Source organism: Anastrepha obliqua, chromosome 1 (assembly GCF_027943255.1).
Source record: "Anastrepha obliqua isolate idAnaObli1 chromosome 1, idAnaObli1_1.0, whole genome shotgun sequence".
In the NCBI taxonomy this organism is placed as follows: Eukaryota; Metazoa; Arthropoda; class Insecta; order Diptera; family Tephritidae; genus Anastrepha; species Anastrepha obliqua.
The window spans coordinates 71,161,046-71,305,224 of NC_072892.1; the positions used below are offsets into that span (position 1 = coordinate 71,161,046).

The following is a 144,179-nucleotide window of genomic DNA, read 5'->3' on the forward strand; positions in this document are numbered from 1 at the left end:
GACGCGGTTAAGAACAAATCTAAAGAGGGAAAAATTGATATTAGAAATACATTTTTTGTTACTATGGACCAAAGGCGAAAAGAAATAGATATTGGTGAAAGGAAAATCATTGTAAGTTTGTGGCAAAATAGGAAGAGCTATCGTGAAATCGCGAAAATTGTTGGGAGGCAATACTCCTCGGTCCAAAGAGTGAAAAACAACTTCAAGCAAACGAATTGTTTGGAGTCTAAGCCCCGTTCTGGGCGTCCAAAAAAACTGACGGAAAGAGAAGAACGCAACATAACTATTATTGTGAAGTCTAATCCACGACTAACAGCAAGCCAAATTTCAAAAGACATAGAAGTAAAATACCAAAAGAAGGTACATCCAGATACAGAAAGAGAAATTCTAAAAAGAATCGGATTTCACGGCAGAGTGGCCCGAAAAAACCCTTCATATCGCGAGTAAATCGACTTAAGCGGATGGCTTTCGCCAAGGAATACGTAAACAAGCCACCTGAGTTTTGGAATAGTGTGATTTTTTCAGATGAGAGCAAGTTTTGCATTTCCATAAAAGGTCGTAAAATTATTTGGAGGAAAAACGAAACGGCACTTGGAAAGCAAAATCTGGTACCTACGGTAAAGCATGGGGGAGGAGGTGCCATGATATGGGGGTGTATGGCTAGTTCGGGCGTTGGAAATATACAGTTTATTGAGTCGATAATGAACAGACATGATTATCTCGATATTTTAAAAACGAATTTGAGAGAAAGTGCAATCAAACTTGGAGTCGGTGAAAGATTTGTTTTCCAACAGGACAACGACCCGAAACACACAGCAGAGATTGTTAGGTTGTGGTTGTTGTATAATGTTCCAAAACAACTTCGCACACCCCCACAATCACCTCGCCTTAACCCCATTGAGCACTTATGGGACGTTCTAGAAAAAAAAAACGAGAGCGTACAATAACTAGCAAGGAAATGCTTAAGAACGCGCTTAAAGAGGAATGGAAAGCCATAAGTCCAGAAATAACAGCCAAACTAGTTGGATCAATGAAAAGACGCCTTCTAGAAGTCATAAAAAGGCGTGGATATCCAACTAGCTATTAATTTTAAAACATTTCTATGATCTTAAGCCTCTTATTTTATTATTATTGAAGTGAACGCAAACTTTTTCCGTTTAGTTTGAATGGCCTTTTTAATTTTATGTGATCTCATTTTAAATTTGATTTTGTTATTGGTAGCGAAATATGTGTGATAGTTACGGTTAAGTGAACTAAATAAAACTCATTAAAAAAATTTTCTGAAATATTTATTGTTTTAAACTTTTTCTAATGCAAAGAATATTTGCATAGGTGAACGCAGACTTTTTCTACTATGTGTACATATTGAAAAATTTCATCTTGTTTCCCACTTTTCTTTACCTACATACATATGCCAAACGTATGTATATATTGTCGCGTGTTGAGCGATTTAGATCTTTTGCATTTAACAATATGTGTTCAATTCAATGCCGATGATGGCAACAGATATGAACAAATAAAAATAAATTAAGTTAAAGATTCAATTACTTTAAATTACTCCAGAATATAAACTAATATTATTTCAATAGATCGAAACTCGACCACCGGACGATATTAATGTATATAATTAGCCAAAAAATTAAATATATATTCTTATGCAACATTTTCTTCTTCTCTTGTTGTTGTATTTTAGTTTCTAATGCAAAATAATTGCCAAATTACCATTAAATAATTTCATTATTTACAAAGTTTTATGCTCGCATAGCAATAATTCAATTTATATTTTATGTGTAATGTAAAATCTTCAACGTTATCGTTTACCGCTTGTTTAATAGTTGTAGAAAATCAATTGGCGTAGATACAATGCATCTAATTGTAATGATAAAAGCAACACCAAAGAAAGCATTGGGATGCAATGAGCTATTCTTAAATATACTCGTACCATAGTATAATATAACAGATGTATGTATATTGATTAACTTATGATTATATTTTCCGTCCCAATCACTATATCCAAATAACTGCTTATGCCTTTATCAGCAAAAGGAGATATTCATACGCAAACAGCTGGTAATATGGAGTGAATAGCAATGCCCTCTCGTATGTTTACTTCCAAGTGTATGAGGCGATCGTCAACTATACCACACGACAACTCTGTTGAGGGTATTTGTAATGCTGAAAAAAATAGAGCAGTCTTCTTACAATCCACCGAACATGATGCCTCTATTTGTTCCTTTTTCTTGTCGCCTTCACTAGCATTCATCGAACGCAATTCTAAATTCTGATAACGTGTTGTTATGGTTGCCATATCGGTTTCTGCCACTAAATTCATTTCGCCATTCGTAGTCGCATAAAAAATTATAGTTGGTGAAAGATTCTTTATTTTGTCTATTAGGCCGCGTATCAAGCGGTTAGATGGTACATTTAAGACAAGCTTACAAATTGGTTTTGTCGGCACTGCGTAATTTGACCAATCGCAACGAGGAACCACATCGACTGGTACATGGTGTGTGGCGCGGCGCGACTTATCCGAACTCTTGGTGGTCGCATCCACATCGACCGTTAAACAAGGAAATTGAAGATTAGTCAATTTCAACTTACAATAGCACGGATTATTTCGCAGTAAAGAAAGTGCAGTTCCTAGATGTAAAGTTGGTACATTTAGTACAATATGCGAATCCTGATCATCGTCGACGCCCTGCATCGTGTACTCAGAAAAATATAATTTTGGATCAATTTCTACCCATACCAATGGCGCTGTACTGCCAGACTCCTCGTTCGCCACAAAGTAAACTTTGTCCATAGAGATTTTCAGTATGCATGTCTTCGCCAATTTCGATAGTGTTTGGATGATGTAGAGAAATTCTCTCATGTATTCCGGATCCTGCATCATAGCACGAAACTTCATGGTAGACGTTTATTTCGTTTGTTATAATTTCTTCTAGAGCCTTGTACACGATTACGTTCGTCACTTTTTGTGTGGTTCATGCGAGATAATGGAAAGAAGAAATACAAAATTCAAAGTTGTTTTGATGTCTATCTTTCACCTTTCATTCCTACATCTAGTTCAGCAAATCTAGGCAATAGAGAAATATTCAATTCGCGCAACTTGGCCTACTAGTAGACGCAATAATATTGCCCTTAGCATGGTCGCACTAATACGGTTTGGCGACGGCAGACAGGATCTGTCAAATATTAAAATACACACGTTCTTATGCTGCAATTAGTGATGCTGTCGCCATAACGCCATAGCCGTAACCATAACCCTAGTCGCAACATTACTGCTTTTGTCAATTAGTTATGCCGTAACTATAAACAGCTCAAAATGAAGTATAATTAATGGCAACATTTACATTTAGTCATAAAAATATGGATAATTTCACATTAAGTCAATTAATTTTTCCTCGTTCATTTCTAATATTCAAATTTTTATCGCGAATATCAAAACGTACGTAAAGTATTTCACAGCTGCTTACGGTTACGAAAAACAAAAAATCAATAGATGCATACGGCTACGGTTATGGGGTTATGGTGCGGCACCTATAATCGTTTACAGTAATGCCGATGTGTATGATCAGAACAGCGAATTGCTATGGTTACGGTTACGGCGAAGGCACGGCACCAATTGTTTATGAACGCTATTATTTTGAAGACAGCACTTCAGGCTATACAACTTAAAATTGTCGTTGCCGACGAATTAAATCTACTTCTAAGTTTTCTGACGACAACTCGCAAAATTAGTGTTGTCTCTGAATTATTATTTATTATTAGAAGGCCATTACGCACTGCGACCAGAGCTGATCTATTGTGAAAGGCCTATTTTGTAACCCTAGAGTTTTAGGCTTTTTAGAAATTTTAGCACAATTTTGGGTTTGTTGTTCCAAAGATTGCATGGAGATACTACGATACCACCAAGGTGGTGGAGTCTTTGTCTGCCCAACGCAGGACATTCACAAAGCACATATTCTGAGCTTTCTATGTCCATTTCGCAAAAGCGGCAGACATTGGTCTCGGATAGACCAATATTGTTTAGATGGTACCTCAGGCTGCAGTGACCTGTAAGGTATCCGGTTAAAAGACGCAGATCTACTCTGTTTAGTGAGAGAAGTTTGTCAGATATTCCTTTGTTGGGACTTAGGAATAGTTTGGCTTGACGCTGACCGGCACAGTTTAGCCAGTGTGCGGCAAGTTTTCTTTCCTCCCATTTCCTAAGGAATTCATTAATGTGGCCTTTTGTCAGTCCACAGAAAGGCTCAGGACCAGTAAGTTGCATATTTGCTCCTTGTTTTGGAAGGTCGTCAGCCATTTCATTTCCCTCATGTCTCTGAAGTAAGAAATATAACATTTTACAAAACTTTTTATGAATCTCACGTTATTTATTCAAAAAAGGATAAAATAACTATGCACACTTAAATCGAATAATCAAAAAAGGATAAAATAACTATGCACACTTAAATGGAATATGCTCAATAATTCTAAGCACATAAAAAATATAATATTATTTCCTTTCTTATACTGCTAAATTTTACTTAAAACAAGACATCTTAATTTGAAAGACGATAATGTTATCTGGCAGCAAAGAAAATGTGTACGCCATTATGAACCACTGTTTGTTTTATTAAAATTTAATTATCTCGCTTGTGAAGGTTTTGTATTTTCAAGTTTTGCTCACAATTACAAACAATTTTTAAGATATATTTCTTCCTCCCGAGTCATATTAACGGGACGATCCCTACAATCTACGCTTGCTTCCATTGGAGCTTATTCTACGCTTCGTAAGCTGGGTTTGGTATCTGTGCAATTTAAGCAACCGTTGCTGTGAAATTGTTCATGTTCATGTTTAATTTTTTATTATCCAAACACAAATGCTAGCCATCCAAATTTAAACGAATAAAAACGTGAATCCTCTAAATCAGCTGTTTTGCTTGTCGCCGCTTTCAAAACATTTAAGAGGCTATCTTTACGACATTTGCAGACAAAAAAAATTGACTATCGCTACGCCGTGAAATGCCGTCGTTAATTAGTTTATATTATTAAGGTAGATTCGTAAATAAAACCCTCTCTTTTTTCTCATTTCCCTTGTAAAGTATATTCTGGTATGGTCTGGAGTGTTCAGTGACGAGAAGAACACATCCAAACATCCTGAATAAAGAGTTCAATAAAATAGGTACATATGTACATATGTAGATTTGTATACATAACTACAACACGCCAGAAAATGATTCGGAATACCCTACAAGTTTCATTTTGAAATGTGTGCCGTAGAAACAAATATTTTTTCGTATAGGATAATCCAGAAAATTCGCTTTGTAAGAAAACATATGCATATGAATGTTTGTAGGCAAAATTTTACCTGCACTTCATTAATGATGAGTGCACAAGTTCTTTTTAACAACGTAAGTGCAGCGGTTCGAAACGTTTAGGGTTTTACTAAATCCGCTCAATTCAAGTATTTTGGTATTTGGGTAATCAACCTAAACAGAGTTTTGTAACAACAACACGCAAGTGGAGAACATGATATTACAGAAATACAAAATCGGACCTCTCCGTACTACCAGTACATCCTTATGTAATAAAAACAATTTTCCAGTTTGCATCCACCCAAAAAAAAACCACTATTTTTAATACATTTTGAATATTCTAAAGGAATAAATAATGAATTAGTGATAGTTTTATTCTCAAATAATTTCTTGTGAACATTTTATTGCATATGGTGTGGTTATATTTCAATTAGACCCATGATTAATAACATACAGTGGCACAGTAAAGTCTACATACCCCATTGAAAAGCGAGGTTTGGAGATTTCTGTGAACATTGTAGCATTAAAATATATTCTAAAGAAATCCAATCTAACAACAAACAATAAATTTTAACAAAAAAATTTTAATCCAAAAATATTTATTAACAAAAACAAACAAAATTCATTTTCCAAACACAGAAAAGTCTGCATACTTTGTAAAAATAATGTGTTTCACTTAAAAGGAAATAAAAAGACAACAGAATTAATACTTGGTGGGTCCGCCACGACTTTCTAGAACAGCATTTAATCTATTTTGCATGGAATTTACCAATACTTTTGTGTAATTATTCGAAATTAAATTCCACTCTTCAAGTAAAGCATTTTTAAGGTCCTGTTTATTTTTAATTGTCCTTTTCCTAATGCGACGATCCAATTCATCCCATAAATTCTCTATGGGGTTCAAATCCGGTGACTGGGGTGGGGAATGAAGTTGATGGGGCACATTATATAGTAGCCATTCTTTGACAACACCAGCGGTATGTTCTGGGTCGTTATCTTGCTGAAAGTACCAACCCGCCGTAAGACCCAGTTTACTCGCGGATTGCTTCAAATTATCTTTGAGAATGTCCAAATATACCATGCGATCCATATTAATATCAATAAATGTTAAATTACCCACCCCAGCCGCTGACATGCAGCCCCAAACCATTATGGAGCCACCACCGTGTTTCACCGTAGGAAGCAAGTTTTTGGGCAATAATGCTTCATTATTTCGACGCCATACTTTTTGTTTGCCATCATAGCCAAACAAGTTGAACTTGCTTTCGTCACTAAATTAAACATTAGTCCAAAAATCTTCGTATGCATCAATATATTTCTTAGCAAATTCGACTCGTTTCTCCATATTTATTTTGCTGATGAATGGCTTCTTTCGAGGCATACGGTTGTGGATTCCATTGCTTCTCAATAAATGTCTCACCGTTTCTGGATGCACTGAAACAATATCCTGATTTTTCAGGGTTTTTGCAATTTCTATTGCTGTTATTCTTTGATTTTCTTGCACGTCTAACAATATTTTTCGTTTAGCACGAGGAGTCAGTTTAGGTGGGCGACCACTTCTTGGTTTGTTTTGTACACAATTAGTGTGATTATATTTCCGAATAATTGTTTGAATGCTTGATTTTGGATGTCCGACCAGTTCTCCAATCTCTCTTAAAGATTTTTTTCCTTATAATATTTCACCATTAGCTCACGTACTTTAACACAGATTTCTTTACCCATTTTGGTTAAATTAACACAGCTACAATATTAATATCGAAGAACTAAACTTCTTTCTAACTAACGGTATCTAGTAAAGACGCCTGAAGTGATCTGTAGCACTGTTTGAGTACAGAACTGCATTTTGTGTACTCCACTACAAAGCCGTATGCAGACTTTTCTGTGTTTGGAAAATGAATTTTGTTTGTTTTTGTTAATAAATATTTTTGGATTAAAATTTTTTTGTTAAAATTTATTGTTTGTTGTTAGATTGGATTTGTTTGGAATATATTCTAATGCTACAATGTTCACAGAAATCTCCAAACCTCGCTTTTCAATGGGGTATGTAGACTTTACTGTGCCACTGTACATATGTTTGTACATATTTGTATGTACAAAACATCTAACACAACGTGACGTCACTATTCCCTAAATAAAAGTTTTCGATTGCATCGAATATAAGAATATTTAAACCCACCTCTAGATCCCAGTATACCAGTCTATCAAAATAAGTATATGTAGTGAAAAATTGTTAATTAAAGCATACTAATTTTCTTATTTCATTTGTTTACGAAATCAAATGGCTTGTCTAATAAGGTAGCTGGGTCTCGAAGTGGAATACAAATGCAGGGAGGAATGGGCACTAAGGTTAGTTTCGTTTTTTAAAATATCTAAAAAAGGAAAAAATAAAAATTATGGAAGGCAAAATTTCAATAAAACAAAGAAAAATAGAATTTAATACTTAAAAGAAATTCGCAAATGTTGCTTGCAAACTGTTTTACTGCTTTGGTCTAACCAAAAGCACAAACGAACACAACCGAAAATAAAACAAAACGCAAATGCGAACAAACACGAGCTGGCTGAACACTAAATACAACGGGCACATGGACTTGACACACATGGAGTCAAGACACGCCATTTGCGCTGGAGGTTTACGTTGCAGATCGCCATGAACGCACGATAAATAGCAAAATGGGGGCTGTATGACTGTTGAATACAGCAAAAAAATTCTTAAAAGTGCTCAGGCTTGAGAGTATACAGCACTTGCTTTGGCATACAAGTACATATGTACATACATGTATCAACAGTTAGGATATACACGATATTCTGTAATATATATAATTGTATTTATAAATAAATGGTCAAGATGTTTAAATGGAATTTTAGCAGCGATCCTATACCACACCAGCACTAAATAGTAGACAAAAGGCAAAAAAAAAAATCGATACCAATATGAAACGACTTCGTATAGGCCGAGATTTCAGCAAATTTTAGATCTCGTTGACTTTTTTATAACAAATCACTAATTACATATAATTTATATATTTGTGTTAAATAATTTGTTTAATCTGTCGACATTTTGTTTTAATTCGTACGTCCATTTGTATGCCTACCTAGCTGCAGTCATCGTTGTTGCTACACTCATCGTCCAACTCTTACCTTCGGCCAATGATGAAATAATCAAATTTTTCAGTGGGCTAAAGTACACACCTTTTTTCATTACATTCAATGATTTTTTACTATTTTATATAAGCACTTACCTTTTCTCTCTATTTTTAAAGTAATTTTTATCTTATTTTTATATTAAAAGCCACACGTTTAGTCGTCAACACCAAAAAATTGATTCCGACAATCACTGCCGACGCAGCGTTGCCAAGTGCTTTGAACAAGTTCGAGTCGAAATGGAAAATAGGCATTGAAATTTCTCGACTAGAGGGCGCCTTTTCGAATTGCCAGATTATAAACTATTTTGATGCGTGAGTCATATAGTGTTCACACTTTTATATATTAATTAAATATCACGGTATTGACAGTACAGAAGGTGTGCTTTGCGAAAACTATGGGGCGATGACGTCGGGGCAGGAAAGTGTATATATTTTTTTGTATTTGGCAGTTTCTATTGCTTTCTGGCCACTTCTCTTCTTTTTGTTTGTATATTCTTGGGGCATGAGGTCGCAGCGAATGCGGAAGACGCAATATAAGTACGTTAACATATGCAATAAATCCACGAAATTAATCTATTCGTTCACATATGGCAGTTGTCAATACTGTTGTGAAAGGTTTCTCTATATAGAATTGCTTTGGTGGAATATTTCGGTGTTTTTGGTTTGTTTAATTATTATTAACGATATGAAGAAAATACAATGAGAAGGAATAGCTAATTTAATTGCGCAATTAGTAAATCAATGAGATAACCAAGTTGTGCTGCCATTAATTTGTGACTTTTATTTAGCAATCCAGTGATCGAACTCAGAGGAATTATAGAAATGAACGTAACAATATTAACAAGTCATTCACTAAATATTTACAAACAAGTAATTTCCCTTCCTTTTGTTTGTTTTATTGTATTATTATAACTCATGACGTCAGCCGGCTGTCAAAATCGTAAAAAATAAAAAAATTATGTAATAATGCAATCGCAACGAACAGCCACTCGACTCTCACTCTTGCTCTCGGAGAGTACTACGCAACGATCTGACATTCACGAACAATGGAACAACATTTCTCGTTCTCTATTTGCCGCCGCCGAAGAAGAAATCGGATTCCGCGAGCCCAAAAAAACAATTGGTACGACGAGGAATGTCATGCAGCCGCGAAAATCAAGAATGCTGCCTATAAGGCCACACGGCGATCGAGCACAACGAGTGCCATGTGGGATCGCTACCGGAATCTAAAAATGAAGAGAAACGTATTATCAGAATGAAGAAATGAGGGGACGAAATACGTGAGTGCGAAGGGCTTGAGATGCTGGCCAACAGGAACAACGCCCGAAATTTCAACCAGAAAGTTCGGCGGCTTACAGAAGGTTTCAAGACCGGGGCGTTTTCCTGTAAGAACAAAGACGGCGAACTGGTGACTGACATCCAGAACGTGCATGGAGGAACACTTCTCGAAGCTGTTAGATAGTGATAGCTGCGCATGTCACAGAGAATGTGAAGTTCTAGATACCCGAATAGGGACGAGGGGCCTGTCGTTCCGTTACCGGGCAGGACGAGGTGAGAATAGTGATAACCTGGCTAAAGAACAGCAAAGCCGCGGGAGCTGCCGGACCGCCGGCTAAACTATTCAAACATGGCGGCGAGGAGCTAGTAAGGTGCATTCATCAGCTCCTATGCAAAATATGGGGGGATGAAAGCGTGTTTGCCAATTGGAATTTAGGTGTGCTCTGCAATCTGTGCCAATTACTGCTGGATTAGTCTTCTAAATATCGTCTAGAAGGTTCTAGCGAGCGTATTGGACCTTAACAGTGTGGCTTTAGACCTGGAAAACCCACAATCTACCAGATATTCACAATACGCCAAGTTTTGGAAAAGATCCATGAAAGGAGAACTGATTCATGTTTTTGTGGATTTTAAAGCTACATTCGACAGTACGAAAAGGAGTTGCCTATATACCGCTATATCTGTATTTGTTATTCCCGCAAAACAAACCGGATAAGTAGGCAAAGCGAATGGGTCTGAGGTGAATGAGGGCAACACGTAGTACCTCCTATCATCAAACAAACAGTCGGCGCACTTGCGCATCGGCTCCCACTCCCTGTTGACAGATATGATTTCGAGGTTGTAAGAGACTTCGTTTATCTAGGAACCGACATTAACACTGGTACTAATGCCAGTCTTAAAATTGAGGGGAGAATCTCTCTTGTCAACAAGTGCTGCTTTGGGCTAAGTAGGCAATTGAGTAGTAAATTCCTCTCTCGACGAACAAAACTAACGCTGTTTAAGTCCCCCATCTAGCTTGTCCCATCGTATGGGACAGAAGCTGGACAATGTCAACATTCGATGAGGCGTCCCTTGGAGTGTTTGAGAGAAACATTCCGCGAAAGATTTTTGACCTTTGCTCGTTAGCTACAGCGATACTCGCAATGGAAAAAAGAGCTGAGTCATATCGTCTGAATTCAGGTCTGAAGATCAGGTGAAGAAAGTCTTGGCTTCACTTGGTATTTTTAACTGGCGCCGGTTAGCACAAGAAAGAAACGATTGACGCACTTTATTAAACTCGGCCAAAATCACGTAGGCGGTTATCGCGCCAATCAAGAAGAAGAAGAAAAGAAAGTACCAACTTCTAATATTCTGTACACTATACAGCAGCACTAACAGCATATCTTATCGAAAAGAAGTATCGAGTAAATTAATAAAATACTTTCATACCCAAGTACTTTCGATTAATATTAACATTATCTATGTTATCTATGATATTAACACGGTCAATATTGAACTGTATTGGTTTCTATGGCCATTTTACAGAATTGACCAAAATTTGGGCGAAAGGACAAACACTACGTGTAGAATAAAGTTGGAGGAAGAACACAAAAATATTATTTTGACAAGGAAGTATTTCTAGCGTATTAATCCTCTTAATCCAGCAACGAAATGTCGGAACGGAAAGTGTTAAATGTACGTTTGAATAGTTTAGAAAGCTACAATGCTTTACGCAAATGTTTACATCTTTACAGAAATATTATCCGCCGGATTTTGATCCTTCGAAAATCCCGCGTATGAAATTGGCTAAAAATCGGCAATACACTGTACGTTTAATGGCGCCATTCAACATGAGATGCAAGACTTGCGGTGAATACATTTATAAAGGGAAAAAGTTCAACGCTCGAAAGGAGGATGTCGAAAATGAAACGTATCTAGGAATACGTATTTATCGTTTCTACATCAAATGCACTCGTTGCCTTCAGGAGATTTCCTTTAAGACAGATCCGAAGAACACTGATTACGAAATCGAGGCAGGTGCAACAAGAAATTTCATGGCTTTAAAATTAGCGGAGGAACAAGCACGCAGGCAAATTGGTAAATGGAAATATAATTCATTTGATTTTACTTAAATTTAAATTCGTATCTTAGAGGAAGAGCGTGAAGAGGAAGCGAACAATCCCATGAAGTTGCTGGAGAATCGCACGCAACAGTCACGTAACGAAATAGAAATGCTTGAATCCCTGGAAGAGCTACGCGATTTAAATCGTCGCCAACACAACGTGGATTACGAATCAATGTTGCAACAGTATAATAACACAGAATCTGAACAGGAACGACTAAAGCGTGAGGAAAAAGAAGATGAAGATTTCGTGAGGTGAGCTAAAGCTTATCTAAATTATTTTATCGACATTTTTATATAAAATGTTACTCTCTAACAGGTCCATAAATTTCAAAACAAATAAATCTAGTGGGAAAATTGTTGCTGAAGAAATAATAGAAGAAATTAAAGACGAGACATCTTTACCATCTGAAGCAAAGAAAGTGAAAGTCAGCATGCCATTAGCATCTGCCGTCAGTATTTCAAAAAATAAATCTTGCACAACAAAAACTTCGAACCTCGTAAAAAGGAAAACGCCGCTTGTTATACCGAAATCCAATCCACCAACTGCAGCAGTTTCTTCCGAAGGGGTGAATGCAAATTCCAGTAAATTAGAAAGTGCAAAACATGCTGAAAATAAAAATGGAGGGCTATCGTTGCTTTCAAATTATCTCAGTAGTTCCGAAGAATCGAACTGAATAATAGAATGCCTTACAATAAATATTAACTTGCATCTGAGTAATCAACATAGCGTCTTATTGTTGTTGGAACCATAAAACAGTGGGAACTGAACCTTGCGTCTCGAAGGCTTTGATGCAAGTACTTGAGATTTTCTTTATCGGATTTATGCAAATTTTGAAAAAAACTTTCGCTTTAGCCATTACTGAAAAAAATGTATGTAGAATCAAAGAAAACAATGACATTTTGTATTGCCACTCATTGAATTAATGTTAATCTATGGAATATAAAATTATTGATGGGAAAGTACCATGTATATTCTCCGGTACGATTTTTAAATACATACATAAGAACTACTCAAGTATAAGTTATCGAAATTAAGTTTTGTTTTATTTCTTTCGAATTTTTTTTTTTTAATTTTGTCTGATAATCTATTTTAACAAATTTTAGTTAACAGTTCAAAGGCACCTGTCCCATTTCGCACGGGCAGCCCAACAATTAAACGACCTGATGGTGAGCTGAGGTCATCTATACGCCCGCTTCCGGCTGCATTTTTTAAGAATTGTAAACAAGATTCAAATGACATTTGTTGCAATGGCGAAGACGAATGTTCCATGCCTTTTCGTGAGAGTGGTTGAAAAGTGCCATTAAAAGTCATATAATCAGCAATTAACGATAAATGACGTCTATCAACAGTAATTCCGTACACCTTGAAAACATTTGTCACTTCTTTAATTATAACCTGCGCCGCTGCTTCGATTCCATATGTTTTTGCAATCGCATGTATATCATTAGAATAAAGGCGATTCAAATCTAAAACATCGTTGTATTTGAATACTTCGATAATGTTAATACCGTCAGTTTTGAGCAAATTAACATCATTGTCGCCTTTATATATAATAGCACGTTTTATATTCTGTACTTCATGCACCACACATTTACTGGCCAATTCTCGAATTATAGAAGAAATATCTGGTTTCTTGTACTTCATATTTAGCTAATATCAACAAGAAAATATCATATATTAGTATTTGACATATTTATTATTTAGCCGTAAAAACGTTTTTACTTACATTAAAGGTGAGCTTGCACCACTGATGTTTTTCTTTGTCGTAAGTATATTCTTGAACCAACTCATTGTTCAACACAGTCTCGACAAGAGCGTCAATCGTGTCCGATTTGCCTGTATCCTCTTCATCTTCATTTTCTCCCACTCCAATCTCATCATCATCATCAGCATCTTTAATTTCTTCTAATTCTTCAGGGTCATCATATTCAGTTTCGTCTTGTTTGCGGGATTTAAACTTTCTACCAGTTGCGTCATCCTCCTCGTTCTACAATATGCATGTAAATATACAAAAATTCTGGATATGTTATCGATTTTATTTCTTTTTACCGCATTTTCGTCATCTGATGAATCCACTTCACCCCCATTCGTTGATTTATCTTTTTTGAAGTGATCGCTGACTTCATTTCTAGATTCATCTTCGTCTAAATCTTTATCATGGCTTTCCTTGTTGCTACCGACTTTATCTTCATTTATTTCAATTCTAAAACCATTAACACATATATTTTTTTAAATCAGAATGTAGTGTAACAATTCTAAAGTTACATAAATTCTTCTTAATTTCATCATTTATTATTACTTACATAGATTTCTTGCTCTTTGAGGACCTTATAACAGCACGAAACAGTACCTTGAAAAATATCTCGCTCATATATTTCAGCACCTTTTTCGGTCGTACACAGAAATCGTCCTGATAGGCTTCCCGGGGAAGAAATTGAAATCGTAAAATATATTGATGCGCACGTTCAGGTTTTAGCACCAGTTTGGTTTTCACCTTAACAACTTGAATGGAGAATAAAACAAGTTAAAACACTAGCAATACAAACAAAAACAAGAATAAAGAAAATACTTTTTTATAACTTACATTGTAGTATGTCCGCAAGGGTTACGCGATTCAACTTAATACGTAATTTATCGGCATTTTTCGACTGATTCATCTTTATTGGAATATCCATTGACGGCGTTTTGATGTTAGCAGAAGCTAGCATTAAAATTTCGCGTAAGCGGGGAATACCTAGTGTGACGTTCATTTCACCACGACCGGCAAAGTGAAAAGTATTCAATGTCATCTGAGTGGAAGGTTCACCAATAGATTGTGCGGCTAATAATCCAACGGGTTCTCCTGGCGAGGCCAATGCTTTCAAATTTTTTATATATATTATGTCATCTATCGCAGCTTTACTGTTTGGATATTTTTTCATATAGTCTTCTACTAGTTTTTCGAGTCGTTCAGAAGTACTACCGTAACAGTTGTCCTGTTTGTAAACAGATGTTGTGGGATCAGGACAACGCGCACTCAATTTTTTGTAAAATTCTTTTGTCTCTGCGTCAGCTTTTCTCCAAAGCTTCTGTTTATATTCATCTCCCATGCTACGTCCTGTCTTGGAATTTAATTCATCTAAATTCCCTTTTGCTTGAGAGTTTGCTGAAAAATTAGCAAAGGCTGAGGGTATCCTCTTTGTTTCAGGTGAATCGAGCTTTCCATTGTGCTTATTTTGCCATTTTCGAAGCTTCTTTACATGTCTTGAGATTCTCAATAGTGTTTGCTCATCTTTGATACTTCTCAGTTCGTTTGGGTGAATAATTGCTGTAGAATTAAGTGCCAAAAATTGCATACAAAACTTTGTATTGAAGAATTTTGACTTCAGAATATCCAATCCATCTTCGCCATACAGATACTGTACAACGCTGCTATCGCTATCACGTACCGTCATATCATAACCAACTGTAAGCCCCTCCAGATGCTTTATAAGACAGCGTTGCAAATAACCTGAACGTGAAGTTTTAACAGCGGTATCAATGAGTCCTTCACGTCCGGCCATGCAATGAAAGAAAAAATCTTGCGGCTGTATGCCGGTCATAAAGCGGCCATCAATGAAACCACCCGATTTTGGCGACGTCTCAAACGCTGTGAAGCTTGGTAATGATTTGCCAGATATCATTAACGGTGGACGTTTTCCTTCCAATTCAATTTGGCCCAACAAACATGAAATTTGCATAGTATTTACCATAGATCCTTTTGCGCCGGATAACACCATTAATTGTAAATTGTTTTGTGGGAATTTGGAAATCAGACCATCTGGCAGGCAAGTTCGATTTATATCGTTGGTATAACGATCCAGCAAATATTTGTATTTGCGATCTAAAATAACACGAAATTTGGGATCTTTTGTGTACGCTTCTTCCATTTTTCCAACAAGCACATCAAGCGAAGGTATCTCGTCCAAATCTAAAGCAGCAGCAACAGCTGAGTCGCCAGTCTAAAATTATTATTAATTTGAAGAATTCTTTAAGACCCTTTCACAATTTTTTTCAACTTACTCTACGACATTCTTTGACAATTTTACGCCTCTGTGCGTCTGCGTCAGCCGTTACTAAAATATCCTGTACACCAAGCGTAAATCCTTCTCGTTGCAAAAATGTTGTAAATACTTTTGTAAATGCAGTCAACAGACGCGTTGATACTTGGCCGCCATACAACTGTAAATATATATTAAAAGTACGATTTCATGTCAAATTCATGCAAGAAATTACCATTGACATACCTCATACATGCAATGAATTAAACCATAAGTTGTTGCGCCATACTGCTGTTTGTCTAGGACCCCAGTAAGCAGCTCTCCTTTATGGATTATAACATTGCTTTCACACAGCTCGCCGCCACCTAAAGCACCGCATGCAGCTTCATGAGCCATTGAAACAATCCAGTGCTTTTTAAATTAAATATTGGAACAGTGTTCAAAATTTCTTAATGAAAAACATTACTTTTTTCTTACTTTTGAATTAATTTTTGCTTGTGTATGTAAATTTATTCTTGAATATCCTTCTGGTGTCAAGTTGATGATTATTGTTGAAAGAACCTAAGTGCAAAAGAAAATTTAACTCAATATGTAGGCAATTGACTCCTAACCATATTTACCTGCTTTCCTGACCAAAGCATGGTCGGCTTTAAAATTGTTGGTCGAAGGAGTTTTATTTTGTCTCTTAAATCCGAGAGACCTTGGTACACAAGTTGTTGATAGTCTTCTCGGTTAAAGAAACGTCCGCGTATGGATAATTTTACACCCGAAATAACGTGATCCTGAATTAAACCTCCCAGAGGGGTACCGTCTTTAGGTACCAGATAATTGTTTGCAACGTTTACTACAAATAAAATTGAATCGAAAAGTACTTTCAATATCTGGCATATACATTTCTAAGCATTAATTACCTAAATTATACGCCTCCGCTCTCGCTACTTCACTTTGCGGAAGATGAGCATTCATTTCGTCACCATCGAAATCAGCATTGTATGCCTTGCAGTTCGAATAATGTAGACGAAAAGTCTTTTCACCAGGCAGTATGCGTGCTTTATGTGCCATGATTGATGGTCGATGAAGTGACGGCTGGCGATTGAGCAAGAGTACGTCACCATTAAGCACATGACGATGCACCACTTTTATTCCATTTTCCGGATAATTAAAAAGTAGTTTAGCCATGCTTTCACGTTTTGCAGCGTTATCTGCGGGTATAAGGGTTGTATAACCCTTTTCATCTTGAATATAGTTGGCTCTGAGAATATAATATTAGGTTGTACATAAACATATATTCAGTATAACAATTAAGCATGTGCTAGCTCACCCAGGGTGGATATCAGGACCGTTCATAACCATTTTACGCAATTCAGCGACGTTCCAAGGTGTTACCGGTACGGGGTAACTTAATTTGCGTGCAAAAATATCTGGAATGCCCACTTCCTCGACGTTGATATTTGGGTCGGGTGTTATAACAGTTCTAGCTGCATAGTTTACACGTTTACCCATCATATGCTTGCGTATTAGGCCTTCCTTTTTTTCTAAAACTTGTTTAAGGCCTTGAGAAGATGGGGAATCTCTACTAGCGGTTATATCCAACAATAAATCAACTGATGTTTGTAGAGTTTGCCATGCATTGTACAGCTTCTCATATGGGGATTCCCCTTTAGTACTTTCATAAACACGTTGCGCCTCTTCGGGTAGCTCTTCTCGTAGCCCTTTTAGATGCTTTATAACTACACGCAACACGGCGTTGTTTTCAATTATAGACCTATAAATTGCAGTTTGTGGATGCTCTAGAATTTGGTCATGTAAAATGTTGGGTGGACGGGCTTTAGGTGGTACTACTGCTATAGTATCCATAAAAAATATATCAACAGGGCAACTATTACCACTATTATTTAGCTTCAATATGGGACACAAAAGTTTTAATAAATCTGGGTAGTTCAAATAAATTTGTCGCAAAAATTTGCGGCACTCATCAGCGAAAATCGATTTGTTTTGTCCAGTGAACTGGCGTGCTTCCGGCATCCTAAACACATAATCAATCAGATAAAAGCAATAGAAAATTGTATTAAGAGAAAATATACACTTACGAATTCCTCATCTCTTCCGCTGTAATGTAGTAAATAAGTTTTCGGTACAAATAGCGAATATTACGCAACGGCTTCTTGCAATGAATACATTTTTTAAAAGCTACACGTTGAAAAGCGGCATGAACTATAGCTGACCGTATTCCACAGGAAGTCTTCGTGTTATTAGATACATTTGAATGTCCTAATCAAAACCAACTGTAGTTCCATGTATTTGACTTTACAATTAAAATTACCTTTTTTCAAAAGTTCAAACATAGCTGCTATGTGCGGGTGCACATATTCTCCACTTTCCAGTTTAACCAAATTTTCATCATTTTGACACACTACCTCTGATTTAAATATTTCTAGTTCTTGCGCTTCGGCGATGTATCCCGCATCTAAAAGGCGCAATTGTAATGCGAGTACTTCACATACATGAACTGGAAGAGAATGTTTATGCTAATAAATAAATATGCTCAAATATAAAAATAGTAAATATATAACAAAAATTTCTACCTTTTAATTGAATTTTGAAGCAGTTTAAGCAAAAAATGCTCAAAATTTTTTGTACAAGTTTTATGAAGAATGGATTAAATACTAAAGTATTTAGCTCAATATGACCCATATGTCCTGGGCATTCCTGTATGTTATAGCAAGTGGCACACGGCTCCATTCGACGGCCGTAAGTGCCCATTAAGCTGTCGTACAAACCGCCGGGCAAAGGATGCCCCAGTGGATCGAATGTTAGGCCAGTGATAATTTTAACTACACTTAGTCGCTTAATTTCTTCACTGCTGAACACGCCAAATTCCAGATCCGAAGGAAGCATATCGACTTCCAACGCGTTGCCCTTCCTCATTTTTCTCTACTTTCGACAAAATTTAGTATTAATAAGCTACACTTTTATCCAAAAAATTTAGCGAAAAAAACGTGTTTAGGTACCAATTTTAACAGCTAAGCACATGAATCGTCTTTGATTTAGTGTTGGTCGCTCGTTTGACAGGAGAGTAGTATGAATGTAAATATAAGGCTCAATTCACAATGAGACCTCAAGCCCGTAATATATTACATGCAAATATCGCATGGCTACACTGTACAAAAATAGAGTAGCATATTTTTCTATTAATAGTGAAGTTAGTCTATGTTCAGAAACATGTTTTTCATGCATGGAAAATGTTGCTGGAATGACACACCTCGGCCGAATATAAAAGCAGGACATTTTGGTAACGTAGAACCGTTGCCGTGGAAATTGAAAGTGTTTTGAGTTTGCTCGCAAAAATATCGGTGTGAGAAATATGAAGATGGATGGAGGATGGTTCCATATGTAGAAGTCCACGTAAGTGGGGAAAGTTACTGATCGCCATTCACTTGGGAGTAGCTAGGACGATTCTTCTACATATGGTTCATGCAGCTCACAACTTCCGGGACTAGCCCATGTATTCTCGGGGTAGCTTCCGCACACCCGTTCGAGAGCGAGCCAACGTGAGAAGCATCCCAGGATAGCTGGCTGTGTGCTGGGTTTGGGACCCGCCACGTAAAATGAAAACAGCAACAAAGCCTCGGATGAGAATTTCCTGTACTGCTGACGACCCCTGCAAACAAACTAAGGATAACGAGGGCATGCACCTGGAATGTCCGTTACCTTAATGGGGAAGGTGCCTCTGCCCAGCTAGTTGATGTCCTCGAGAGAGTAAAGGCTGATATCACTGCCATTCACGAGATGCGATGGACGGGGTAAGGCAGGAAAGAGGAAAACCGAAAACTCCATGGTGGGCCATTGACATAGCAACCTAAGAAGGGAATGCAGAACTGAGTATAATGAAGTGAGGAGAATCAACTGGTGGGTCGGATACAAAGACTCAACGCAGATTTAAGTATGCCAATAGGGCAGCAAAAACAACGTCTTGGAGAGATTTCTGTCAAAAGATAGAAAGCCCTTCTGAGGCCAGCAGACTCAGGAAAGTCGTATCAATGAGCCCCAACAACCCTAGTTATCTCATGAAAGAGGTGAAGCGAAGAAATACTAGAACCATTAATTCAGACACACTTTCCAGCTTGTCTATGCAATGAAGGCGGTAGAACTCATCCTAGAGTTCACAATTAAGATCCCCCAATAGATTTTATAACGGAGGACAATATAAAATTTGCCATCGGCAATTTCCAACCTTATAAATCACCGGGACCAGATGGAATTATCCCCGCTGACCTGCAACACACAATAAGTGCCTCAATTTTTGAGGCAGTAGTACGATTTAATTATATCCCCAAGAAATTGGTTGAAGTAAAAGTGGTCCTCATTCTCAAAGCAGGAAAAACCACACATACAAAACCGAAGGACTACAGGCCGATTAGCCTATCATCCTTTCTGTTAAAAACGTTAGGCCGATTGCTAGATGGGCACATCAAAGGAAAGATTAGCAACAAGCTATCACCTTCTCAACATACATACAGCAAAGGCAAATCAGTAGAGACAGCGATCGCTAGTCGGGCGGACGATACGCGCAGATTAAGTGAAACATCCATAAAGACATTTCCGATCAGGTGTTCACCTAAGGGTAGGGTAATTTCTCCATTTCTGTAGATCCTGACCGTCAATAATCTCCTTCAGGAACTGGAAAAATGGGAGGTAGGATAATTTCATATGCGATGATATTGTAATAGCAATCTCTGGCAAATACCTTCCAAAACCGTGTGATCTTCAACAAAGAGCTCTCAACAGACTATCACTATGGAGCAAAAGTCGAGGACTAGAAGTAAATCCGAAAAAACGCAACTGATGCTGTTCAGAAGAAAACATAAAACACCTGCTCTTCAACAAATACTTTTAGGGGGACAACCCGTTAGGGTAACAGAAAACGCTAAATATCTAGGGCTTGTACTAGATAGGAAGCTAAATTGGGGGCTCACAGTCGCAGATAAAGTACGCAAAGCTACAACGGCGCTATACTCCTGCGGAAGGCTCATTGGGAAAAAAGTGGGGTTTGAAACCCAGAATGATAGACAGGTTGTACACAGCAGTAGTTAGCCCAGTCCTCTACTACGGCATTGCAATATGCTGGAATGCCCTGGAGAAGGGCGTGAACATAAAAAGAGTTGACAGGGTCCAAAGACTTGTATCTGTTCTTATAGCCGTGCAATGTCGACCACACCATCGAAAGCATTATATGTGATATTAAACTTTCGGTAGACCTGCAGTCAAAGTACATTGCGCGCAGTGCAGCAATAAGGCTGAGCACTTTAAGTAAGTGGTCAAACACAGACTATGGCCATGGTAAAATCCTGGATGGCAGTTAGGAACTTCCCGGACAGGTGGACTATACAGTCTCAATACACTACAACGTTCGTGACCCTCCTACCCTCGAGGGAAGAGTGGAAACCGGACGTGGTAAGACAGGGCGAGTTCATCCATGTATATCCATGTCTCAAAGCTCGAGGGCAGGGTGGGCGGAGGTGTATATTCCGAGTATCTGATGATCTGCTTCAGTTTTCGGTTTCCCTACCAGCTGGTGGTAGCAGAGGACCTCCTCTACGTTGAAAAGATAAGGTGGAGAAGGACTTGGCTTCACTAGGTGTGTCCAATTGGCGCTGATTAACACGATAAAGAAACAACGTTGTTAAATTCGACCAAAATCGCGTAAACGGTTATCGCGCCAATTAAGAAGAAGAAGAGGAAAATGAAGAAATACTACTCAAATAAAATTGAAAAGTCAATACAATCGAGTTTTGAATGGAGCCTGGCTTCCTTGTAGCATTGCCAGCGGTACTTATAAATTTTACGATAAAACAAAATTTTTATAAGTGCTATAAATTATAACATTTAAGCGTTGCTGGGTTGAAGATTGCTGTATACAGAGATCGTTAATGTATAGAGAAGTCTCAATGACAGGCACGTATGGAATTTTGAGGGGTACTCGTTTCGCGAAGACTAATCACCACAGACACATTTTTCACCAAAAGTTAACAGTAAGGGACTGGATTATATAAATTTAGCAGCAGTCGATAAGAATTTGTTGGTGATTAGAAGCTAAGAATGTTAGGTAGCTTTTTAATATGACGTATATATTTGAATTTTTTCCAAATCATCCAGAATTATATACATTATTATGTCCGTCTGTCTGGTGCTCGTAAAACTTTGTTGAATTCCCTTCAACTGAATCAAAAACCTCTATAGAAAACGCTTCATTACCAGGTCGAAATTACATTAAAGGCTTTAATATTTGAAATAGCAAATTAAGATTTTTTTAAAATAAGTATTTTTTTTAATATCATGTCAGCTAATACGCGTATTTCTTGCCTGCGGTCAATCTTTTTCTGACTAAACAATCAAATAAACCAATGAGCTGTTTACTAATCTACTAATTCACTAATAATAGCAGTCTCGATTCACGCCGCCATCTATTTACGTATAACATGACAATATATTTCCTTTAGCACACAGACCATAAAATAGAGACCGAAAATTTAAATAATTTTTGTTATTTGAGATGTTTATGAATGATTTCCATATAGTAATCGAATAGTACGTTCACATATATAGTAAGTATATGATCCACTTTTTCAAAATCAAAATCCGTAATTAAAAAGCGCGATTTCTCCCAAAATCTGAGATTATAAAATATTCCTAGATAATAACTATACTTTTTGACATACAACCCTGTGTTATCGATAATTTTTATTACGAACGTAAGGAGAAACATCAAAATAAAACTTAAATGAAATGGATGCCGGCAAAGAAAACAAGCCTGTAAACATAATTGTAATCAAATTTTTGTTAAATATTATTCATTATGGACTCATTTCACAGAAAAAAGCGTGTGTCCATATACGTTTTGTCCTTTTATTACTTACTACAAAATGTAATATAGAATATCCCATGCGCATTGCTCCCATAATTTTTGAAATCTCAGTAAACGTCGCATACGGATTTCCTCCAACTGTTTATTATTAGCAGTCAATTGCGCAATTAAATTAGCTACTCCTTCTCCTTGTATTTTCTTCATATCGTTAATAATAATTAAAGAAATCAGAAACACCGAAATATTCCACCAAAAAAGGCAGTATTGACAGCTGATTGTCAATTTTGCAGGTAATCTGTCATATGTGAACGGGTAGATTAATTTGGTGGATTTATAGATGATTAATGCTTATTTGAACGTATCATAGACAACAAAAAGATGATCTGTGCTCCTTGCTATGATAACTAGTATCTTCCTACATAGAGTTATAATTATTTGTTACAAGCGAGTAATCGTAGGACATATTGTATACTCTTCAAATCGGGCTTTTGGCTAAACTTGGTATCCCTTGAAGCCAGCTGTCGGAAATGAAGTGTAACCTAAAATTAATAAATTTATTTTCATGCAGTAGATAGTCTGTGCACAACAAACAATTTTCAAAATGCCTCCAAAGAAGGATACAAAAGGCGGTAGCAGAGATAACAAAGCAGTGGGTAGTAAAAAAGGAGGTGGTGCAGCAAGTGAAGAAAAAGGTGGGAAATTGTTTCCGGATTTTCGTTGAGTTCAATTAAATTTTCTTCTTTCGGCAGGTAAGGAAAAGAAAGGTGGAAATGCTGTAAAAGTAAGACACATACTTTGCGAAAAGCAAGGCAAGATACTAGAGGCTTTGGAGAAGTTGAAAGCAGGCCAAAAATTCCCCGAGGTAGCAGCCGCGTACAGTGAAGATAAGGCCCGTCAGGGTGGTGACTTAGGTTGGCAAATTCGTGGTGCTATGGTAGGACCCTTCCAAGATGCCGCCTTCGCTTTGCCTGTTTCGAATGTAACCAATCCAGTGTACACAGATCCACCCATAAAGACTAAGTTTGGCTATCACATTATAATGGTGGAAGGGAAGAAATAGATATGCATTTCCTTGTTGTAGAATTAAAAAAAGCTTCAGTAGACGTTTGATCGGTATTGTATTAAATAAACTCAATTTAATAAATTTACAGGATTTTATAAATATGCTTTAAGCCAGATTATGATTTTAGATAAAAATGTTAACAGTGCTTGTGTTGACCTTCCGTCTTTTAATAGAAGCTTGAGGTAAATATACTTTTCACTTCTTGCCAGCGTCTTCTTTCAATCCTACCGTACGATTGAAGACAATATGATCTGTAGTCGTGTCCGGATCGACTGAGAAGAAGCCAATTCTTTCGAACTGGAACTTTTCATACACCTTAACATTGGACAGTACGTGATCAGCACACGCTTCTAATACCACCAAAGAATCTTCATTGATGTCAGAGAGGAAACCACCGGGAACTTCATTGGTGTCTTCTGGGTTTTTGTGCTTGAATAATCGTTCGTAAAGTCTTACTTCCAGTTTGATGGGCTGGGAAACCCATTGTATAAAGGCTTTCGGTTTTTCTGCTTGTTCTGCGGGTGTACATTCACAGATAAGTTCAAATACCTCACCAGTTTGTGGATTTCGTTTCACCTCTTTCACAGATATGACCAAGCCAGCGTGCCGCAAACCAACAGTTTGGTCTAAAGCGAGGCGTCGGTAACCTTTTTCAGGTTCTAACTTAAAATCACTTTTTTCAATGTAAATTATACGATCCAATACAATCTGGTGACTGCCTAAATCCGGATTTTGTGGGAAGTTAGGCACTTCTATTACGATGGGTTTGTCATGTGGGAAGTTGTTGAGTGTTATTTTAAGTGGTTCCAGAACTACCAGCCGCCGTGGTGCGCTTACGTTAAGAACATCGCGTACTGCTGCCTCGAGCATACTAGGATCAACCGAAATCTGAGCACCTGTGACGCCCATTTGTGCGCAAAAGTTATTTATGGCTTCCGCAGGAAAACCTCGGCGACGTAACGCGGTTAATGTGAACAGGCGTGGATCATCCCAGTCGGAGACAATACGCTCAGTTATAAGTTTATTAATTTTACGTTTAGAGACAAGTGCATAGTTCATGTTTAGGCGACCGTATTCCCATTGGACGGGACAGTAGATTTCCAGAGCATTACAGAGCCAATAATAGGAAGAACGTCGTGACTGAAACTCTTTGGTACAAAGTGAATGAGTAATATTCTCGATAGAGTCACAGAGACAGTGAGTATAATCGTACGTAGGATAAATGCACCTATGGAACAAAAATCGTATGCTTAGTGTAAGTTTATAAATGCTAGTAAGAGTTTAAACTCACCAGTTGTTTCCGGTGCGATGATGCGGTATAAATTTAATGCGATAAGCAACTGGATCTACTTTGCCCTCTTCTAATGTTAGCTTTAAACGAAGCGTTGCTGCACCTTCATCAATTTTACCATTTTTCATATCGTCAAAGAGTTGTAAAGACTCTTCGATTGGACGCTCGCGCCAGGGGCTTGGTTTTGGGTTGAATCCCTTCATTTCATCTGCACTCTGGTGGCAAACGTATGCCAAGCCTTTGCGTATCAGCACTACCGCCCACTCGTATAATTGCTGGAAATTGTCCGAGGAGTGCGTCACTTTGTATGGCTTATAGCCCAACCATTCGACCATGTCGCGTATGCCGACAAAGAATTTCTCTTCTTCTTTCTCAGGGTTTGTATCGTCATAGCGGAGATAGCAAACTCCGCCCTTTGAAGCAGCATAACCAAAGTTTATGTTAATTGCTTTTGCGTGACCAATATGTAGAATGCCGTTTGGTTCAGGTGGGAAACGTGTTTGCACTCTACCGCCCGTTTGTTTTAGATGTTCCTTGAGTAGCCTTTCCGTATGTTCCGTTACCACATAACCATCAGTTTTGTAATTCTCACCAGGGGTGTGGAAGTGCACTTTCGTTTTCATGAGCTCCGCTATGGTGCTTGCGCCATCGTTATTATCCGTAGCTATATTTGATTCATTCCCATTACTGTTGTTCGTACTAAATTTTTCGGATGCATTCACCTTTGGTTTTTCTTTCTTTTTTTCTGCCTTCGGTGGTGGTTTTAAATCCTCGTCAGTCTTTGGGCCGAGCAAATCGAATATTTCTACATCTATCGCTGATTTTACCGACTTAGCGTCTGCCCATTTGAGTTGCGCACGCACTTCTTGCATAATTTTGAATGAATTGAAATGATAGCGCTGTTCCAGCAGCGCAGCTTTATGCAACTGCACTTGCTCTTGCACAGCACGTTCGATCTCTTCTGGAGTGACGACGACACCGACCCCACATGCTTCTTCGAATTCCTGTATGTTGATTGCTACTCCTATCTTTTGAACATTTTTCAACAAATACTCGATAGCCGCATCCACTCGCAACGTGGTGTCTAACTTGCGTTCCGCTATATAGCGGGTGAGTAGTGGTAGATGTTGGGCTATTTGTGGTTTGATTTTACTGGCCATATGATAAACCAGCATACCCACACCTTCGTGAAGTGGTACCCCTTTAACTTCAGTCAGTGCCAGTTGTAAATTTTTTGTAACATTTGCGTTCTTTAGGGTCTCTTTAGCCTTTTGTTCGCTCATTCCGAGCGACTGGAATTGAAAGAGCAGTTCCTGATTCGTCATTTTCCACTGCTTAGGGTAAAATATACGGAATATTTATTTGATTAAGATACAGATAATATTAACTGGTTTTTTTATTGTTAAGTTGTAAGTATTTAAAAAAAAGGTGATGAAACTTTCACTTCGCTAAGAGTCTATGCCCTCCGGTGAGTGGAAAAGGCAATGTGGCAAACGTCAAAATTGCTGTAACAGCTGATGCAATACAACGTAGGGTTGCCTGTAGAAAAATTGTTTAAGAGTGCTAAAAGTACGTTCACATATGCAGTAACCTCCAATAAATCCACAAAGTTAATCTACCCGTATCTACAAAATGACAATCAGCTACCAGTGGTGTTTTGAAAGGTTTTTCTACATAGAAATTGCTTTGGTGGATTATTTGGGTTGTTTAATTGTTATTAACGAAATGAAGAAAACACAAGGAAAATGAGTAGTTAATTTAATTGCGGCTAATAATAAATAGTTGGAGGAATTCCGTATGCAACGTTTACTGAGGTTGCAAAAAATGATGGCAGTATTCGAAATTCGAGATTACATTTTATAGTAAGTAATAAGAGGACAAAATGTTTATGGGCACAAGCTTTTTTCTGTGAAATGAATCCGTAATTAATAATATTTAATAAAAATTTTCTTACAATTATATTTACAGACCTGTTTTCTTTGCCGGCATCCATTTAATTTAATTTTTATTTTGATGTTTCTCCTTACATTCCTAATAATAATTATCGATAACATAGAAGACACAGGGTTGTGTGTCAATAAGTATCGTTATTATTATAATCACATATTTTGGGAGAGAAATGTTGTATGGAAAAACCCGCTTTTCAAATACGGATTTTTGAAAAGTAGCGCGAAACGTATTATTATTTTATAATCTCAGATTTCTGGTGAGAAAATTTGTACGGATAATCTCGCTTTTCAATTACGGATTGGGAGTTATAATACGTTCACATATAAGTATTAGCTATTCTTTCTCCTTGTATTGTCTTCATATCGTTAATAATAATTAAAGAAACCAAAAACACCGAAATATTCCACCAAAATAATTTTTCTGAAGGAAGACCTCTCAAAGCAGTATTGACAGCTGAAGGTCAATTTTGCAGGTAATCTGCCATATGTGAACGGGTAGATTAATTTGGTGGATTTATAGGTGATTAATGCATATGTGAACGGATTATTAAGCACGAAAAAGTAGATCATCTCCTTATATGTGAACGTATTATAAGTATATGTTTATTACGTTTTTAATTTTACAAAGTAATTTGTTAACACATATATATCTTGCCATCACTTAAATATATATTTGACTTTTGTTTCTTAAATTATTTCATGTCGAATATTATCAAGAATGATTGAATACAAAATCGAGTCTTCCGAATGCGCTGTGGCGTCATATCTCGAGAATATACAAACAAAAGGAAGGGAAATTACTATTTGTGAAAAGGAAGATTAAGCGACATCAATGATGGTAAATGATTTTTGGAAAAATCCCTACACAGCCCAAAAAAATTCCTTCCTTTTCCCTAAGCTTACAAAAAATTTTCCCTATAAAATTCCCTAAATTTTTTCTCCTGTGTTCTGACAGTATAATGCGACACTTGCAAGTTGCAACGTTGCAAGTTGCAAATTGAATTATTTGCTTAAGTTTTGGACTTGGCACTGTACAACAAAAATTGTATTCCAAATATACACATATTTACAATATTATATTATAAACACATATATAAGGAAAAATTCAGCAAAAAGTCTAAAAATTAGACTAAAAATTAGACTTTTTCATTAGATTCAGTTCTGCTTAAAACAAGACAGAGTTTTTATTTTTTCAGAATCCGGCACGATTTCTTTTAAGAGTGGGATTAAATGGTCCACCACTTGCAGCGCGACATTATGCTCGGCTTTTTCTTGAAAAAACTGTTTATTTTAGGTGTTTTTTTTATTGCGTTCATATTTTTTTGGTGCATTTTTGTTTCGGCGAGCTTTTGAAAAAAAAGCTAAAACTAAAATAATTGCAAACTTACTTCAGAAGTGAAAACCACCAAAAAAACGCGCGGACAACTAACAATTTTCGCGCGAAGAAAAAATCGCGTTCGCGTTAACGAAGAAAAAATGGCAATGTTGCCATATTAACTCTTTTAAAAGTATACTGCCATAAGGAAAAAAAGTCTGGCATGAAATCTTACTGCATATTTTTATTTTAAATGAACTTTTTTAATTTTTCTCGCTATTTTAAAATTTTTTCTGTCCTTCTTGAAATTCCCTACATTTACAGAATTTAAAAAAATCTGTCCTCCTTTTCCATACACCCACAGTTTTCGACAAAAATCCCTACATGTAAGGAATTTTCCCTACATTTACCATCACTGAGCGACATCTGCATAAAAACTCAAAATACTCCATTTCGGGGGCTTATATTCATTTGTGCTTTCACAATTTAACACGCTGTACTACATTTTCATCAGTTTGTTTAAAGCTTCAAATTTCAACATTAGCAAGACATTCTGAATATTTACTAAAAAATATTTTATCTTCATTTTGTGTGTTTTGTTTATTTTTTTTTGTATTATTATAGTTCATGACGTCAAAATCGCGGGTGCGGTTTTCAGAAAATGCCGCCTTTAGTTTGTCTACATCACGCAGTATTATTGCTTTCATTGAGAATTAAAAACACATCACGATTGGGCATCATCCTTTTCTACTTCACATAAACATATGTTTATATAGAAAACAAAACACAAGAACAAAAAAAAACATTTGAAGTTTCAGTTTTATCATTTACTGAATTAATTAAGTTTTCTTAGTTTTTATCTCAAATATAAAAAAATAAACCATTATTTATTTACAATGACTTCACTTCCTCGTCCACCTTTGAATAGAATACCAGCAGTTGCGCCAACTATCAAACAAGATAATGCAGTGAAAGATTTAACAAAACTTTCCCGCTTGGAGTTGTTGGATCTTAAAGAACGTCAGAATAAGCTTCTGGCTAATAAGTAAGTTAACTAAAATAACTAATCGGAAATTTATGTTGACTCCGAATTTATATAGGGAAAACTTAAAGCGACTGCCGGATAAAGGGAAACGTATACAACATTTCTACGATAGAGTGATCGCTGAGCTAGATCGACGAACGAATATCGATGAAGCAGCCCAATTGTTTTCCGAGTTGAATATAGCTTCTAGGGGTCAAGAGGTGCTTAATCGTCTGGAATGGAACGGCCGTTTGAATAGTGACAACGGGGAAGATCCAACAGAAGATGTGCTAGATAGTGATGATGAGGCAGAATTAGACCCCTTGCGTGTGATAGCACAGCGCACAATGCATGAGCGACGTACCACAGTTCTACCACCTGAACCGAAGCTAATTACAGAAGCTGATTTAGCTGAGATTGAAACTTTTAAAATAAAGTCTCAAGTAAATGATACTGAACTATCTGAATCTATAGAAATAAAAGAAAAAGCGACCGCTGGTGATTCAAGTGAGGTAATAGATGCGCAAATTGTAGAAATTAATGTCGGTGAAAAGCTCCTGAATCTGAAGCCCAAATTACAGCATATTACCGAAAATTCACCCTCATCGAAAACAAGCTCAGTGAGTGGGGACATTCGTTGTAGCACACCCTCCCTACAAGAAGTGGAACAACATGTACGATATCTAGTTACTAAAACAGAGTTGCAAGTGGCACCACAACGTGAGAAATTCAAGCCCTACAAAACAACAGTGTCCGATGTACACAATCCGGTAAAGGAACGATCGCGCAAAAAGGGTAAACATTGGGAAGTTACTGCTGCAACGCCACCTCTTATACAGCATTGTGGCACCAAAATGTTGACATTAATTGATTCAGTAGACTTGCAAGCCACTTATTTGGCCAAAATGAAAGTAAATGCGTAAATCCTTGAGATGCAGAATCTAAAAATAACATATGTAAATATTTTTAGGAATTGCAAGAAAAACAAGCAGAGGAGCGTTTGGCGGCACGATTAGTGCGACTGGAGCAACGCAACTTGAAACTGCCTACAGAGGAAGAGCTGAAAACAAAAGCTGCCTTCACTGCATACCGTACAACAGCAGTGCATATCGAAGGCGAACAGAAGTTCAATGAGGATGATGAGGTGTATGATCCACTAGACGAAGAAAAAACTGGCGGGGGTGTTACGTATACCGTCTACAATTAATTTCTTTAATTCTCATGTCCCTATATGAAATAATTGCAATTTTATTATTTGAAAGTTCATTTATTAGGCGATCTTTTGTCAACAACATATATATAATACATATTTATGCTGGTTAAACGTAAAACTATGTATGTATGTGTAGCGACCCTCAGCATATAAGACGTGTAAAATGTAAGTACTTGAATTCGATTAAGTCATCGTTAAAAATTTAAAGCTTCCCTTTTAAGCACCCACTCATAGGTGGCTATAATGTTGAAAACTATGCTTTCGTCTCTCAATAAAGTACACAAACTTGTAGAATTCCTAATATAACAACAGGCAACGCATATATATTTTAAATTGAATAGAATTGTGTTGCTGTGGATGCTTGCAGTTCTATTTGACCCATTTTGAATTGCAGCCGCTGCAACCATTTTAGTAATGCATCCGATGGATGTGTCTGTTGCTCCACGTAGTCGGGTGCATAGTCACGTACGTTTTGCAAACGCACATGCAGAGTGTCGGATAGCTGTTGATAGATAGTATAATTAATGTTTGTAATAAGAAAAGCATATCTGAGGTGAAACCGATTTTTATATGGTACCTGTGTTTGCGATGACAATACAGGACTCCAGAGTGGCAATAGTTTTCCTAATATGGTGGAGTTTGTCTCCTTCAGTGCTTCGAGTAGGCTAAGAAAGTGAAGATTCACCATTTCGGATAGCTGAAAGAAAATTGTTTAATTTAACACGCATGAATTGAAAAGTAAGCATGGAAAGAAAATTTAAAATAAAAATGTAAAATAAAATAAAATTAAGTATAATAAAATATAAAAAATTAAGAATAAATAAAATAAAATAAAAAAGTACAGGTAAAATTAAGAGTACGCATTAAAAACATTTTTTTTTGTAATAATTATATAAATATTTATTGAAAGTAATACTATTTTATTAGTGTTAAATAAATTATAGACAAAAAAAGACAATAAATAAGGAAATGGAATGTTAAACTAAAATATACATGAGTATAATGTGAAAGAAACAAAAGAAACAGTTAATCGGGTTAACTCACCTTTGCATTTGGGGTCTGTATGGTAAACAAAGAAATGAATACAAAAGTACAAACATATGTACATATATGATTTAGATGATTATAAAAATATGTTATTAGTGGATACAAAATATATTAAATTATAAACAAACAAAAATTTATATATTTAGATTTAATGTTTACATATAAAAAGCTAAAATACTTAGCTTCTCCTACTTGTGGCCTGTGTCTTGCTGTTGTTCGACAAATGGACCTACAGTTTCAAGCCGATTCTGAACGGCAGCTAGGAGCTTTTTCATGACAGAAATACACTCGGAGGTTTGCCATTGCCTGTCGAGAGGCGACCGCTCTTAGATAAATGTTTTTCTTCATTTTGATGTTTCACCGAGATTCGAACCTACGTTCTTTCTGAATTCCGAATGGTAGTTACGCACCAACCATTCGGCTACGGTGGCCGGAATAATTAGACCATATATCTCTAAATATCGCCTTTATAATATACTATATACAATATTTGCATGCTGCTCTATTATAAAATGGAGATAGGGCGCTTCTTTTTGGGAGAGCCGACAATACTTATATTATTTCTATTGTTATGAGTTTTTTTAATTTAGCTCTTTTACTATAAGAGAGGAATAATCCAAAAAAATACTTTTTAGAGAAATATGTAGAAATAACCATACGCTTTTTTATGTTTCTCATTACATGAAAGAAAATATATATTTGCATATTATTCTTTACTGAGGAAGACATAGTATTGAAAACTTTGAAGCCGTTTTTCCCAAAATTACGGTTTTCTTTATTATGACAGTATTGAAGTACATAAGCGATATGGGTAAACAATCTTTTGAATGGCTGAAAATTGAAAAACCAAAACACTCAGCTCCTTAATTAATCCACTTTTTGATTAGGTTTAGTGATACTCTTATGAAGAAGAAGAGATATTTAAGAGCGAATAAAATTTTCAAACATACAGACATACCTGAAGTAAAGAAAAGGTAAGCTATTTTGAAAATTTAGATAAAATAATAAATTTTGCTAAGGAGTATTGCCAATGAGATCAGAAGTGATAAGTGACAAGTGGGCGGCCGCCGTAGCCGAATGGGTTGGTGCGTGACTATCATTCGGAATTCATAGAGAGAACGTCGGTTCGAATCTCGGTGAAACGCCAAAAATTAAGAAAAACATTTTCCTAATAGCGATCGCCCCTCGGCACGCAATGGCAAACTTCCGAGTGTATTTCTGCCATGAAAAAGCTCCTCATAAAAATATTTGCCGTTCGGAGTCGGCTTGAAACTGTAGATCCCTCCATTTGTAGAACAACATCAAGACGCACACCACAAATAGGAGGAGGAGCTCGGCCAAACCCCCAAAAAAGGGTGTACGCGCCAATTATATATATATATATAGATACAAGTCTCGGCAAACGCTTTTCACATATACCTCAGTAACTACTACTGAATCTGTAGCAAAATACCGTTGATATGCAATATGCGCCAGCGCTTATAAATACGAGGATTTAGATATACGATACACTAGACAGGGCTAACTATGCTGTTAAAAACAACAACAACAAACAACGAGGATTTAGACAAATGCATTACAGTTAGGGTGAAAATAAAGAAAGCATCTGGCGAGAATAGAATTCCAAGTGAGTTTTATAAATACGCTCCAGTTGATTTTATCGAAAAATTGGCGAATGTATTTGATAACTTTTATAAAGATGATTCTTTTCTAAAAGTATTAAATAGCCCCATTCCCAAAAATAGGAGATAGTTCAGTGCAGAATAATTGAGGTACAGTGAAATTCCCTATAACCGGACACTCGCCGTCGCAGTGTTTTTGTCCGGCTATGGGAGATGTCCGCTTATAAGGGATGAAGTCACAAAATATTATAAATACCACACATATAAATTGTATTTTACATAGTTTATTTAAGAAATTTTTGGAAGTAAAGAATATTTGCATACTTTAGTAATACATATAAATACATATATGTACATAGGTATATCGATTAAGTACATTGTACAAGTCTTTACATTTCAATACTAGTTTGATTGAAAAAATTCGGTAATGCTTGACTGCTGAAGCATTGATTGCTTTAATTTAAAATGTTCATTTTCAAAGTGACTCTCGATATTTTTAATGTGCTGAAAATCTACATAGTAATTTTTTGCAAATTGTTTCAAGCCCGCAACAAGTTTTAAAGCCTCATCATATGATGTTATAGGCTCACTTATTTCTTCTGAAAATTCATCGTCTGAATCACTTATGTCCACAGTATCATCTTGTTGGTCAAATTGAATTTCTATATTGTTGTCCTCAGTGAAAACATTTTGATCCATTTGGAGAAAACCTTCCAAATCAAGTCTAGTCCTTCCTGAAGCCTAGTATAGATTGCCAGTGGAATATCATCTTCAGAATCAAAATCTGGAAGATCCTCATAAGTTTCCAAAAGTCCTGCTTTACGGAAGCAATTTCGGACGGTTATGGCTTCCACTTTATCCCAAGATACTTTGATGAAATACACAGCTTCTAGTACATCAATCGATTTTGAAAGCTCTAAGGCTGAGCTTGTATTGTCAATTTTAGATAGCAAGTGTTTTAAAACTAAGCTTCTATACAAAGTTTTAAAATTTTGGATTATACCTTGATCAAGTGGTTGGCTAACTGCCGTTGTATATTATTTGGCGGCAAGAAAATAATTTTTATGTTGGTTAAGTTTAATTCCTTTGGGCGAGAAGCCGCGTTATCTAAGAACAAGATAATTTTTCGATTCATTCTTCGATTGAACTGTTGCAGCCATTCACTCATTACTTCTCGAGTCATCCATGCTTTTTTATTAGACCTCCAGTCCACTGGAAGTTTTGCGATTGGAACATATTTAAAAGATCGAGGACGGGCTGCTTTACCTATAACCAAAAGCAGCTCCTTATCTCCAGCCATGTTAGCACAGAACAAAATTGTGAGTCTTTCCTTTGATAGTGTACCGCCCACGCATTTTTCGGATTTAAGAGCGAGGGTTTTGTCAGGTAAGGCGCGAAAAAAAGCCCACTTTCGTCTGCGTTGTAAATGTCTTGAGGCTTGAAACCGGTCAACAGAGATGGCAATTTTGTCCTAAACTGTTCGACACCATCCTGGTTTACCTCTGCAGCTTCACCAGATACGCATTTGAAAGCAACATTATTCCTTATTCGCCATTTGTTTAACCATCCATCTGAAGCATTAAAATTAGGTACACCCAGTTTGCCTGCAATTTCCATTGCCTTTGCTTTCAAAATGGGACCAGAAATCGGAATGTTTTGACTTCTAGCCTTAGCGAACCAATTAAAACACATCAGAGCCGCCTTCTTTAAGAAAGCTTCGCTTTTGATGAACATTAACTCCAGACTCCCATTTAGAACGAATTTTTTCTTTATTTTTATTGATTTCAGCAGCTTGTGTTTTGCCAATATTGAACCTTTCAAAGCAAAAGGAACGTGTACCTACCATTAAATTTTTGGGCTCACTATACTTTACCTTTTTGCAATTCCTCGTACTGATAATTTATCTTTTTCGAAAACATTAATAATTTCCATTTTTTCTTTATTATAAAGTACCTTCTTTTTCGGCGCCATATTATTACGGACTTTGAACGCAACCATTCGCATGCAACTGACTTAACAAACTGAATGGAAAACCACTCTTAATTTAAAACACAGGGCTTGAATGTGTGCATACATGTTAAAAGGGGAATCACCTATTTCATTTGTATAATGAACAACAAAGCTTGCTTGTGATATTTTTGAATTTTGTCCGTTTATGAGAAATTTTTTTATGAAAATGGTTTGAAATACTTTGTCCGCGTCCGGTTATTAGAGTGTCCGTTTATTAGGATGATATTTGTATGAAAAAATGAATGAAAAACCTGTGTGCCCAAAATTTGTCCGGTTATTGGAGCTGTCCGGTTATAAGGACTGTCCGTAATGGGGAATTTCACTGTATATTTTTCATCAATTGCGCATGTAAATTTTGATGGGCGTGCAAACTGATCGATTATACGATTGCGAGGAAAATAATGAGATTATAAATGAGTATCAGGCTGGCTTCACAAAACAGCAGACAATATCTACAATTTGGCGGCAATTGGACTGCAAAATAAATTTCCGAAGGTTTTGAAACTATTTCAGGAAGTACACAAAGATGTTTGATATCTCCACTTGTTGTTGTTGTTGTAGCAGCATAAACATTCCCCATACTTACATCCGGAGAATGCTGCTGGAGTGACAGATATTCAGAGAGGTAAAGTGGACAAGGAGGAAAACTGGTTCCATATAGAGGAAAACATAAAAAATTAGTTCAGAATTTTGTTATCTAGCAAGAATGTCGTTTAAAAAAATGTGGAAAAAAAAGAAATTTGTCTTCAACATGGAATGCTTCTTAGTTTATGTAAAGCTAAAAAGCTTATAAGCCCGAAGTCAAAATGAAGCTATTTAGCATTTACAAGCACACGGGGCGCAAGTATAGGGTTCGTCATGTTTTCAGGAAGTTGATAAGCTCCAGTTGGACTTTATTAAGAAGATACGCCACTTTACTCCAAACTATATGGTTATGTTAGAAACCTCTGCAGATAGTCGACTTATTTTCTCCTTAGATTTGCACTTACGCTATGTTTTAAAAGCTTTGTTCGTATGTATATAAGGAAAAACTTCTACCCTATGGACCTTGGGAAATTTAAATAGTGCTGATTGGTATAGACAAAGAAAGCTTTTGCTAGACGCTGATAAGGGTAAAGAAGTTGGGAATTGGAAATTCAGACACTGTCAAACACTAGTAGACTTTATCGAAACTTAGATTGGAATATAGGAAGGTTATACATATACTCGTATATGAGTATATAGTAGGCGGAATTCATCTAAATGAAATAATGAGGTTGCTTAAGGCCAGAAGTGATCTATTAAATTTAAATGGAAATAACAGGTGGCGCTAAAGTAATCCTCCTATCAGAAAATGCTATACATTTTGCGATTGGCCCCTAATGTCAGTTCTGTTTTGACATTTGTGTAGTAAACACATGCGAAATACACGGTTATAAACAATGTTACGCTACACTGCTCCAGAACGTGGAATATTGCTGACTATTTATTTGACCAATAATCGGTCGGTGACTTTGGCACAACGTGAATTTCGTCGCAGCTTTCCTCGCCGTCCAACGCCTAGTGGTGAAACACTGCGACGTTTAGCCGCTCGCCTCGAAGAGACTGGCACAACACGAGATGCTGCCAGGCGTGGCAGACCCCGGAGTAGCCGTTCTGCAGAGAATATTGCTGCTGTAGCCGAGGATGTCATGGAAGCGCCGTCGACATCGACCAGACGACGTGCCACGCAAATGGGTATCAGTTGACGGTCTTTACAGCGAATTTTGGTATAAAATTTGAAGATGCTTCCGTACAAAGTCCAGACGGTGCATCAGCTGTTAGCTGTTGACCGCCAATCGCGTCTAACATACGCTCAAGCCATCCTTAATCACCACCAAGAGGAAGATGATTTTTCATCAAAAATAATCATGAGTGATGAGGCCCATTTCCATCTTAGCGGGTACGTAAATAAGCAAAATTTACGCTTCTGGGGCACTGAAAATCCGCTTGTAACCCACGAAGAGCCATTACACCCGCTCAAAGTCACTGTATGGTGTGCTGTTTTCGCTGGAGGAGTCATCGGACACTTTTTTCTTCGAAGACGTCGCGGGCCAAACGGTTACTGTGAATGGTGAGCGCTACAGAGCAATGATCAACGAGTTCTTTTTGCCGCAACTTGATGAATTGGGATTGGAAAACATGTGGTTCCAACAGGACGGTGCAACGGCACACTGCACGTGCCACAACCGATATGCTGAAGGATGCATTTCCCGGGCGCCTAATCTCCCGTTTTGGCGATTTGCATTGGACAGCAAGATCGCCTTATTTGACCGCTGCAGACTTCTTTTTGTGGGCCTTTTTGAAGTCGCGGGTTTATGTCAATAAGCCTCAGACTCTTGCAGCTCTTAAAGACAGTGTCCGTCAAGAATGTGAGGACCTATCGCCGGAAGTTTTGGCCAAAGTGATGGAAAATGCCATAAAAGAGCGGATTCGAGGCTTACTTGCGCACGAGGGAAGCTCAGTTAGCTACGGATGCGCTATCTAGCCAATTCATTAGCCCTGGTAACTATATCAGTTCGATAGTCAAATATTTAAATTTTCGTGATGGCATTCCTAATGAAAAAACCAAGAAATTCTATTTCGATCAATGAAGTATGCATACATATATAATATTCTAAAGCCACAACTTGATTATTTCATATTTACTTTGTTTAAAAAATTTCCAAAAAGAAAATTATAAGGACTATTAACAAGGGCCAAATTGTGACTTTAGCCATATAACTCTAACACCAACTAGCGCTTTTTTGCTGCATGTGAGCTGGTCAACAGCCTGTCGACTGCCTAAATTTACGCTTAATGGAGAGTTCCTCGCAGAAGACTCCACCTCCAATATTTGAAACTAAACGTGAGGCTACTGGGTCTAATATTCGATAGTAAAGTCTCCCCTTCCGGCGATACAAACGCAATAGCCACTAATGTTCAAAACCGGTGTCCAAACAGAAACGTTGATGGCGATATTTAAGGCAATCGGCCGGTCGGTTCTAAACTATGCAATCCCCATCAGGTCACCTGGGTCTAGTGATACGCAGTGGGCGAAACTACAGACAAGCCAAAGTACAGACTCAAAACAGCAACAGGATGTCTCCTAATGGCGACTAACCAATATCTTAATAATGTAAAAGCGCAATACTAATAGGTACTACCTAGAAGCTGATCCATCTCCTAGACTTCTAGACACAGGCTATTAGCGACATTCCTCTCGTATCGTGGGAATACCAATATTAAAATCCAATCGCTAACCATTGAAGAGCTTTGAATGCCTCGTTAGACCCGAGCTATTCTGGCACAATTACGTTATCGATAGCAGGTTAAACTCCTAGTCCTTATCCAGAATTGACGCAGACAAACCCAATATATGCGTGGTATGGGAAGGTACCCCGCAAGAGATTATATATAGGGCTTCAAACTGTAGGTCCCTCCATTCGTGGGACAACATCAAGACGCACACCACAAATAGGAAAAAGAGCTCAGCCATACACCAAAAAAGGGAGTACGCGTACGCGTCTTGATGTTGTTCCACAAATGGAGGGATCTACAGTTTCAAGCCGACTCCGAACGGTAGATATTTTTATGAGGAGAGTTTTCATGGCAGAGATACACACGGAGGTTTGCCATTGCTTGCCGAGGGGAGACCGCAATTAGAAAAATGTTTTTTCTTAATTTTGGTGTTTCACCGAGATTCGAACCTACGTTCTCTCTGTGAATTCCAAATGGTAGTCACGCACCAACCCATTCGGCTACGGCGGCCGCAAGACATTAACGGTACAATATCTAATATGACAGCAGGTCGTGGTACTTAATCTTGTCAGGAAATACTATTGGAATAGTTCCGATTGAGAGATGTTCAACTCTAAAAATCTACATATATCTCCTCGAAAAAGGAGGAGCCCCATATTGAGAGGTTCCACAGATAGCCCGCAAGCAGCGGCCCACTTGACCACCAGTTTCAGGCATTTCTGCATTATATTATACAGAGTATTAATTTTCCTATACAAATTTATTAAATTGTGTCAAATTACCTTTGCGTTTGGGTTCTGCGTAAAATCAGCAATGCCTCCACTACCGACATTGGCTCCTGCACTCTCCTTTGGTGGGCGCGCATGGGAAACTAATTGCAATATACACGGTGTCACTTTGGCCCAAAATTCAAAAAGTACACCCATGGTATTGCCCTCCGCATTACTGGACGTGCGCGCGATGTGCTCCAAATAAACGGTCCATAATTGGCACAAGGTGAAGGCATGAAAGAGTGATGACATGTGCAGTACCGACGTTTTTGATTGTTCAGCAAACCCGGCGAAAATCACTTGTATATGATCGGCAATGTGACAAGATGACTCTTGTGAGACAGGCATAGCGATTGGCGCTGTGGCGCTCGGGTGTTGGTGGTGATGCTGGTAATGCACTGCGGCTGGCGGCACAGTTGGTGGCACCTGTTGTAGCGGTATGGGCACAGTATGATGCTCATTGCGGCGCTGGGTCAGCGCCAGGTGTGTAAGCGAGCCGAGCAATAGCCAAGAGAGTAGGCGCATGTGGCCAACACATTCGGTGAACTCTTTTGGGCTTAAGATTGTAAAGGTATACATGCATTCGACTTACAAAGGTACATATAAAGATGTAGTGTATAACTTACCCCTGCTGCAGCGATGAAGGCGCATTGTTGAGCCAGGGTAGGTAACGCGAGCTGCTTTTATTGTCGCGTGTGTTGCCGCGCGACATTTCTAATGCAAGATATTGCGCCACTGCGCCCTTTAATACGCCTCCCAGAGTATCTTCGCCCAGTCCATTTTGAACGTGACCATTTTTGAAATTCTAGCGGACATGCAATATTGTAATTATATTATACTCTACAACAAACTTACATTTTTTTATAGGAGAAGATTTTATTTTGATTGGTCAGTACTTTTGTCAACTACGAGTAAGAGCTTATGTGGTGTCTTTTGTGTTTTCGTTAACTCTTTCTAAAATTTTCTGTGTCGATTTAGTCACCTATTCAAATGGAATTTTTAGACTTTTTCAACCGAGCCAAATTTACACACAAAAAATAACCTAAGGGTTAAAATGTTCCACAAAAATTATTCTCGTGAAATTCATCTATAAGACTGGAACTTTCAAACTTTTAACACGTAAAATAAAGATTCTATAACTCATTGTTAAAAAAAAAAATTAGACTTGTTCTAGTTGACTAGTTCTACAAAAGTAGTCTCCTCATGCTGTCCTTTCAATATTAAGTAATCATGCTTTTCTGTGCCAAACAGGAATATAAATTTGTTTTAAAATGTTACCAACTTAAAACTCACTTTGATTTTACTCAGCGTATGGAAATCTGCCAGAAAGTCGATTACATCATTCACGTACTGTCGCATGCAATCTGCTGCGTTGGTGGTCAGAGGTGGTGCGGTCTCCGGCAGGCCAGCGATAGTGCCTGGCGGTAGCGCGCCACCAGCATCGTGTAACACAAATCCAATTATCATCAGCAAATTATTATCAGGAATGTTGGTTTTAAATTTCAAAGCCTGTACAAATTCGAAAATCAGTTGACGGCAGAGTAACATCTTGTCGCGGTCCTTCGAAAACGTACGCATATTCAGTGTGCACAGTTCGTACAACGAGTTGTACTCTAAATTCGTGTTTTGTACACAAAAGCCCATTATTTTTGAGTAGGGATCGAGTAGCGTCTTCGGCACAATGTTCAGTTTTAAAGTGGCCACCATTATGCCGAGAAGGTGCTCTGGATTGTCCAGATTCGGTAGTAGTACAATAACCTGCCGCAGTAGCGATTCCATTGCTTGCATTGCCTGCTGCCACACGCCCGGGCCAGTTGTCAATTCCGTCGGCACACATTGCAAATACTCGGCCATGTTGCGGAAGATCACTGGCAGCTGCTCAATTGGCAGCGATTTCTTGGATTGCAACGATTCACATACCATATAAATGGGATGTGTGGCGTTGAGCTCCTGGAAGTCCTGCAGTGCGCGAGCAATACTACGGAAAGAGTTATGCCGCACTTTCACTATGAGCAGAGCGAGGAGAGTAGTAAAAATAAATATTAATATAGTTTGTTAATTTTCCTATCACACTCACTCTTGACTTGCGTTTGGAAGACTTGCAGGAATATACCATTGGGCGCCAATTGGTGCAGCACACAGCGGATGAATTGTAGTGCCACAGCCTGAGCGCTGCAAACTAATGCTGGCCCATTCTCCCCTTGCCAAGAGTGTGTTGAAGTTAAACAAATCCTGAGATAGAAAGAAAATTAATAAGTACTTAGGGTTTAGCGCTAAAAAAAACACTTTTTTTTTGAATTTTTTACAGAAATATGGCTTAAGATACTTTAATAAAATCAGTTGCATGTTATTGTACATCTTTTCAATAAGTTTTTAAAAAATATTAATAATAAAATATTGACAAATAAGCCCATGACAGAGTTTTTTTGGAGATATGTTTTTCGGGAGGTGCTCTGCGGTGCCAATCGGCATTCGTCGTAGAATCATCTGAAACTAAAAAAGTCGAATTTTTCAGTTAAAGTATGACGTAATGCTGCCCCCCCCCTTAAAATTTTTTTTTTTTTTATTTTTATAGTTTTGGTGGCAAAAAAACGTAAAACGAGCATTTTTGGCGAAAAATTTGTAAGTGAAAAACAACCTTAAAAAAAAAAAAATAAAAACAAACAGTGGGGGGGGGGGGGGGGGGGGATGGCGAGGTATTTTTGATTTAGAAAACGTGTGCCAAATTTGAAAAGAATCGGTTGAATAGTTTCGGAGTTGTGATTGGCACCGACTTTGAAGAAGTCGTTTCGGGAAAAACGCGTTTGAAAAAATGACTCTGAAAAATTATCGATGCTCCGCATTCGAGGTAGAGTGCCTACAAAGGCTATAACTTTGAGAGTTCTGCTCCGATCCACTTAAAATTTTGACACAACATTCTTGAAATGATTTACTATAAGATGAGTGAAGAAAAAAAATTTTCGATTTTGTGACCCCCTAAAATAAACACCTTTGAAACTATTAATCCAAACATCAAACTATTTTTTAAACGCATTGTTTGGAATTGAATTAAGTTTTTGGCGTGAAACTTCTTGTATGCCTTTCATCGACTGAAATCGGTGTTATACAGGGTGGCGCACGAATCGTGCTACAAAAACAAAACGTAATAACTTTTTTTCTGTGTGAGTAATCGGCTTTTTTTTTATTTTGCAGATTAGTATTTAGATTTACAAAAAATGGAGGCTTGGGATACCGAAAAGAGGATTTGGATAGTGCAGCGGTACCATGCCTTGCAGTCCATCATTTCCGTCCAAAGGGAATTTAGGCGAGAGTTTGGCGGCACTCCCCCGAGCAGATGGACCATTATGAGGCTGGTGAACATGTTTGCTGAATCTGGAAGCATCGCACGCAGACCGTACCATCGAGATCCCCATGTTCGGGTCGAAGCCACAATCGCGGCTGTAGCATCGTCAATTCAGGCAAATCCAAGAGTTTCGACTCGTAACTTGTCGGCGCAAATTGGAGTTAGCAGACGGTCATTGCAGCGGATAGTTCATGATGACTTAAACTTGTTTCCGTACAAAGTTCAAATCACAAGCAAATTAAACCCTCTGGATTTGCCTATTCGCCTGGAATTTTGCCAAAAAATTATTGAAATGGCCGAAGAAGACAACAACTTCATAAATTGCTTGTTTATGTCTGATGAGGCCCATTTTGATCTAAACGGCAATGTAAACAAGCAAAATTGCCGTATATGGAGTCAATCAAATCCGCAAATACTCCATGAGATGGAACTGCACCCAGAACGAGTCAAGGGTGTGGTGCGCAGTTTCATCAAGGTGCATTGTCGGGCCATACTTCTTCGAAGAAAACGGTGTAACAGCGACTGTAAATGGGGACCGTTATTTAAACATGTTGAAGGAGTTTTTTTATCCAGAACTGCGGCGAAGACGTATCCCTTTTAACAGCATTTGGTTCCAGCAAGATGGAGCAACTGCACATATAGCCAGACCGGTTATGGAGGAGCTCCAACGAAAATTTAGAAATAAATTGATATCCAGAAATTCCACTTTCCGCTGGCCCCCAAGGTCACCTGACCTCACTGCACCAGATTTTTTTTTATGGGGTTATCTCAAACAAGAGGTGTATAAAGCAAAACCAAGTAATTTGACTGAATTGAAGCAGTCCATCACAACAATAATTGAGGCGATCCCGACTTCAACCCTTCAGTGCGCAATGAACAATTTTCTCATCAGGTGTCGCATATGCGTGAATGAGCATGGAGGTCATTTACGTTCTATTATTTTCAAAACTAATTAGTTACATAAAATAAAATTGAATTATCTATACAATAAAAAAACAAAAAGTTAAATACATTGTTTAGAAAAAAAGTTATTACGTTTTGTTTTTGTAGCACGATTCGTGCGCCACTCTGTATGAGGTGAATACGGTTTTTGTTCAATGACATGTCGGGGTATTTTGAGGTTATATTTTTCAAATTTTTAAAACATAAAAATATACTTTCAAACACTTTATCCCAATAACGCTTCGAGTCTTGACGATAATGCTATACCAAATTAAAATTCATTCAGTTCAATTCATATTGTATATTTTATAGTTATGACTTAGAAGTAGTTTTGAGGAAGTGAAGAGTGAATTAAGCCTTTGGATATTCCAAAAACAAATTTCAAAGCCATTAGACTATGCCGAAAAGATACATTGCCGATAATATAAGAACATAAGTATATAGTTTAGTAACTATAACTAGAAAATTCTCCCAAAAAGTTTGTAAGAATGAAAGGAAAAATATTTGCGAGTATAAAAGAATTTGAGGATAAAATTGCCTCAATTCAAGCGATCTCTTTAAACTAACTTAAAACATTTTTTGACTCTATACCAAATTTAATTTAAGTAATTATAAAGAATGGGGGTCATACATATTATTATCAAACAAGTAATAGCTTATAATCAAAACGTCATTTAATTTTAACATTTCCCTCTGCGCCTGTAATCAGTAAATCAAAAATTATCACTTGTTTTAATTTTTGACTACCAGCGAGAGAAGAGGAATTTTTTACATTCACGTTTCTTAGAACATAATTAAATTATGGCTAAAAAAATAAGAAAAGTAATTTCGATACAAAAGCCCTTGAAAATCATTTGGTTTTAGCCTGCAGTTGGGCACCCGGGTTTGGACGGACTGGCTTTTCCGACATTGGACGTGAATTTAACATATTTCTATTATAGCTAACGACTTGAGCTTCCAGGTAACTTCTTAAAGTTAAATTTTCTATAGATTTATCGATATAACCTTTTAAAAAGGAACCTTGCGACCCAGCCGAAGGTTTTAAAAAAGTTGTCCGACCGCGGGTTAATCAAGTGAGAGGGAGTGCATTTAAAGAGTACGACAGCCCAACTGGTCGAATGGGGCATCATATCTTTATATCTATATAGACTTACATTGTGAAAAGAATTTTAGAAAAATTGGTTGAAAGCAGCAGTCAATACGAAAACAAATTGTATGCTTTTATTTGCATGCTACTTTATTTTTTTCGATTTGGATTTAATTTTTCATTAAACAAATGTTTCTTTGCTTTATTCTTATGTTTTCAGAACATTCGCTCCGTAAAAAGAAATCCTGTTTGCGCTCCTGATATTTACTTATCTTCGCCCTCGAGACAAGTTCGTCTCAGTCATCATTACTGCATATTTTCTTCTCAGAAACTGAAAATGCAATAAATGTGCACTTTAAACCTTTCGCAAGAAGGAGATAGAGAGTTTAGTACCAGGCCCTTGGCACGTAAATTTTGCCCATTTTTTGTCTTATATTTATTTAGTTATCGAGTCAGAATGTCCGCACGTTTCTAAACCAGATATGCAGAATAACAATACGGTACGAAGGGTACTTCAACTGAGTTTGCTATTGCACCTTACACGATTTTTGATAGGGGCTTTAGTTATGCGGCGCTATCTCTTCTACTAACTTATTTCAAAATTTCTTGGGTTGAACCCATAAGACTCCTAATTCAAATAAATTCAAATATATTTACCTTGATGTAAGCGTGAGTATCTCTGGCAGAAATGGTGCTGCCATAGCTGGCTCGCGATGTATAAATGTTCCGAGTATGACAATTAATATGCCAATGTCTTCATCGGTGTATTCCTCGATGAGTGCACCACAATCGGTGCAACGGTCACATACTGTATAATCGCCAACTCGGCGCGAGCTCTGCCAAAGAAAATATTCGAAATTTACACATTCGGAAAAACCTCTACAAAATCGTCTCAAATCGACTCACCACACGATTCGGCTGGGCTGCAGCGCTGCTATGTCCATTTCCATTTTCATTACTCTCCTCCCCATCGTCATCGACCTCTTCCGGTGGCTGATATGGTGGCGGTGGCCACGCGCCAGCAAAACGTGAGCGCACATCAGGTATAGCGCTGGCGTCGACATTGAAGGGTGCTAATTTTTGTCGTGGACGTTTTGGAGCTTCTGGTTTGGTCGTAATGTGCGTACCACTTATGCTTGTAGTTGCTGCTGCGCTGGTAGCCGACCTCACCTCTTGCGTGACGCTTTTCAAAATGGAAGAATGTAGATCCTGTTGACCAGCGATGCCAGCATTTGGTGGCGATTCAAGTGCCACCTGTTTGATAAGGCGACGAGGTGATGTGGTGCGACTGCTGGGTGTTACATCGTCTTTGGTGCTCTCCGACACATCGAGACTGTCCTGCTTCAGATGACTGATATCCGGTAAATTGAGACCTTCACGCATGCGTTCAACTAAGCCGCCAACGGATTCGTGTGTACCAATTGGTAGTAAGCGTTCTGGTGTTGGTATTTCAAGTGCGGCTATACTCTTTGGCGCAGGCAGCTTGGTGGCATCCATTTCATCAACTGGATTGGGCATGACACTCATTTTGGAGAGTGGGGAATCAGGTGAGCCATAAGCTTTATCCGAGCGCTTCAGTGATTTTCCTGTGGGTTTTTTGTGATTAGCACTAAGGCGCGAGTCATCGGTACCGGTAGAGGAGGACGAAGTGCCAGCGCTGCATTCGACGATGGTTTTGTGTCGACCAATGGGTTTCTTGGAAATAGCGGCTTGATGCTGCTGTTGTGTTTGCTGAGAAGTACACGGCTGCTGTTGTTGCTGCTGCCGCTTGTCCGAGCTCTCAGTGCTGCTATTGGTTGAGCGATTACCATTGCTGGATGTCAGAGACTTTGAGTTACTATCGCTGGACTTCGTCTGTATATCTTGGAGTGCACCCAAAGCTTTCAAATGATTTGTGGCAATCGCGGCGAACATTTTTGATGTAGAGGCGGCGGCATTCTCAAGCGATTTATTACGTACTGTGATGGCGCGATGCACATCAACGGGTGGACTGACAATGGCTGTCTCGGCAGCAGTATCGGTGCCCACAAGTGGAGTAACGATCATGCGCACGCCCTCTTGCAGACTATGACGCGCATGCGTAGTAACGACAGTAGTGCTCACAGCTTCCTGTGCTCCAGAAGTTCGAATTTTTGTGGTGTAGGTGTCACCAGTTTTGGTGGTAATCATGGACTTATGGTGTGGTTTGGTGGTTTTCTATTCAAATAAATACGATAAATAAAAAAGGGATGACTTTAATCATTCGAACTAATCAGACATACGTCTACTTACCTCTTCGTATTCTATGGCGCGCATTGCTCGTGACCGCTGTATATCTCCTTTTGAAAGTGGAGTTTCGTCGTAGTGCACAGTATCATCAAACGAACCCTGTTGACTAAACCAGTTAGATTCCATCTTTAACTTCTCAACACGCACCGTTTCACTTACCGGAGCACTACTTCCATGCAAGGTGCTGTCCGATAAATCACTTTCCGGTATCGCAACCAATTCCGATTCTGTTTCGTCTGCTTCCAAACTAGAGTCATTATATTTGCGGAATGCATGTTGTAGTTTTGGCGTGAAAGCCACATTTTGACCTTTGCTCTTCGAAGCAGCACTCGTACCTTCCGAAGGAAACATTGGACTAGCTGGTGGACTGGGATCTTTCTCATCAGGATCTGTGCCCAATGAAGGTTGACTAACGTCGCGCGAACGCGATGCACCTTGTATATCTAATATTGTAGTGGTCGGTATACGACGACATTGATGGAAATGGTTGCGCAGGCTGTTCATAACCATGCGCATTGCGGAAATGACATAAGCGCTGTGCGGAGGTTGAGTATACGAATACTTGTAGAGTACCACTAGAATAGTTAACATCCAATTACGGCGTGGATATTGTTCCAAATACCAAAGTGAATAGTTAAAGACCAAATTCTGATAGCAATCGGCTGCGGTATTACTGGGGTTAGGCGCATACAATATGATCTGCATGATAGAAGGGAGAATGAGACCGCCAATCAAATGGTTTTGATCTAACACCTGCGGGAGATTTGCGAGAAAAGCGTTGAAGACTGCCGAAGCGCTGAAAGGATGATGAGAGTGGAATGGAGGAAAAAGTAAATTAGGGTTTAAGTTAGTATTGCTTTGTTTAACTAGTCCTACCGCAGGTTCTCTGGCGCTGTGTGGAAGGTCTTATCGATTTGATTGTGACCCAAAAGCAAAAACAAATGTTTGAGCACAATATTTTGTGTTTTGGATATAGGTTTGTCTTCAGAGGGAAATGCCTGATCGGTGCGTGACATGAATTGCATCAGCAGAAAAACGAGCAGATGTATTGTTTCACGATCGGACTCCTCCAGCTCGGTAATGCGACTCAGCAGACCGATAAGGTTGTCGTCATTGATGCCGCCTAATGAGTGAATGTGGCCATCTGTGTGGTAATGAATTTCAGATTTGAAAATTTCACTCCTTTTAAAGGCTTTTTTGAGCTTCATTTTTGGAGAAATGTACATGTTTACAACACTTTTTAGTAATACATTTAAACATCTATGTTTGAGTTATATGTGTTTACAGATATCCATTTTGGTCGGATAAAAAATTCTAGTATAGGCAAGCTTAAAGACATACATACCAGTACAGAAGTATACACAGATTTGGCGCTTTTGGGAATAGGAAATCTGGTGGATAGTCATACGTTCCCAACTCAAAACACCGAACAATTCAATCAAGAAACGTTTTGAGTTGGGAAAGCTCATTACTTTATTACTTAGTTGTGAATGAATATGAATATGATACGGAAAAAAAATTTTTATACAAAATGCTTCTAAGTGTGAGATGAAGATGAAATGAAACACTGACTAATACATTTTGGAACACCAAGATATTCGACATGCATTTAATGCTCAGTGCTTGATGATTGCTCAAACGAATGAAATACGTACACATAAACATATATGATATATTATATATGTATATTTGAAAACAAAACTATGAAGGAGGTAACGAATAAGTGAGATGGGGGCCTATACCAATACCAATACTAAAAGGGAATAAAGGCCTGAAATTCGAAAGAAGTAATAGCGAATATCCCTGGACTAATAATTTAGTAAGTAGTGTTCAGGAGCATTCATTTACTCCAGTCATGGCAGCATCCAGTTAATATTTTAGAAATAAGACCCATTGATAGGTTTATCAAGTTATATTTGTACTATTGTGTCTCCAGTGCAATGAGAAATAAAGAACCTAAAATGTGGACATTGTCACTAGACAATTTCTGCTATTCTAGGTAGCTCAGGCTTTGAAACTCTCAGAAAGAAAAACATCACATATATATTTAATCAAGACATCATAGTATTACTTATTGGCGAAGTAAAAAGTTCTGACCATTTTACGCTAGATTTCTTTAGTTAGCCATATCTCTCATTTTATACAATGCATTGGGTCATACTATACGTGACAGTATGCTTTAAAAAAAAAGTTCTTTAAAAGTTTTGTGTTTGGTGAAGCCATTTGTGTGTTATTTCTCTTCTTCTTAATTGGTGGGATAACCGCTGACGCGATTTTGGCCAAGTTTAACAAAGCGCGCCAGTCGTTTCTTTTTCGTGCTAATCGACGCCAGTTGGACACACCAAGTGAAGTTAAGTCCACCCGATCTTTACAACGCAAAGGAGGCCTTTCTCTTCCTCTCCTACCACCTGTTGGTACCGTATCGAATACCCTTAGAGCCGGAGTGTTTGTATCCATTCGGACGACATGATCCAACCAACATGGCCCCTGGATCTTTATGCTCTGCGCTATGTCTATGTCGTCGTAAAGCTTATACAGCTTATACCGTTCCATCGCCTGCGATATTCGCCGTTGCCAACGTGCAAAAGTCTAAAAATCTTACGCAGAATCTTTTTCTCAAACACTCCAAGCGTCGCTTCATCGGATGTTGTCATCGACCAAGCTTCTAAGCCATACGTTAGGACGGGCATGATGAGAGCCTTGTAGAGTGTTAGTTTTGTTCGTCGAGAGAGGACTTTACTGCTCAGTTGCGTACTTAGGCCAAAGTAGCACTTGTTGGCAAGAGAGATTCTACGTTGGATTTCAAAGCTGACATTGTTATCGGTGCTAATGTTGGTTTCTAAATACACGAAGTCTTTTACAACCTCAAAATTATAACTGTCAACAGTGACGTGGGTGCCGATATGTAAGTGCGTCGACTGTTGTGTTATTGCGTTCCAAAATGAAGGCAAGTATCACTACGGTCAAGGTGAGAAGTTCGAGCAGGTGGCCAAGCCAATCTTTACTAAAATGGGTCACATACGAGAACAATAACCCAAAAAAATCGTCGTCAACTAGCGATGAGCCTGCTCAACAGTCTAGCAAGCCTGGATGAACGGTCAAAGTGGTCTCCTGTGTGTTTGATAGGATTGGAAGAGAATCATCTAGTATGAGCTGCTCTCATCGAACTGAACACTCACTTCGGACTTCTACTACACATCCACAGCAATCACTTGAAAAGTTTAGTTGATGAAAAATTGCCTTAAAGGTTTGTGATAATGAGCGGGTCTAGTTGTTTCCCAATTAGCGCATAATTGATCCCAATCGGGTTTTTTGTTTTTACTTATTATGCAAAATTATAAACTGAGTAGTTTAATACCTTGTATCCAATGACTTATAAAGTGGCACATCCAAACTGGGTAAACATAGCTGATGTTAATGAAATATGGCATGGCAGTCGCCGTAGCAGTATGGATTGGTGCGTGACTATCATTCCGAAGTGCCGAGGCTCGAATTTCTGAGCAAGAAACACCAAATGGTAGAATAAGCTTTTCTAATAGCGGTCCCTCCTCGACAGGCAATGGCAAATCTCAGAATGCATTTCTGCCAAGAAAAAGGTAAAAAGGTACACCTATACGAGTATACGTAAGTAACATGCAATTAAAACAGAAATATGTAAATATATGACAAAAATGCGCAAAGACATCAATAAAAGTCATTCTCAAGCCAGAAGAAGGTACAACGGAAGAGAAAATGGAAAATGCAGAAAACAGAGGGAGATAGCAAATCAGTGAGTGTGAAATCATGTATACATATTACTATGTAGTTCTGTACTTGGTCGTTCATAAAACCTAGTTAGAAGATGCCTTCTTTAGTGAAAAGTAATAGTATTATTTTTAAATTAATAGTATTAATTTTTCTGCATTCGAGAAACTTAAGTGTGGACCATCGGCTGTTTTCTTTTTAAATCAAATGTTATTTCCACACTGATTTTGAGCAATTCCTCAGGCTTTTTGTTTCATACCACCTATGAATTTAGAGTCGCACCACCTTCTACTTGCAAGAGCTGTACATTCGCAGAGGATGTGCTTTTGTTTTTACTTGGCTTAGTTTCTTGAAATAATAAATAATACTACAATGCCGCTTATAAAATCTATGTAGTGAGAGTTCGTAAGCCCTTTCTATCTAGGTTTAGGAGCCTACTTGATGTTCTTTTAGAAGGAAGGATAAATTGTTTTGGCTGCGTCTGCCCTGAACTTTCCACCAGGTGTCGTAAGAATTTCGTGTCTTCCCATAACATTCTTTATGTGGGTTTTGGTAAGCCAAAATGGTTCTTTGAAGATTAATTTCGCTAGGCTATTCGTTTCCGTCGTGACCTTCATGCTCTGGTAGCCAGCCCAGCAAAGCGGTGCTTAAAGGCTATTGAGGCTGCCTAACAAAATTCAGATGCCCTTCGGAGAAGTACCTCTTCGCCATTCTCTGCCACAAATTTCTATGCCATGGACCCCTTCTTGAAAGTTACACTAATAGCTAACTCGCGACCGCCGTAGCCGAATGGGTTGGTGCGTGACTACCATTCGTGACTACCACCGTAGGTTCGATCTCGGTGAAAGACCAAAATGAAGAAAACGTTTTTTTTTAATAGCGGTCGCCCCTCGGAGTCGGCCTGAAACTGTAGGTTCCTCCATTTGTGGAACAATATCAAGACGCACACCACAAATAGGAAGAGGAGCTCGCCCAAACCCTCAAAAGGGTGCACGCGCAAATTATATTGTGTGATGCCAACAGAATCATTTTACGTTTGAACAACGTAAATATCTACTTCTAGAGTGGTATGATGTTTGCTTAAGATAATGCATCGTTGCATATCTCAACGACTCTACACTAACCTCACTAGCCTGGTACGAAATTTCTATAAATACATTTCGACTTCTTCGCTTATAGAGTTCAATTAACAATGAAATTTTAGTTAAATTATCATCGGTTTCGACATAGTTTTCTGCATGATTTTTTAGCTGATTTTCCCGACGTGGTGTATTTTTGTCTCAGCCAGCAAAGAAAAAGTACCGAATTTGGGAGGACCAATGCGTATTCGTTATTGTTATAATATCAAAAACATTATAACAATTCCCCACAAATGTTGCTGGAGTGACAGTCCTTGATCGGTTATAAATCCGGATAGTTCCGGCAACGTAAAACCGTAGTCGTGAATAATACATACTGAGGGCTTGACTGTTTTGGTGTCGTTTTTGAAGTGGCGGCAGTTTTGGCTTCCTTCGGCGAAAACGTGGAGAGGGCAACACACAAACAACACACAAAAGAACTGAATGTGGGCGAGCTTTGGATCAGCAAGATGGCTCTTTGTACCACAGATGTTGTCTAACAATCGATATTTTGCGCAGTAAGTTCGAAAAACTTGTAATCTGTTATTTTAGAGATATTATTTGACCGCTGTGAAGCGAACCGAAGCAATCGAGAAAGTGAAAACCATTTTAGTTGGTAAGGTGGGCTTTCTGTAGCAGCCGAGACAATTATTTACAAGAAGTTACAGTCTGCAATTGTAATGATATTTCTAATAAATCATAATTTATTGAAACATATTGAAACGTATTTAAAAAAAAAGTATGCCCTTGGTGAGCTTTTTTCTAACTTGTAATGCACAACATAGCGAAATAAAAACTAAATTTTCTTAGATCAATATACTTGTAATGTTATGAACGACTCAATATGCATACATAAATTTATATTTAGTTTTATACGAAACTGAAAATACATTTTCCAATCAAAATCAGGAAAACTCAGTCCAACGAAAAAATGCCAATTAGAAAGAGAAAAACAATCATATCACTGACACACAGTTGGTTTGGGCCGTCTTTTGGGGTAAGGGAGATGTAGGCATGCACTACAACCTACCTTGGTGTGCCGATGCAGGCGCATTACTGGAGGCACCACCGCCACCGCCGCCGCTGCCGCTGCCACTACCACCAATACCAGCACCACCTGGACCGCCACCATCGCAGGTGCAATGGAGCAGCGGATTGGTTGAAGTTGCGGGACTGGGACTAGGCATCGCTGTAACCGATGGTGGTGGTAAGAGATTGGGTGCGGAGGGGTGTTTCTGGAAGTGTGAATGATAGGAGGCGTGATGCGACTGGTGTGGTGGTAGCGACGATTTTTGTGTTGACAATATATGCATGCTCGATTGCGGCGGCTCAGCTTCACGCAACGTCGGCATTGGACTGTGTGCTATGAATGTTTGATTAGGTGTAGGCGCTACGCAATGCACTAAATACTGATGACTCTGACTATGAGATGCGGAGGAGGCTAACGTTGAGAATGTAGCTACTGATTGTGGTTGTGATGTTGGTGGAAGTGCATTACTACTAGTAAAATGCGCAAAATGAGTGGTAAATGTGTTGGTGGATGTGGAAGGTGAATTGGAAGAGAAGAAGAAATGGCTGTGGGAAATAGATGTAGTAGTTGTGGTGGTGTTGGTGGTGCAGGGATTATGTACGGGACATGGCTGCGTGGTGGAAGCTATAGTAGAGGAATAGTGTTTGGACGATGTTGTTGCATGTGAGGAGTGTGGATGAGCATATGGGTGAGAGTGGTTGTGTCCGCCACGGGTGTGTTGTGTGGGTGGATGACTGGAGCTTGCATAACTATGACTAGTAACATTGGCATGGTTGCCACTAGAGCCTAAAAACTGACCCAAACCGAAACGTGACGTCTTCCGCTTTAGTATGGGCGCTGATATTTGCCGGCTGTAGATCTTCTCTTTTTCGGGCACTACAAAGAATTTTATCAACTTTATAGATTTCGCAAAATTACTAAATTGAGACTCACCAAATTTGGAATCCTGTCGCGGTATCATGCTCGCAGGTGCAGACATTGTGCGTTTGTATGGCCACTTGGTGCCAAACGAGGCGCTCAGAGTCTTGGCCATGCTGCCGCTGGTATCTGATTGACTCAGAGCCTCGCGCGCTTTTAATATCTTAGATGAGAGCGCTTCACTGCCATTCTCGGAGTTACGTAAGTCCCGCAAATACGAAATATCGCCACATTTTTCCAAATTAATTTGCGCCTCCACAAAGAGCGTATCGAAGCGATTCAAAAAGAATTCCCACGTAAGAATTCTTCGATCCGAAAGTGAATTGTGGAGCTGATAGACAGATTGCAAAACTACGGGACGATCGACAATGAATAAATCGAATTGCGATTCCAAGCAGAAGAGGAGTGACCGAATTGCCGTGTCATGTATGGTGCCAATATACAGCGTCGCCCGCTGCGCCACATACACATTGATGTCGTCCATGCTGGCGATCAGATGACAAAATGCCGTAGCGAGCGCCGTCTGCAGTCCGACTTCGGTGCGCAATGGGGTCGAGTCCATGAAACGTGTAATTACGGTAACTCGCTCTACTGCTGTGAATCGTACACGCCAATCGGTGTCGTGAAAGGCCTCCTGCACGACACGCCAAAATACATCCGAACCCAATGGGAGGGTAATGCAATGGAGTAAGAGTGGTACGCCAGCCTGACAGATATGCGAATGCTCGGCATTGCAAAGCTCCCAAAGACTGAAAAAAATAGTAGAAAACGCAAGATGGGAGGAGAAGAAGGGGAAAAGAAGGGGAAAAGAAGGGAAAAAATAGAATATATTGGTAAATGGAAAGACAACAAGACAGCTACTAATCTCAGAATAGGATGGATTAATTTGAAATTTAATAAGCATATTTAAAACTCACTTCCGAATCAGCAGATTTTCCTGGCACCATATGAAAAAACCACGATGCTCACGTGCTGCTTTAGCCAGAGCGTCGCCATGCAGTGCCATTACATTCAGACATTGGAGGATATAATAGAGAATTTCGGGTTTTTTTATGGTAGGGATTTCCTGAAACAGCCAGAAAAATAATCGAATTTAAAAATTTCTGATTAAAAGTTTTAAATAAAAAAAATCGTTTGGCTATATTATCTTGAAAGTAGAAGAATACCTTTTCCTTCCACGTGCAGTTTTATTTTTCCACTTACCGTCAATAGTTGATGGATATATTGTAGAGTTTGCGGCAATTGTTCCAAAGTAAACTTGAATTTACCAACCGATGTGTGCCAAAAATCTTCGCCATCTTCTTCGTCTTCCTCATCGTCGGATACGCTGCCATTTTCACCTGCTCCACCGGCAGTGCTGCCATTTGCTCCGCCATTTTCCCCAATCACCGAGGCCTTGGTTACACTCACATTGGCGCTACCTGCGATGGTAGTCAAAAAGGGAAAATTATGATTAAAAAGGTAATACCTTACGCTTTTGTCGAGAGTTATAAAAGCTGTTGCATTGATATGTGTATGTTTCAGGGATTGAAACTGGTATATACAGGTATATATGTATGTATGAATCCCAAGCTGTGCCTCTTAATAGATAATGTGTAAAGTTCTTTTAGTTTTCAGCTGCAGGTTATAAATCTCTGCATTCAATTTCTTTAATCCATTTTAATCTTTGAAAATACAATCTGCTAATTTCCCGGTGAGTTAGCGATGAACTCAACTTCGTATACCTATAGATATGATTCCAATAGTTGCTCTCTCAATCTCATTCGGAATTTAGTGGACGACTAAATTTTCCATTCGACCCAATGTTCTCGTCACCACGTCGTATGGTGGCCAGTCCTAGCAAAACTTTTGTTTAAACATTGGGGCAGCACCGATTTCCGTGTTTGTTTGGCTTTTCGCTCGTCTGAGAAGCGCATCCCCATTCTTATTGGTTCATTTGAAAGTCGGATTTATAGATCTATGCCTCGTTCCAGATAATGATATTTTCGATAATGAAACACCAAATGATAGAAAATGATAGAAAAAAAGTGGCCACCCTCGACAGGCAATGGCAAACTTTCGAGTGTATTTCAGCTATATAAAAGCTCCTCATAAGAAACCTTCTGCTGTAGAACATTTGTGGAGAAAACATCAAACTCATAACACAAATAAGCGTAACAAAAAAGTTTATAAACGTCAACTAGTTATAAACAGTCTGTCTAATGGAAACGTGATTATAACAAACTTAGATTATAACAAAAATTTAAATGCTGCTAAGTAGGCGTATCCGTTTCGTAATACTGGTGCAATATGCTGGTTTTGTCAAAAATTTAGAAAGCGTACGATGTTTTTACAAAATGAGTTTCGCGTATGAAAAACGATTTAAAGAAGTGTTCTATCTAAACATCCTACAGGTCCAAAAACGTCAATTGCATCTGCTGCAAAATATTTCAAAAAGGCGAAGTTCATAAATAAACAAGTGCAATGGTATACCGAAGTTAAAAAGACGACTCTCCGACGACGCCTAAAAAAATACCTTTCCAAAGCAAGATAAGAAGATTAATTGATCATAAATTTGTTTGTGACAAACCCGAAATTATCGTTGGGTGAAGCTGAAGCAATTTTCAGGAAAATTGGTGTTAATGTACCCAAATACATGATTCAAGGATGTTTACTTGCAGCAGCACTTTGAAAAAAAAAAAACCGGTGCTCTCATTATCACACAATCGAAAGAAATTTGCATGGCTAAGGCAAACTTAAAACGGAATTGAGCAATCGAAATATTCAAATGATTAATCTTCCTTTTGGGCGAATAGTTGCATGCGCGGGTTATGGTGTACTGCTGATGATTGACAACTTCAACGAACTGTTAAGCATCCAGTTAAGGTTAATGTTTGGATTTGGCCGTTTATTTGCCTTCACCGCCAATTTGAATTATGTTTTGATGAATAAAATTTACCAAAAAGCTTTATTACCGTCAGCTGCGAAGATGTCTGGAAGAACTAGTCAACTAACGACCCCAAGCATAGAAGCGAAAGGTTTATAGAGTCATAACAACAAAATGAGATTAAAATATAGAAAGGCCTTCACAGTCGCCTGATTCCAACGCTATTGAAAATGTTTGGGCAGTAGTTAGGCAAAAACTGTTATAATAAATATTACAAGCCCGTACAATACAGTTAGCATCGAATTGGTCATATAGTCATGGCGGTCACGCTTCTATTAGACAGTCTTAAGAAATCCATTATATTCTCGGTAGATGGTGCGTTATTTCTTCTGTAGCGCCTTAAATGTCTTTACTACTGATTTCTCAAACTAAATTTGTATTTAATATTCTCGTTTGACCCATTTGGCTTAGTATTTCTAGCACCACGTTGTAACTGCCCCGTGTTTTTCTTTTGTCTTTTACGCTTTCTGTTATTTCGACAGCTTTGTCTCTTCAGCATGTTCAGCACAGTTTTATCAATTAGTTTTTTTTTTACAGGTATCTTAATAATTTATAGCAAACCTCCGACTAAGCTATCTTCTTCTTAAGGGGCTCTAAAGCCGTTGACGGCCGCTAAGCCGAGACCAAAGGACTTCTCGAGCTGCCACACTTTTATGCGGACTTGCACAAGTTATTCATAACAGTTCCTTCTGAACTTGGATTCCTTTGCCTTCGTTGTGCATCTTTGGAAGAATCATCGTCTATGCTTATACGGATGTGTTGGGTAGGCTAAAACCTCTATTTTTCTTTCCATGGTTGAAAATATAACGAAGTTCCGCTACTAGGTCATCAGTGACAGAACTATTTGTTGAGTTGCCGTTATTTTAGAGATTTTTTTAAAGTTTTTGTTAACTAACAAATTCTTTTTATCTTCCTATGTTTACTATAATATAACTTTAATTTTGATTGCTATTTACAAAAGTTCGCTATTTTAACACTTTACTATACTTTGACTCTTCTGTTTTTTGCATTTTCGTTTGAGTCATACGTGGGCCCTCGCATTTGCATTAAGTAGCTTCTTTATCTTATCGTTAGCATCTCTCAAGTAGAAAGGCTCCAACCACTAATTTACTTATTACATTCAAAATTCTTGGGAAAATTCCCAAGTCTCTCTTTCTATCTCTCTTCTCTCTTCATGTGTGGCTTAGTGCTTGTGTATTGGTTTGGAAGTGTGCATGAGCGTATTCAAGGTAAGAACTCACCTACATCCGCATCGGAGAGCGTTATAGAGCGTGCTATAGCTCTATCCGCAGGCAAGATGGAAGCTAAGTCCAATTGTTCGGAAACCGTTTCCACTGTTGCGGTCATAATCTAAATTATTAATTTCGAAAAGAAAATAATACAGTTGGAAGGTAATTTTTTTTCTTATTTAAGAGAGGCTGATGAATTTACATATACAAAAATATTTACAATTATTTTAATTTTATGTTTTATATTTATATATCACAGAAAAAATTTAACAAAACAAACATGTTTTTTCACGCTAGTGCAGTTGAGGCGTTATGAATGTTTGCTACAGTTGGCTGTAAAAGTAGGAGCACTTAGGCGTACATTTGTGTGTACAAGTATATATGTACATATGTATGTAAGTATAGTGACAAATAAATGTGACATGTCTTGCAGTTAAACATTTAGACGACATCTTAATGATACAATTAAATAAATTCGCAGTAAAATATACATATATTTACAGAGGCGGTCAAAATAAAAGCGCGATATATTACAAAGTTTTGGCCATTTATTTATTTCCTTAAGTTTTTTTTGAAATTTTGATGAATATTTTTAAAAAATGTTTGAAAACATTGCAACTTTTTTGTTATATGGTTGTTGTAATTTGTATGATTAATCTTCTTCTGCTTATTGATTGACGCGATAACCGCGTAAGCGATTTTGGCCGAGCTTAACAAAACGCGCCAGTCGTTTATTTTTCGTGTTGATCGGCGCCAGTTGGACGCACCAAGTCAAGCCAAATCTTCCTTCCTTCTCCACTTGATGTTCTCAACGTAAAGGAGGCTTTCCTTTTCCGCTACTACCACCAGCTGGTACCGCATCGAATACTTTCAGAACTGGAGCGTTTGTATCCATTCGGATGGCATGACCTAGCTAGGGAATCTGATGGATCTTTATTCGCAGCACCATGTTAATGTTTTTACAGCGTGTACGCCGTTGCCAACATGTAAATCCAAAAAATGTTAGCCATCAGATTACCGCCTTTGCTTTTGCAGGAAAACGTCCCGATCTTGAAACTTCTGTAAGCCGCCGGAATCTCTGTTCGGTCCGCGGGTCGTAAAACATTGGAGGCGTGCAGGCTGTAGGCGTGTAGGCTGAATTTTTAGACATCGCGCAACCCGAAATCCTGTTTTCTCACATTAGCTCGGGTGAAACGGGTGATCGGGTATACGAGTATGAACTATACTTGTAAAGGGTGTTTTTTTTAGAGGTTAGGTTTTCAAGATGAAATAAAACGTATATAATTTAATGTTATGGCCAAGAATTTAGCTTTATTATAAAGATAAGGGTTTGCCATTATGTTTTAAAAATGATTTCGGGTAAGTGGCCGCCGCGGCTGGCTCGAATAAATTCCAGCTGAGAGGCCCACTTTTTGCAGCTATTGGGGCCGTATGTCAGCAATAACGCGCCGAATATTCTCTTCCAAGACGTCAATCGTCTCGGGCTTATCTGCGTAGACAAGCGACTTCACATAGCCCCACAAGAAATAGTCCAGCGGTGTTATATCGCACGATCTTGGAGGCCACGCCACAGGTCCACGGCGCGAGATAATGCGCTCACCAAAAGTTTCCTTCAATAAATCGATTGTTGCGTTGGCTGTATGGCATGTAGCGCCGTCTTGTTGGAACCAAAGGTCGTCCACATCAACATCGTCCAATTCAGGCACGAAAAAGTCATTAATCATGGCTCTATAGCGCTCTCCATTGACTGTAACATTATGGCCGGCTTCATTTTTAAAAAAATGTGGACCAATGATTCCCTCTGCCCATAGAGCACACCAAACAGTGACTTTTTGAGGATGTAACGGCGTCTCAGCAATGGCTTGTGGATTATGTTCACTCCAAGTGCGACAATTTTGCTTATTGACATACCCATTCAACCAAAAGTGAGCTTCATCGCTGAACAAAATTTTCTTCGATGCGTCGCGCGAACCGAACCATTATTTTCGTAATAAATTTGCACGATTTGCAAACGTTGTTCAGGTGTAAGTCTATTCATTATGAAATGGCAAACCAAACTGAGCATAAATCAAGTGACAGCTGTCAAAAAGACCATCTACGAAAAAAGTAGTGCCAACTTGAAAACCTAACCTCTAAAAAAACACCCTTTATAAAGAAATAAATACCATAAATGGTTAAATAGGTATACACTTTTTAACATGTCGCACTGCTATTATTTTGACCATCACTACATATGTACGAGTATTTTAACACAACGTAAATGAAAAATGTGTGCATCAGTTTGATTTGAGCGCGTAAACTATTATTTTTGATTATATTGGTTGGCGGTGCTGTACAGTGAAAAATTCTCCATTAGACATGCTAACATTTATATTGAGTAATAATTGTTTAAGAAAAATTAAGACGTATAAATGAAAATTTAAAGTATGTATATGCAATAATTAGGGTATTTATATAATTTTAAATTTGTTTAAAAATGGTTTAATATTTTACAATTAATTTTTTTTTTCATTTCAGAATTTCACACACATACAAAGTACTTTGAGACAGTGAAAAATATTTACTTCAGAAAAATAGGTTGGAAATGAAAAAAATTTATTGTAATTGCGAATAATAAAAATTGAGGTGAAAACTTATATGAAAATACTTAAAATCAATAGGAATAGCTAAGTTAAAATTTGAAAATATTGTTGTGAACAAAAACTGCTTCATTGAGATGATTAAATCTCTAGTTAATTAATTGCTAATTGTGTCACAGATCTTCTCAAGTATATACATTTTTTTACAAAAAGAAAATATATAAATTTGCAATAAAAGCGCGCTTGCATTATTATAAAGCTACTATTTTTACTTTTCACTTCCGTATGTGTTAATTTTTTTTTTAATTTGCTTTTCTTAAATAAAATTATTTCTACAACAAAGAAATTTCAATGTGTTTTATAAAATCATTGCTAAGTAGATCTCTTAAAACCTCTTTCATGTGCAAATATTATTCAGCATAAGGCTTATCATGTCCGATTCAGTATATCCAAACAACAAGTGCAAGTTTTTCCAACACAAGAAGGGAGGAAAGCGTCACTCCCAAGAAAAAAGAAACAATTAGAATCAATTCACAACCAATTCGTTTTTTTGAGTTGTGAAATTTCTTGACCGGGAATTACAGTCTCTTATCTTTCATTTACGTTCTTGGGAAAAGGTAAAAAGGTCAGAAGGTGCAGCTCCGCTACCTAAAATGGTAATGAAATAAAAACTACGTCATAAAAACTAAGGTGAGTTTAGGTACTGAAACAGAAAAAAGGAGTAAAAAATTGGACTGATCGAATGGACCATGTAACTCGTAACCGCGGCGGACATATGCCGGATATTATATTGCCATGAAATTTTTTACCAGCTTTACAAAAAATAAATTTCGTTCCAACAATATTTCTGTTTTGCATTATCATTTTAGGTTCTCAAGTTCTTAAAAACACCCGATGTATAACTGGCGCTTTCACCCTTTTTGAGTGTTTGTCTGAGCTCCATTTGCGGTGTAGGTCTTGATATCATACTTTGTCATAAATGAAGGCATCTTCAGTTTTACGCCGCCTCCGAACGGCTCATATTTTTTATGAGGAGCTTTTTCGTGGCAGAAATACACTCGGAGGTTTGCCATTGCCTATCGAGGGGCGACTGCTATTAGAAAAAACTTTCCCCTACTAATGGTAGTCGCGCACCAAACCATTTAGCCACGGCGCCCGCACTCTATTTTTACCCGGCAACGGAATTTCCCGCGCTCACATATGAGATTTATTTGTTATTTGCACGAAAGATTAAAGCTCAATGCATTTTAATTGAGAGAAAACCTGTGGGTACCATACCAGCAGATCACAAACACAAACAGATCTTGAAAAACAAAGCAAATAAAGGGAAATGATAAATACATGTGAGTCTGAGGAGAGAAAGATGGGGAATGAGGAAGGCTCTAAAGACATGGAAAGTGCGTTTGTCGAAAATTTTCGTTGTACCACAACTTTGTCAGAAGGTAATTCAGCAACTGGAACAGCTTGACACCCAAATATGATACCTTCTATTCCGTTTATTCTACGATTCTTCACATATTTATTTAATTTGGATATGGCACAAGAAAAAGAAACATTTACCGTTGTGGTGAAGTTATAAGCTTTTTCCTTGAGAGAGCTTTTTAAAAAGGAAATCACAAAAAATTGTAACAAGAAAAATCCAAAAATTTAGATTCCATTCAACAGTGATATTTGTAAAGAATAGGGCTGTTAAACTCGCCCTTCGAAGTACATAGACTTCAGTGTGCGCAACGATTCACGTTGAATATCTCCTACTGAAAACCAGAAGTTGCACTGATTTAAATCTAGTGGAAACAGTGATTTTTGAGCTACGTGCCTAAATTTTTTGACGAATGGTCACGAAGACCAAATGCAGAGGCCTTTTTTCGCTGTTTCCACACAAAGCTCAGAAAAACTCGATTGTTCAAGGCAAATAAAACAATTCAAAGTGTTGAATTGAGGTAAGAAATTCGGAAAACAACTTCAGTAAATTGTTGCAATTTGTTGTGATGTATCATTTGCCGTATCGCATCATGCAAAGGAAGTGGTGAGCTGACTTTTAAAAGACAGCGACGAAATTTCACTGAATTGGCTTTTGGTTTCTCTGTGGCTCATCAAGATAAGGACTGGGCATCTCATATATGGTGTATGACATGCGTAAAGAATCTTACAAGGTTGAAGATGCATGTGATTGCTTATTTCCCAAAAATAAGGGAAAATAATTTTTTCTGCACCTGCTCTCCATCTTAGGGAGTAAAAGTAAAGTAAATAATACCAAAAAAATGCATCTGACAAATTAAAAGTTAATTTTTGTCGATTAGTGTAACCCGAATGCCATCAATCGCATCTAATTGGAAGCCTTGCTGAGTTGGCAGTTCTTGACCATCTATAGATCCAAGCACTTTCGGTAACGTTGATCCGAATATTGTTGGAACGAGGCTAACTTCTTCAAAGTTATAGTTCTACGCGCTGGATGGCAATTTGCTCCATTTCAAATATTACGATTGGTATTAACTTGGAGAATCACGAAGTCATGGACCAGTTGCGTGCAGTGCTCATTCTTGAGAGTAGAGTCGGCTTCATAACATCAAAGAAATTTCTGGCATGCAAATGCACATCAAACGGAAACTTCCGAATTCCGAAAGAGGGTCCCCAAGGCTTGCGCAAGCTTTTCCATACCTCCATTTGTGAAATTTTGCCATTTTTTTGCCAAATATCTACGAATATCTACGAAATTTCAAGATGAGCATATTTACAGCGGTGATGGCCCATTCGGTATGCCCAGTACGTGCTTTTGTAAATAATACAATAATAAAATTATTTTCATAATTTTCACCTCCATTTTCTCCAAATTCTGGCTTGATATACAATTCCTGAGTTCGTATACTGATTCAGTGGGGTGAAATATGTTTTAACACTTATAATGTATTCTGCATGTAAACGCACTATAATATATAGTAAAATCTCTCCTTGCGACCAGCTCTAGTGAGCGCGTCTCTTCTCAAACATATCAAATATAGAATTTTGTTTGTTGCGTGTGGGAAGAAATGCTTATCCCACATCCTTTCAGCAGGGCAAAGCACCGGCACCTAAAGCGCTCGCCTATAGGGGTTCATACTGTACGTATTTGATTATTAATGAGGAAATACATTCACAAATGGCCATTCTATGTTGTTTGCAGGCTTCAATTTATTATTGTGCAATTTTGTTCTACGCTTTAATATAGAAAAACACACAATTAAAGATCTAAATCTAGACTATTTTCATATTAGAAGAAATAATAAAGAAATTAAATTAAAAAGTAAACTCAAACTTAATTTTAGCCGCAACAAAAAAGCCTTAAGGGACTTTTAGCTGAAGTAGTTAGTAGACATTTTGTAGACAAACTATTTAGTGTGAGTCTTAAAAACAAATATTTTTGTATATTTATTTATACATTGTATTTCTATTCATTCAAGTAATTCGCGTATATAACTATGTACATACATACATAGATTTATATATACATTTAACATAGAATAAAACAAACTTATTTGATAATATTTATATTGGATTTCAGATAGGCAAGATCCTTTATCACTTTACAACAACAGCAATAAAAATAAAAGAAAAATCAAAAACTGAAATATGTTTTATATCAAATAAATGAATAAAAATATATGTATGTACTCAAACGAATAAACGATATTTATAAACAATCAAGTAATTATAATTATCCGTAATGATAATTTGGCAAACAAATATATTTTTGAACTATCGTATCGATTTTTTTGTATCGCATTTTCGTATGCACAAAGTACCTCGTCTGTGGCGTGAACTTTTCTCAATTCAATACTACCAACTGAACGCCCATTATCGTTATTCTATAAAAAAGTATATGAAATAAAATAAGTTTAAAATATATGTATGTATGCATTTACTTTTTAAATTTTTTGGTGAGCTTTTAGTTAAAGCGGAGAGTTAGCATTGAAATTAAAAAATAAATAAATGAAACTCATTTAAATAAAAAATATATTATTTAGTATATTTGTGAACCTCAAACGATTAAGTAGGCATATTTGTATTTGTATTATCTTAACTGCTGCTAACCAAAATAAAAATTAACAAATAAATATTTACGTTTTTGAATAAACTCTGATACCGTTTATATAACGGTTTATATGTATGATATGTAGCTTTTTAACAATACTGTAACTCAATAATTTCAGCTTCTGCCTTAAAAACTCGGATGTAAAACAATTTCACATGAACTGACAAACAACAAACGTCAAACACAAGATTCATTGTAACTGGTACATACAGTAGTTATTAATTCGTATACTATGTATGCATTAGGGATGCCAATATCAACGGAAGATTTAGATCCCGGGACTTAGGAATAATTTTTTTAAGTAATTCTGGGATTGTTAGATCTGGGAATTCATCTCGGGGCATAACTATTTTAATATTAATAAAAGTTGCAAAACTGATTTGCAAAAATTTTTAAGCAATAAAAGTTTACTCAGATCGACTGAATTAGTTGATTTACATGTAAATATTTATTATATTGTAAACAAAATCAATTTCCAACATATTATACATGTAAATTAAACAAGTTTATTGCAAAGTGAAGTCGAATTTTATAACAAGTTTTTATTTCTTTCTATTCGATATTTAAAATTTTTCGTGATCAAGCTTAATGCAAACTAATTCCGAAATTTCCGAGACCTGAAAGACATCGCGTGATATTGACATCTTTAGTATGTGAGTTGTTTCTGATTGATGTTTTTTGTTCTTTGTTTGATCATAAATATTAACTTGAATGCTTAAACATTTTAAATTAACATTAACGCATCTTTCAAGTGTAAAAAACGTTATTAAAAGTATTCAACATTTCATTGAAAGGATTTGTATGCAATAGTTTATAAATATATGTATGTGTATATAAATTTCTTCAAATACTTATATAGTCCACCGTTTTTTGTTTTTGTTTTTGGTTTTCATGCATACATACGGAACAAACGTGTGGCATGTGTACGAGTACCCCGCCTACGGAGTGTGGTTCCGGCTGTGGCACTGCGACTGGCACCGGTCCTATCGCAACCCAGGCGTGAAAGCAAACGAAAAACAAATATTTCATATAAGTTAAATTAATTAGAGAAAATTTAAGTGATTGTATAGTTTACTTTTTTCAATTGAAACTTGAATACACAGGTAGTTCTAAAGGCTGAACATATGTTACACGGATAGGGGGTGGGTTGCAAAGGGTGGCGGGGTTGTATGTAAGAAAGTAAGTAAAAAAGTATAAGACGAACACTAGGGCTGCAAATGTGGTTACAGCTCATGCAACTAACGATGTTTAAAAATTATTTGTTTTATTAATGCTAAAAAGTAATACAAAAATATTTATAGAATTACTTTCATAAACAAACATTGCGAAATATTACGAAAAAAGTTAGTAATTTACAAAAGAAAATATTCAGCATGCATGCATTGGAAATTTTTTGTGGGTAGAAATGTAATGCAAGGTATGTATGTATAGGTATGTAAAATTGTGCAAAATATGTTCTGGAGACTTTTAAGTTATCTGCAGTAGCTTTAGTTTTGTATTTACAGCACCACGCCAAAGAAATAGAACATTTCTGAAGAAAATACCAGTTCTTTTCTTTTAAGTTCCCCAAAATGAACAAAAAAAAATCCAAACTCCACATCTGCCCTAACCATTGAATGCTTATTAAAGGTCTTTCAAAAGACGCAACTAAATGTTGTTTTAAAATAAAACATGTAAAAATTTAAATTCTTTCAGATTTAACTATTTTTATTCAAAATACGGCTTGTAACCATTATATTTGACGAATGACATCGTATAAATGTCCACCATGAACACGTCGACCGGCTGTCATATGAGAATTAAAATTTTCAAGGACTCGCCTACATGATTACATTGAGTTTAGCAATATCGATCCGAATGCTGTATTTCAACTCTGGAATCGTTGTAGCCTTATTCACATAGACTTTGTAAAAAACCACACACAACGTAGTCTAGTGGAGTTCGATCGAGTGATCTACGTGGCCAGTTTATGTCATCATTACGTGAAATTAATCGACCGTGAAACTTAAATACCAATAATGTAATGCTTTCCCGTGTTGTGTTGTGTGACTTGTAACTTCACCTTGCTGAAAATAAAGATCCTATATGTCAGGCTACAAAAAATCTGCAATCAGTAGTATTTCATTTCCTTTGATGTTCATCTTAGAAGAAAAACGGGCCAATTATACCACCACCCCAAACAGTACATTTTAGTAGATGTAATGATTTTCCTGAAATTACTCGACGGTTTTCTTTTCCCGAGATACGGCAATTTTGTTTGTTGACAAATACATCCAGTGTGAAATGCGCCTTATCACTAAAGAGGATGTTCCGTGAAAAACGTCATCACGTTCAAAGAACTCATTTACGAAATTCATGTGTTGGTAAAGATCTGTCGGCTTCAATTCTTATGTGAATTGCAAGTGCAAATCCTTATGTAAAATCTGTCTAATTGTTGAGAATGGATATTGATGTTGAAGGTTGCGATGTTGTTGCGCTACAGTATTCTCAACAGAACGTTCAGTTTTTGATTAGCCAGCCTTTTTTTATCCTCGACAGAACCCCTTCTTCTTCTTAATTGGCGCGATAGCCGCTTACGCGATTTTGGCCGAGTTTAACAAAGCGTGTATCAGTCGTTTCTTTCTCTTGCTAATCGACGCCAGTTGGACACACCAAGTGAACTTAAGTCGACCCGATCTTTCCAACGCAAAGGAGGCCTTTCTCTTCCTCTCCTACCACCTGTTGGTACCGCATCGAATACTTTCAGAGCCGTATCCATTGCATCCATTCGGACGACATGACCCAGTCAACGTAGCCGCTGGATCTTTTTTCTCTGCGCTATGTCTATGTCGTCGTAAGGCTCATACAGCTCATCGTTCCATCGCCTGCGATATTCGCCGTTGCCAACGTGCAAAGGTCCAAAAATCTTACGCAAAATCTTTCTCTCAAACACTCCAAGCGTCGCTTCATCGGATGTTGTCATCGCCCAAGCTTCTGCGCCATATGTTAGGAGAGGACATCGTCGAGAGAGAACTTTACTGCTCAGTTGCGTACTTAGTCCAAAGTAGCACTTGTTGACAAGAGAGATTCCACGTTGGACTTCAAGGCTGACATTGTTATCGGTGTTAATGCTGGTTCCTAAATAAACGAAGTCTTTTACAACCTCGAAATCATAACTGTCTACAGTGACGTGGCTGCCGATACGCGAGTGCGCCGACTGTTTGTTTGAAGACAGGAGGTACTTCGTTTTGTCCTCGTTCAGAACCAGATCCATTCGCTTTGCCTCCTTATCCAGTTTGGAGAAGGCAGAACTAACAGCGCAGTTCTTAAGGCCGATCATGTCAATATCATCGGCATACGCCAACAATTGTACGCTCTTATAAAATATTGTGCCTGAGCGATTAAGTTCTGCGGCTCGTACGATGCTCTTCAACATTAGGTTAAAGAAGTCACACGAGAACGAGTCACCCTGTATGAAACCTCGTTTGGTATCCAACGGCTCGGAGAGGTGCTTCCCAATTCTGACGGCGCTGCTGGTGTTGAGCAACGTCATCTTGCATAGCCGTATTAGTTTTGTAGGGATATCAAATTTAGACATCGCGGCATACAAGTAACTCCTTTCCATACTGTCGAATGCAGCTTTGAAATCGACGAAAAGATGGTGTGTGCCGATTCTCCTTTCATAGGTCTTTTCCAAGATTTGGCGTTTTGTAAATATTTGGTCGATGGTATACTTTCCAGGTCTAAAGACACACTGATAAGGTCCAATCAGTTGGTTGATGGTGGGCTTCAGTCTTTCACACAATACGCTCGCTAGAACCTTATAGGCGATATTTAGAAGACTAATCCCTCGGTAATTGGCACAGATTGCAGGATCGCCCTTCTTATGGATTTGGCAGAGCACACTTAAATTCCAATCGGTAGGCATGCTTTCATCCGACCATATTTTGCATAGAAGCTGATGCATGCACCTTACTAGATTCTCGCCGCCATGTTTGAATAGCTCGCTTCTTTAGCCGCGTTATCGCTATTCTCACCTCGTCATGGTCGGGTAGCGGAACGTCAATTCCGTCGTCGACGATTGAGGTATCAGGATCTTCACATTCTCTGTGACATGCGCAGCTATCACTGTTTAACATGTTCGAGAAGTGTTCCCTCTGGATGTCAGTCACCAGTACGCCGTCTTTGTTCTTACACAAAAACGCCCCGGTCTTAAAACCTTCTGTAAGCCGCCGAACTTTCTGGTAGAATTTTCGTGCGTCGTTCCTATTGGCTAGCATCTCAAGCTCTTCGCACTCACGTATTTCGGCTTCTGGTTTCTTTTTTCGGATAATACGTCTCTCTTCCTTTTTTGGCTCTCTGTAGCGATCCCACATGGCTCGCGTTGCGCCCGATTCCAGAGTGGCTCTATAGGCGGCATCGTTTCTTTCTGCACCAGCATGACATTGCTCGTCGTACCAACTGTTTTTTCGGGCTCGCCGGAATCCGATTTCTTCTTCGGCGGCGGTAGGTAGGGAACGAGAAATGTTGCTCCATTGCTCGTACATGCCGGTTTGTTGGGCAGTGGCCTCTGAGAGCGGGAGTGAGAGTCGAGTGGCGAATCTTCTGGATGTCTGTTGTGATTGCAGCTTTTCGATGTTGGACATTCTAGATGTACGTTTTTTGCTGCACAGAGGCGGGTGCGCAGTTTGGCTGCAACAAGGTAATGATCCGAGTCGATGTTGGGTCCTCGGATCGTACGTACATCTAATACACTAGAAGCATGTCTTCCATCTATCACAACATGATCGATCTGGTTTCGCGTGTTTCAATCAGGAGACAGCCAGGTAGCTTGGCGCCGACGATTCGGCGCCGTTCTCAAGAATTTTGTCTCTGCCTGTCTATAATAAAAAACTAGTACTTTTGGACCACAACTTCTAGAAATTGAATCAATTTCAACCTGCAGATATCTTTAGAAATGAGACCGATTTGGAGTGAGAACAGTCTATCAGGGTGAGCCATGTTCCCCATGTCCATACCATACCAGCAGGGCGGCCCAATATGTTCATTCAATATGCACAGTAATTGAAACCATTCCTCCATTGGTTCAGCTTTTGCTGAACGAATCATCTTCAAAAGTCGTTTTGTTAGCCGGTATTATGATATAAACTTTAAGAAAAAATATGACTCATTTGCACTACTTATTATGGGAATGCTAATACCCGTAAAAAACGTACTGTGAAGTCAATTGCACATCATTTTATGTGCTATGAGGGAGGTGCGGGAGGTTGTGATAAAAAAAATTTCACAAAAGTGGGTCGACCGGGGAAGGCGCAGGTCTTCGCCATATGTATCAAATTAAATGAGTTTCAATACAGAACTTTAGCAGAACTTAATCTGAGAAGCTCTTGTGTTTTAAATTATCAAGAGACTTACTTCATGAAGTACTTTGCTCTTATATAGGTGTAGGCTAAAATTTTTACCCAAAATTCGAAACATTCAGCAGCGAGTATGTGGGTTTAGAATTTATCCATTAAAGTACATATAGTCTGTCTGGTAGATTGATTATTGCGACCGACTTATAGTTTATTATCACTAAGACTTAACTGGAGATTGCCAAAGTTAAACATCGCTATTAAATGCCCGAATTCCCAATTAATTGTTCTCGTAACTCTGCAAAACGAAGATCGATTATTTACTAAGTTTTGTGTAGTAGAATTTCTGTACGGAAAGTTACTTTTTACTTTTTTTAGCAAATAATATTTACATATAATATATTATATAAAGGCAGTTAAAATTTTTTGTCACAATAATAGTTTTCACAATATTCATAAAATTAAAAAAATCATTAAATTTTCATCAGAATTGTAGTCAAATGGGTTGGTGCTTTCCGAGGAGCACAGGTTCCAAGCATTGGACATGAAACATTAAAATGATAAAAACAGTTTTTTCTAATAGTGGAGGTGCTCAAAATTGTAGATCCTTCCATTTGTGGGAAGCATCAAGCCGCACTCCACAAGTTAGAGGAGGGGCTCGGCTAAGCTAAAGTTGTATACCAGAAATAAATTAAAAATCCAGAGTAAAAAGTGCGAAATTCTGGTGAATTTTTTTAGTGTTGTAATATATAAAATTTGAAACTTTAAAAGATGTTTATTGCTTTTGGTGCAGTATGAACTATGTATATTTTGATACAAAATTAAAGAAAAAAATTGACATGAAAAACATTGGGAATTTTGTAAGAACCTTTTTTGACTCACTATATATACATATAATATAATTTGCTGTATTAAAAGAAGTAAATACGCACAATTTGGAGATAAAAAATCCTAAAAAACAAACGAAATTAATAAATCTCATTACATAAATATACGGACAGCTCTGTAAACACAAATACCATTTCGGTAGAATCGCTTGGCATCTCTTAAACTTGATAGAGGCTTTAATTGCATTGAAATTCTTGGAAATAGGTTATTAAAGTTCTGACGGCCAACTTTGAATTTCGACTGATAAAAATTTAAATCTGAAATTACGTTTCGACATAACCATTTTATAAGAAAATTAAAGGGGCTAACCAGGAAAGTGTCAGCATTAGCGCGATTGAGGCGATGTTCTGTATGGACTCTTAATGAAGAGATACTCTTAATTAATTAACGGATAGCAATATAGATGGTATCGCGCTGTTAACTCAAAGATTTTTCTTTAACTAGATTACAATTCTTAAAAAAACAAAGAACATTTACTCATTTAAACCTTAAAAATGTAACTCATTTTTACAAAACCTCTTGGTTTTTCGTGCATATACATATTTGTAGGGTTTTGAGTTTTTAAATAAGTTTATAGCGTTTGAGTGTTCGTAGCTAACAAAAGCGACTGCAGAGTGCGTGAGTAGTAAGTACATTTTTTTGTGAGTGGAGTAAATTGTGAGCGGCAGTGGTTCTGAAGGGTGCAAGTGGCAGTGTTTCAAAATGTCTGTTGTAGTGGTGGCTTGAGCCACGATTCTTTTAATTATGTCGTGAGAGTTCAGTCACTAATTGTGTTTCTTGTTGTTTAGTTTAGCAGTGTTAGTAAATATGGTTTGCTTTTTATAAAGCTATTTAAGGTATTTTGTTTAAGCATCAGCATCATTAAATAAATTCAAAGAAACGAGCTTTTCTTCTTCAAAAATTTCTTATTAAAAATCAATCAATCAAAATGAGATAGTATGTAAGGAAGTAAGTAGTAAGTATGTTGAGTAGAGTAGAGAAGAGTACGAAAAAAACAAATTGTATAGGAATACGTGAATGCTGGTTGAATGCTGGGATGCTTCACCTGCCATAATTATAATTTTCCCATCGTCTGAAAAGAATTGATCTAGCTTTAAGATGTCTTAAGGATTTAGTTAAGCAAATTTTATGTTAAAAATTTATTATTATTATTATTATTAATTTTATTTATTGTTACGAAATGTTGTGATTATTGTAGTAGTAATAGAGGTTGTAGTAGTAGTAGTTATTGTAGAGTTAAAAAAGTGACACGCAGTGTTGGGAGGGCGTAGGTATAATGAGTCGAGAGCACAAAGAGTGAGAGTTCAGAGTACGCGTTTGTTGATAAGGAGAGAGATAGAAAGATAGAGAGATAGTGAGATAGATATACAAGATACATAATAACAAAGTGAGGTAAACGATTTTAATTTTAAGTTATTTTGTTAGAAAATATTGTGAGTAAAAGTACTTTCATTTACGTTCGTTGTGATTATTTTAAAATATTAATCGGTGAATTTAATTGTGAAATCTAAAGATAAAATTTAAATTAATACGAGTGAGCTTGCATTAAGAAGTACAAGTCCATTTGCTGGGGATTCATAAGTGTTATTTATGAGTCTATTTTGAGGAAATGGTACGAATGATTTAGTAGATATTTGTATTTATATTTCAGAGCCTTCAAGGTGCAAATTCTAGGGTTCCTTCAAATTTAATACAGTTATTAAAATGGCAATACATATACATAAATATATGTTTGTTTGCTTAAAAAATCGTTAATTAAGATATATTTTTATCACTTTACCCACATGTATGGTTTACTGTTACTTTTTTTTTTACTAAAAGTGTTCTAATGTTGAATAAATTTGAAATTCCACATTTACAATACTACTTGGGCGTGAGCTTATCGATTTAATTTTACATACTACGCATGAAAGTAATTAAATATTATCAAACTTTAAAATTTACATTGGGCTATTTCAATTTACTTTGGTTTGCCCAAATACAATTTACAAATGAAATTTTGTAGGTTTTGAACTTTTTCCCATTGTAGGTTCATCTAGAAGGCGAAAATTCCATTTCATTAATGCCTTACGCATATAGGTAGGGTTAAAAGGAGTGTGCGAGTGTAAATGTGTCTATATATATGCAAAATATTTATTTAAGTTGAAGCACCTGCAAAACCGCCCAGAGGGCCCAAAGGTATTGGTAGTGGCGCCATTGAGAGTGATACATCGCGATCACGTGACTTTTCCTTATCACTTTCGGGTGGACTTTTACGAGAAGATTTTTCCTCTTCGATGATATCTTCAATTGGAACCTATGAAGAGGAGAAAAAGTTCATAGATGTACTTAGTCCTGCCACAAGTTCCGTTACATGTTAAGATCGTTATAGGTATGAAATTATAATACTTTCTTAATGAAGCTAGTTTTATTTAATCATGTAAGTATTAAAGAAAAAAATTAAAATTTTCATTCGAAATGGTCACCAATTGCTTTTACACAAGCCTTCAAAGGATTAGGCCATTCAGCTATTGCAGCATGCACGGTTTCCATGGATATTTACGTCGTTGCTCCAACCAAAGATTGTTTGAGACTCTGCAAATTTCGGTGAGGTCTTCGACAGGCCATGATTTCCAATTCTGACCACAAACTGCAGTCAAGGGAATTCAGATCTGGTCCTTCAGACGGCCAATCTTCTGCGGCTATGAACCCAGGCATGTCGTTATTTAGCCACTCCTGGGGGCGGAGTCATGTTGGAAGATCCAACGCTCTTCATTGAAGGGAGTACTGCTCAACTACTTCACCACGCCTTTTAAGACATCCTTCTGGTACACTTTTGCCCCGGTATTATCCCCTTCTTCGCAGAAAGGAAGAGATATAACTCCTTTACAAGACACTCTCCACCACACCATTACGGAGGCTGGATGGTGGCCTTGCTGAACCCTTGGAGCAACATTTTTTGCGTCTTTAGAGGTTTTAGCATAGATTTTGTCATTTTGCGTATTAAAAACTTCTCCAACAGTGAAAATTTTCTCATCTGTGAGAGTAATAGTTTCATGGCCGTTGACCGCGTGCCATCAAAGAAGCTTCTTGCATCTCTCTCTTTCTCTCTCTTAGCTTCACAGTCTGTGGTGGACCATAGCTTCATCACAATCCTCCTCTAATTCAGTCTCTCTCTTGCCTCGTTTCTCCAATTACGAAAGTTCATCACTTTTAAGTCTGCTTCTACGTCATTAAGCCTTCTCTTTCTTGGCCGGCCTCTCTTTCTTCCTCCCATTGGACGCAACGTAAACACCCTTTTTGGATTCTTTCGTTGGGCATTCTTATGATGTGGACAACCCACCTAATCCGCTGCGCTTTAAGGGGGGCCTCTTATCAGTGGCTTCAAAAAAAGGTGTTTTTCTCAATTTTTTTCGAGGCGAAAAAAGCGATACACAGGAATAATCTTTTGCATTTATTTGAAGGCATGATTGAAGAGTAATAAACAATTTTTTAACATAAATAAAAAAACAAAATGGCGGACATATGAGGGATCTCGCACAGCTTCTCGTTGCGCGCTAGTAAAACGGCGTGTAAGATTGCGGTCGTAGCTTTCACCTGAAACACAAAATAAAAATATTGTCTTATTCAGAAGGCTTCCCCGCATATAATAGACTACTCTTGTATAAAAATATGAAAAAATGAACACACAATTAATTATTGAAAAAAGTGCTTTTTTCGCTTTTTTCTTTCAAAAAAGGTGTTAAATAACATTAAAAAATTATTTTTTTTGTATTTTGCATTTTAATTATATTCATATAGATTATCGGTTTGAAACGATAACTTTCGTCGTTTTCTTTTAATCTTACACGTCATTTTCAAAAACATGGTTTTAAGAAAACGTGTTTCAAAGTTTTCAGAAGGTAGACAGTATACTCACACGAGGAACGGTACACAGGCCTGTAACTCCGAAATCACTTTGAATTCCGCTATAAAATTTTGAGGGCATATTCTCCTACAATATATCTACCGATTGCAGTAAAAAAATCGATTTTTTTAAGCCGACTGATTAGAGGCCCTTAATAAAACGTATTACATTTTCACCACCAATAAGATTTTCAATTTCGTTGTTGTAACGGATTCGATACGTGCCGTTTGCAAGCCGAATAGGACCGTAGATTTTTCTCATTATGGTTCTTTCAAATTGGAATAGCTGATTTATATCACTAACTTTAAGTATCTAGATTTCATGCACCTTCTTTCATCTGTTGAGCCTAATTTCTTTAAGCGTGTTGTTAAAAGATGACCAGTTGAGCGACGGAAGGCTTTCATGTGGAGATCATCTCTAATTAGTCTTGACATGGATCTGGTCGATAAGACATGATCTTCTGCTTTCTTAGGGGCTTTTTGCGAATTCTTTCTTTAACGGCTTTTATGGCTACACTGGCTCGAACCCCGCGAGGACGGCCACTTATTTTTTTAGTCTGTCACTTCAGAAATATAAAGTTTTTTCAACGATTCGTAAATCTCACTTGTACTTTTACCACACGTACGCACTGCAATGCGGTTTTCTTTAGCTCCCAAGCCCATTGTTAACAAGCGAATTTTGCCACGAAACTGAGTATAATTTATGAGTACACAATCATACGAACAAAAGCAAAAATTACTGAACTTTTTCCTGCGAATTTGTTCTTGCCGTAATTGTCACAGAATTTATGGTAAGGCTAAGTATATTAACCCTTTAATGGCTCTAACAAATGCAGCAAACTTTAAAAAAGATGATAAAATGTTGACAAATTCATAGCGTTGGATTGAAAAAAGATAAATATTGGGGCTTTCGGACTTGCCGGGTGCGAATCTATATTCAGATTTAAAAAATCTATTAAATATATTTACGGTAGTGAAAAAATTAAGAGATCAAAAAAGTTCCAAAGTTTTAACGATATCTCACGTAAAAATGATTGTACGGGTGTTTTAATGAAAACGCAGCGAGTGAAATGCAATCCTAAGAAGTAGCGTGAAAATATTAAAATTTTTTTTCTGTTTCTATTTTAGAATTTTTTCCGACTATATCACTGCATCGGCCGGGCAGCTTGTTTATTCAGCTTCACTTCATTTTTGGTAGACTTTGATATGATCACTTCTCGATGAGATACCGAAAATGATCGCTTTGCCTTTGATCATCGATATCTCGTCAATCAAAGAGTGGTTTAATTTTTTTTAATAAATTCTCTTCAAGTGCAGTCGTTTTTTCGAAACAAAAATGTTTTTTCCATTCTTGCCATAAGTTAGAAAAAATGAGATAATCAAGCGCTAAATCACAAATACTGATAAAACGATAATTTTGAGTGGGGCTGAGCTTAATAAATATAACCCCAATAATTGTACGAAGTTCTAGCAATCCGATCTAGCCGCTATTTTGTTTCATTCGGAAATTAAAAAAAAATTGAAGAACTCTATTTTTTGCTGTTAAAAACTTATAATCACCATCGAAATGAAAACAAAAATTCTTTTTTTAACTTGTTCCGCAACTTTATGTTAAGGAACAAATCTAAATTTGTAACAAACAAACTTTTTCCCTAAATTACAAATTTTTGGGATACGCAAGAAGAAAACGTCACCAACTTTATGTTAAGGAACAAATCTAAATTTGTAACAAACAAACGTTTTCCCTAAATTACAAATTTTTGGTCACAATAACTTTAGGATACGCAAGAAGCAAACGTCACCAAGGAGAGATTGCACGGCTATAGCAGATAAAAATGAAAAAAATAATTTTCGAAATTAATTGGGGTTTTTGTACATCCATTACGAAGGTAGTTTCGTATAATTACGAAATATGAATTCATAATGAAATTCAAAATGATGGATTCAACATGGCGGACTGCACTCAGAAATGATTCGAATTGGCTTACCAAATACCAAAATATTATATTTTTCATGCTTGCAACTATTTATTTATCTTCTGAGGACAAAATCTCAGCTTTCTATTTTCGTGGTGCTATGAGACTCGGCATTACTTGGAGTCCTTTTTGCGTCACCTGTATGGAGGATGAGGTTGTATCATCTCAGCACCTTCTCCTTAGCTGCCCTGCTTTCGCGGATCTAAGATTTAGGTTTAAGAGCTTTATTAATTTATTCATGGAACGAAAAAGCGGGTCATTAGAAAAAAATCACAACTAATTGGAAAGCAATTTTTGTGTCAGACAACTAAAAGCGAAAGAGCAGTTAGAGTCGATGCCATACCTATTTTCCAAACCATTTTTAAATTTTATATATTTTCATGATGTTATATAGGTAAGTACTTGTTAACATCATCTATACATGTAAGGTGGGCATGGACATCCCATGTTCATTACGAATTTGCCTTAGGCGGAGAATAACATCAAGTTTCGTAAGGATATCTGTAACGATTTTACAAACATTGCGTGAATAAAATTATAGTTCCTGAAATTATCTTCTTTGGCTGAACAAAGAATTTGCTTTAAATTTTGTGCAGTGAATTTTTTGCTACAGACAAGTTGAAGATGTTGAAGAAGGCCTTCGGTGACCAGTTTAATAAAAAGAAAAAAATTACTAGTGATATATGTAAACCAAAGAAGGTAAAGAAAGCTAAATCGCTGCTCTCTTTGAAGACCATTGCGGAAGTCAATGTGTCCAATGGTTTCAAGGACTGCAAAAATCGTTGGCATGAATTCCTTCTATCAGGAAGGGTGATTCAATTTGAAGGTGATGAAATAGGTTTAGAAGAATAAATAAACATTTTGAGCAGGCATCCGCAAAGCTTTGAATGTTGCTCAGACCTTACCAGCGCTTGAATGAAATAATACCGTCCCTATAGTATCGGTCAGTCCATAAGTAAAATGCAACAACTGCTGCTGCAGAAATAAACACTGTTCACGGAGAGGATACCGTGAGTGTAAGGACTGCGCAAAAGTGGGTTTCAAAATTCCGAAATGGTAACTGCGACGTGCAGGATGCACCGCGCGCTGGTCGTCCTGAAGTCTTTAACTCCGACGCCTTGCTCGAACTCGTGGAAGCTGAGACAAATTTGACAGTCGATATGATAGCTCAGAGGTTATATTCATCGCATGGAACAGTTCACAGTGAAAGGTTTCAAAGCTGGGAAAATGGGTTCCGCATAGACTTTCCGTCGCCATCCTTCACTAGAGAGTGAATGTGTGTTCTCAGCTGCTGCAACGGCTTGAAAATGAAAGTTTTTTGAACCGTATCGTTACTGGTGATGAAAAATGGGTAATTTACAATAACCTGTTCGTAAACGCCCATGGTTAGATAAAGATGAAACACCAGAAGCGATCCCTAGAGGTGGTCTTCACCCCAAGAAGATTCCCTTGTCTATTAAGTGGGATATGGCCGGTATTGTTGATTATGAACTTCTGGAACCAAACCAGACGATATCTGCTGATTATTATTCCCATCAGCTATCAAACCTGAATAAGGCACTTAACAAAAATCGACCGTCATTAGTGAATAAACGCAAAGTTTTGTTTCACCACAACAACGCAAGACCTCATACCGTTAGGCAAACATTAGGCAAGCTGAATGAGCTCGGATGGGAGATAATGCCGCATCCACCATACTCTCCGGATATTGCACTTTGTGATTATCACGTTTTCTGTGGACTTCAATCCCATATGAGTAACAAGAACTACTCCTCAAAAGAAGCTATAAAAAGGGATATCGAAGCGTATTTTGGCTCCAAGGGCAAACGATTTTTTGAGCAGGTAATTAAAAATTTGCCTAAACGTTGTAAATAATGAGGGAAAATATATTATTGATTAATAAATACTTTAAACATATTTTCTATTAATTTTAAAACCACCTTTAAAAAACTCAAGAACTTATGGACTGACCGATATATTACCTGGAGAGCGATTCTATGTAAAGTGGTCCAAGTATTCAAATACGTATAGGGAACCAGTGGAATCTACCATACAATATATTTGCTTTCTAACGCACGTAGCGAGGTTCGATGAATTTGCAAGCGGATGTTATATACGAGTATGGATGCTAGCGCTCGCTTGAGCAGTATTTTTCACTGAATATTTTAAATATAATTGGAAAAGCTAATTTAATCGCACTAAGAAACTTTCAGGGATTGCTGAGCATAGTTCAGCTATTAATGAGAAAAATAAGAAGACAATTGATGAAATGAAAGGGTGTTTATAAAATTGCAAACACATTTTTCCCCAAAAAATAATCGTTTAAAAGGTACATTTTATACTAAAACATAAAAAATAAGAACTTATCAAAATTTTAAAAAGAACCGAAGATATTTGACTTTAAAAAGCTTCATTCCAAAATTTTCATGATTGAATAAATTTCAAAATTAAAAAAAAAATTGTCATAATTTTTCACTTTACTTCTAATTTTTCTAAAAAAACTTTCGCCTACAGAAATATTGTGTTTTGGTATTTAAATAGAAAAGGCTTTGTGTGACTTACATCTGGTGCTCGTACTGGATTAAGCGGGGCCATAAACTGTACCAATTTGGTAGAGAGCTGATGCCACATAATGGACGCTTCACAGTAAGCACATTCAGCTACCTAGAAATGTTTCAAAAATGCTATGAGTTAGTAAGATCTTTCAAACTACAACTCGCTAGTTACCTTCAGTGAGCACACGTGGCTGCTTAAACCCACACGGGCCGCCGTGACCATGCACTTAATCAATCGTGATACATTCTCACAGACGCTAGTATGTATGCCCATGTGCTGTTCCACATCCTGCAGCTCCATTTGCTTCAACAATATATCCAGCATGAGAATGCAACAAGTTAGATTATGCTCGGCATCTGTAGAAAATTCCATGTGGCGATTGGTTGGTGCTTCATCGTCTGAAATAGCGGACGTGTTGCCGGAATCGTCTTCAACGACTGGGGCTATAAAAAAATAGGCACATTATGAAATTGAAATTAGAAAATGTTGGCTAATAAATTATTATCATTCTAACTTCAACCTGAAGAACATAACTTACAAATGGAGCTGCGACGTGGTGGATTACCCAACTCATTTTTCTGCTCTTTCGATGGTGTTTTTGGACTCTTAGTCTGCCCCTCCTTCTCCCGCATTAGCTCATGTTGTACACCATATTTCATGATGCGTACGCCATCACCGAACATGGCGAATAACTGCACCAGTGGTATAAGAATGCCAAGCTTTGTGAGTATCTGTAACCAATGCAATGCTTGCTGTTGGACTTTCGCTGTAGTTTTCTCGAAGCGCATGGCCACAAAGTTATACATCGTTTTCGCATCAAAGCCGAGTGGAGACATTTCTGGATCTAGTATTTTGCTGAGTACAATTTTTAGCTCAATCAGTTCCTTTTCACCCACATCGTTAGTAATGGCTTCCATCCAATGCGGCATGACGTAATCCCAAATTTCGGAGGTAATAACCTCATACGGCACCAGACAGATGAGACGTTGCAAACCTTCTTTAAGATGACTGGTACGCGAAGCCAACGTCTCCCAATGCCCGCCCACACGTGCATACTCCGGTGGATGTGGAAGCAAACAAGAAATAAAAACCTGCAAAAGTGGAGTAGGTAATTTTGCTGGCGTGGTTGCGAGCAGACAAACTTACATTGTAATGTAGACGACAAATCTCCTTTAGCCAATTGCAGACATGCTCTACCTTAAGTTTTTCGATGGTGCTCTCAATTTGACTACCCACTATGGGAAAATTTTTTCATTAATAATTTCAAATAAACCAATTTTCTTTCTTACCATCATACGAGCACGCTGTCACATGAAACCAGTGGAACAACATACTCAGAATGCGTCCCAATACCTCAACTGGCATTTCGGGTGTTGGCGTGCAACGGCCCACCAACAACCAAATGCCATAGCGACCCAACATTTGGCGCTCTTCCAGCGATATGGTGTCGGGTGTGCCATTGTCACCATTCTTCTTCGGATCCGTACCATCTTTACCGGGCTCAAAATTGAGAGGCTTAGCTTCACGTAACAAACTAATCACGGACTCCACCATATGCATCTGTATTTCGGGATCCATCTGCCAGATGATTTGCAGGCTACGATGCACCACATGGTCGCCACCGCGTCGCGAGTTGTGTCGATTGCTATGGCACTGCGCGCAGTAACGTATCGGGTGGTATCCATTATAGCTGGCACATTCGGTAGAGAAACAGATCGAGAAAGCTGCTTTGTCGGTGGAGCGGCAATTTTTATTCTCACACACCATGGATACTTGCTGCATGGGGTGGAGAATGTCGCCGAACTCGAGGTTAGCATGTTTGCGATGGATCTCATTGGCACATTCGATGCAGAGATAAAGTGGGGGCGCGCGCTCAGCGGCATAACTGGTGCTGATGCCGTGATCGAAGCAAACTTTGGCCGCCTCGGCGTTGCCAGTGTTGGGACATTGGTCACACTGACACACAAAGGGCACCATGTCGTCTGCAGAACGTAAGAGTGGTAAGGGAAAATAGTTATATGGTATGCTGATTTTTCGATACCCATTCAATAATCGCATACGCACTTGTTAACTTCGACAGCAACACTTTACGATCAAAAAGATTAGGATCGAAAGCGGGCCAATAGTAAAAGAGTAGCTTAGCCGCCGAGGAGCGTGATACAGAGGTGCCGTAGGCGATGACACAAAGTATATCCTTGACAACGTTGTGTTTGAGAGTCATAAGGCATTCCAGAAGCTGACAGTGATGCGCTGCAATGAAATTTCAGGTAATAACATTGGACAGGTTTTAAGTGCAATAGGTAGAGAGATATCGAAATCCTGGCTACATACCGGGATTATGAGAATATTGAAGAACCATCATAATAACTGAAGATACTGCCTGACATGCCTGACATTCTTCATCTGCGGTGCGTCGGGCTGGAGAAGAGAAAATATTTAGAAAAACGATTAAAATTCAATAATAATGCATGAAACGTTGCAAGAAAACGGTAGCAATGGGACTCAATAATACTTATACAAATCCCAACAATATTGCAATCGAGGGGGAAGTGGTGACATGCTGCACCTGAAAGTTTCTGCTATCTTGATAGCATAGTATCGAGTAACGGAGGAGCTGAAGAAGACGCAGAAAATCGTCTGCGTAAACCTAGGTCAACTTTTGAACGGTTACAGCCAATTTGGAAAAGTAGAAAAATTTCACAGAAAACTAAAATAAGAATATTTAACGCATGTAATATATTAAATCCACCCTCTTATATGGGAGTGAAGCATTGCGCAGAAATTGCAATTCGGAATGTATGTATGATATTAAAAGTTGTTTGGCCTAATTTGTGGCAGATCACCGAGCAAGAACCAAAGCAAAAGGTGATAAGAGGTCGTAAATGGCAATGGATCGGGCGCACTCTCAGAAGGGAAGCATCTGCAGAACAGCGTTGGAATGCAATTCTCAAGGACACATACGACCCGGTCGTCCAACAAATACCTGGAGGCGTTCTAACCTTCATGATTTAGAAGCAGTTAACCATGCGTGGAATGTTTTAAGGGGTTAGGGGTAGTCAGAATTTTCATAAAATCGATTTTTTGTTTTTTGCATTTTCTTAAAGTATAATGTTTTAAAAATATTGTGTAAAAATTTGAAGTGAATCCGACAAATACTTTTCAAGTTATTCAACAATTAACAAAGGGCGCTCGGCCGCTCCGGAGCCGATAGCAAAACTTTAAATGCGTTTTTCTCAAAACTATGTTTTTCAAACTGGTGAACACTGTAACTTAAAAACCGCTACGTAGATTTCAATAAAATTTATACAGCTTTTGAAAAACATAAAAAACTTGTGCCTGATCGAAGGATTTTTTTTTTTCAAAAATTTCGATTTTTTTTTAACAATTAACTGTTGTTTTTTTTTTCTAAAATCTGGAAAAAATTTTCTGAGGCCGCCATTTTGTTCATTTTGAAAAAAAAAGCTTCGATCCGGCTCGAGATTATCTATCAATAAAAATAATTTTTCTCATCCGATTGGTTTTAGATGAATCTGCAAGGACTTGTGATGTTCACCGCAAGGGACTTCTGGAGAAACGGGCTTCACACAAACAGCGATAACTTTTGCAATTATTAATTTTTTTTTTTGAAATTTTGGTGAAGTCAAGTTAAAACATGATGTTTTTATGCTATGTTTTTATTTTTGTTAAATAAATTAATTAAGTAGCAAAAAAAAATTTGTGAAAATCATCATTTTTTCGGGGCCTCTGACTACCCCTAACCCCTTAAAGAGAACATTGTTAATCGAAAAATATATAAATGTTTTGTTGGAATATGTTGGAATAATTAAGGATTAAATAATAACGCCGCCTAACACAAACAAGTGCTAATAGATATGAAAGAGGATATCTTCAGGATCAACTTGTTTTTGTAGTACATACATTTTAATTCTTTACCTTATACCTAAATATCCATTTTGACCCATTCTGAAAACATGGAAAGTGAATATTGATTAAAAAGATAGTTAGGGGGCGCAAGTGGGGGGCAATTTTACCAGGAGAGTCGGTTCTACGTTACCGAAAAGACGTGAATTTATATCCAACCACTGTCACTATAGCAGTATTCCCCAAACATTTATGTGGATTTTTTTCTGCTGCTACAAGACCAATAACGAAGACAATCTTGGGAAATACTCGTACGGGTTAAGATGAGTGCGTCAGAAAGCTTTGTCCAAGCTAATGTCTCCAATTATCGAGCGCACTGATTTGTATGGAAATAATTTTTTTGTTCCCCATAGGTTCAAATAAAAATTAAGTAATTTTTTCGAACAAAGTAAGTACATACATAGTAGGTGGTTTTAAGCGAGTGGTTTTTTCGACTGCCTTAAAAATGGTAACCAAAAAACTATTTAAGCAAAGATTACTCTGGATATTCATCTAGTGCCAGTGCCAAGTGACAGTGTCATAACCACTGACAATTAAGTGAATAACTATGAATAACTTTTGGAAATATAGATACTGGTTTTGTTTCGTTGCGCTCATTTTCCTGTGCAGAACTAATACCCCTACTTTAAATATTGCATAAACTTTAACTCTCCTTAAAAAAACTCAGGCCCTCTGGATTAGTAATGTCTTCGGTAAAGTTGGGCCTTGGAGTTATCCTCTGTTTTGCAAAATTATTGGACTTAGTAATAGCATTAGTTCGTTATGTATGTAACATGTTTTGTCTTTTGCCTCTCCCAAGGAAAATATTTGGCATCAGTAGCGATAATGCGCTATGAAATTTAAATTGTATAAGTACATACATATGTAGTATTACATAACATGGCGCTATCCTAGATAACTTTATTTTAGTATATTATGTCAGGGAACTTAAATTCTGAATTCTGCTATGCATTTCATCCATGCAATGATAAGGTATGTATAACTTTTCAATGTCTTTTCTTCCTCGATTCTGAAATAAATGTAATCCGGCCACACCCAACGAGGGCAAAGAAGGGAAATTTTCTAACTTATATAACTAATTTCCCTTTGTCAGTGGAGTTGATTGGTCTGAATAAGCAGGCTACTTAAAGCTTAATATAGGGTTTTTCAGTAAGAGCGCTTCAACTTTTGAACTTTTTTGAATAGAACACAAACGGTTTGACTTTTTTAACTAATTTTTTTTTTATTATCGAGTTTGAACATATACATTTAAGTATGAAATTCGATTTCTTTTGCATGACCACCGCGTGCACGTTTTACGAAGTCCAATCGTTGAACCCAATTTTCGACCACTCTTTTGCATAAATCGGCCAAAATTCCAGCAATTTCGCGTCCAATATTCTCTGAGCTCACAAATCGTCGCCGGCTTGTTACTGTAGACCAATGGCTTCACATAACCCCAAAACGGGACGGCTTGTTAAATGGACCGTAAAATGGCCGTAATGCTCTTAAAGTAGCAGCAAAAGAACGATTATTTTCATAAAAAATTTGCACGATTTGCAATCGTTGCTCAAGTGTGTAGCGTTCCATGATGAAATGTATACTAATGAAGTTTACAAATGACAAGCGAAAAATAAAAAATATTGCGTCGTTCGCCCTCCCTATCGGAAAAAAGTTGAAGCGCACCTATTGAATAACCCTATATTTAGAAATGCGTGTGTTAGACAAATACAGATACGTACTAACAATGTTGTTTGCTCTTTTCTGAGTAAGCAAAAGGCATGACTTTTTACAGTACATCGTTAAAGTGTAATATTTTTTTTGTAGAATCGAAAACTCGGTTGAAGATCACTAAAGCAGCTGTGAGCATTCGTAAGCCTTTTTATAAAATAAGTAACCTCTTTCAAATTTAATTACAAAACCATACTCACTTATAGTAAACGGTAGAATATAGTAGCAGAGTGCATTGATGATATCCTGATGTAGAGCTGTTGGTAGTACAGACATAGTAGAGCTGACCAGATAGGGCAAATTATCAATTAAATCCTTATCGAGAAAGGGGAGTAAGCAGCAAAGGCCCTGCAACAGATACTTTCCAAATGCTACGGTAAAAGAGAGACTCATGTAGTACTTACAAATACAATAGTTTTGACATCTCACTTATTTTCAAAAACTTAGTTAGTTATTTTCTTACTCACCAATTTGTCCACATTGTACGCACGGCGCAACGTCAATAAGCATTGTTAGGGCATTATAGAGGTTACCATATTCGAGATTTGGATAGGCTGACATGCGTGTGGGATCCTCAGAGGGGTCGCGTATAAGGTCATGTGGTGAGGTACGTACATCTTTGAGGACAGCTATGTGAAGAGATGATAAAGACGTCACTTCACATAATTACTTTTAATAAGTTACGCTTGCTTCGAAAACTTGCCTAGTAGGGTTTGGACAAAGTATTTGATATTGTTAGCAATATCGTCGCCAGAGGGCGCGGGTTGGGTATTTTGTAGGAGGCGTACATGTGAGTCATGAAGGCAACGCAATCTTGCTTGGACTGAAAGAAAACGGAGAGTTTGTTAGTAAGTAAGTAATAAGTATAATAATAAGTAGTAAGTAATAAGTACATAAGTATACGTATATTGTGCAACAAGTAATTTATAATTGTTATAAGCATATTATCTGGTACTCGCGGCTTCGCTTGCACATAAAATGAAATACTTGAAGTATTAAAGACTTGCGAATGCGGAGCACACCTTCTTCAATTGCGAGAGGTGGAACACAGAGAGAACAGTTCTGCAATGAACTATTGGGTGTATGCAGCGAGTGCATGTACACCTGAAGAAATAATCATGGAAATGATGATAGGCGAAGAGGAGTCGACTTGCACCTCTACCAAGAGAAGGGGAGGGATGTTTTGGGTGGAATCACCACATACATGGTAACGACGGTTACTATATGGTGCAAAGGCATTTATGATCCAACTTCCCCGACAAAAAGTATTTAACAGTTCAACTAAAATTTTTTAAAGGTAAAGGCAAATAAATTGCCCTTTTATATGACAATTTATTTATTTAAATGTACCTAATTTATAAAATATGGCAATTGCAATACTTTTTGAAATAAGAAATGAGTGGCTACCCCTCCCAAAAAAATACCATTTCGTAATTAGCGCGATACTTACATCTTAATACTATTTGCACTTTAAGAGTTAGGTGGTAACGCCGTTCACCAATAATTTTAACTAAAGCCTTGTTCATGCTTTTGGACACATTTAGATTAAATTATGTTATTAATTAAATTAGGTTATTAATTATTAATACTTTACAACATTTAATAATTAACACCTTTTATAAAATAAAATAAATAATAAATTTTAATAAATAAATAAATATAAGTGGATTAATATTATATTATCTTTACCTTCATTAATTTATTTATTTAGTCTATCTATCGAAAAAGCACAATGAAATGATATATTACAGCAAAACCATTAATTAAATGAAAGTAAAACACAGCTTCTAGTGGTTTCAGATTTATTAAAAGTAAACGTGCTCTTATGATAGCAGAGGTTCCGGAAAATTTAGGGTGCGTAGTGAAAACTTCAGGAAAAGTTTTTGAACACTTTCAATTCGACTGAGTTTTTCTGAGCACGTCTCCTTATAAATACATCTTTTTGGTGTGTTTGGTCGAGCTCCTGCTCCCATTAATGGTGTGTGTTCTGATGGTTTTTCACAAAAGGAGAGATCTGTAGTTTTAAACAGCCTCCGAACGGCAGATGGTTTTTTATGAGAAGCTTTTAATGGTAGAAATACACTAGAAGGCGTGTCATTGCCTGTCGAGGAGTGACCGGTATTAGAAAAACATTTTCTATCATGTGGTGTTTAATAGCCGAGATTTCGAGCCCTTGCGCTACCGAATGGTAGTCACGTCCCAACCCATTCGGCTACGACGGCTGTCCTAAAAGTAACCAGGTACCGTAAACTGCAGAAAGTTATCGACAGGTGCGAATATTAAATCCATACGTAAATTGACAAAAATATGGAACTACAAACACAGGAGGTCTAAGACTTTCCATTTTATTCGGCAGTTTACGTAAGCCAGTACTGACGTAATAAATCTGTGTTAGATGCGATGTGCAATATTTTCCTGGTGTGGTTGAGCCTAAAACTCTTTATGTTTTTGTTTTCGCTTCCACCGGCTCCTCACACAAGCGCACAATAGGCAAAGTGCATAACCAATTAATGATCAATGCAAATTGGGTATTTTTACTTAAATATAAACATATTTATTCACATGCGGAGAGTTGAATGACCAATACTAATTTTTTTATTCATATATTTCGCGTATGGGAATAAATTTCCGTCCTTTCTTAGTGAAAGTTACGAATTATTCAAACAATTAAATAATACATGATATTATGTGAAGAATGCGCTATTGGAAGCTACAACTTTACTCCATCTTTCAGGAGGCTTACGGATACCTCTGAGAGAAAATTCGAGTTCGGTTAACTTGATCTATTCATTGCGCTAGTTTGCGTTGCTCTCGTAAGAAGTGAACCGCTCTCCAATAAGGGCTGACTGCATTGACCGGAGCAGATGGTAATCCGAAGGTGCAATGTCTGGGGAATATGGCGGGTGGGGAAAGATTTCCCAATTCAGTCTCTCTAAATATTTCTGGACCAATTTAGCAAAGTGTGGCCTGGCGTTGTCAATCAGCAAAATCAGTTTGTCATGTCTATCGTCCCATTCCGGCTGCTTTTCTTTGAGAGCTCGATTCAAACGTATTAGCTGTAGTCGGTAACGATATCTAGTGATGGTTTCAGATGGTTTAAGGAGTTCACAATAGATGACACCCCTCTGATCCCTCCAGATGCACAACATCTTCTTCGACGCTTAGGGCTATCGTAATAGATCCATTTTTCATCGCCAGTGACGATGCAATGCAGAAAAGCTTTTATTTCCTGCCGTCCAAAAAGCATCTTATACGCCACCAAACGCGAACTTTATCACTCACGTCGAAATTGCCACTTTGGAAGCGTCGAAACCATTCTATACAAGTTTTATTTTATTTGATGGAGCGTGATTACCGTCAATATTGATCAATATACGACACGTTTCCGCTGTATTTTTTTTAAAGGTAATAATGAAGCATGACTTCCCGCAAATGCTGTTTTCGGGACGAACGTAGACATTTTTGACGTTAGATGAAAAAGGATCTTTACGCTTCAAACGAATGTCAACTATTGCGATCGAGACCTTATACACATACCTTCAAATCACCAGTTTATTACAAGAGCGAACACAAAAATAGTATTAGCAACGACACCTCTTTTACGAGGGCCAAAACTTATTCCCATATCCAATATTATTATTGTTTAATACGTTAGTTTTGATAAATCAGTTATGTACAAAATTTTTAAAATCATTTTCGGAACTACTATATTTTTTACAAAAATATTGCAAATCTTCCCATTTTTGAAAAAAAAAATTTATGACAAATTAATAATGTTTGAGCTATAGTAAATTTAACTACATTTAATTTGATTACACTACTGATCTGCCCTATATTTGATCGGCACTAGAAATTTTGATAACATTATTTTTTTTTCTACGCCGCATAAGCATAGGAACGAATCAAAAGTTAAAGGGATACTCTTTAAAATATTATTATTATTATTATTTATTAGAGCAATATGAAATATGACACTAATTGATAGAGCACACTAGCTACTTAGGCCTACGGTGCTATTGTTTTAAATATTACTTTATATGCTATTTTACACGTATAGAAAATTGTTAAGCTTTTTAAATTCGTCGATATTGGTTAAATGCTGTTGATTAGGTTGGTATCTTTTATGAAATTGTATATTTTAAGTACATTGTCTACGTTTATGTTTTTTAGGAGTTTGAAAGGTTGTGTGGAATTGAAGTGGAGTTGTCTTTTGGTGGACAGAGCTGGGCAGTTGTCAAGGATGTGTAGTATGCTTAAGTTGTTTCTGCAATAGGGACAAGCAGAAGGGGGTGTGGATGAGAGGAGGTGTTCGTGACTTAGTTTGGAGTGGCCAATTCTTAGGCGGGTGAAGATACTGGTTTGCGTTTTCGATAGTGTAGATGGGAAAATTGACTTTTTGCATTCAGGGTTGAGGTTAGTGTAAGGGTGGTTGAAATGAGTCCAGCTGTTGTGTTGCTGTAAGTAGAGGTAATGAGTGATAAGCTTGCGGATGTCTTTTTGCATGAGGGGGTTGAACGTGATTACGGGAGAGAGGTGTAAACTTTTGGCTGCAGAGTCGGCATGTTCATTTCCGGTAATACCTTTGTGACTTGGGGTCCATATTATTTTTGTTTTACCGGGTTTTTTATGAAATGGTCGCGTATTTGGGAGATTATTTGATTGCTGTTGTGAATATTGTCCAGACTCTGGAGGACAGAGAAACTATCGGTGAAGATTGCGAACTTGCCTTTGCATTAGATGCGAGGGTTACTGCCTTCAGAATTGCGAAGGCTTCTGATGAGTAGATAGAGCTGTAACTTTAAAATATGTAATGATAGTCTCTATGGTGACAATGCGCGTCAACATTACTAAAACTCAGTGCCGTTTCTGAATACAGTGGAGAGGATACATCGAACTAATTAATGTAAAGAGATGTATTATTAGTGAAACTTTTATTAAACTTAACAAATTATACTTGTGCAAGATTTGTATAAAGAAACAAGAAGCAAAAGTAATCAGTGATATTACTTTGTTTTTTTGCTTTGAGTGAGCGATTTCTGGGCTCTTGATTATATCAAACTATTCCATATTTCTTTTAAAATCTGACTCTTTGGTACACTTATACACACTTCAACTAGTGTTCACAGTTAGTTTTCTTGCTACATTTATACGTAGTTTGTTTGGCTACATCGTTTTGTTTATCTTTCCGAGTCTTGTTTTTGTGTTTTTTATTCACGTTTTCGTTCGTTATAACCAAGTTTTCAGTGTGCGCTATATACATATAGTGTTCAATGGGGAAAAAAATGTTCGTTATTTCTCACTATATGGAATGTACGTTATTCGACTTTATTATAATTAAAAAAAAAAAAACCTTAAACTTTGTGTTTAAGCTCATTAGCAAAGTTCTGTAAAGTATATACAAAAGGATTTTGAGAACGTAGGAAATTGATTGGTAGAAATAATAACAAAATTAAGATCTTTAGTGTATAGTATCCTGAAAATTCACGAAAAAATGATCTGCGTAAACTTTATAAAGAATATTTAAGATGACTTTTTAATGTTAAAGAAAGTGTAGTATGCTGTGGTGACTTCAATAGTAAACACCGTGAATGGGGTTGTGCAAGAGCAAATGCTAGGGAAAATATACTCAAAGAATTCGTAACATGCTTTCCAGTTACCATTTATTATTCAGCTAATCCTACCCACAGTCCATCTGCGACAAGATCTTCACCGTCAAATCTAGATATCGTATTGACTAACATTCCAACTTATATATCTCAGCTAATAGCTATTAATGAATTAAATTCTGATCATTTGCCCGGCCGCCGTAGCCGAATGGGTTGGTGCGTGATTACCATTCGGAATTCACAGAGAGGTAGTTGGTTCGAATCTCGGTGAAAGCAAAATTAATAAAAACATTTTTCTAATAGCGGTCGCCCCTCGGCAGGCAATGGCAAACCTCCGAGTGTATTTCTGCCATGAAAAAGCTCCTCATAAAAATATCTGCCGTTCGGAGTCGGCTTGAAACTGTAGGTCCCTCCATTTGTGGAACAACATCAAGACGCACACCACAAATAGGAGGAGGAGCTCGACCAAACACCTAACAGAAGTGTACGCGCCAATTATTTATTTTTTTTATTTGCCCGTCAAATTTAATCTGAAGATATATGATCCAAATATTTCTAATTTAAACTGGGACTTATCAAATGCTAACTGGTAGCCATATAAGAAGTTTTTAAAAAATACTTTTCAAACACATCTACTTTAGAGGAGATTCCCTCCCGAGAAAATGTTGGCAAAAATATAAAATTTTCGCAGTCAAATAATGAAAGCAGTGAGAATTTCAGTGCCTAAGAAAACAACAAAGACTAATTTTGTTAAATTGCCACGTCATACTTATATATTAAATTTAATTAAAATCAGATTTTACTTTCGAAGGCAATGGAGTCACTATCTGCAACAGAAATATCAGATAGAGATATTTAGATTGTCTGGGCGTATGCGGAAATCGATCTTTCAACATAGAACAAAGAATGGATAAAGGGGACAGGTGAATTAGATAAAAGAAGGAAGCCTGGAATATAAGCAAAGTTTTAAAAAAAGAGGCATGTACAATGTCCAGCTCTCTTTGATCAAATCAAATTGTGCTAAGCCACGAATTCTATCCAACTTATAAAGATTGTTAAAAGCTTTCTAAAAAATTATTCCCTCTGTGTGTGTATAAATAATGCACTTACAGACCTAACGGAAGTTCCAGCTGGTGTCCCTCAAGAATCAATTATAGGACCTATCTTGGCCAATATTTATGTGTCTGACGTAAAAGTTCGGCAACTGTCCCTACGCCATGTATGCTGGTTATATCCGTATTTTTATTCGCACAAGTCTGCTCATTATGTAGTGAGTAAAATGCAAAGTGCGCTCAATGTTGTCACAAATTGTTTTCACAGATGGGAAATAAAAGTTAATGCTGATGAAAAGCAAGCCATACTTTTTATCAAAAAAAGAAGTCTATGCAATTTGCCCTGCATAAACATTAATATTAATAGGCATGATATACCTAAATTGGTCTAACACCATTAAGTATCATATTTAGGCGTAGTATTACATAAAAAGAAAATGTTCCGTGATCAATTTCACCATATAAATAATAAATATATTTATAATATCGCAACTGGAATGCCATATCCTTTAACAGGAAATCAGATGGCAAGTGTATTTTCAGTACTCAGGAAAATACACTTGCCGTCGGTAAAATAATTTTCCAACCAATTATCCTCTATGCATGTCCTGCATGGGGAGCATGTGCAGAAACACATATGTATAAGGACTTTACAAATACGACAAAAAAAGCTCCTGAGAATGATGCTTAATTTACCCTGGGATCATTCTTTAAGGCGGTTACACGACGAAAACAAAGTAGAAATATATTCTCGCGAATCAAAAACTTAAATGATAAGTTTGGCATAAAATGTAGTTATTCTATAATCAATTAAGATTAGATCTACTTCAACATGCTTAAGTCACCAAAAATCATAATGCTGTACTGTACATGTGCACAACTTCTATTTTTTTCCTATTTTTTCACATAAGTGGTTTTTATAGTAATTTTTTCCTCTTAGTTTAGGAATATTATTTCTGATCACATTACCATATCTTAAACGTTAAGTACATTGAAGCATTAAGTTAGCGTACATCATATTCTGTAAGTTGAGTTTAAAAAAACGTTATACTGCACGTATTTACTACTTAATAAATAATTAGTACACTTTTTTTACAAAATGATTTTCGTAATGAAAAATATGTAAAAGAAGTTGTTTTCCGCAATAAATTATCACTAACTCAATGGGGTTGCGACACCATTGCTGATGCGTAAATAGAGTTCGGATGTGTTCACTTCGGGAATCTGCCTAAGCTCGTAATGTATTATTCTTCACATAAAAACCGCGATGTTTAACTGGGTAATAAAGATCGAGCCCATAGTTCCTGATTTTTCTGTCTTTCATAGCTGACTAAATGACTATGATTTAAGGGGTGCGACAATGTAATTTAAGCATTGTTTTGTAAGCTCAGTCTTCCTGATATATATAGACATATATATATATATATGTAAGTTTGTATACTATAAAGATTTTCCTATAACTTACAAGCAGCCGCGCGAGTGCCCATGTTGACAAGTTGATTTTTGAAGGTATCAGACATTATATCAGGCAAATCCTTCCCATCGCCAAAGCCGCTCCCAAAGCAGTTGGCATTCTGTAAAAAAGTAAAATAGAAAACAAAAAATTGTAATTATTACAAAGAAATTATTCTCTACTTAGCTTTCCACCAATTGTGTATTTAGTTTTCTCTTTTTATAGGTTTATTTTAAAATTTTCACAATTTTTCTGTGTTATATAACATTGCACATTTTGCTACACTTTTGCTGGATGCTGTGGCAACACAGGCTAAATTTTCTCAAAAATCTCACAAAACTATCAGACATTTTTAATGAGCAGAAAAACTGAATCATTCAACTCTAAATTTTTATTGAATTTACCTCGAAACTTGTGAATTTTTTTAATAAATTTGCAATTTTTCAAAAGGTATTCGAACACACGCACTGCAGCTATTAAAATCTCCACCTGAAGTGTTTGCGAGTGAAAATTTTCGCGTGTATGTATCCACCAACAGCAGTTATGTATATCTACATATAATATCTAGTGAAAGTTATGATTGAGGGGTTGAGGGTTGAAAAGTGTGAACAATATTTTGAGTGTAAAAAATTGAAAGTTTTCTTTTATTCTTAGATCAAAGTTATGAAGTTACGCAGTTTGTTTTTAACTGAAAATGTGTTTTTTTCACAATCTTTCAGTTGCTTTTCGCACTTAAACATTAAACAAATTCCATGACCACAAAGTGCTTCGCTCGTTCCTTGACGTTTAAACCCGATATTCACTTCATTGATAAGAATTTTTTACTGAATGCGTAAAATCAATAAATGCCATCGCTCCTGTTCGAGTTACTCCACAGTTCACCTCTAGCATCACGCTTCTTCACCTTTTCGAGCACAGCTGCTTGTGACAGGCATGCGCCTTGGCCTGATCGCTCGTTTGTTTACAATCATATTGCGTGTACACATACATATGTGTACAAACATGTGTAGCTACAAGTGTTTGTTGCTGTAAATATTTGCATTGTTGGTTGTGGGAGTCTTATCAGTGAAATAGCTGCCGGTTTATTGCGCCGGCTCACCACTTTGTTTACAAACATTACTCAGCTGTTTGCCCTTTATCAAATTATGTAGTTTTAAAAGTGTGCGTGTTGAGACAGAGAGAGTAGGTGGTGATGTGTGAATGGGTTGTGTGGGCACTCAACAAGTTGTAGCGGCATTGCGGGATTTTTGTTCTTGCGCACTGAAGGTTTCATTGCTTGCCGGTTTTTTTGAGTTGCTGAGAATAGTAAATCTGCAAATGCCTTTGTGAGTAAAAGTGAATGTGTTCCTTGCAAGAAGCTGCTGTGCATTTTAGACACAGCTGTTTGTGACGACAATACTGGACAGCGCCTTAGTCAGCAGCTACTAAATTTGCCGCTTTCGATTCATAACTTATCGGTTCGCTAGAGAGTTCCGCTGCTCGCTAAGTGAAATATTTGTATGTATGTATGTGAAAGCAACAAGAGTTTAGTAACAATCAAGCGACCTTGTCTATAGTCACTTAGCTAATAAGCAATGGGCTTAATAGAACGTTTTCACCGCAGCTAACTTTTGGGTTTGCTGATGCTAGCGTGTTTAAGCGCAAACACCGGGATTCAATGGAATTTTTTTGTTTTATTTGCGTTGGGGAATCGAAAGCAGCTATTGATGGTATCAAAATGATTTGTTGGTTTGCTTTTCTGGAGCAAAGACGAAAAGAGATATCATTAGAGGAAAGCTCTGTTTTTTTCGAGGCTAGAACAAACATTGGCTGTTTGCTATGCATTCTTCTAATGAGTCATAATGATAATATAGGGTTGTTCAATAGGTGCGCTTCAACTTTTTTCCGATAGGGACTGCGAACGACGCAATATTTTTTATTTTTCGCTTGTCATTTGTAAACATCATTAGTATACATTTCATCAAGGAACGCTACACACTTGAGCAACGATTGCAAATCGTGAAAATTTTTTATGAAAATAATCGTTCTGTTGCTGCTACTTTAAGAGCATTACGGCCATTTTACGGTCCATTTAACAAGCCGTCCCGTTTTGGGGTTATGTGAAGTCATTGGTCTACAGTAACAAGCCGGCGACGATTTGTGAGCTCAGAGCCAATATTGAACGCGAAATTGCTGGAATTTCGGCCGATTTATGCAAAAGAGTGGTCGAAAATTGGGTTTAACGATTGGACTTCGTAAAACGTGCACGCGGTGGTCATGCAAAAGAAATCGAATTTCATACTTAAATGTATATGTTCAAACTCGATAATAAAAAAAAAGTTCAAGAGTTGAAGCGCTCTTACTGAAAAACCCTATATAAACACTTATTTCATACTCAGCTATTTTGCAGGGCTATTATCAATGTAGCTTTTACGCCAAGGTGAGTACATCCCGAAAAGTTGTAAGAATTTTATGATCAAAGCAAGCACCGACCGCATTAATACACCAATACGAAATATTTATGCTATTAAAATCATTGCATTTATAAAGGGCACCACAACGAGTCTCCAGTTTCTAGGAGTATTTTTAAAAATTTCTGCCCTATTTTAGGCCCACCAATTTTAAATATGATTATATTCGTAATGTGCTATGGTTTACACAACAGAGATTTCTTCAAATTTGATTTCATCCTTTGACTGCATAGAGTCTAAAAACTATTAGAAATGCGATTTGAATTGATTTTGCTATGTTTTCTTAGGATTACATAGTTCCGACCATTCACTTGAAAAGAATAAGCCACACATTATTGGTACTTGGTGAGTGTAGATACACATTGTATGTGCCTTAAGTTTGACAATTATAACTCATTAAAAATGTCTACCATAATAGGTCTACCATATGTAGCCGATCCTTGACCCTGGTGTTTCTGATCTACGTTTTAGAAGGTAGGTTAGTGAAGTCGACTGAGAGTATAACAACTATTTAACTTTTATTTTTATCCATGAAGCAACAATTAATGGTGATTTAAGATGTATAATTTTCACCCTTTGTCAGCCATCTTTGGCCACTTAATAAATCCGTGTTGTCTTCGTGGAAAAGCTACTTTTTATCAATTTCAGAGTAATTTCTAAACAAAAAGTACTCAAAAGCATAGAAATGAAATTTTTTGCTAAAAATGTTAGCGGGCAATACTGCTTTTGTTGTTTCACAAAACGTGGGCATAAGAAGGCGTTAAGTTTGTTCATGTCCCAAAAGACCAAATCAAAAAGATAGTTTGGGTTAAATTCGTGTGGTACCTCATCGAAACTAGGCGAAAAAGTTTGCGTGCATCACTTTTCGGCAACGGATTTCGAGAGCGGAAGAGGGTGAAATTTCCTAGTGATGATTTTCCGATCCCGAATGATCCCGCGACGTAACATCCATCGGTTGACGGTTCTACGTAAACAGATTAAATCTTTTTCTAATTAAAAAGTGTAGTTTTATTTAACATTTTAAACGAATTCTGATTTAGATCATATCCTGATTGCCGTGTATTTGACCTGGAATTGGTCCATTTTAAGGAATGGCTTGTGAAACTGGAAATATTCAAATCCCACGTCGGTTAAATACTTTCAACCAAAACACTTTATTTGGCTTGGGACGATATGGTACGGGCAATATGCAAAACTCGTAAATGGATTAAAATAGGCTTTCTGGGAATGGGAAAAATATATTTCTTGTGGGAAACTTATAAGTTGTATTTTATTTCTGTATAGTATTGGCTATCACAATTGTTTGTCAAACTATCAGCTTTCAAGATTTACCATATTGGTCTCTCTAAAACCTGAAAAAAAATTATAGCAAGTTTGGGAAGCATTGCTAAATTAAAGCTTTACAAACAAAAATACCTTGCAATATAACTAGTATGCAAAGAACTCGGTAACTAGGCACATAATCGTATATATGCCAATCACATGCATTATCAATATACTATTTTATATGGCGGCCGCCGTAGCCGAATGAGTTGAAGAGGCTAAACTTAAGCCACATTTTGTCTTACTACACTTCCAAATTGCATGAATGTATTAAGTAGCATCCAAATCAGTTATCAAACTTTAATTAGTGAATCATGATTTTGAACAAAATTTAATGAAACTTCTCGAATTTTTTACACAATATTGACTTATTACGAGTTGCATAAATTCTGCAGATCGCACAGTGACAGATTGTTTCTTTTTTGCGTTTTGCAGCAAATTCGGCACCGTACCTGAGGTGCACCATATGAACGAATGGATGGGAGCACTTAAGAAAATTAGAGATTTTCAAATCGGTGTGATTTGCACATATAGCGACGAGAGTTGCACGCCTCTTCATTTATTGGGTTAATTTGGAATCCTCCATTTCTTATCTGAAAAAAAAAAACAAAAACAAAAATAATGGTTTCGGGAAGTTATAGCCATATATATCCATGTTATCAAATATCATATAACCCCTGTATTTAATTTATATTGATAAGAATTGATTGTAAACTGTCGGACAGTTCGGACGTTGACGTCGCGTCTTAAATCCGTCCGCATAGGATTGAATGTAGTATTACTATGTTATACCTCCCGTTGAAGGAATTTTTATCAAGAAACAACTTCTGATTATGTGCGTTCGGAGTCTCTCAATTTGTTCATCAACATCCAGATGTACAACACAAATTTGGAAAATAAGTGTGGATCCCAATATTGTTATAGTATACTACAATAACTGCTCCAGGATAAAAGGTGTATTATACAGTAAGAATAAATTTGGGTCAGGTTAGAGTAAACTGATTAAAGGGTAACGCACCTGCACTGGGCATAGTCCAGTTCCATATTTGTACAATACATACATATTTTTATATTTTTTATCAACACTTAATCGCTTTTTCCTTCTTATGCTTAGAAATAAATGTCTGTTTTAGTTTCCGTATACGATTTGAAATTTCCAAAAAAAAGAAAAATCTCGTAATTCGTTTTTATATTCCTGAAAATTTGCTTTCAGCTTTCAATAACAATAATAAAAAAATAATCACAGACAATAATGTCGCAAGGCATATCTGCAACACCGCCAATGCATGACATTTCTCTTTCGGGGACTGAAGAACATGGCGACTCCGCGTTCGAAGTACAAAAAACAGTCGGTTCGAAGGCTAATTCGTTAAAGCGTTTCTTCAAATTGTCAAATAGAAGACACAGCGCATCCGAAGAGCAGCCGACCAGCTCCAGCGAAGCAGTGGCCGAAGATCGAGGACAATCTACGAAAGACGAAGTTGATAAAGAGGCCAGTGGAAGAGAGCCGGAAATGGAAGACGAGCTGGAGAAGCCCAGAAAAGATCATCCGAGGCGATTTCACTTACGTTTAGGCGCCGTCAGTCGAATTGGTGCGGTAAAACAGCACAAGTATTGAATATAAACAACTAATTATTTTGTGATATTCTTTTGTGAGTGCAGTGGAACCCGCTAACACCGGCAACTTCATGACTAACGCCTCAAGCCGACAGTCGTTGAAAAACTCCATTTCCAGCTATTGGCATACCGTCTTCAGGCGCGCCAGTAAGAGAGTTGGGAAGCAGAAAGTTGGACAAAATTGCGATGAGGAAGATGACGCCGAAGTGGATGCCAATGAGAGGCAGTTGGAGGAAGAAGTACAAACGTTATCGATCTCAGAGGATACTGTCGGACAAGTGATACAGGCGATCGAATAAGAATGAATGAATAGGGTGAGGCTGTTGTTGGGACCAGGTGAAGGAAAGAAATTGAAAGAAACCGAATAAATAGGTGGTGGGAGAGGTAGGCGTCACTATCGCCCAGCAACTTGAGAAGTGGCGGTTGGCGAGTTCTCGAAATATATTGAAATTCTTGTGTGCATTATTTTAAAATTTTTCCTAGACTAACACAAACACATACGATTTTTGTACCATTTGTAGCAAATTTATTTTCTTTAAAAATTTTGTTAACGCTTTCAAAGGAAAAAAAATTTTTATACTAAAGTTGAATATCAATTGGAGGGAGGTATGCGTATATGTGTTCATACGTAAGCTGTTTGTATTATTTCCCCGTATTTTGGTGCAGTTGTTCTTTTTTGTGTTACTGGTTTGTAATCGAAACGCCCAAAATAACAATCAAAGTTCAAGGTTCAGTTAAACCAGCCGGAAAAGACGTCGTTTTCAGCTACTATCCCATCCACCCTTTGCAGGTGCACCCAGTTTGCGTTGGTGTGGTGTGTAACGGAAACCGCCAATATAGTCTGTGTCTTTGGTGGCTACTCGTTTAGCAACACCTTTTGTGGCTATCACTGTCCGATTATCCCTGCCAACCATTTGCTAATCCAATGTTGTCTCTGTTTCACACACAAACAGAGGTCAAAGTTAAAGGTAACCAATACCTTGCATGTTTGTAATATTTTCACAGGAATTTGGCGCAAATGGTCAGTAGCTATTTTGGAAGTGGGGGACGCGTTTCGCAACCTCCCGTTCACCCTCTGTTCATTGAAAGCAAATTGGAAACTTGTATTGTACTCGTACAAATGTGCACACTGCATATTTTGCTGCTGCATTCTACCTTAAATTTGCATATCGATGGTTTTCGAGAAAATCGACACAACTCAAAATTAACTCAAATTCGGAGTTTTGCCATTAAAAGCAAAAATCAACTACAGAGTTTATATATTTTTATCTGGAAAAGCCTCATAAGCGAATCTTGAAGCAATTCTGAGAGATGGCGTTAGTGTCATTTTGTCAGGTGATCGAATTGGCGCGTCAATTATCTAGAAAACTTACCCACCTCAGTATTTTGTATTTTTGAATTATGTCACTTCTCTCGAAAACCATCGATATTTTCTTTCTTTGTTTTCTATTGAAAATTCGAGGGAATCGCAACGAATCCGTAGCAATGCTTCAATAATTCTTTGCAGTTTTTATTTTGTTTTTTATTGTCCAATTAAATACTAATATTCTCATCCTTATGGCTTTGCTCTGCAAAGTGAGGGACTTTGCGTCAGTAATATTTTGAAAAAAAATGGGCACTCAGCGGCATTGAGTCGATGCTACGAGTAATAAATACATTTTACTGTGATTGATTTGTGAGGAATATTTGATACATTTTCAAGTTAGGTACTAATTTTTTCTTGGATTTTCGTTTTTTTTCGGCCCCAGAGCTCGCGACTACTGTTCGTAAGAAGCGCTTTCCCTTTTTTTAAGTATCTTATCTATATTTAATATTATTAATACACATTACGCTTGCCGTTATGAGTATAAAAATTTGGACAAAATGCAAAATATAATACTTCAGATACTTTTTTATTGTTTTTAGTTAAGAGCTGTGTGAAATCGCTTATAAAAAGTGATTTGAAATAAATAGTATATATGCAGGGTATTTTGACTGTGGGAAGTGGAGGTATCATGTTGTTGTGCGTACCCCTTAAAATTATCTGCCAAGTGATGATTAATCAAATAAGCGACGAAATTTATTGCCCTTTATGCAGGCAGCAAGCTGGATTTAGATCGAAAAGATGATGTATGGATCAAATTGCTATCCTCCGGATAATTTCAGAGCAAATAATCGAAAAGCAAAAAACACTGTACCTCTTTTTCGTCGATTTTGCAAAGGCTTTTGATGCACTGCACCACTAAAGTATTTGGAACTCCGGTGGAAGGGAGTCCCAGAAATATTGGTAAATATAACACAGTCCCAATATTCAAATTTTCAATATAGAGTTCAGCACGACAGCGCACTCAATGGAACTCAATTAGCATGGAACATCTAGATGATCTCGATGATGTTGATGATATTGCTTTAATATCGCAACAAAGGGGACATAGGTATGCAACGCAAACTCAACGATGTAGCTACTCATGCAGAAAGTATTGGGTTGAAAGACAAAGTCAATGGTCATTAATGGCTCTAGCCCTGGCGCATTTACGTTGTACGAACAGCCCATTGAAGATGTCAACAAATTTACCCAAATGGCCCCTGAAGGTGGCACTGCAGCTGACATTGAATGCAGAATAATTAAAGTCGGATCATCGTTTGCCTCACTCAAAAGTATATGGTATATCAAACAGCTAACTACGCAAACAGAGCTAAGGATTTTTAACTCCAGCCTGAAATCAGTGCTTTTATATGACTGTGATACATGTCTGTGGCTGTTGCAACAACAAAAAAGCTTTAGACCTTCATAAATCACTGCCTTAGAGTATTCCTGCGCATAGGGTTGCCCAGTAACTGGGTATGCTCCTCACCCGAGGTAGAATACGGTCAGTTGAAACAAAAATTCGCGAGCGTAAGTGGATAAAATTTGCGACTGGCATCAGCAGAATGTTCTTAGACTAGGCTTAGGCAAGGCTCAGGCCGTAGAGGTCGACCCAGAGGACCTTGGACACGGAGCCTGTACGTTGAATTCACGTTGAATTCACGATAGCTGACGACTCGCTGGCATGACCGGAAATAAAGCTTAAACCCAGGAATCGATCCCAATGGAATTTATTTGTTGAGGCAATTTGCGCTCCCAGGCGGCACGGTAGCAAATAATAACAATAAAATTTTTAGTTGGATATACACTAGGGCGGGTCGATTTAAAAATCGCTCATTGCTCTGTGAAAATCGTATTCTAGGGATCAAAATAAGAAACTTTGCCGAAGGAACCATACCTCTAAAACGAGTTTTGATGTCCCCCCAATTTGGGTCGAACGAAAAATCCCACTTTGACCCATTTAGAGTGCTTCAATCGAGTCCAAATGTTTGACCGACCCCCACTAACTTCGGACGGCCGATCCACCGATCCACCCATGCCAGTGGCACACCCCCTGGAACTCCCCTGGGGGGTTCCCCATATAATCATTTCAAAATATCACCATTTTTGGCCTTTACATGAGAAAAGAAACTAAAAAGCTCGACCCAAATTGGGGGACATCAGAATTTGTTTTAGAGGTATGGTTCCTCCGGCAAAGTTTCTTATTTTGATCCCTAGAATATGATTTTCACAGAGCAATGGGCGATTTTTTTGCCTCCCCACAAAAGACACTAAAAGTTCGACCTAAACTGGGGGACATCAGAATTCGTTTTAGAGGTATGGTTCCTTCGGCAAAGTTTCTTATTTTGATCCCTAAAATATGATTTTCACAGAGCAATGGGCGATTTTTTTGCCTCCCCACAAATCGACCCGGCCTAATATACACCTTATAGTCTAAGAGCTCATGACCAAAAAACCCAACATATTTTATACCACTTGAAATTTTGTGTGAGATTAGTTTTTTAATACTAGAATCGATATCCCGCGGGCTGGCTGCTCAATAGCGGTCTTAATTATGGGTTTTTATTTTTTAAAATTGTTAATAAAAAACATTTTCCCAACATATTTTATACCACTTGAAATTTTAACAGAACTTCATTTACGGTCTGTATAAAATGAAACGATGGTTGCCAGCCCATTCTCATGGTCCCAAAGTACTGCCAGCCCATGTTGAAAGTGCGTTGATGGAAGCACAAGTCAACATATTTTATACCGGCTGTCTTTTTTACACGACATTGGCAATACAATAAATTGATGAAATCTGTAGAGCCAGCCCATTCTGATGGTCCCATCACATGGAAAATTTGGAAAATTTCATTCATTTCATTCATTCATGAGTGCGAGCGAGACCGACTTACGTGAATGTGGGCGCGCGAGAGAGAGCGTATATCGTTTATATTCTGTCTCTCCGTACAGTCTTGCAAAAATGGGAAGGATGGAAGGTTTGTTCATCAAAAAATTAGAGAATGGAATTTTTTTTTCCTTTTCTTAAAAAAGTTTTTATTTCTAATTTATTATTCCTTTATTTATTTATTTAATTTATTACATGAATAGAAAAAAAAAACAAAATTATATTTTTAATTTTCGATGTCAGAAATTGATTCCGAGTCTGAACTGAAATAGTCATTTTCTATTTCTTCAGCTTCAGCATCTGAAAGAAAATCATACCGTCAATCAAAATACCTGATAGTTGCAATATTTCGGACTATGAATGAAGGCGTAAAATACTATACCTGATTCAATGTTGTCATTCGTTGAAGAAGTTTCTATGACAGCTCCAAGAACTGATTGAGGGAATTGGTCGCCATCAAACCAATTAAAAGAAAGAAATTCTCCATTTCTCACCCAGCCACTCGATTCGGGGATATAACAAGTTGGAGATTTCAAATAAGCGTTGCGCCATGTATTTCCAATATATTGAACTCGCAGAAGTTGCTGATGTAACTCGGTTCTACATGGCGGTAAAGACGATGCGTCGAAATTTTTCAGCTGTTTCTGGAATGCTTCGTTTACATTTGACGCTTTATATGTCTCCCAGAATTTAGAAAAGCGACCGCTGTTCACGTCATTTATGTTTTTTAAATTGTACATTTCGCATACAAATTTTTCCAGCATTTTAAATATATGAGTTTTTGTTGCGATGGAGTTTATATTCCCCAGTTCAATAAAAGCATTTTGATATTCCGGTGATTTTTTTAATATCTTGAAAGGTCTTTTCTTACCTTTTCTGTAAAAGGCCGGACTGTAATCACAACCGGTCAGGGCATGGAATCCTGGTAAACTCTGGCATAGGGATGGGCCGAGTTGTTCACTGAGATCATTGATATCAATGCAACGTTTGTTATTGCCAGTTCCTAATTCCATAAATATGTGCAATTCGTCATGCGAAAGATGGTCCATGTTACCCAGCATTATGATCAGTATGTCAGTATCGGAACATTTTATTAAAACATTCTCGCAGACCGCTTTACACACATGATACACAATTTTTGTATCTGCTTCCTCCTGAAGTTCGCATGACATTTCCTCATCGACGATTTTCGATACAGAGGCGCCGTCACTTGTAAATGTATAGCACACATCGTAATTCAATTTTATGGTTGAATTGCCAATAAATGGCGCCATTTCCACTGCTCCCCAATATTGTATGAGAAATCTGACCAGTGCGTCCTTGAATTTGCTATTTCTTAATTCTTTATTGAAATCTTTAGGTGACCGTATTTGTTGAGAATATCGATAACTTTACGGCTGCTGGTTAAACTTTTCATAGCCATTCCCAAGGTAATATGCTTTCCAGGCTTCATATTTCCATTCGTAACCGCGTAGATTGTGTCGGCTGCAATTGAATTGACTTTACATTCGAGGATAAAGGCTTCTTTTCAATATTTAAAATTCTTCTTCGTAAAATGAATGCTGCTTTTTGGAGTATTTCATCTTCTTGTAACAGCGAAAAAAGGCCATCATCTATGAATTTATTTTTCGGTAAAATTACGTTTTTATTTCTGAAAGCTGAGACTTTAATTTCATCACTGAATTTATCAAGAATTTTATTCAGCAAATGTTGAAGGTTGCATGAACCATCATAACTATAGCCACGGTCTTCGTACAATTTCTTCAATATATCATCGTATATTTCACCCAGAGATATTAAAAAGAAACAACTGCCACGAGCAATGATGTTTTTTTGGATGAACTGATCAATTTCATCATCAGCTTCCTTCTGTAGTTCCCGATTCAGATTAAATTTTGTGTCTGCAGTTGGATTGCTTTTAAATTTATTAAAATATTCAACCCGACAGATTTTGTGATAAAAGAAGTGCGGAGGCTCGTTCGAAAGTGACTTAAAAAATTCACTATCTTTCACAACATCCAAATATTCTGCCAAGGCTTCAATGAGATTTTTTTTTTCTCCTCTGACAAGTGGTGCCTGACGTCCTTTGGATTTTTTATATTTTTTATTAAATGCACAAATATCCTGCTCCACACTTAATGCTGCCTCCGTTAATTTTTCACCTGAAGGTTCTTGTATGGCAGATTGACCTTCCTGATGTGTTTGTTCTATTTCGTGAGCAGATGAAGTGCTTGGTGTCGGTTCATCTGTGAAAATATATTTGAATACAAAAAAAATTATAATCGGAACTAGTATTATATTCCTTCCCTTATTACAGTAAAATAAATATTTTCATACCTGTTTGAACTGAAATATCCGATGATGTAACTGCCTTTTTTTCATAATACTTTTTCATGACTGCTAAGAACATTTTATGGCATTTTATATGATAGCCGTCATTACATTCTGATGCTGGTAAAATAACATCTTTATATTTTAAATTAAATTTTTTCCGAATGTCCAAAACTTCCCGGCACTTTTTTAACGTATGCACGGTAAAAGCAACGAGTTTATCATTTGTTCTTTTACTGTTACAAAAAACGCACTTGATGGAAGATTCCATTTTAAATAACAAGTAAGAAAATCGAACGAAGAGTTAAAATTTACGTCTTTACTAGCCAACACTGTGGAAAGAACTAACTATACCTGACGTCGTACTTTGGGTCCGGACACTGTTGTCCTTGAATACCGCCCGTATTGTATTGCAGGCAGATGGCGACTTATAGACGGAGAGCTCATGACCAAAAAACCCAACATATTTTATACTTCTTGAAATTTTGTGTGAGATTAGTTTTTTAATACTCGAATCGATATCCGGGGGCTGGCTGCTCAATAGCGGTCTTAAATAATATGTTGGGTTTTTGGTCATGAGCTCTTAGACTATTATGAATCACCATTCAAAATTCCTAGTAAAAAAGTAGAGCCAGCGCGCGCGACAGACAGTATATAAACGATATAAACGATATACGCTCTCTCTCGCGCGCCCACATTCACGTAAGTCGGTCTCGCTCGCACTCATGAATGAATGAAATGAATGAAATTTTCCAAATTTTCCATGTGATGGGACCATCAGAATGGGCTGGCTCTACAGATTTCATCAATTTATTGTATTGCCAATGTCGTGTAAAAAAGACAGCCGGTATAAAATATGTTGACTTGTGCTTCCATCAACGCACTTTCAACATGGGCTGGCAGTACTTTGGGACCATGAGAATGGGCTGGCAACCATCGTTTCATTTTATACAGACCGTAAATGAAGTTCTGTTAAAATTTCAAGTGGTATAAAATATGTTGGGAAAATGTTTTTTATTAACAATTTTAAAAAATAAAAACCCATAATTAAGACCGCTATTGAGCAGCCAGCCCGCGGGATATCGATTCTAGTATTAAAAAACTAATCTTACACAAAATTTCAAGTGGTATAAAATATGTTGGGTTTTTTGGTCATGAGCTCTCCGTCTATCCAAAATTGCCGAAGTTTTCTCATATTGTATAACAGGTGGACCTGTCATTCGGCAAACATTTTTTTTATTGAAAAGAGTAAAACTTGCTTTTAAATAATAAACGTAATCTCATTCAAACGATTTTGCGTTAAAAGCGTTAAATCTGGCGATTTGACCGCCGAAAATCGTTTTGAAGTTATTCTTGAATGTCGCATAAAAAAAAGAAAAACGTTAACAAATCTCGATATCTACATTCGTTGGCGGTAAGCCCTTTCCCAATTGTTTTTCGAATATTTGCACTGGTGATTTTATGTCAAATTTTTGGATTAACTTTTTTATTCCATAAATCGATCTATTGTGAAATCTAGTTTTCATAGATCCAACACTTCTTTAACGGCGGCCGCCGTAGCATGACTACCATTCGGAATTTAGAGAGAACGTAGGTTTGAATCTTGGTGAAGGGCCAAAATGAAGAAAAAGAAAGAAACTGTAGTTCTCTCCATTTGTGGACCAACATCAAGACGCATGCCACAAATAGGAGCAGGAGCTCGGCCAAACACCCAAAAAGGGTGTACGCGCCAGTTATATATATACAAGTATATATATACCTATACACATAACACATGGGCTGAAAAGTCCCGGGCCTAACATATAGATGGTATCAGTTTTACTGCATTCATCTCTTTTTCAGCTAGTACATACCTTAAAAAGACATCTGTTAAAGTTTCATGATATTATTTTCATTAATTCGTTAGTTATTCTGCAAAGAGTGGCGTTACTTTGGTTATTTTCAAAACAATGGATCAGAAAGACTTTTGTGTTTTAATTTTGTACTGCTTCTTGATGGGAAACAATACCGTCAAAGTGAAGCAATGGCTTGACAAGTATTATGGTGACTTCGCTCTTTCAAAAACAACAACAGGCTTCAAACGTGGCCATAGAGACAGCGATGATGCACAACGCAGTGTACGTCCAAATGAGTCGGTAACACCATAAAACATCAAAAATTCGCCAGCTCGTTTTGAGTTGAAGTTGCATGAGTTAGCTGACATCGTAAAGATATCAAAAGGGCTTTATATTGCATGAGCATTTGACTATGAGAAAGCTCTGTTCAAAGTGGGTGTCGCGTTTGTTCGCTGTTTTGTTTCATCAAGACAACGCACCGTGGCAAAACAATGGGAAAACTTCATGAGTTGAACTTCGAATTGCCCCCACATCCACCGTATTCGACAGATTTGACTCCCAGCAAGTGGTATTGAAATATTGGAACGGCGCTGGAATGATTGCGTTGTTCCTGATGGAAACTACGTTGATAAATAAAACTAATCTTGAACGAAAAAAGGTGTTTTCTTCGTTAGGCCCGGAGCTTTTTAGCTCAAGTGTTGTAACGGTCTCCAGCGCAAATAATTTTTTAGTAAATTGTAGATTTTCTCCTCTACATCTGTTAAAATATCGATGTGAACTATGGCAGCTGTCGCAAAAGAAAAATAAAAGAAAAAAATCTAACTCTAAAGACCCTGTAATGCTTTCACCATTTTTGTGCAACCTAAAGCTTGAATAGGGTTTGAATGAGGTTTTGTTCGTCGACAACATCAAAAGGACTGTCACATGCATCCTCGCTTTTTGGACACAGTATTGGACACAAAACGTATATTCTCCTTACGCAATTTCCATTATTGTTATTTATGTAAGTAATAGGTATAGGTAAAAATCATGGTTGAGAGAATCGCGTGGGCTGCGCACATTATGGTAACGCTATTAGGCTCTCAGTGAATTTGACAGAATCAACTGTTGAGCTTGGTAGAGCTTTGTTTTACAAACAGCTCTTTCTTTCTATCCTCTCTTTTTCTCCTTTATGATTGCATTAACTTAACCAATCTATGTATTCATTTATTTCATTACACAAGTTCGTTATTTTGCCCCTATCTTCTTATTTTTCTCATACACCTCATATACAATTACATCACGGCAAAGTCACGCTCTTTTTCCTACTACAATCTGCGCAATTTTGTTTTTCATTATTCTTATAAAGTTTGCGTTACGCTCCACCATTGGGTGAAAGGCTCATAACAAAAGCCCCCATTCTAGAAGGCTCAGGAATTCGATAAAAAGTAGTTGCCGCACCACACTGGTGAGCGGTAACAGGCCTTACGAGCTGTAAAACCAACCAATAGGTTAGGTACAAATCCAGCAATCTACTCTAAATCTTGCAACTACTTATACATTTATAAATGCAGTCAGACACAGATACAAATATATTTTGGTAGAAACATACCGACTTCAAAATATTTATATACAAAATGCGAAGAAATGTGAAAATATACAAACAAAAGAGTATTAAAAATATACTCCGAAAGACTTAAAAAAAACTAGTATGTCGGAGAAAAAACCCTGGGGTGTAATTATTAGCAATATGTGTGCCAAAATCTTCGCGTATAGCATATCTAGTCAGCGGTAAGGTAACTGGGAGGAAGTCAGTGCTTTCGGGTCCGTTTAGGTTGACCCACTACCGCTTTTGGTGGCTACTTACTTTAGGTTGCTCCAATTTATCATCACAATCGAAAGCAGTTGCTGTGCCAAACAATTCGCTATTTGTTGTTGTAATGGCTATTGCCATTGTTAGAGTCAACAAGCGAAAAGTACACTATGCACTTGTAAAAGTAATACAATAAATGAATGAAATATTTAACAAGTTCTAGTTACTGTGGAACAATGGACAACAATCCGAGTAAAAGCAAAACATAATAATAGGATTTGCAAGAGGGCGACGGTAAGACGGACTAACCAAGTGACCCACCAATAGGCTACTAAAACAATGCATAGGAACAGTTAGCGAGAAAAAACTTGTATTTGCTTTATTTTTATGAAAAATAGAGTTGCTTTCGTGTTATCTTAACCCTAAATTGACTTTGGTTAATAGTAAGAGAAATATTTTAGAAATGTGCTTTTGCTCTATCTAAAAAAGAGGTTACGGGCTTTTGGATCATAGATGAGATATTATTATTATTTGCCCATTTGGGGGTTCCAGTCCAACAACATTCTGCTGACGTCCGTAGCAGGTTAACGGATTGTGTGATCAATCCATTTCCTTTTTCGTTTGCGAACCTCAATTTCAATTGGCCTTTGACCACTTCGAGCAAGGTGCTCGTCATTCGATATCTAGTTATCAGTTATCTAGTTATCTAAGGCTGCGATTTATAAAAGTATGAGTTAATATTTGTGGTTGACCTACAGACCACGTTTTACAGTCGTATAAATTTACAGTCTTTAAATTTGAGTTAAAATCCTCAGCTTTGTTCTAGTAGTCAACTGCTTAGAGTACCATTTGCTTTTAATTGTGGCGAAAGACGACCTGGTTTTCAATATCCTCTGTTTAATGTTCGCAGTAGATGGGATATGGGCTTCACAAAAATTATTCTAGCGAAGTTCTGCTGTAGAAGATTGAAAATAATATTTCTAAATATAAGAATTGGACTTATGAAACTTTTTACACGTTCAAAAGTATTCTTTTAAGAGCTTGAGAACTTAAAATGATAACACAAAACAGAAATATTGTTGGAATGATTTTTTTATTATAATCTGGTAAGTAATTTTATGGCTTTTATTTTCTGAATAAGATATCCGGCATATGACCGCTGCGGCTACGTGTTACAATTATAAAATTTATTATATTTTAAGACCTCCGCCAAAATATTTCGGAAAAATATTAAGATTTACGTGAGCTGGATCAATTTGAAATAATCTCCAATGGTAATGAATAAAATTAGTTTTTTTAAATATTTTTTCCAAAAAATCACCTCAGATGATAGAAGAGCTTAAGTTTAAAAGGTCTCCATAAAAATGTTTGAAAATTTTATCATCGAAAATTAAAAAAAATTAAAATTGTTTTCAACAATTAAAATAAATAAAAACGTATTAGATATCGTTTTGGAAACACAAAAGATTGTTTTTTGAAAGCTAAAATAAATAAAAATAACTATTAAAAATAAAATAGTGAGTTAATTAAAGTGGATAGTTTTTCGAAATATTCTCCACGATGATACAATAAATACACGCATTCGTTTGAACCAATTTTCGTGGCAATTTATCCAGTCGCATTTCTATGACGCTTTCTAAATTGTGTGAGATCCAGCACGAAAGCACCTTTATTACCACAAGGTGATTAACAAAATTTTATTAATGCTTGTCATACTAATGCCCAAGGATGCCTCAATCTTACGCTATGTACATGACGATGTTCAATGTTTTTAGGCACAGCATCTATGTATATTTTTTTCACAACAACTGATTTTGGACAACCTTCTCGGAATTCATTGGTTAGCAAACAGCAACCATGAGAAAATGCATTGGATCAGCGAAAAATAATCGCACAGAAATTTTCACGGCTTATTTTCATTTTTTGCCGATATGAATTTTTAGAGGTACTACATACTCGTCAAAGCACGCAGAACGTCAGAGTGTTTATCGTAAAATATGTCACAATTTCCAATGGAAACGTCAGAAAGGGAAGGGCCTACTAAATTAATAAGGTATTTCAATTAATATATCGAATTCGTAAGTTTTATAAGGTGTAGTTGGTGGAACTTTACCAAAATCGAATTTCCTTGAAAACAAAATATTTTTTATGAAATGCAATTTCTGACAGTTTGCAAGGGAGCTATAATAAAGGGTGTTTTTTTTAGAGGTTAGGTTTTCAAGATGAAATAAAACGTATATAATTTAATGTTATGGCCAAGAATTTAGCTTTATTAATATATAAAGATAAGGGTTTGCCATTATGTTTTAAAAATGATTTCGGGCAAGTGGCCGCCGCGGCTGGCTCGAACAAATTCCAGCCGAGAGGCCCAATTTTCAACCACTTTTTGCAGCAATTGGGGCCGTATGTCAGCAATAACGCGCCGAATATTCTCTTCCAAGACGTCAATCGTCTCGGGCTTATCTGCGTAGACAAGCGACTTCACATAGCCCCACAAGAAATAGTTCAGCGGTGTTATATCGCACGATCTTGGAGGCCACGCCACAGGTCCACGGCGCGAGATAATGCGCTCACCAAAAGTTTCCTTCAATAAATCGATTGTTGCGTTGGCTGTATGGCATGTAGCGCCGTCTTGTTGGAACCCTAGGTCGTCCACATCAACATCGTCCAATTCAGGCACGAAAAAGTCATTAATCATGGCTCTATAGCGCTCTCCATTGACTGTAACATTATGGCCGGCTTCATTTTTAAAGAAATATGGACCAATGATTCCCTCTGCCCATAGAGCACACCAAACAGTGACTTTTTGAGGATGTAACGGCGTCTCAGCAATGGCTTGTGGATTATGTTCACTCCAAATGCGACAATTTTGCTTATTGACATACCCATTCAACCAAAAGTGAGCTTCATCGCTGAACAAAATTTTCTTGTGATGCGTCGCGCGAACCGAACCATTATTTTCGTAATAAATTTGCATGATTTGCAAACGTTGTTCAGGTGTAAGTCTATTCATTATGAAATGGCAAACCAAACTGGGCATAAATCAAGTGACACCTGTCAAAAAGACCATCTACGAAAAAAGTAGTGCCAACTTGAAAACCTAACCTCTAAAAAAAACACCCTTTACAAAGATATGGTTGACCCCACTTATTTTTTTTTTGGAAGAGTAATTCGTTATTAATTAACTGATGTCAGTTGAAGCATTTCGACCACTGTACAATTAGAAATTTTCATTTATGTAGTTAGCTAAGGGTTAATTGATATTTTAGCAAACTTTTCAAGGAAAATTCAAATTGAATGTGTGGAGCTTACAATGAAACTTAATGAATAAACGGTTTAGGAAGGAACTCAGTGCAATTAGCAAAAGTTGTATTTTATCGAGTGTTTCATGAATGGGAAATTTAAGCGTTAATCTGGAAAGAATTAAAAATAAATCCAAAGGCATCCTTTATGATGGTAAGTATGTACAATACAAGTAAGTATATGATTTATGTATGTATATAAAATTAGGGGTAATTCCACCCCTAACACTATACTATACTAGCACTATACTCTCGTAAATAATCGAATAGTAAATTAAGTGTGATTTGCTATTTTGGATAATTTCTACTATTACTATTCTAAATATACTAAACTATACTAAATAATAGTCTATAAAATTGGATATATGGAGAGATGCAATATATGGAGAGATGCCATATATGGAGGAGGCATTATAATTAAATTCAGGTTACCTTCACGAAATAATTTGCGGTTGAAGAAAGCTATTTTGTATAACCAAAGATAGGTTTACGCACGTGCAGTGGCGGACTAACGTAGTCAGAGGCCCAGGGCGGCATAATTGAATGAGGTCCTTCTTAGTGCAAAAAGATTTTGATTAATTTCAAATATGTCTACTTAAGTATTTTTACATTACGTTCGAGTTTGAATTTGACTTTAATAAACAGTTGGAATAATAAAATAAGTAAGTAAAATTTTTCAAAAAAACATGCAATAGAATTAAGAAATAATATATTTATTTACATATATTTTATGATATGCAAGTACATATGTATAAAAGTGAAAATGAAGACATAAGACATACATATGTCTATATAATACTATGTAGGTAACATGAACCGTATACTTATATTAAATTTTATGTTTTCGTTTCTTCATTTTACTGAGCTCTTCATTAACTGCAGTGAAATCAATTTATTTTGAAAGCACAGACAGACATTTAGAAAAACTTCGCTCGCATGATGCATTTGAAATGCAAATGGTTAAGAAATACTGAAGTATAAGCGATATGTAGGGCAAGGATTCAGTAAAGTCCCATGTTATTATGAATTATAGGACTTCTTGGGCTGCCCATCTAGATGCAACGTCCGCACTCGTATCGGTAGCACGGATGTGCCTGCGGTATCTTTTTATTTCTTGTAAAACCTGCTCTTTGTCAAATTCATTGTAAATTTCTACCAGATTACCCAGTGCTACAGCCAAAGCCTCATTTGAAGCTTCCATCATGAATTTTGTTTCAATTATTTGGAAAATATTGTTTATTTGTTTGATAGCCTTGCAACGTTGCGACAATTCCGGTATAAATCGGTCTATGCATTCAAACATTGACCGCCGTATTTCATCGATGATGAATCGATTCAGCATCAGGAGATAGTTCACCCGACATAGTTTTTTTCAACTTCCTTCTTCCTCGTCTCTCGATGTTAATATTCATATCATTGCATTTTTTAGCGTCAAAAATGACAGAATTTTCTACAATTGCCCTTCGTTCCGTCACTAAATATTCATCCAGGGCTTTTATTTTGATAAGTCCTATATTCTGAGCAATTTTTGGGGACTGTAAATATTTTTGAAAAATTTTTGGCGGCCGCCGTAGCCGAATGGGTTAGTGCGTGACTACGATTCGGAATTCACAGAGAGAATGGTTGTTCGAATCTCGGTGAAACACCAAAATTAAGGAAAACATTTTTCTAATAGCGGTCGCCCCTCGGCAGGCAATGGCAAACCTCCGAGTGAATTTCTGCCATGAAAAAGCTCCTCATAAAAATATCTGCCGTTCGGAGTCGGCTTGAAACTGTAGGTCCCTCCATTTGTGGAACAACATCAAGACGCACACCACAAATAGGAGGAGGAGTTCGGCCAAACACTCAAAAAGCGTGTACGCGCCAATTATATATATATATTATATATAAATATTTTTTAACCAAATTAACTTTCTCTAGTATAGACAGCCAAAATTGTACATAGGTCAAAAAGGTAAAATCCCAAATAACCGGCAGTAGCAAGCTTGCTCCTGATCTTGTTCTAAATTTGTTTGTGAAGGATCTTGTAATCGAGAACACTGACTATTGCCTCAACGTTTTCTTTGACTACTTTTACTGACTTGTAATGTGCGCTCCATCGGGTATCAGATAAACGTTTTAATTTTTTTCTGTTTTCTCATTAAGCAACTCCCATCTCTTCGTAGATGCCGAAAAAAAAGAATATAATTTCTCTTCAAAGATTCATAGAATGATTCGAACAAGGACTGAAAAGCGCTTTTGGATTGACTTCTCGAATTTTCCGTTGCACATCTCCGTAAATACCTGGCATTGATGCTGCATTGTCATAACCATAAGTCCATCTTTTTCTATCTGTTCCTGAATATCTTTCGACATATCCTCAGCAGTTTTTCCAGATATCAAAATTAAATGCAACATCACTAATATCTCCAAAATATGATATTTTTCATTTTGTTGCACTCTGTTGTTAGAACTGAGATTTATAATATCAAGAAAAGATTTTTTTCTTTATTGGAATTATAATTTCAATTTCAATCTATTATTCTATTTATAATTTCAATTTATATTTATAAAAGTTGTCGATGACTGAAAAAATGTATGCCATATTCAAGGCGAATCCAAGGTGATTGCGCACGATTTTGTGTCTTTATTGACAAAGTGGCCTGCCTCGATGTTTGTTTATTTACTATCTATGTATTACCTTTAATATATACGCCTTGGTCATACTATAATAAATCTGAAGTGACTTTATTATCTTCCCTTATGCTCGTAATAATTATGTCTCTGAAGCACGAGTAGTGGCAATCACAACCGTGGCAACGGATTTCGAATGATCCAACTATGACATTTGTGTCCAACGCAAATGTTTAAAATCATGCGTCTTGAATGACAGATGACGAAATTAGAGGATTGGGGTTCCCTTGATGGTCTGCTCTTCGAAAGATGGGCCTAACGTATACTTAGCGAACGCTGGAAAAGTGCGCAAACTTGTCGCGAGACTCTTCTGGCCGCGGGTAGATGGGGGCGCTTGAGGGAAATTCTGAAACTAACAAAGCGAGAGCTCTCAAATTTGATGAGTGTTTTTAATAGGCATTGCCCGTTAGGTATCCATGAGCTGAGACTTGGGATTGATTCAAACCCTTGCAGCTGAAGTTGTTATAAGCTGTCTGCTCTCGAACAAAGAGCTAATATAAAATTTTGCTTTAAAATCGGTAAAAAAAGCTTATGGCGATTATTGCCTATATCGTGCCAGAGTTCGAGTGGTTTACACGTTTCAAAGATGGTTGTGAGGACATAAATGACAATGAACATACGGGCCGCCCAAAATCAGTAATCACCGAAAACTCCGTATATGTTCGTATATTTATCAAAAATAAACCGAAATCATCGTTGAAACTCATGAAATCGGAGTTGAATCTCTTCAAAACATCGATTTATCGCATTTTAACTGATCACTTGGGCTCACAAAATGTCTGTGCACGTTTCTTTCCGCACAAGTTAACTGAGGACCAAAATTTGCTCAGAATTCAACATTGAAGAGACCTCGTTAAAGGGGCAAGAAAAGACGAGAACTTCCTTTACAACAACTGGTGACGAAACGTGGTGTTTCCAACATGAACCTGAAACTAAGCGTCAAAGTGCCGAATTGAAGGCCGCAGACAGCCACCACCCAAAAAATCGTATTTGGAGAAGTCAAAAATCAAGTCGATGCTCATTTGTTTTTACGATTCCAAGGAAATTGTCCGCAAGCAGTTTGTGCCAACGAGCCAAACCGTCAATTAAATTTTCTATCTTGGCGTTTTGAAGCATTTGTTGCATCGCATTCATCGACTTCGCTCTGCATACCGCGAAGGAGGAAGCTGGCGCTTATTGCACGAAAATGCACCATCTCATCGATCCACTCTTGTGACCGATTTTTATACTAGAAATCGCATTTTAACCATCAATCACTCACCGTATTCACCTGATATGGCTCCCTGTGACTTCTACATATTCGGAAAATTGTATTTGGCCATGAAAGCAAAACATTTTGTGTACGTAGAGGTCATCCAAAAGGCTTGTATCCACATCCTGAGGGACATTCCGGTCAATGACCTGGAAAACTCTTTGGAAAAGCTTTTAGATCGCGTAAAATGGTGTATCGAAGCCAGAGGAGACTATTTTGAATAAATAAACTCGAAGTTATTAGAACAAAGCTCCTGTCATTTCTATTTTAGCTCAGTCTAGTTTATTTTTGCCTTCCCCTTGTATCTCCCACTTTTTGCTACACCTGTGAATATAGCAGATTTAACATTACAAACCTGGGGAATCTCATGAGTAGCTTGAAATAGTTAACGAAATGTAATTGGTTGCTGTTTGGTCTTCATCTCTTCTCCCCCCGGTTTGTTTTTTATCCTATTCTTGTTTTCCTCTGTATGTCATCACAATGGATTTTGATGGAATGGAATTTGATTCTTTGTTCAAGTAGGCCCTCGCTTGAGCAGCCAGTTAATCTTACCTAACCTGCTTCTTGAATTTGTGCCTTTAAACTATTTTATGAAATTTCTCATTTTTCCGAAAAAAATATTTTACATATATGAAATTAAAAATAACTCATTTGTTTTTGTTTTTGTTTATTCATAGTCCAGTCATTTAAGCTTAAATTAGGTAAAAATCTCGGAATTCGAGATACTCAGCTGTAAGTCTGTAATATTTGTATATTGACACCCTAAAAGTTGTCTCAAAACCTACATATGGTAGGGTGTACGCTACTATTAAATTACAAGGTCAAAGGTCAGCCATAGTTCTTGAAATTGTACGTCCGTAGTTACCAAGATACGATTCAAACGGAAGTAAAGAGAAGACGGTCGTAACTATACAATACATGTGAACATCTGCCCCTACTGGCTATAAATATAATACATAGAAAGGTCCGTAGTGTATAATGTGTATAATAGGGGCCCGTATAATTCCCAGGTATAATTTTTGACGTAGTGGAAGGATTTTAAAATTTACAGATTTTAAAGGCGATGCACTTAATTATTTTCTATTTAAAATGTCATTAGTGTATTATGATTTAAGTTTTTCCCTTAATTATTTTTTAATTTTAGGAAACGGTTATCAGTATTATTGAATAGATATAGATTTAATGCATAAAGAAAATGATAAAATATAATATGATAGTTAATAAAAATTGAGAAATATTTATAATTATTGATTTATCGATAGTTCATCAACTACATATGGCGCGTTTTCGACTGGAGGCACCGGTTGACCTGAAGTGAGCCGGTGACCGCGCGCTCTCCGCCCTCTATCTCGAAAACGGTTCACCGTATAAAAATTTGTTTTCAAAAAAATTTGTAGGGAAGTTTGTATTTTACAAAATTGATAATAAATACAAACAGCAAAAATTCCATGGGAAATGAGATATTTACAAAATAAGCGCAAAAAACCGATTTTTGGGACCTTTGACCTTGAAATTTAATAGTTGCGTACACCCTACCATATGGAGGTTTTGAGACAACTTTTAGGGTGTCAATATTCAGGTATATTTACAGACTTACAGCTGGGTATCTGGAATTCCGAGATTTTTACCTAATTTAAGCTTAATGGAGGGACCTACAGTTATAGCCGACTTCGAGAGGCGAATGGCTTTTTATGAGGAGTTTTTTTTAATGACTGAAACACACTCGAAGGTTTGCCATTGTCTGACGAGGAGTGATCGCTGATAGAAAAAACTTTTTCTTTGTGTTTCTTTTTGGTGCCTTGGTGCCCGGGGATTCGATCCCGGGCACTTCCGAATGGTAGTCATGCAGCCTTAGTAAGATGATAATTCAATCTATATGCAATGCATTGTTAGAATTCTAAAATTCTTCTCATTTACTTCCATAAAATCTTTAAATCGGTTTAGGTTAAAGTTACTTATCATTGATTTTGATTGCGATTAACCCGGTAGACCGTCCCACTATGATTTTCTTTGTCATTCCTCTACTTCTTGAATGAAAACGAGGGAATGAGTATGGGTGAAGTAACCCTTTCTAATAATTTTTCTGGTTCTATTGATGGGGAAGCCGCTCCTTTCCTGGCAAACTTATCTGCCACTTCGTTTCTGATAATTCTTATGAATTCATACATACAAAAATCTTTAAAAATAAAATCTTTAGTTCGAAGCAAACACTCATGAGCGATTTTTGAAAAATATGTAATTAATAGAAAATCTCGCTAGTCATTATTCGATAGTTTGCGTTTCCCCCAAAAGGGAGTTTACAATCAGCAACCATAGAAGTAAAAGAGTTATGCTTATTTGAGACGAGCTTCTGAAGAAAAATATTCACATTTACGTTTCGCTCATTTGTTCCAAGAATGTCAATCTAAAAAAACCAAAATGTCGAAAACTCAAGTTTTCAATTTCTTATGCCTCCCAAAGTAAAAGTAAGGAAATATATTCATCTAATGAGATACTACTAACTGACATTGCGATGCATTTTTCGCATACATAAAATAAGAGCCTGTGGTCATTTCTGCATACTTATCTACAATTTTTAATTTTTTTTTCATTTGACACTCTTGCAGGCAATGCGCGGCATGTAGTTTCCCAATATATCGTCCACTTTAAATTAAAAATTTCTTTTCTAAAAAAATTTATATACTAATTTTTACTTTTGCCTCATTACATGTATTGTCTTTTCGGCAACAAAGGTTTTTTATGCAACACCACAAACCACCGATTGGCAACATTATCCGTACTTAATATGCTGTGACCAGTTACTCAGCAGTACCATTAACATCGCTTTGTCGCTGTTGTTGTCTTACAATTGGGAACATTAAAGTCATTTTAAGGTCTGGTGCTGCTGTTGCTGCTGTATATGCGACTTTGTCGACAAATTCAATGTTGCTACTTCGTTTGAAGTTCTTTGCCAAAGGGGCATTTTGCGGTTGCCAACGCGTAAGCGACTAAAGAGAGCTTTGCTACAAAGAGGCCAATGTAGCACTAATACCGTCAACAATGGGTATGTGTTTGTTACGAGTACTTGCCAATGTCACACATTTGCTCACTGACATTTGTTGCTATGCCATTGTTCTTGCACCGGGTTGTTTGTAATGTATGTAGTTACTGTTGTTGTTGTTACATTACATTGTCAGCAATTTACGCTAATACCCTTCAACATTTACCAATCCGGCAGCTATGCTGTTGCAACCCTGCAGAGAAAACTACTGGTTCGAAGCTGTTGCATTTCCGATGAATTTGGAATAATTAGTGTACTTTTTTTATGTGGGCGGACTTTGCAGTGCTTAAGGTAAAGGAGTGGACAACAGATCTTCAGGTATAGCTGTTTTATATCTGCTTATTCAAGAACGATGGTGCTGATACAACACAAGAATTTGCAGTCACCAGGAGTAGAGAAAACGCTTATATTTTTTTGAAAACAGTCCAGGATTGTATGTTCCGGCTGGACCCTCCCGCAATTATATGTATATATACCCTTTTCGGGTGTTTGGCCGAGCTCTTCCTCACATATATAAGATATATGACTTTCTCTGCTTCGCTCATGGTCACATGGATTCAATTATTTCGTTCTTCTTTTGAGTTTGTTTTGCCTTGTGTAAGCTTAGGTTTAAAATGCTGCCATCATCCATGTCTAGGAATACATTTACCCTTATTGAGAGTACTAAGAAGTTCATAGATGTTCGTAGAACTGAGATTTGCCAAACAATTAAAGAATTAGTGGAGTAAAGAGAGGCGCAGTACAAACTCTAAAGCAGTCTAAAACAGTCATTGTGGTGGAAGTTGGTGAAGGAAAATCCATAGAATTTACTGGCATGCGTCCCCATTAGACAGTGGATATGAGGGATGGGACACTGCAAGTAACTTAGGGTCAGAATTGCCATGCTGTCATCTTTTCTACCAGTCAATATCTAGCCAACACCAGTCTAGTCCGCACTAGTTTTGAAGTAAACATTTTCTAACAAGTTTTTCCCTACAGCTATATAAGAAAACAAATACATTCACATATACACTTATTTATGTTTGTGTATTTAAATCTCTCAAATCCGGTGGCAATGTGCACGTCCGTCTGCCAATTTGACGCCGCTGTTACGTTACCCCATCAGCTCTGGCCCGCTGCACTTCCGGTTATTGTCACTGCCATTGTCATGTTTACTGTTGCTGTTTTTGTTGTTGCCATACCACAGCTTTGTGGTTGCACTTGTTGTTGGTTTGCTAGTTATTGTTGTTGTTTTTGTTGTTGATGTTACCGACGCTGTTTGTTTGTTAACAATTACTTAGCAATTGCTGCAAATTGCCGCGTGCGAAGCGTTTAAATTCACACTTTTGCATTGAATGGCTGGGTGGCACAATTCTGCCAGCAATAAAGTACAATGAAAATATGCAAAACAACAATAACAACACCACTAACAAATGCTGCCATTTACGCCCCCGTTCAAGCTCTTCCATGGAGTATGGCTACTTTCGTCTTTGTTGTCAATATTTCCATATTTTTTTCGCTCTCTTTATCACAATTTTTGTGTGGTTTTAATCTTTTGTTGTGTGCTGCTAGTCTCATGTTTGCACTTGTTCATATTTTGTTCTCGTATTGTTTATGCATTTTGTGGCCGTCACAAACATTTCTCACCTCTTGATTTACCTCATCTCGGATTTACTTGACTCGTTCAAAAGCTCTCCGCCCTCTTTCGCTTTTGTGTAGCTGGTGGTCATATAAGCGTAATGCTTGCATATTCTCGGCATTCCCTCATTCACCTTCAACTCACTGTGCGATTTCTCTCTCATACTTCGGCTCTTTTGTGGCAATGATTTATTTGAAATATCTGTTGGTGAAAAGGTATTTATCAACGCTCTATTGACTTTTTAAGTTGCGAAAGGATTTACAAGGGAACACAACAACTTGGCACAATACCTTACAATAACATAACAAAGTAACCTGCAAAGTACTATGGACCAAAAGAAGATATTTCTTGTTTGTATCAGAAAAATAAGATTTAGGTTTTTGCGGAAATAGGCAAATAAAAACACAGACCAACAAAATTTGATAGACCTTCAGATCACCCGACTACGCTTCTCCGAAGGTTTTTGAGGTGTTCAATCTGAATCTGGCTTCAGAAAATTATATTTTTCTCTTTATCTACTCAGTTTCCGCATATCGACGAGTTCGCTTAAGACGGTAAATCCACTCAAATATAGCTAAAAAAATATTTTTTGCCCTTTTAAGCAGGAATATCTCGACAATCTGATGTTATGGTCCTATACAGTGTTTATCTTCGGATTAAGTACACTAAAAAGCCTTCGAAAATGTGGTCTTGGTTTACTATTTGTATCGGCCAGGGAGGAAACACTTCAATAACTAAAGGGTTCGCTGAAATGCTACTGCTGGGGCTCAGTTTACCTAGCTCCGTTACCTTAAAAATAAAATCAATTACTTCACTCAACGCAATTAAGAAGCTCCGAGCGTCAGTACGCACAACATATCACTAATCTATATCTCTATTTCCGGTCAGCCATAGTACGTAGATGATTTATTTCGCTGATCTAGCACTAGCTTAACACTTATTTCCAACCAATCCGTTGTCCTCGAGGTGGTTTTTCATCAGTCGACCGATTTTATAAAGGCAAAAATTTATCAGCCAGAAGAAACACTGATGGGCGAGCTGGCGTGTCTGGTGGTGCCCGACGCAGTATTGGCAAAAGATATAGGAAAATAGGTTTTTCCGATCTCACCTGCACCAAGAGCGACGACGCGGGGTGAATCGTTATAAAGTCAGCCAACAACGCAGGGGAGAAAACAAGGATTTCTCCCCTCCCACAATGTCATCGGGACAAGCGATTGGAAGTTACCAACATTGCCTTCTTTTCCCAATTCCCAGAATAGGAACAGTGATCTAATTTTGAAAAAATTTTATAGAAGTGCTCTAAGATTTTTAATTTCCCCACTAAAGTTATTTTCCGAAGGTTACATCGATTTTATGCTAAAAATTGTCCTTCTGCGCCATAGTACAGATACGTGCTATGTATGTACATTATTACAGCTCCGCTCTGCCCTCGCCACTTGTTGGTGTACTCACAGAATACGTTGCTCTGTTGCTTCTGGGATGCATATTTTCAGGGACTACTCTGCGTTCTTAGTTCCCAGGCACTTTGAAGTGATTGTTTGCGGCTGTGGTTATTGTACGAGTATTACCTTCAGGCGCCTTATTATGTCACACGTCTCTCCGTCTGTTTGTCAACATTTAATAAACAATGCATTATTCTAGGATGCGCATAAAATTTTTAAGCAATTGCCGTATTTTGGTGTTTGCAATAGAAATATTCGTATAAGAAATATTCAATGCAGCAAATATACCTACTTAAGCTAAAGGAGCAGCGTAAACGTGTCTTGAGGTATAGCAGATTCCAGTAATATTGGTTCAGTCATATGAACTTAAGGATTAGGTGCCATTCCATTAATCATCATACATATTTACTCTAAGCATTAGATGTTGAAATAACCTATTTTTTGAGTTTCGTAAACATACTTATTTGTTGATGCCATGACAACGTATCGGCTTTGTTTGTTTACTAAGATTAGGTGGGTTTAGTCAAATAAAGATGTACGCTTTGGTTATGTTGCGCTGGCGAGCACTCCATTTAAATTGGTTTCATTGTTAAGCTCAATATTTTGCATTTCGATCTCAAGCCAGATTTTGCATACTCCTACTAAAGAAAAATATTTAGTAGAAAACGGATGTATCACAGCTGACATCACTTCCATCTACTGGCTCTGTTTCGATGAGATATCTATACCTTTTCAACTTCAAATTGGGACTAAACACATTCAAATTGGGAATAAACACATTCAAATTGGGAATAAACAATTCGAATGTCTTTTAAACTTTAGTCATAAGGATTGTAATTAAATAAATAAAGAATGCTGTGCATAAAACCGATCTTTTTATTGAATTTTGTTTTTCTTATTTTATTCATATTTTATTAATTAATATGACACCGTGAAATGGCTTACATTAAAAAAATTGAAGCTGATAATATTAAAAAACAAATTCAAGCAATGTACAACAAGAATGAAGATTGGAGAGCACTATCAAACACATTAGGAGTAAAAAAGTCTACTGCATATAGGTGGGTTAAGGAAAACCCACAAAGTAAAAAACAACGTGGAGGAAAAAGGAAAAATAAAATAACAAATGAACATCATTTTTTAATGGAACAATATATTGAAGAAAATCCAAAAATAACACTAAAACAACTTAAAGAAAAATTCCAGCACCATCATCACGTTAATGCCTCTAAAGAATGTTTCCGCAAACATTTAGATAATTTAATCTATACATTGAAAGAGATTCGAAACGAACCTGAAAGAGCAAATAATGAAGAAAATAAAAGAAAAAGATGTGTGTATGTTCAGAAACTTTTAGAATATCAATCGGAGAATAAACCTATTATTTATATGGATGAAACCAATTTTAACTTATTTATATCCAGAAAACGAGGCCGGTCCAAAAAAGGAAGCCATTGTACGTTTATTTCAGCTGGAAGTCGTGGAGCTAATATTCACCTAATTGGATGTATAGGAAATCTGGGTTTAATTCATCATGAAGTAAGAAGAGGTGCATTTAAAAAAACAGAAGCTAATGAGTTTGTTCGTCGTTGTCTTCGTAATGCTCGAAATATTTACCAATCACCAGTAATATTGGTAATAGATAATGCACCTTGCCATACTTCCATTGAGGATGTCTTTGCAGAAAACGAATTTGTTGATCACCGCCTGCTGAGATTAAGTCCATACAGCCCAATGCTCAACCCAATTGAGTTTGCCTGGTCAACCCTGAAAGCTGGTGTAAAACGTGAGCTGGCAATTGAACTGCCACAAATTTTGGCTGGCGAAAATAGAGTAGATATGACTCAAACTGAGTATCGCCTGCAACGGCTAGAAAATGTAATACAACCGAACATCGCCAAATTAAATGTAACTACTTGTGCCAAATATGTCGCCCATGTCCAAAGACTTATACCAGATGCGTTAAATATGAATGACATGTCTTTTTAATCATATGTAATAATTATTTGTATTAATCAATTTAATTTGTTGTGTTATTATATATATAATATATATACCTTTTCAATTATTAGTTGTGTTATTTGTTATGATGATTTATAATGTTTAGTATGTTACAATAAATAACTTCAAATTTGCATCAATTTAAAAATGCTAAATTCCAACTTAAAGTTGAAATTGTTTATTCCCAATTTGAAATTGTTTAGTCCCAATTTGAATGTGTTTATTCCCAATTTGAAATTGTTTAGTCCCAATTTGAATGTGTTTATTCCCAATTTGAAGTTGTTTAGTCCCAATTTGAATGTGTTTAGTCCCAATTTGAAGTTGAAAAGGTATAGAAAGAAGCTCGATGCTTCGAAAACCTATTCTATTAAGTCCAGGACAGAGAGAGGTTAACCAGTTAACCAGAAAAGTATCAGGTAGACTCCATAACCTGGATAAAGAGGACTTACGAACTCCTATTTCCCACTATCATTGGTGATATAGAACTAAAAACCCGAAGTAGTGCTCAAAGTATTAGAAGCCTCCAATTGTGAGCACGCTGTCATGCATATGGCCCAATAATAATAATAATTGAGTATCCTTTCATTTCGTCGATTCATTCATTCAAAGTTCTCCTTCTCTGAACATTTTTTGAGCAAGAAATATAAAAAGGTAATACACATTTTCGATGACTTACTTTCTGAAATATGGAAGTATTTCCTGATTCTCATTACATTAGACCAGTACTCTTGATAAACCTCTTAATCAAGAGGGATTCCCTCTGATAAATAATTCAAGTTATTGATATGTTACTAACTCTTTGAGAATATTATAATGAACGAGCGCATTTTCGACATTAAGATATAATGCTAAAAACGAGATATTGTTGAGTTGGTTTCAAATGATGAGGTAAGGGTTGCTTCCGTAGCAAATTGACAGTGGTTTTTGGTATGGATGCCAGCTGTGTGAATTAAAGAACAAACGGCCTGGTTTAACAACTGCCTTTTCTTATTCAGGACTGAAAAACCTCTGAGTTTATTTGCCATGAAGAAAACCATCTGATTTTCGAAAACGGCATAAAACTGTGGGTCCACCCATCCGTAGGTCAACATCAAGGAACATCATTAATGGATATATCAAGTGCGCTTTTGCAAATATCTTATTATCAAATATTATTTTAAGAGGCAGTATAGCGGACCTTTACACAAATGACGTCGAGCATGAGTGCGAAGCAGAGGTGGATTGTAGGAACCATTAGATCTTAGGGCACACAACTTTAATACCGTCAAGATTCTCTGTTATTTTCTGTACTCTCTTTAAATGTTTTTAAAAAATCGAGAGCCTTTCAGTTTTACGTTGTTTTTGAAAGGCACATAATTATTGTAGCGAAACTTTTTAATGGCAGACTCGCACTTGGCGGCTTGTAGTTATTGTGATGCTTGGATACTATAAATTTGACTATTAACTGTCCTGAAGTTTTTAAGACAATAATTGCTGGATATTTACACTTTGGTAACAATGGGACACTAATTCTTCTTGTATATATCTAGAAGTCCAGCAGATTTATCTCGAATATTTCTACTTATAGTTACGCGCGATGAGCTTTGCCCTATTTAGAAAATACTTGATATACTTGCTAAAGCATTTTATTGAACTCGAAGTTTATAGAGTTAATCGAAACAGCTGTTACTTTTGCTCAAGACAGCATTTTGCAAAGTCTGAATTGATATAAAATGAGGTCTAAACAAGAAATCACTCAATATGGTTTGTAAAGGGCAAGCTTTTGAGCTTTCAGTGGTTTGAACAAGGTGAGATATCTACGAGTAATTTATTGTAGACCTGTACGAGTATATACTCATATAGCAAAATATAAAGAAATTGCCGTTACAGAAGTAACTCTACTAGTTTTGAAGATTCTCAAATCTTACTATGATCTGCTCGTGTCAACTACGCTCCAAGGTTTGTATTTTTAACAAGAAAAAGTTCTCGATTGAGCAACATTTGTTTGCTCAGTTCATAGGAACTGAGAATCTCTCAATCCACAATGCCTCAAATAATTTGTAAAGATATTGGCCCTCGCCTTACAAGTACGAGTTAACTCTAGAAGCGAGGAAGAAAACCTTTGGAAAAACAACATTCTGGGCAATGTGTGTAGAGAAGTGGTGGCAAATTGGCTCTTAGGAATGATCGTGTCCGGGATGTTCCTATAAATGAATTAAATGTTTTTCTTTTATTTTTTCATAACGTTCGTCTAGTCGTCTATAAGGACTATTTTTAGGTGTACGCGTGAAGACATCCCCATGAAAAAAAAAACGAGAATGTTGAAATATTTTAGTTTAGCGGCCTCGAAATACTTTAAGAAATAATTTAACGAAAAGTGACAAACTAATTTTTTGTAACTAAATCAAAAATGTTGTGTTTTATTGACGAGTCCCGGAAGAACTCTGTAAACTTAGTGCAAAAATTTCAAACATAGTTGCCGACGATAGTTTTTCATAAAAAAGTCTCACTTAGGAGATATACAATTGCATTAAGCAAAAACATTTTTTTTTTTTTTAAATGGAAATACTTTATTTGCAATCTATCTTAGAATACAGATATTCAACAAAAGAGATCTTATTACCTAATGACAGCATAGTATTTACACTGGTGCAAAACTACATAGAAAACTATAGAATTTTTTCTTTTTACAATTCTTATGCATATTTTATGTTATTAGATTTAATTTTTACTCGAAAATTGTACAACTTACTTCATGTATAACTTATATTAGAATTTTAAAATTTATTGGAGCATTTTAACAATTTCATTTTTTTTTTTATTTTTTTTTTTTATTTTATTTATTTTTATTACTATTATTATTAAATTAACTTACTTCATGTATAACCTAGGTATATTAGAATTTTAAAATTTATTGGAGCCTTTTAACAATTTCATATTTAGCTCTTTTTTTTCTTTTTTTATTATTATTATTAAATTGACAAATTTAAAGGAATGGCAAGTCTAAGACATGATTGCGCTTTAATCGTCTAATTTCATTGGTTGTGTCCAACAAGCAAATAGCATTTGTGTTTACATGATTTGACAATCGTTCAATGTATCTCTTAGAATTTACTGAGATTTCTCTCTTAACAAATGGAATACCTAGATCCATGTGTATGGCTTCGTTCGTGATAAACCAAGGTGCATTAACAAGTGTTCGTAAGGTCTTTGACTGGTAGCGTTGCAAAATCTCCACATTGGACTTACTAGCAGTTCCCCAAAGCTGTATACCGTAGGTCCATATAGGCTTCAATATAGCTTTATACAATCTAACCTTGTTTTCCAGACTAAGTTGAGATTTGCCACCAAGTAGCCAGTACATTCTCTTGGTTTTATTTTTAAGCTGTTGATGCTTAGCTTTAATATGATTTTTCCATGTAAGGCGTCGATCAAGATGCATTCCCAAGTACTTGACTGTGTCGCTAGTAGGAATTTGATGACCATTTAAATACACTGGAGGACATTGTTCTCTTCTTAGTGTAAATGTAACATGAATAGACTTTTCATGATTAATATTAATTTTCCATTTATTGAGCCAAGTTTCCAAAGTGTGTAAGTGATTTTGTAGCAGGGAGGAAGCCTCTGCAGGGGACTCACTAGATGCGATGAAAGCTGTATCATCAGCAAAAGTCGCCACTTCTACCTTTTCTGTTGTCGGCATGTCGTATACAAGACTGGCCCTAAAACGCTACCCTGAGGCACACCTGCGTTGATACTATATATTTCAGATGACGCATCTTGGTGCTTTACATAAAAGTGCCTGTCGCTTAGATAAGATTTAAGCACTAAGTAAAAATGTGCTGGTAAAAGTTTTTTAATTTTAAAGAGTAGTCCCATATGCCAAACTCTGAGGAATGCTTGTTGTACGTCAAGAAAGGTTGCAGAACAGTATTCTTTTCTTTCAATCGCATCTGTAATAACATTCACAATTCTGTGGCATTGGTCTGGTGTGCCATGCCCAACTCTAAACCCAAACTGATGTTCAGGAATGATATTTTGATCCTCATCACAGGTAACATTCTTTTCAAAAATATTCTTTCGAATATCTTCGAGAATGTTACGAGCAAACTAGCGGTAGGACTTGACGTTATTTCCAGGTTTGTTTGGTTTTGGGACCATTACTACGACAGCACACTTCCACTGTGTGGGGTAGTGATTTACATTCAAGATACCATTATATATTTGTGTGAGTAACTTTATAGCATTTTGTGGTAAAGTCTTCACAACTCTACTATCAATACAGTCATATCCAGGACTTTTACAGTTATTCAGTCGGGAAACTTCTTCAGTAACTTCGTCATTTGATTTTTGTGTGATCGGGAGGTCCAATTGGCACGGAGATTCGATGAAGTTTAGAGTATCTGTATTATTATTATTCCTATTCGAAATATTAGGCTGAAACGTCAGATAGAAGTGTTTGATTTTTGATTGATTGATTTTAAAAAATTTTAGTTACTTATTTTAAACACGATTTCAACAGAAAAATTCTACTTATAAAATACGAAACTGCGATGTGTTCAAGTTAAATAAAAAACATTAGAATATAAAAATTTCAACCTGACTATAAAATTAATCTCACTTTTATTGTCGAAGGCTCTAAAGCATATACACACTTTGAAGGCCGATAATTTATTTTAAAGATATTTGGTAAGCAATCGACATTGAAATTTGCTATTACAAAAACGATGAAATTTAACTGAGGTTCCAAAGAAGGGAATATAAAATATATATTTTACATTTTTTGCTTTGTCAATAGAATGCATCTTAAGTTTTAACCAGCCGTATCCTTTACTTAGAATCTTTTGACGCATGCGCGAAAGCACTTGTTGCACATTCCCTTTTCTACAATTCAAAGCCATATCTGTAGCTTTTTCCATTCACAATCACAATTTCGCATTTTTTATGGCTTGTGCTGTGCCAGCAGGAAGATTGATGTTAAACATTTCGTTTATTTGCAATTTTATTACTTCTTCCATTTATTTTAATATATACACCAAAGCTGCTCTTCGTCTCTTTACCTCGTTAGCTAGCACGTTTGGGCGTTGATGCTGTTGTTTTTTTTTGTTGTAAATGCGTTAACTTTTTTTATTGTTCATACTTAATGCGTGTTGTTGTTAGATAGTAGTATTCGCTGTTCCTACTTACAGTTTTGTTGTAGTGTTAGTTTTTTTATCTGTTTTTTATCCATTAGTCGGTAGAATTTTTTTACTTATTTTTCTTTTCACCCGTACTCGCACTTACTATGTACATTAACCGAAAACATGGCTGGCAATTCTTCATTTTTTCTCCAAAGGCCACACCAAAGTGATGTACCATGTAATTTTTTTTTCAGTTTATAGTTTTTTCCTACCATTTTGCGAAACCACATTTTTAGTAGTTGTTAATTTGGTTGTTTTATTGTCTTTAATTGATTGACGATATGTGCCGTTATTTTCTTAGTAATGCTCAATTGCAGACATACACTTGTGCTCACACAATTAAATCACTTTCTATTAAAAAAAATCGCAAAAATTTAACAAATTCTCAAAAATTTCCCCACAATTGTAAATTGTTTATCAAAATCTTAAATAAAAAAACTTTATTCTAACGAAGAGTAAGTTCAAAGTCGCGCAAGAATCACGCTGATTTTTTTCAATTTTTTGCACATCTTATGGGTAATTTTCAGCTATATTTCACCCAGGCACAGTTTAGAGTATGGAGATGACTTCTAATTGAGGTCGAAATATCGACAAATAAAGGGTGATCAATTTAGAGGTATCGAATTTTAAATTGAAATAAGACAACACAAATTCAAATTCATTGGGCAATCTTTATTATTTTTGTGTAGAACTGTTCATGACATTTATTTTTTAAAGATAATCCCTTTCAAATGTTGGCCGCAAGTGCAGCGTAATTCAGCCATCCATAAACACCAATTTTGAATGACTCGCTGGAGGACTTCGGTCGGTATCTCGTAAATAACTTTCCTAATAGTAATTATGATCTCTACAAATCGCATACGGACAACATCTTTGAATTTTGGCTATTTACACATTGTTTCTCTGGACATTGAGAATAGGATTTTGGGCTTAAAAACTTCTTTGCAGATTGATTAGAGTGGGCTGTTCATACAATAATTTTTCTCAAAAACCGCCCGGCTATTGTCATTCCTCTCAAACTAGTTTTTAATAAATCTCTATCTTCTGGAGTTTTTATCTACGATTGGAAGATCACAACTATCACCCCTATTTTCAAAAGTGGCAAAAAGAATGATGTGTGCAACTATAGGCCGATCTCTAAGCTTTCTATTATATCTAAACTTTTCGAAGGAGTTGTAAAAGAAAATATGTACTTTGCAATTAAAATCTTAATCTCGCCCAATCAGCATCGAATTATCTCGGATAGGTCTTTTGCTGAAGGATATCAAGTCTATTGTGTTCACACGGACTTTTCTAATTTCTCACAATTAATAATGTCTCATACAATTCTATTACGTAAGTTAGCCTCGCTGTTTTCTTTCATAGTTATTTATCCGGTAGCCAATGTGTGATAATGATTGAGTGTGAATGTTCGGAACCTTTCATTGCATCTTTAGGTGTGCCATAAGGCTCTTCTCCTCTTCGTTCTATTTATTAATGATATTAGTACCTGCTTTTTATTTCCCAAATTTCTTCTGTATGCTGATGATTTGAAAATATTTTCTGCAATTAGAAAAAATGAGGATATTCCTAGGTTGCAAACGCAAATTAAAGCGCTCGTTCCCTGGTGCAGTAACTGACATCTTTCTAAATATTAAGAAATGTTTTCATGTCACTTTCGCCAAAATTCAAAATGTTTTTCAGTCATCTTATAGCATTGATAATACTTTACTTCAATCTCATCATGAATTTAAAGATCTAGGGGTGATCTTTGACTCCAATTTTTCATTTAACAGTCACATTAACTTTATTGCATTCACTTCTTACTCAATCTGAGGTTTTATACGGCGTAATAGCTCGATGTTCTCGGACCTCTACACTCACAAATTGCTTTTTGCTTTCCTTGTTAGCTCTAGATTAGAATATGCAACATTTATCTGGAGGCCTTGCCACCAATTTGCAATTGAGATAATCGAACGTGTACAGAATATGTCCCTTAAATATGCTCTCAGTTTAAAATTCTCAAATCCTGGCCCTTCCTATAATTCCCGTTTGATTTTAATTAACTTAAAGTCTCTAGAGAGTAGAAAGTCTATACTCTCACTGTCCTTTGTTTTTATTGTAATTAAAGGCGAAATTGATTGTTCATCCCTATTACGTAGCATTCCCTTTCATATTCCTACTAGATCTCTGCGCAATACTTACTCATTTCATCTTAAATTTTAAATTAAATTAACAAGATTTATGCGCGTAATGCTCCTATTGTCCGCGCTTTAAGTTGTTTCAATGAGATCTCGAGTTCTATTCCGCTTGAGTTTTCGGTTTCGAAGAATGAATTTTATAAATTCCTAAATTCTTTTTTTAATAATTTAATAATTATCTGCAGTAATTTAAGCTCATATTAGATCTAAGTGGTCTGTAAAAACAGTAACTATGTTTTCGCTGGCTTTTATCCACAAAGCATTTACACTTTGCATATCCCCATAAATAAAAGGTGTGATATCACACGTTCTTGATGGTCAATCCACTGGTCCGAGATAAGATAAATTGCTCACCGAAACGACGACGCAGTAAATTTATTGTTTCACGGGTTCTATGACAAGTAGCACCGTTTCGTTGGAACCAAATGTTGTGGAGACCACGATATTCAATTTTCGACAACAAATAGTGGTATATTATGGGGTTAGGGGTATTCAGAGACCCGAAAAAATTTTGATTTTCAATAATTTTTTTTTGCTGTTGCAAAATCAATTGACGCTTTATTTTATAAAAATAAAAACATAGCATTAATACATCATATTTCGACTTGACTTTAGTAAAATTTCCAAAAAAAAAAAAAGAAAGTGTGTGGTAGTTCACGGAACCCGCACGATTGAAGTGAAACTTCTTTTATCAACAAATCAATAATTTAACTATTATTTCAATATAATGCATGCAGAAGTCATGGAAAGCATGGAATGGAATTTTATTAAACAGAATTATTTATTTATTTTAATATAAAAAGAAATGAATTTATTGTACTCAATTACATTTGGTTCTCGGCATTGTCATTATCATTATTGGATTCGTTTTCCAAAAATGAAACAAGGGCTTTATGGTAACTGAAATACGTAAAAAATGATCTACATTCTAATCTATCAAGGTATCGATGAAATACTGCATCAATGGTAGTTCCGCATCTTGTTGTTGGTACTATAAATTATCACTTATCGTACAACCGGAGGATTCACTGTCACGGTGTTCAACAGTAGCTCTTAATTTTTTACGCTCCAAATACTCACGTTGCCGTTCAGCACCTGTTTTCGGTTTCCGTTTTTGTTGATTTGATGCCATATTTAACAGAAATCAATCAACAAAACAAAATATGTTTGTAAGATTTGCTCAAAACTACACACACACTCTATGACGCGTCTCGCGTTACTAATAATATTGTGTTTGGGATAACTGTCAACTGTTTCCACCGAAATGCGTTCGCAAAGTGTATGGTCTTTGGTATGGTAAACAGATTTATGATACATTATTTTGCGGCAACAGCACAGCGCGATAGCCCAGCGGCTAGCAATGTGGGCTTCCGATCCGAAATCCTTGGTTCGAATCACAAGAAAATTTTTTTTTTTTTTTTTTTTATACATTTATTTCATTTTGTTTTATGATATGTTTATGAGCAGATTTTTTTCATGGCAGAAATACACTCGGAGGTTTGCCATTGCCTGCCGAGGGGCGACCGCTATTAGAAAAATGTTTTCATTAATTTTGCTTTCACCGAGATTCGAACCAACGACCTCTCTGTGAATTCCGAATGGTGATCACGCACCAACCCACTCGGCTACGGCGGCCATCAATCAAATGTCATATTTACAAATTACATTCGATAAGACGACACGCCACGCCAGTCTTTTAACAGATGACGCTGGCGCGTGAGTTTTACGTAGTTTAGCGTAGTTTTACTCCTCACAGCGTTTCATCCACGCCACGCTTTTAACAGATGGCGCTGGCGTAGCGTCACATATCGATGAAACGCTATGGTTTTACTCCTCACAGCGTTTCATCCTTCGAGACAAAAGAAGTTTCACTTCAAAAAGAAGTGGTAAAAGTTATCGCTATTTGTGGGAAGCCCGTTTCTCCAGAAGTCCCTTGTGGGGATCATCACAAGTCCTTGAAGATTCATCTAAAATCAATCGGGCAAGAGAAATTGGTTTATTAATAGATTATCTTGTGCCTGGTCGAAGTTTGTTTGTTTTTCAAAATTAACAATATGGCGGCCTCAGGAAATATTTTCCAGATTTTGGAGAAAAAAACCGACAATTAATTGTTAAAAAAGTCGATGTTTTCGAAAAAAAAAAAATACCTTGATCAAGTACGAAGTTTTTATGTCTATCAAAGCAGTATAAATTTTATTGAAATCTACCAAGCGGTTTTCAAGTTACATTGATAACCAGTTAAAAAAATATAGTTTTGAGAAAAGCGCATTTAAAGTTTTGCGAACGCTCCGGAGCACCCTTTGTTAATTGTTGAATAATTCGAAAAGTAATTGTCGGATATATATATTTTTTTTAATATATTAAACAACTATTTTTATACTTTATGAAAATACAAAAAAAAGTCCTATTTTTTGAAAATTCTGACTACTCCTAACCCCTATGGCCTCGTCTTTGAAGATATATGCGCCGATGATTCCTCCAGCCCATAGGCCGCATCAAACGGTTGTTTTCAATGGATGTAGTGGCTGTTTTTGAATGGCTTCGGGTTGCTCTTTACCCCAAACCCTGCAATTTTGCTTATTGACGTAGCTGTTAACCCAAAAATGGACCTCATCGCTGAACACTATAAGTGGGTCTGATTGCGCGATGAACACTTTTGACATAGTCTCGATTTTCGTAATACATACCATGCAAAATTAAGTTTTTGGATGTAACTCACTGGATAATAGTTGTGAAGCACTTTGTTTTTCTGATTTGTGTTTTTTTTTTGTTAGGTTGCCACACCCATGATTAATATTCTTACCAAAGTTGTATCGCCATTGCATGACATTTGTAAAAGTTGCACCGTCTTAAGTCAATCTACCACTGCAGGTGTTTTCGATTTCTTATAGTTTTAAAAATGGATTTGAATTTGGAACGACGAGTTTGTATTAAATTTTGTGTTAAAAATAGATTTAATGGTGCGAAAATCACAGAAATGTTAGGAAACTGTTTCGGTAATGATACTCTAAACCAAATAGTCGTTTCAAAAGAGAGGTTGAGTCCATCGAGGATGACGAATGTAGTGGCAGGCAGTCGACATCGAGATGGAAACATCAATAAAGAAAAAGAAAAGTTGATTAATAATTGAAAATTAGCTATCGAAGATCTGGCAGGGACCGCGTTGATATCGAGTATAGCCAAAGACATAACTTCCAAGACGAAATGCGACCCAACATTCATAAAACGCATTACTGGATACGAGACGTAGGTTTATGAATGCGACACGCAATCCAGACATCAGGCGAATGAGTGGAGAGCTCCGAATAAACAAAGACCAAAAAAAACACATCGTTTTCAGTCAAAACAGAAAGCGAGGATGGTTTTTATGGATTACAACGGTATTGTATATTACATCACAAAATTTTGCCAGAAGTTATGCATTGGGCGTTATGAGACGTACATAAGCATGAAGCAATTCACCAAAAAAAAAAGAGATTTGTGGGAAAAGAACTTGGGGATTTTGTACCATGATAGCGCAGCGTCGCACGTTTACATAATTATTTGACCAAGAATGCAACGAATACCAAATAATGCCTTGTTGTCTCAACCGATGAAATTTTGGAAGCTAGGCATGGCGAGATAATGGTGTTAAAAGCGGAGGAAGGCAGAGCAAGGCAAGTGAGGAGGTGGATAATTGCAAGCTTTTGTTGGTGACTTTCATACAAAGTATGAGCAGATAAAGTACAATTGCACAGGAAGAACAAGTTGTCGGTATTTATCTTTCTCTTGCGCCAACAGAAATAAATTAAATTGCCAATAATTTTTAGAAACAAATGAAATTTGTGACTAAAGGTTTTCAGGCGTGTGGCTACTTATACTTATCACTGGAGCTCTAGGAATTTATGATCATGAATATATTGAATTGAAATAAATATGTCAAACCCCTATCTAATGAAAATGTAATTTTTTTCCAAATTTTATTTATTTTTTGTTTTTTCGATATTTCGAAAATATAGCATCTTAAAAATGTACTGTGAAATTTTCATACGGAAATTCCCAATATTATAGCTTCTATAGCCCATTAACTAGGTAGAGAGCGGTCCCCGCGCTCCTGTACCTCAAACTTTAACATCATTTATCTCGAACCGACTTTTTTCGGCCTGGTATTTAAAAAACAAAAAAAACTATTAAACCGAATCGTCTGAAATTTTAATATGTCGTTCATAACACCAATGGCTATTGCCCGTACTAGAATTATATTATTATTTCAATTATTTCGTATTTTTTTAATTAAAAAACTAAAACAGAACCCGATTTTAAGAGTGTCAAATTCAAAACTGCGTCATTTTGTAATTTTTTTTTATTCTTATACGGAACATACATTCATATTGTTTAATAATTTTTTTTGGTTTTTGTGTTTCAGATAAATGGAAGAACCAAAATGAACAACATTAAAATTAAAAAAAAAATTGTTTTTTTGTATGTAAAAGAAGTTGAATAAAATTTTTGAAAATACCTTAAATTTCCGAGCTCTAGACCACCGAGACCCCTTAAGAATAATTCAAATTTAGGTCTTTATAATAAGAAACCGAATATTAAAGTTACCTACTGTATAAGAAAAATAATATAGGACCGAGAAACTAGCCTTGGGGAACATCTTTAGTTGCGCGTAAGTAACGGGTGATCAATTAAGAGGAGTTCTTTTCATTTGCGTTTTTTTTACAGATCGCGCGCGAGTTGTGGCAAACTGTCATCGTGGATTTGTTGAACAGCGTTTGGCATTTCATCATGGAAAGACTCACACCGCAACAACGTCTACAAATTGTTCAACTGTATTATGAAAATCAGCGTTCTGTGACAAGCCACTTGCCATACAGCTCGTGAAACAATGACTTTATTGAGAAGTCATTTCGGAGAGCAGCTGATTTCACGTTTAGGACCTGTGAGTTGGCCACCAAGATCTTGTGATATCACACCTTTGGATTTTTTTCTTTGGGGATTCGTGAAGTCCAAGGTCTATGCTGATAAACCAGCTACGATTGAAGCTCTGGAAGCCAACATTACGCGTGTTATTCACGACATACCAGTCGAAATGCTCGAACGAGTGATTGAAAATTGGACCTTCAGAATGGACCACCTTAAGCGTAGTTGCGGCCAACATTTGAATGAAGTCATATTCAAAAAGTAAATGTCAAAGAATGTCTTTTCAAATGATAAATAAAGGTTTTGAACATAATTTACATTTTTGTTTTTTTTTTTTAACTATTGAAAAAAGCACCCCATGATTGATCACCCGTTAGTTAGATATGATGCCACCGGGTAAGTATCATAGTTAGATATAATGCTGCCGTTAAGAAGTTAAACAAGTTGCTAAGTTTCAAGGCTAGAAGTTCGTGATTAACAATGTCGAAAGCTTTAGATTGATAATTGCGAATTGACCGGCATATTTCATCTCAGATAATAATTTATTTTGCATGAATTATGCGCGCAAGCACCTTGGACAAAAAAGGTAGTATTGCGATGGGTCTAAAGTCCCCATTATTTTTTGAATCGAATTGATTTTAGCCGACTTCCAACAGAGATGAAAAACAGACGGGGTTAAAATGCCGTTTAAGGCATGAGGTAAAAACCGATAGCGGTGCTAAACTGATGTGCATAGAATTTCAGTTTTCGCAGTTTAATGACTCTGGTGGCTACTCTTCTCTTCTAGTTTCATTAATTTCGTAGAATGTTCCGAAAATACGGGGATATGATTCCACTTAGTTCCATTTTGTTTAATTTTCGTTCAGTTCTTTTAATTTCATGTCACTCCTTTTCACTTTATTTCATATCATTTTATTGCTTTCATTTATTTTCATTTCCCTTTGCAATGCAGAGAAAACAATTTTGTTACCACTCTTATTTTTCGACACTCCGAGATTCATCACTGAAATTCTTAGACTTGCGAGCATTGCGATCGTGAAAAATGTTGTCACTTATGTTTTTTCATATGTCAACGACTAAAACAAAAAGAAAAACTGCGTAAAAGTCTGCACTATGTTGCTTGACTGGGAGCGTTGTTGAGGAATTTACGCGCTGTCGCAACAACTGGAAGAAGTGAACGGCAGCTACAAGTGTTGGTCAAAAGGTTAACAGCAGGCAGAGTAAAATTCCTAGAAAATGTTGCTGTGCCCAAAAAAGGAAAAGAGGAGAAGCAAAAATTTAATAGTTAAATGCAAGGATTGTAACCAAAAATAGTTAACCTGCTGCCAAGCCAATGCTGTGCCTACATACTTGCACCATCCTTCTGCAACATTGGATGCGCTGCTATACACGCATGCATGCTAGTAGTTAAGCTAGTTGCTGTTGTTATTGCTGTTGTCGTGTGGCATGCAACTTATAACGCTAATAAATACTGACGCGTTGCAACGCACTTTGCAAACTATCCGACTATCCAACAATCGAGATTGACTTATTGCCATGGCCAAGCACTACAGGCAAACGCAAGTAAAGGTAAATCAGCCTCTTAACTATGTTGCATGTAAAAGCATTAAGTTGCATGATTAATGAGTTGCTTCATTAATTTTACGATGCAACAAAAATCAATGTGGCACGCAGTTTTTCTTTTTAATTCATTTCATTTTTATGACTTTATTTTGCTTTCTTATAATTTTGGCTGCAGCCTTTTGTTGGCTCATCTTGTAAATTAATTTTCTTTCAGCCAATTTAAACTGACAGTCGGCAAAAATAAATCGATCATATTTATTGGCGCTGCGCCGCATCAGTTTCAACTTATTTGCTTGGTTGCGTCTTTATCAACTCGCAATCTGCATGCCGCCAGTAATTGTTGTAGCTTCTTTTATTCCACCTTTTCTTTTTCAATGCCCATTTCGAGTGATCGTTGCTTGTCGTCTGCCCGCTCCTTTCCTTTTCTTAGGTTAGCTTGCTTTAGCTTTTTGTCGCGTATTTCTTGCTTGCGGCACTTAAGTGTCATCAGCTACGATAGTGTTGTTGAACTTAATTACTCTATTTATGTTTTTCCAGCTAAAATTATCAGATAGCAATCTGCGATCTCCAATGATGACAAGCGTTGATATTTTTTAGTGTAAATATTGACATTTGGTTGACAATAAAATCCATACCAACTTAGGCAGATATCCGGAATAGGTCTCATCTTGCAATTGATTTCCAACCTGTTAACAAATCCCTTTTCCCCAATATATGTACATGTGGATCTTCATATGACGGCAAGATTGATAAAATTCAAGATTGTGCAGATTGAAGTGCTATGACGTAATTGTAGATAAGGTCTAGCAGAGACGAAAGGAGAAAGTTTCGAAATAGACAGCTTAGAATATTGAAAAGTTAATTTAGTTTAATGCAAACGAGGGAGATAATAGAAAAGACTATAGAAAGAAAAAACTAAGTAATTTGAACCGGAATTTATATACCTGTGTACATTTTCGTACAATTTAATTTGGGCTGATTGTCAAACAAATTCACAGATAATGAGAGTTATTTATATCTCGTAGTAGGCTTGTCGGAATGAGTTCTTAAATTGACACCAAAACAGATAGATTGGAGGCTATTACAACGGAGCGGTGTTGTGTGTATGAAGCTCCTATGATAGGAGAAGCTCGGAAACCGTTTGGCCGGAATCTTGGCCAAATATCTCGTGATACTTATATAGGCAAATAAGAGATATAGTTGTAGATATCAAGGACTCCATCCCTTGTTCTCCCTAAAGAAAATCAGCCACATATTCTATGTACTAAAATAAAGACAAGAATCTGCATTCCCGGTCTGCTCCTCTAACAAAATTCGAGTAAAAAATGTCACTACACGAAAAACATTTCTTCCGCTGTCAATATGCATCAAAGGCTTCCTCGCTTTTTTGTTGTTTTTCTCATAGCGATAAATATGCAGGGTGGTCCAATCACAGGGACTTTTCGAGTCATATGTTATTTTTTATTTTCCCTGCTCAAAATACTTACTTCCAGAAGAATTATATGTGAGAGTTGCTTATCGCTTAAACAAGGTTTTAAAACTTCAAAAACATACTTCATAAGTGAGTTTTGTGTAACTGAAACCGTGCGTTGTTAAAAATAGCTTGTGACGAGACGCATTTTCAGGTCGGTGGCTATGTTAGCAAAGAAAAAATTACCTCACATTAGGATCGGAAAACTCGCACATAATAGTTGGAAGGCCTACTCATCTAGAAAGATTAGTAGCTTGAAGTTGTGGCATCATTGACCCATTTATTTTTGAAAATATTGTTGAAAATATTAAGATAAACGACTACCGACTTTTCTTGCGCTAAATTTGAAGATAGTTTCTGTCTGCTATTTATCTATTAGATTAAATGCTTGGTTTTGGAAAAATTGTTTGAGATTATTTATTTGAGTGTTTTGCAGTTTGTGAATGTCTATAACGCCTCTTCCTCTTTCTGTTCTTGAGATTGTAATTCGTTGTATGCATGATTTAGGATGCAGCTTTCTATATTTTGTCATCTGTTTTCTAGTTGATATATCTATGTTGTTGAGAGTATGATACTCGTAATATGGGTACGGCATATGTATTTATGGCTTTGGTAAGATTTTTGGAATTCAAATATGTTTTAAGGATTTGTTTGAGGTGTTTTTCATATTGTGTTGCAAGTTGTTTTTTAATAGTTGTGTGGTCTAATTTGATGCTTTGTTGGAAACCGAAATAATTATAGGTTTCGTTTTCTTGTCCATGATTTGATTACCATTTTTTCTGTTTATGCTTCTACCCATCCTCCTCTCTGCACGTGTTGTTCTTTACTTATTCCGAATTGCATTCTTATATCTGTTGAGGCTAAGATATAACCATATCTTAAACAGTTTCCCTGAAATATTCCTTTTCGTATAGGTATTTCTTCTGTTGTTATTGTATTCAATGGTGTGGTTTAGACTATGCTCGTTTTCCATTCAAACATGGTAGTTGTTAAAAAGTGTATACATTTTTCGTGTATTTTATATAATTGTAACACCTTCAGAAGCCAGCTATGGGGCACTGAACAAAAAGCTTTTTGATAATCTATGTAGCAGATATGTAGATTCCGCATTTGGGTAGTGGTTTGTTTTATTACTACTGCATCTATTATTAATTACTCTTTATGTCCTCTACCTTCTATCCATTCGTTAAAATGTTGTAGCCTGAAAGATGTGTATTCATTTTGTTACTAATTGTATGTAGAAGCCATTATTTTGTATAGGGCATGGGTCTGTAGTTCGACGGATTGGTTGTTTCTGCGTTTTTTGGTTTATGTATTATATGTTTTTCCTCTAGTAAGGAAAGGAGGTAGGTTTTGAGGTTCCTTAATTATTTCGTTTATTACTCTGGCTATGTGTTGATGTGCAGTGGGTAACTTTTTATACTAAAAATTCTGATTATTCTCTACTCAGGAACATTTCCTATTGTGTGTTAATTATTTCGGTTAGTTGGTCTGTTGATACTTCTATGTCATTTTGTTGTTGTAAATCTTTTTGTCTCTTTTCTTCCTCATGTATCCAATGTGCTGTGTTGTCATGCTGAGTTGGTGTTGATCACTTTTCCTTCCAATAAAGAGTGATTTGTTCTCTCGTTGGTGGCTTATATCAGCTGCATTTGTTTTATTTAGCTGCTTATAGAAAATCTTTTCCTTACATATTAATAGCTTATTGTCTATCTTTCTTTGATTTCACTCTTTGTATCTTGTAAGACTAGCAGCATATACTTTGAGTTTCTGTGTCGAAAATCTCTTCTATTGGAGTCTTGTGTTTTTGTTTTATGATTTCTAAATGTTTCATGATATTTCTTGATCTATTACCTTTCTTTTATTGTGTCAACCTCTCCAAATTTTTTCTGAAGTTATTTATTTTGTTCTCAATCCGGATTTGTGGTAGATGTTGCTGGTCATTGATTATTTTTGTGGTTATTGCAGATATATACATATATGCAAGTGTGGATGTCTTCTATTGTTGATACATTATGTGAATGAGGTGGTAAAATTTGAATGTTTATGCCTTCCCTTCTGCAACTTGTTCTTCTATATTTTCAGTTTCTATACTAGTTAAAAGATTAGTTGTAACTATTGCTCTTTTTTGGTCGGCTAATCTTTGCGTTGTTATTTTTTATTAAAATTGTGGGTATATTTAAGAAAGTCTGTGCGAAATCTCGTCTTTATAGTTTCTATTTTTGTTGATTTATAGTATGCATGCAAAACAGTCTTGTTCATATCCTTGTTCCATGCTATGCACTGTCTGGGTTTTCCTGCTTTCGTGGTTGCTGGTTGTCCAGTCAACACATCTAGGACTTGTAGGGTTCCCGGTCTATTGTCATCATCATTGTCGGGCTCTTAATTCCCGCATCGTCCCGACTGTGTCGGCGCTTGCCCGAGGCTTTTTTATTTATAGGGACCGTTTTACACACTGGTGGATGGTTGGTGCTACCCAGTGGGAGACTAGAATAATTCAAATTTAGGTCCATATCCAATCGATATTTTGCGCTATATTATTATTATTATTATTACCCTTATTTTTATAATGATAATTATTACTAATCTTACAGTGAATAGGATTACTTATGCCGTGTGCGTGGTTCTAAAATAAGATCATTCAATGTCTTATACTATAAGAAAAGTGACATTTTCAGGGAGTTCCTTGTTCCAAAAATGCAAAATCAGTGGTTAACATAATAATACGGGTTCCTAAGTTATTGTTTGTGTCATCTTATTATTGTAAAATTGACTTAATAATTTTTTGCACAATATAAGAAGATGAGAAGATAGTATTTTATTTTCTTATTACAAATATTGCAAAATAGGTATTATTATCTAACCTGCAGTGGCCTTCATGTTCCCGTAAGAATAAAGATGGCGAACTGGTGACTGACCTCCAGAGCAATCTTAATCTATGGAGGGAACACTTCTCGAACCTGTTAAACAGTGATAGCTACGCATGAAACAGAGAATATGAATAACAACAAAGCTGCGGGCGCCGACGGACTGCCGGCTGAGCTATTCAAACATGGCGGCGAGGAGCTGGTAAGGTGCATGCATCAGCTCCTATGCAAAATATGGTCGGATGAAAGCATGCCTACCGACTGGAATTTAAGTGTGCTCTGCCCAATCCATAAGAAGGGCGATCCTGCAATCTGTGCCAATTACCGAGGGATTAGTCTTCTAAATCTCGCCTATAAGGTTCTAGCGAGCGTATTATGTGAAAGGCTGAAGCCCACCGTCAACCTACTGATTGGACCTTATCAGTGTGGCTTTAGACCTGGAAAGTCTACCATCGACCAAATATTCACAATACGCTAAATCTTGGAAAATACCCATGAAAGGAGAATCGACTCACACCATCTTTTCGCCAATTTCAAAGCTGCATTCGACAGTACGGAAAAGTATGTATACCGCGATGTCTAAATTTGGTATCCCCACAAAACTAAAACGGCTATGCAAGATGACGTTGCTCAATACCAGCAGCGCTGTCAGAATTGGGAAGGACCTCTCCGAGCCGTTTGTTACCAAACGAGGTTTCAGACAGGGCGACTCGCTGTCGTGCGACTTCTTTAACCTGATGTTGGAGAGGATCGTACAAGCCGCAGAACTTAATCGCTCGGGCACAAATATTTTATAAGAGCGTACAATTGTTGGCGTATGCCGATGATATTGACATTATCAGCCTTAACAGCCGCGCTGTTAGTTCTGCCTTCTCCAAACTGGATAAAGAGGCAAAGCGAATGGGCCTGGTGATGAAGGAGGACAAAACGAAGTAATTCTTGTCTTCCAACAAACAGTCGCACTCGCGTATCGGCACCCACGTCACTGTTGACAGTTATAATTTCGAGGTTGTAAAAGACTTCGTGTATTTAAGAACCAGCATTAACACCGATAACAATGTTAGCCTTGAAATCCAACGTAGCCAACAAACGCTACTTTGGACTAAGTAGGCAACTGAGTAGTAAAGTCTTCTCTCGACGAACAAAACTAACACTCTACAAGGCTTTCATCATGCCCGTTCTAACGTATGGCGCAGAAGCTACAACATCCGATGAAGCGACGCTTGGAGTGTTTGAGAGAAAGATTCTGCGTAAGATTTTTAGACCTTTGTAGGTTGGCAACGACGAATATCGCAGGCGATGGAATGATGAGGTGTATGAGCTTCACGACGACATAGACATAGCGCAGCGAATAAAGATCCAGCGGTCACGTTGGTTGGGTCATGTCGTACGAATGGATACGAACGCTCCGGCTCTGAAAGTATTTGATGCGGTATCAGCTGGTGGTAGCAGAGGAAGAGAAAGGCCTCCTTTGCGTTGGAAAGATCAGATGGAGGAGGATTTGGCTTCACTTGGTGTGTCCAACTGACGCCGGTTAGCACGAAAAAGAAACGACTGGCGCGCTTTGTTAAACTCGGCCAAAATCGCGTAAGCGGTTATCGCGACAATTAAGAAGAAGAGAATTACTAATATTGAAAATGTTGTTGTAATTGTTTAACTATATTCTATTAAATTGTTTCTGAAGAGTTTTAAGTTATGAGTACGGCCACATGCAGTATGCGTTTGCTGGTGTTGAATTGATGTACGTGAATGATATGCAGCCTCTCCCCGACGTCGCTTTTAGTGTCTATCGCAGTTATATTTCTTCCGAATTTTATGGTATGCATAATTGTTTTAGGGTGTGGTACCATTAACTCTTTTTAATTCCTAAATTTATAGGAAATATGAAAATAAGTAAGTACTCCTAATTTAAAGTGACTTATTTTTTTGCAAAATATTGTCCATTAAGACCAGTACAATTTTTCATGCGTTTGAACAACTTATCAAAACATATTTTCCACAGACAACTCTAAAAAATGTGATTTGAAGGCGTCAACCTCTCTTCAGATGTCCACCTCGTATTTCATTTATGTTTCCAAAATAAATAAATTATTGGGTCGCAAATTAGGACTGCATGGCGAATGAATGACCCATCATTTGAATACCCAAAAATGATGGAGGGCTATTCAGAGTTCATCGTCCCTCGTGGTTCTAATGATCTTGGAATATCAGTTTACGC

General features: G+C 36.9%; 8 protein-coding genes across 8 annotated transcripts; 4 read left to right on the top strand and 4 right to left on the bottom strand.

Moving 5' to 3' along the window:
• Positions 1-1,272: 1,272 nt before the first annotated feature.
• Positions 1,273-8,660, bottom strand: LOC129236024 (checkpoint protein HUS1). Its single transcript, XM_054870188.1, has 2 exons — positions 8,540-8,660; positions 1,273-2,971 (listed from the first exon to the last, which is right to left on the bottom strand). The coding sequence occupies exon 2, from the start codon at positions 2,906-2,908 to the stop codon at positions 2,054-2,056; it is 855 nt and encodes a 284-aa protein (XP_054726163.1). The 5' UTR covers positions 2,909-2,971; positions 8,540-8,660; the 3' UTR covers positions 1,273-2,053.
• Positions 8,661-11,139: 2,479 nt separating this feature from the next.
• Positions 11,140-12,856, top strand: LOC129240270 (splicing factor YJU2). Its single transcript, XM_054875967.1, has 4 exons — positions 11,140-11,395; positions 11,455-11,797; positions 11,852-12,077; positions 12,142-12,856. Exons 1-4 carry the CDS (start codon positions 11,372-11,374, stop codon positions 12,497-12,499), a joined length of 951 nt encoding a protein of 316 aa, XP_054731942.1. The 5' UTR covers positions 11,140-11,371; the 3' UTR covers positions 12,500-12,856.
• On the bottom strand, positions 12,842-18,899 carry LOC129240266 (DNA-directed RNA polymerase I subunit RPA1). The gene is made up of 14 exons (XM_054875956.1): positions 18,431-18,899; positions 18,169-18,354; positions 17,936-18,116; positions 17,167-17,871; positions 16,757-17,097; positions 16,466-16,689; positions 16,323-16,406; positions 16,092-16,256; positions 15,868-16,026; positions 14,411-15,806; positions 14,130-14,328; positions 13,876-14,029; positions 13,553-13,813; positions 12,842-13,476 (listed from the first exon to the last, which is right to left on the bottom strand). Exons 1-14 carry the CDS (start codon positions 18,771-18,773, stop codon positions 12,916-12,918), a joined length of 4,959 nt encoding a protein of 1,652 aa, XP_054731931.1. The 5' UTR covers positions 18,774-18,899; the 3' UTR covers positions 12,842-12,915.
• Positions 18,900-23,164: 4,265 nt separating this feature from the next.
• On the top strand, positions 23,165-23,882 carry LOC129249897 (peptidyl-prolyl cis-trans isomerase NIMA-interacting 4). The gene is made up of 2 exons (XM_054889565.1): positions 23,165-23,402; positions 23,460-23,882. The coding sequence occupies exons 1-2, from the start codon at positions 23,312-23,314 to the stop codon at positions 23,768-23,770; spliced, it is 402 nt and encodes a 133-aa protein (XP_054745540.1). The 5' UTR covers positions 23,165-23,311; the 3' UTR covers positions 23,771-23,882.
• Positions 23,810-26,531, bottom strand: LOC129249890 (probable glutamine--tRNA ligase). Its single transcript, XM_054889563.1, has 2 exons — positions 25,065-26,531; positions 23,810-25,001 (listed from the first exon to the last, which is right to left on the bottom strand). Exons 1-2 carry the CDS (start codon positions 26,387-26,389, stop codon positions 23,969-23,971), a joined length of 2,358 nt encoding a protein of 785 aa, XP_054745538.1. The 5' UTR covers positions 26,390-26,531; the 3' UTR covers positions 23,810-23,968.
• A 2,600-nt stretch (positions 26,532-29,131) lies between these two features.
• LOC129244727 (uncharacterized) lies at positions 29,132-30,876 on the top strand. The gene is made up of 3 exons (XM_054882525.1): positions 29,132-29,373; positions 29,429-30,263; positions 30,323-30,876. The coding sequence occupies exons 1-3, from the start codon at positions 29,225-29,227 to the stop codon at positions 30,557-30,559; spliced, it is 1,221 nt and encodes a 406-aa protein (XP_054738500.1). The 5' UTR covers positions 29,132-29,224; the 3' UTR covers positions 30,560-30,876.
• On the bottom strand, positions 30,599-93,425 carry LOC129244733 (protein unc-79 homolog). Its single transcript, XM_054882536.1, has 33 exons — positions 93,310-93,425; positions 92,918-93,026; positions 85,498-85,617; positions 85,262-85,423; positions 84,995-85,165; positions 81,495-81,581; positions 81,228-81,413; positions 80,453-81,145; positions 80,310-80,398; positions 79,702-80,254; positions 79,335-79,606; positions 79,170-79,271; positions 72,898-73,042; positions 71,792-71,848; positions 65,429-65,508; positions 64,236-64,298; positions 57,890-57,998; positions 54,926-55,143; positions 54,640-54,788; positions 53,738-54,471; positions 52,805-53,680; positions 47,789-48,056; positions 47,072-47,708; positions 46,916-47,011; positions 45,551-46,840; positions 45,302-45,480; positions 41,350-41,504; positions 40,566-41,278; positions 39,899-40,077; positions 39,285-39,828; positions 31,610-31,624; positions 31,143-31,262; positions 30,599-31,067 (listed from the first exon to the last, which is right to left on the bottom strand). Exons 2-33 carry the CDS (start codon positions 92,970-92,972, stop codon positions 30,894-30,896), a joined length of 9,291 nt encoding a protein of 3,096 aa, XP_054738511.1. The 5' UTR covers positions 92,973-93,026; positions 93,310-93,425; the 3' UTR covers positions 30,599-30,893.
• Positions 93,426-97,790: 4,365 nt separating this feature from the next.
• LOC129250374 (uncharacterized) lies at positions 97,791-98,879 on the top strand. Its single transcript, XM_054890007.1, has 2 exons — positions 97,791-98,270; positions 98,341-98,879. The coding sequence occupies exons 1-2, from the start codon at positions 97,931-97,933 to the stop codon at positions 98,592-98,594; spliced, it is 594 nt and encodes a 197-aa protein (XP_054745982.1). The 5' UTR covers positions 97,791-97,930; the 3' UTR covers positions 98,595-98,879.
• Positions 98,880-144,179: the final 45,300 nt, after the last annotated feature.

Bases quoted from the DNA above. Each gene is read 5' to 3' on its own strand.
- LOC129240270 (XM_054875967.1), top strand. From the start codon at position 11,372: ATGTCGGAACGGAAAGTGTTAAAT. The intron at 11,396-11,454 runs GTACGTTTGAAT...ACATCTTTACAG, and splicing joins CGGAACGGAAAGTGTTAAAT to AAATATTATCCGCCGGATTT. The intron at 12,078-12,141 runs GTGAGCTAAAGC...ACTCTCTAACAG, and splicing joins GAAGATGAAGATTTCGTGAG to GTCCATAAATTTCAAAACAA.
- LOC129249890 (XM_054889563.1), bottom strand. From the start codon at position 26,389: ATGACGAATCAGGAACTGCTCTTTCAATTCCAGTCGCTCGGAATGAGC. The intron at 25,002-25,064 runs GTGAGTTTAAAC...TTTGTTCCATAG, and splicing joins CATCGCACCGGAAACAACTG to GTGCATTTATCCTACGTACG.
- LOC129249897 (XM_054889565.1), top strand. From the start codon at position 23,312: ATGCCTCCAAAGAAGGATACAAAAGGCGGTAGCAGAGATAACAAAGCA. The intron at 23,403-23,459 runs GTGGGAAATTGT...TTCTTTCGGCAG, and splicing joins TGCAGCAAGTGAAGAAAAAG to GTAAGGAAAAGAAAGGTGGA.
- LOC129240266 (XM_054875956.1), bottom strand. From the start codon at position 18,773: ATGAGGAAGGGCAACGCGTTGGAAGTCGATATGCTTCCTTCGGATCTG. The intron at 17,098-17,166 runs GTGAGCTAGCAC...TTATATTCTCAG, and splicing joins GGTCCTGATATCCACCCTGG to AGCCAACTATATTCAAGATG. The intron at 14,030-14,129 runs GTAAGTAATAAT...TAATGGTTTTAG, and splicing joins TCAAAGAGCAAGAAATCTAT to AATTGAAATAAATGAAGATA.
- LOC129244733 (XM_054882536.1), bottom strand. From the start codon at position 92,972: ATGTCTGATACCTTCAAAAATCAACTTGTCAACATGGGCACTCGCGCG. The intron at 57,999-64,235 runs GTACTTTGTGCA...TTAATAATTTAG, and splicing joins AAGTTCACGCCACAGACGAG to ATTATGACCGCAACAGTGGA. The intron at 47,012-47,071 runs GTAAGTGAAACG...TTTAGTCAACAG, and splicing joins TGCATGGAAGTAGTGCTCCG to GGTTCGTTTGATGATACTGT.
- LOC129244727 (XM_054882525.1), top strand. From the start codon at position 29,225: ATGACTTCACTTCCTCGTCCACCTTTGAATAGAATACCAGCAGTTGCG. The intron at 29,374-29,428 runs GTAAGTTAACTA...GAATTTATATAG, and splicing joins AATAAGCTTCTGGCTAATAA to GGAAAACTTAAAGCGACTGC. The intron at 30,264-30,322 runs GTAAATGCGTAA...AAATATTTTTAG, and splicing joins CTTATTTGGCCAAAATGAAA to GAATTGCAAGAAAAACAAGC.
- LOC129250374 (XM_054890007.1), top strand. From the start codon at position 97,931: ATGTCGCAAGGCATATCTGCAACACCGCCAATGCATGACATTTCTCTT. The intron at 98,271-98,340 runs GTGCGGTAAAAC...TTGTGAGTGCAG, and splicing joins AGGCGCCGTCAGTCGAATTG to TGGAACCCGCTAACACCGGC.
- LOC129236024 (XM_054870188.1), bottom strand. From the start codon at position 2,908: ATGAAGTTTCGTGCTATGATGCAGGATCCGGAATACATGAGAGAATTT.